Source organism: Gadus morhua, chromosome 4 (assembly GCF_902167405.1).
Source record: "Gadus morhua chromosome 4, gadMor3.0, whole genome shotgun sequence".
Lineage (NCBI taxonomy): Eukaryota > Metazoa > Chordata > Actinopteri > Gadiformes > Gadidae > Gadus > Gadus morhua.
The window spans coordinates 17,609,436-17,753,614 of NC_044051.1; the positions used below are offsets into that span (position 1 = coordinate 17,609,436).

Below are 144,179 nucleotides of genomic sequence, written 5' to 3' on the forward strand. Positions count from 1 at the left end.
GGCGGAGCGGGGACTGAGGACGGAGGACGTTCTGCCTCCTTTCAGTTACCTGGCTAGAGTTTGGCAGGCCGAAATAAATAACAAAATCATTCACAGAGAAGAGGTGTTTGTCTGCTCTCATGTGTGTGTCTGTGTGCCTGCGCACGTGTTAATGCGTGTACATGAATGCATCTATGTTTGTTTGTGTGTTGGCGTGCTGAGGTGAAGCATGCACACAAGTGTATGTGAGGGGTGTAGGAGGAGCCCGGCGGAGGTTATGTTGAGGTTATGCACGCAATAGTGTTGCTCTTACTCTGACCTGACCTCCACCCACTGCTATCGGCTCTCTGCGAGGGGTGGAGGTCTGCTCTGTTAGGGGTGGAGGTCTGCTCTTTGAAGGGTGGAGGTCTGCTCTGTGAGGGGTGGAGGTCTCCTGTCTGTGAGGGGTGGTGGTCTCGTCTGTGAGGGTGGAGGCTGGTCTCTGTGAGGGGTGAAGGTCTGGTCTCTGTCAGGGTGGAGGTTTGGTCTCTGTAAGGGGGTGAAGGTCTGGTCTATGAGGGTGGAGGTTTGGTCTCTGTGAGGTGTGAAGGTCTGGTCTGTGAGGGTGGAGGTTTTGTCTCTGTGAGGGGTGGAGGTCTGGTCTGTGAGGGGTGGAGGTCTGGTCTCTGTGACGGGTGGAGGTAGGTCGACATGCCCAGACGGCTGTGTCAGCAGTCAAGACAACACTGGCAATGTGCGTCGCTGTGAGGAACAAGAACTACTGCTGCTCCCCTAATGGTAATTATGTTGGCATTACATTTGAATAACATGAATATCTGAATAATCAACATTACACAGCATCATTTGGAACCCACTTCTATCCAAAGTAATAATAATAGTTAATTGTATTTCCATAATGCAAGAGAGAGCGGGAGAAAGCGGGGGTATGCGTCTGTGTGTGTGTCTGTCTGTGCCCTTTCTTCTCCTCCAGGTCTAAAAAGTCAGAGTAGCTTTAGGTTGTAACACAGCAGACCATTGAGATCAATAGTTTTACGTTTCCTTGTTTATTCTTCCAGAGGGACCGATAAATCCATATAGAATAACCTACTTTGAGAATAAATAGGAGGATCAGAACGAGGCGATTCCTACTGCAGCTATCCCAATGTGGGAAGTTTTCGATGAAAGCCTTGTTGCATGGGATGTTATGGCATATCCAACACAGGTCTCCAAGAATTCCAATTCAACATAGAATGAAACACATTATTTTGGGGGTTTAATAACGTAACGTAAATGGTCTTCCGGTGTTACAAGGCTGGAAAACAGTGCAAAAGTGCCAAACCTTTGGACTGAAAATTATAGAGCTCTAACTAACTGTAGCTACAACTCAAGCCACTAGGTTGAGTGAGCGCAACGCGTGCGCGGAAACTCTAGTTATATTAATGAGAGCATGCCTCATGACATGTTCCGTCATGAGAAATAACGTAATGTCTGATCTGCTGTCTCTGTGAACGCACACTGTGTTCACTCGTTTAGGGTTGATTAAAAGTGCTACTGAATGATGCTGTTCTGCTCTTTTTGCTCTTGCTCTTTATAAAGAATTAGAACAAACTGAATAACAGTGTTCTGTCCACTCCAACTGGCTGATAAACGGTGTGACACGAATAAGTGTGGCTGGGTGGCTTAAGTGGTAATCACTATTGAATAGCATTGGCTGCTGATACTGGCTGCAGATACTGTACTAGCTTGTAGCTAAAAAATAAACTGGGCATATCTGTAGCCAATGCTGATCGATTGTGATTTCACTAATGTTATCAATAGAATCATATCCTATAACTGATATTTCGTTTTTAGATCAATATATGCTCCTTTTTCATTGGACAAGCTCAGACTCATATAGATATCAGGGCATAGGTCATGGAGGCCATTTTGTCCATCCTACTTGGGACCATGGGCCTCTGAGAGATTTAAGCTACCACTCTTTTAATACATTTTCACACATCTACAGGTTTGGTTGCATGAAATGTAAACAAAGGTTAACCCCTCCTGTAAACATTTGAATGATAAGGGCAAATTTAAAAAACTTAAATATACTTTAAACACTTTTGAGGAATATGTGAATTGAATGCAGAACCTTTGAGTGTTTTAGAATACATTTACAGTCAAAACTGAGTGCAATGTAAAATGTAAAATAAATAACTAACTCCCAATGTGCTGCGCTCGTGAGCAGTGACTAACACGTGCGTGCTGAGCAGTATGGTCTCACCGTTAGAGTCTACAGTATAACAAATTAACATGGCCTGGGACCTAAAGAAAAACAGGCACAACATGCTCAAACAACGCGTCTTGTGTACATTGGTGATGTAAGCGCGCAGCTGCCTGAGCGAGCATGCTTTCATGTTGTACGGTAAAATTCAATCTCCTCTTTTTTACTCCAGCTAAAGTTGTTAGTTAGCAAGGCGATTAGGAGCGCAATCTGCAGGATACTAAGCGCAATAACATTCCTAAAAAAAAAAAAATCGGTTGTAATCGGCGTCTTTTTGGCAGATGTCGATTATTCTCAAAAAGGCTATAATCGGCCGATTAAATCGGCAGGCCGATGAATCGGTCGGGCCCTAATCCATATCAACGAACAACTGTTTAGATACTGTAGAGCAGAGGTCAGACGAGCAGAGCTCAGACGAGCAGCACGCCCAGCAGAAATACAATACAAGGAAACTCAACATTTCTCTTTTAAGGATAAAAAATACACAAATACACTGTTATGTTTTAGTCAGAGTGTGTTTCTGTTGAGTGCCAGCTCCATGCAAACATCAGCCATGACTCGGAGGGACTGGGCTCCGGAGTCTTTTTATTCCCAGGAGAGCCCTAACATGTATAGTGACAGGTTCAAAGCCAGGCCACGGGTCAGGGTACGGCCGTGCTGGCTGCTGTAGAGACAGGGGTTAGGGAGACTAGGGGGAAACCGCATTGTTGTGACACAGGAGCAGGGAAATGGTGGGAGGGGATGGTGTTCACATTCGGTGGGCCAGGATTTCTCTGGATTATATTTTCCTCGAGAGCAGCCTTGATTTTAATTTCCTAACCTTATAATAAGCTTCAAAATGCAATGGTTTTGTTGTGCTTGCGAGACTCGAATAGGAATGTAGTTTCCCACCCTTCCATTAAAGAGCACAGTTATGTTCACAGAGCTGAACCAGTTTTTATGTGTCATAATCTTCAACCTCCTTCTTTTCATTAGCTTTCTGATTATACTGGAATACTTTTGTACCATGTACCTTATCTACGAAAACGCCTGCAGCAGGCATCAGTTTAGGGGCTGAGGTAACGCTTTATATTAAGGTCCTTATAATATGCCTTTGTTAATAGGTAATAAGACACTTATTATATGATTATCAACATTAATTGGTGTTAAGACTATCTATAAGTGTTAATAATGACATAATAAACATGTTTATTGTGAAATTATAAGACTTTTGTAAGCACTTTTAAGAAACTTGTTTATTATTTATTGATTGCTTAATAACATTAATTATGGTCTTATACATATGAGATTCTTATAGTTGGTAATAAATGCGTGGGGCTGGAGGTGGGGAAGGGAGGGATGCAGGAGGAGAAGGAGGCACGCGGCAGGAGCTCCTCCACTTCCTCTTTATGTTATAAGCTACATATAAAGCCCTCTCCTCCTTCTCTCAGCGGCTGTTAAAACGTCTCTCCGTCAGCCTCCTACCCACATCCACCGCGTCTCACGAACACCGAGACATGTGTAAAGCCCTGGAACATACTGAGCTGGTCGAAGCCATCCCTGTTGGGTTGTTACTTTCCCCGGAACAGAGAGATAAACGTGTCACAAGGATGTGTGTGTGTGTGTTAGGGCAGACCAAGACACGTACGTGTCTTGGTCTGAACAGAGGTACCATGTGGAGCAGCCGTGTTTAGGTTTGGTTGGATAAGGAGGGACTCCAGGTGGGCTGGCGGGGCTCCCAACTAGGTACTGACAGGCTGGTAATCTGTTCCCCATTCGTGTGTGTGTGTGTGTGTGTGCTGAAGGCAGATCAAGACACATACGTACGTAGCTACGCACGTATCTTCGTCTCAGATAGAGAGAAAGTAGAAGAGTAAGTAGCAGAGCGACAGTAGGCAAATGCCAGACCCTATCTTTCCCTTGCACTTCCCTACAGGAAATGTCAACAGCACAGTGATATGTAACTACGCACCCCGACAGCCACAGGAAGATTGAATGTCACTTTTGGTAGATCTTCATTACAGATTTTGGAAGGGACAAATGTTGGCCAATATAATCTGTGTGTTACACCATATGAAAAAGAGTTTCCTTGATGCACATGGTTGTTGGTAAAAGCATATGTTGACTTAAAAACAAACAATACCAATACAGTTGATTCACTTGCACAACTCAAGCCTCCCTCCAGTCTAGAACTCTTGCCCTCTTAAGGCCTGATTCCAACGGACGCGTTACGGCAGTGTTACGGCTGCGGCACGTCTTGGCCGCAGTCACCGCAGCAGATGGGTTCCACTCTAATCAATGAGACCATTTCCACCGGGAGCGGCTGCGGAACGTCTCAGCAGCGTCCCAGGAGCGGCTCGCCGTGACACAGCGCTATTATTACGTAGCATTGCCGCAAGCCGTTGCTGAACCGCGTCAATTTCAACAGAGCAGATCGAGCATGGCAGGAAGTGAAAAAGTAAAAGCCATAGAGCATCTGGTCAATTTTCAAAATAAAACACAATACTCAGCTCATGTAGCCTATCACAACTTCACATCAACATTATTACGTCATGACCGGTGGCACCAGGTCAGCAGTCAATCAATCAAAGGGTCTCAGAGGGTCGGCAACATGGACGACGAGAGACTCATTGTCGAAGTTCAGCAACGAAGTCATTTATGTACCAAATCCTCCTTTTTATAAGGGCAATGGCCGGAAGGACAAAGCGTGGCATTTAATTGCAGTCGTTTTGGGAGTGGAAGTTGAGTACATTAGGTTTAGGATTATCGCTTGATCTCGTGATCTCGCGTGAATACAGCTGGCTCGCAAGGCAGCGTTGCGCTGCCGTAAAGCGCCCGGTGGAAATGTAAGCAGGGCAGAGTCGCAGCCGTTCCGTGCCGCAGCCGTAACGCGGCCGTAATGCGTGCGGTGGAATCCCGGCGCTAAGGAGCACCAGAATGGGTGTGGCTCAATTAGCTTATGAGCCACAGCTGCAGACTATTACAGGGCTAACATCCAGCCAGGAACACGTGAATCTTTTAAAACATGTTAAACACAGTAAAGATGCCATTCACATCTTCACCGTCCCTGATTGCACACCTAGCTATTACTATAGCAGTGTTAATCAAACCCTCCTTATGGAGTAGGCCTATGGTTGAAAACAGTAGCTAGATACATAATGGGTTTGGACTACAGAATGTGGAAAGGTCAACAGACATGTTGTGGATTATTTTTAACCGACTGTGGGTTGAGGAGTTTTGTGTCTGCGACTGCGTGTTGGTTCAATGTTACCGTACTATTTATTGTGGAGCAGACTTGTATCAGTTGGAAAACGTGAATACACACACACACACACACACACACACACACACACACACACACACACACACACACACACACACACACACACACACACACACACACACACACACACACACACACACACACACACACACACGGTTGAGCTGACTGCTTGAAAAGACAATCCAACCATCCGCTACGAATGAACTCACTTATTAACCTGTTTGGTCAAACAGTATCAGAAATGCACTTTTTCCAAAATCCATAATTGACAGATGTTTATAAAAATTAAGATCCTGTACTTCTTGTAATCCTGTAATTGCGATGCCAAAAAAATGCACTTACTTTTATTGTTCTTTGAGTCATAGTCGAGTCAATTCCTCTTATTATTACATCTCTTGACTCATGATCTACACGCCTCATTCGGTAATGGGTGCGAACCGGAACATTGTAGACACAATAATAAGACTACAGCGTGAACACTGATCAGCCATGAATGGGAGTTTCTCACAAATATTATGCCATGTTTTTGAAAGAAAGTGTTGGTGTTTGTTGGTGTACTGCATCATCTGGTCGGTTGTAGTGGTTCATTCACCCATCCATGCATGAGTGGACACTCCACCTTGTTGTGAGGCCACAGGGAATGATTGGGTAGAAGAGGGCTCCTATGAGATCGCACTACGAACCAGACCGGAAAAAATGTGACACCCACGTTTCCATGGACACATGCTATTCAACGCGCCCTATATCTCCAGACCAATACAATAAACAAACATACATTTTGTGTCTTAATCGCTCCCCACCGACGGCCGGTGTGGAGGAGGGGAGATGATTGGATATTAAAATAGAAGTCTATGCTGATTAACACGCCGCCACGGTAATCATTGGTGCTTCGTGTGTGGGCTGAGGCTGTTGATCTCAGCTCAGACTTTGTTTTTATGCCGTCTTTAAGTGCACAACAAAACATTGCTTTGTCATGGATTGATTTTTAATCATAAAATCACAGGAGTGGGATTAAATAGATGGCTCCTCCCGCCTGTCTTTCACAAGACGGATTTTACTTGGCTTGTGCCCGCATTGGATACATGGTGCTCCGGCGGGGGGGATTCATGGGCCAATCATTGTGCGGGGGAATCCTGCAGTGGAATATAAAGAGTAAAAACCTTCAGAAGAATGCATGGCCTAATCTGAGAGGAAAAAAAACAACCGCTACCCGTAACGGCTCGAAATAGGTCTGATGGACGGGAAAAGTTGAAAAATAAAAAGCAATTATTGTCACGATCATATCCGGCACGGAAATGAAGGAGTGAGGAAACAGATTGTTTCTGCGTTCTGACAGCGGGCAACCTTCCACAGTCACAGTTCACAGAATCTCACACACGGGGCTGATGGTGATGGTTAGATATAAAAATTGGCCAATATATAAGCAAAAGTGCTTCCAGGCACTAAATCAGGTCCTTGCTACCAAACAATGTGTTGACCTGCTGCATCCAAATCAAGCCAGACGTCCAAGTGCTGGTTTCATTTTGTTTTTATATTGGAGTATCATAACCGCTCCATAAATCCTCCCCAAATCTAAATCTTTCACATCCTCCTGGTATTAAAGACGAGCTGTGCGTAGCAGAGCCATAGCTTGGTAGGGTTGCGGCGCTAACAAGTTATATTTTCAACAATAAAAAGAGATCCGCCTAAAAGAACAGGCGGGACCATTATCCATTTGTGAAGCTTGGGGGCTCTGCTGCGTGGGGTGTAAAGGCCAGGACCAACGTGCTGAGCTTTGGCTCAAATAATGTTCTTTCATAATGTATTCCTCGCACAACGCCACAAGCTTCACGGCAAATGAGACACTCTGGCTTGGAGGCGAATGCTATTTCTCATGTCCAATCCATCCGTACACCTCGTTTTCATTGCTGTCTTTTCTCTCCCTGTCTTAGTGCTATTGACATTCTCTCGTGACATGCGTCTGGGTTGTTTTTGTGCCGCTTTCTGGAGGACTGCTCCTAAAGTGCAGCTTACTCAGCGCGCTAGGCTACTGTGTGTGTGTGTGTGTGTGTGTGTGTGTGTGTGTGTGCGTGCGTGCGTGTTGTGGCAACCTGCTCCTCGAATGAGCCGGGTCCCAGGGATAAATCACGCTTGGCAGTGTGGGTTAAGCCATTAAAGGCATTTATTGCAGACAACTTAAATCAAACGAAGTAAACATGGTCTCTAGGGCCTCCGTTGGCCTCTAGCCTCTCGCGGACACGAGCGCTTCCTCCTTCCTCGCTCCCGTCTGGTCTGCCCAAATGTCAGTCCTCTTATAGTGGCTCCTCAGCTTTCGGCCAGGTGTCCCCCAATCATGCTGATTGGGGTTCGGTCGGTGCTCTCCGTCGCCGGCTGGTGGGTGACTGTGCTAACGGCCATCCAGGACCAACCCTCGGGCTGGTCCGGGCCGAGGTTTACGGGGCAGGATGCCACAGTGTGTGTGTGTGTGTGTGTGTGTGTGTATGTACTAGTATTCTTCACTAGTGGGTTTATGCCCGTGCAATCATTAAAAAATAAACCTACCTTGCTGTAGAATATTGTAGAACATTCAATCAACAACAACTCAAATGGCCTTTGTGAAAAATATTTGCAGCACTTCACTGTGTCGTGTATTCGGCTGATTGACTACAGTCCCACAAAAGGAGCCTCATCCCTGTTTGGGCTTTGGCTCGATTCATAGTAGTCTTACACTTCACTGCGCTCGTTCATCTTCAATAAGTAATTTTTCTTAATGTTGTCAGTTAAAGCAATTGCTTTCGTCTGACCTTCACTTTCTGCTCGCATCAAGTTCAACATCTCTCCACGTGTTTGAGAACCACTCGGGGGATTCTAGCGCAGGCTGCGTATACATTATCATACCGTCTGACTATTCGCAAATGTCAGACACATTTTTTAATAGTGATCAAACTTCCGGAGGGAATTGATCAAACTAAGCCTACAGCATGGATTTGAAAGCTTTAAAGGATACATATTATGGTGTTTTCTCAACAAGTAAACATAGTATATGAGTTCCAGAAAACATGTCCCTTCAGAATGCGCTGTTTCTGGTGTCTGTATCTTCATCGTGCAAATGAGCTGCTGCCCATTGACCCATGAGCTATCAGAGTGAACCACAGGAGGAGGAGGGATTGTTACCGTGTGCGGACTCCTGAAGCTCTATGTATACATAATATTATATAGGTATTTATATAACATTATATCTAATATCAGAGCCAAAATCGATGTGTGCCTCGGATGATATTATGAATATCATCCGGACTGCCGCCCAGCTCCCCCCGGCGGACTGCTGCCGACAGCAGCAGCGGGTGTACTCCGGGAGGGAGCTCTGGCGGGTGTACTCCGGGGGGAGCTCGGCAGCAGTCCGGCAGCTCAGGGATGCCGCCAAATCCTAGGTTTGTGAAGTACGTGTGCTTTGTTTGTTAAAGTTATTCACTGGGAGAATGGACAAATGTGTATTGAGGGATTTATTTTCAAAGAAAGGATGATGAGAGGAATTGAGGTTCCTTTTCAGAGACACCACTCTGTTGCTCATGCTCGGTGACGATCTGCCTTTTCGATAACGTCCTCCTTCACAAGAAGCAGTAAGAAAGAGCTCATGCCAAGGGCAACTTTAGAGTAGCTATGGCCCATCACACGCTCCGTCTAAAGGAGAATATCTCGCAATGGCTTGAAGTTATTATCAGCTCAATTATCAAAGGTGTCAATCCTCTGTCCTTGTTCACAGCAGAGAAAAAAAAAGATAGCTTTAAATCCTAAAGTCAAGTGGGGCTTGTCTTTTTTGGATGTCTGGCTTCCTTACTTTTATTATGTTGGCTGAAAAAGATCCACAGTCGCTGAAGCAGAGAGCCGCCACCACCCAACACAACTAAAAAGACTTCTGAAAAGACTGATGTCCACTAATCCTTTCAGAATGTGATATTATGTCGACAACTAAATTATCCTAATAGATATGCTAATGCTAATTCAGTATTATGCTAATCATGCCATGTCATGTGGTGTGCATATGGACTATTGCAGAGTGGTAGATATAACAGAGTGGCGACACTTCCATTGGACTCCGTTGTAGCGCCTACTTCCGGGTTATGGAGCCTCGAATAGTTCCAAACAACCATTTTACGGCGTAGGAGATCATTCATTTCTATTGCTGGCCGTCTAGTAACTTCTGAGGTAAATTGATTAAATAGCTACCTCTTTTGAATCGTCAACTGTCTATATTGTATCAGAGGCCCTTTAAGATGCATATACTGATATGTATTTGTAAATGCACAGCGTAATTATCTATATATTTATCTTGGTAGACGACCGATTGCCTGCTAGTTTGTTAGCTCAACTTCACCACCTGTGAAGATATCTCCAGGGGTAAATTGATTAAATAGCTACCTCTTTTGAATTGTCAACTGTCTATTGTATTAGAGGTCCTTTAGGATGCATATACTGATATTTATTTGAATATGCATAGCGTAATTATCTATATTTTTATCTTGGTAGACGACCGATTGCCTGCTGGTTTGTTAGCTCGACTTCGCCAGGTGAAGGTATCTACACCAACAATTACGAAGTTCAGTAGTGAATATAACTTTTATTTAGTTAGTTATTTATGTTGGATTACGAGGATCATTTAGGTTGATTTAAGGACGGGTTTTATGATGCGATAGCTAGAAGAAATAACAGTGTGTTAGTTTAATTATATCCTGGAAAGGGTGATGTTCAACACATGAAGCCCTACAGATGCCACCGCTTCAACAATGCTGATTATGATGGGTGGTGAATTTAACCTGTATGGCTGTTTCGTTTTAACTTCTTGTTGACTGAATTGTTTCTCTTTCTTAGTACCAAATTGATTCTTTTTTGTTTTACAAGAGCCCTCTCTGCTCTCCTTTCATTAACTTTTCTAGTTGCCTTATTAGGTCCTCCACAGTCGCCCCATCAGTCCCTGGCAGTCTGGTTCCTGGAGCAGCTGGCCCTGGATCACCTGCCCCTGGATCCAGGGGCGGATCTAGCCATTTTGGGGCCCTAGGCAAAATATAGACATGGGGCCCTCATTTTTGAAACACGTACACAAAACAAATAACCATCCCAATACTCTTAGAATCGCAATAAACCCATAGTGCACTGCCACTCAACTCTCCACAGTAAAATCTGTTTCAGATTTCTCCAGCCTTTGCCAAAATTACATGTTTATTACTCAAACGAGAGAGAGAGAGAGAGAGAGAGAAGAATTTTCATTCTCTGCCAGAGATACAAAATGATCTTGCACTTAACAGAACTAAAATACAAAATGGATATGAGTCTATGAAAACCACCATTTACATTTAAACAGGACCAATGAAAAGATTTTGTGTGTGGACAGGAATAACAGTGGCTGTGTGAGTGAGTGAGAGACAGGCAAAGCAGTGGTTCAGTGTGAGTGAGTGAGTGACAGGAGAGAGAGAGAGACAGAGACAGAGACAGAGAGAGAGAGAGAGAGAGAGAGAGAGAGAGAGAGAGAGAGAGAGAGAGGGACAGAGACAGAGACAGAGACAGACAGAGGGGGGGGGGGGGGTGTGTGTTTAGGTGTGCAAGTGGTTAAGTTCTCCATCTTCAAATGTCCATTTTCCCTGTTGCCTTCACCATTTCATGTGAGTAAAACTGTGTGTCTGTGTCTGTGTGTGTGTGTGTGTGTGTGTGTGTGTGTGTGTGTGTGTGTGAGACAGAAAGCATTTGTAAACACAAAGTCCTACTGTTGTCGTCTTCTCAAAAGTCTTCATATCAGAGAAAAGTGGTGAGCAGCAGTATGGAACCCCAACAGCAGAGCCTGTCGCAAGTTCAGCAGCGGCTGCTGTGGCAGCAGCAGGTGTAAAAAATGAAGTCAATTTCGGCAGTGTATCTGCAATTCTTTTCTTCTCAGCTTTTTGTTTTCGTTTAGCACAACCACTATCATAATTCCGCCGCTTCATTTTCACCGAGTCGCATCCCTCTGCTTTGGTTTGAAGTACGTTATTTCGCGCTGCGCGCGTTACTACGTAATCATATTCTGGACTAGTCCAATGCACAATGGAGGGGGGCATGTGTGCTGGAAAATTATTATTTAGGCATTAGTTCGGCGTTATGTTGATATTTTTGTTATTTTTTTCTACTAGAAATGTGTTTTTTTTTTTTACTTTACATAAGTAATGGCTGGGGGGGGGTCAGATTTGGGGGCCCCTAATAAAGACAGATTTGGTTGGGGCCCTAGGCACTTGCCTAGGTTTGCCTAATGGAAGATCCGCTTCTGCCTGGATCACCTGCCCCTGAATCACCTGCCCCTGGCAAAGTGGCCTCTTGATTGCTCTCTCTGTCTCCTGTCATGTCCTTTTCATCGCTCTTGAAATCCACCTCAATTTCTCCCTCAATCTCTGTAACAATTACAAGGTAATGTTGCTGTTATATGTATTTTGCCTTTGCATTTGCAACTACTGACATCTCCAATGTAAGGCAATGTAAGAAAATTAATTAAAGTGAAACATTTCTGTAATGTGAATTAAATCATCTGCCACAATCAGAAACCAATAAAATGTATAAATGGATCTACCGGCAATTGTTAATTGGGTAGAAATGTGTAGATTATCTACATTGTGTGCAAATCCTCAGAGAATCCCTGACCTCTGGTTGTTTTTTAAACTACAAATATGAATTATGTAATCTCAATAGGAGTGTAGTCTATCCTTAAATTACATGAAATGGGGAATATTGTTAGCTGCATGGATCATACCGAAGTTTAATTTGGCGCAATATGTGTGGCCCGTTGCACTTGGTTCTGGAGGCACCCTCACAGAAGGGGGTTTCCTCCTCTTCGGCTTAGGGCGATGAATGAAAACTGTTGGGACGGCATCGGGCCTCAACATCAACATCCCTTCTCTTTTTGTGGCAGTGAATTGGTCATCTTCAAAGTGTACCTGTAGGTAGGCATGTAAGATCAGTTTCCATTGCACTTCAAATATCATTGAAAAGTCATAATTCTCTACACTTAGAATTATTTTGCCCTTTGAAATGCTAGCAAGTGATGTGAACATTACTTACATTGCATAGTTTTTGACTGTTGCTGTCCCCTGTCACTTGTAAATTTTGACGGCTGACCATTGCCATCCATTTCTTCCTGCGCTCTTGGTCCTTGGGGAAGCCATGCATGTGGTAACCCTTCTCGGACCGATTGGAGCATCCACACGTTGCACAGCCAACCATGGTATGACCATTGATCTAAACCTATTTTGAATTTGCTCAGGGCTATTATAGGTATCGTAATAGCATAAAGTATAGTATATTTGCAACGTTATGTGTTAAGGGTTTGCCCGAAGTATATAGGGTTCCCTGCTGTGTCCATTGTTGAATCGCACTCACTTGTTCTTGTCACACTAATTGTTTAATAAAAAAGAATACTATTTCATTCATCCAAGCGTAATGAGTTGTTATTCTTTAATATATTTGATACTTTGTGTGGCTTATATCTTAAAATGATCATGGTAAAACATCTTGAATACTTTGATTTCAATACAGATGTAAGGTTAGTTAAGGTTAAGCCAGTATAGTATGCTAACTCGAACGTGAAGCTTTCCCTCAAACTTAAAAAAGTATCTAAGTAATACTTATAGATAGCTTTCAGTTGTCCCCCAACCGCTCTAAATGTAAAACTGACATTTACAAATATGCAATAATGCAATAACAGTCAGACAAATACTTGTATGTGTTTTTTTCATTCATATTTACCATTCAATATTGAAAACTCTGCTGTCGCCCCATAGAATATCATTGACAGCGCGGCGTGTTTGGAACTATTGAGGCTTACATGAACCAAGTGACAACCACGTGACCACCCTGTCGGCGAGATCAAAGCGTGTCGCAACTCTCTCTCTCTATAGCTCTGGCCTATTGTTTTACGTGAAGTGGGTTTCTTTGAAAACAATAAATTGGCTAATCACTGCTCATAAGCCAACGAGTATGTAAATCAGATATATTTTTCTGGCTGTTTTGCCAGTGTTAGCATAGAAACGGGGAAGAGATCAAGTGGAAAAATAAAGGGGTGTAGACCTTATTATCCCAGTGCCTGTAGAGAGGGTATGAGTGGGTGGAGATAGAGTCATACTTAAGTCAGACATTTCTTGAGCAAGAAAGTCACAGACTATTACCCATCGAGTAGCTCACAGCTGCTAGCCCGAATTAATACTTGCCACTTCCTCATGATGGAAAAGCCTGGCAGAGTGCCTGGGGACCCTGGTTCTGGTGGTGAGCTTGTGGTTTTGAAAATAGATCGATATAGATTGAGCAGACACTTTTATCCAAAGCAACCTACAAGTGAGGCTGGGGGGAATCGAAGAGTACAATCAAATAGGGGGTATCTGCTTTGTACCAAATCAATTAAACATGGCCGGTCACTGATTCATGAATACAAACGTGAACAAGGCACCACAACGCGTTGCTTGACGGTACCTTACAAACCACAGATCAACAATATTACGTTTTTTATGTAAACTTTCATGCAGACTATTGTGGTTTTATCCCATATTTTATTATTCATTTAGAAAGGACATGTTAATAAGTGTAAAGGATCACCCGGATATTATTGCATTGCATTATTATTACAGTGATTGGATGAAATAAAAAGTATGGTGCGAATGCATCACTATCTGCAATGAGGATTTTTATTCATTAACTAATTTAGAAGATTAATTGATCTTATCCAAATATCGGCAATGTCCTCTCCAAAGACATCCGGTTGCGGCACACAGCTTCTGACCTTTGGCGGTTTAGAATTTCCACAGCTCTGGATGCTGCTGAGATTATGTCCTTACAAAACTGGTTTTAAATCTCCTGAAATAGATAAGATAGATAAGTAACTTTCAACATCTTTCAACATTTTCAACTTTACAAAATTTTTAAAGTCAATTTCGGGAATGATATATAGTTCAAATGCTTCACAATATTAACATCTTAGAGACCAACGAATCCACACCAAGGGAAGAGTAAATAGTCTGTAATCGGGCGTTCTGAGATCCCACAGACAACATATCCAGAGAGGACACCAGCTGGGTGGTTCTCTCTCTGTGATGTCAGCAGCAGGCGGCTGCTGTGCAAAACACAGAAAAACCGAGAGGGAAACCCCTCCTTGACATCAGGAAGACCCAAGCATGTGTTTCCATGATTAAAGTCGTGTATCTCATGTTAAAAGTCCCATCACCTCTCCAAAAAAACAGAATAACAATCACACCCAAAACACCCACAAAAACATCTCCACGACTTCGAGGTTTCCTTCTCCTGGCTGAGAAGGAAACCGGGCGCAGTGGGACCCCCCACCAGGTTGGTGGTCCAGGTGAGAACAGTTTCAGCGGTCTCTCCCTCCTCCTGCAGACATTTGGCTGCGGCTCGGTGGCCCAGATCCTTCTCAGCTGAGGTTCCCACGGCGCCTTCCTCACGTCTTCCAGGCCTTTGGGTTTGCCATCACGTTTTGTATCCTCGTCAATGGACAGCAGTCCGGTAAGAGGGTGTTACAGTGGTGTATAGAGTATTATAGGAAAACCTATTGGGGGGGGGGGGGGGGGAGTGGATGGCTCGCATTAATTCAATGTTTGAGCGAATTTGATTATATCCCAAAGAATCCAATTGTTTGGTTGCTTGTGTCTGTAAGATTTAGTGGGATTTATAAATCAGCTCCTCAGTATCATGGACGTGAGTGGTGGTGAGTGCAGTATTTAGTGTTTATCTTACAGGAGTAGATCCCCACGCTGATTGTCAATCAGAATGACAGCCGCCCGTCATCGGCGCTGCAAACACTCGCTGTGTCAAAGGAATACAAAGAAGATGGAGGAAGGGGAGCGTTCAACGCGGCGCATGACGGTGTCAGAAGTGAAGACATAAAAAACAAACACTTATCATTTCCTATAAGTATGAGTGCTCCCCATCGAACCTGACCCACCTCCCGTCTCAGTACACACACACACACGGAGGGTAATTACAAACCTCCCACCCAGACGGGGCAAGGGTGTGAATGCCAGCAGCAGTAGACAAGCACACGTTTGAACGAGCCATCGGAGCAGTTCACTTCCCCTCCAAGATTTCCTTTTTTTGGTTCAGAAAAACATTGACTTTTGTAGGGCATTTGTTCCTTCCAATTTAGTGTGTGTCACAGAGACCTCCCTTCCGTTTAACCAGGGTCTCCCACGCAACCCACAATTACATGGAGATGGGCTTGGCGCTGCATTCGCGCTTTGAGAATCAGGGGCAAGAGTATTCTCTAAGAAGATAAGAGGGCCTCCATCTCTCCCTCTCGTTGCTCATGAATCACTGATCATAGCCAAGATCTCCTTTAGGAGTCCTGTTTAGGAAGTCTCATGTTTCTGTCCTTCTCGCCCTCCTTTAGACTGGTTAGCCCCGCCCATTCTGCAGGACAATTGAGTTTGCCCTGCAGAACGGTCTGGAGAAGAGCAACACATTTCTTTCTAGTTTCGATACGATTTGCAGGAGCAAATAACCAAGCTAGCTTTTCACCCTGGCGCGCTATTGGCTTGTTTAACACAATGACGAAAGGGAAGCGACGGCAAGCAGCCAATTGCGCACAGTCATTTGAACTAGGGCCGCCTATTGTGCTGAATCAAATGACAGCAGCTTCCCCAGACCAACGTGCAAACTCCGATGGAGCTTGGTCTGGCAATGGCCAGGCTAGCACTCCGTAGGTGGTCACCTGAACCCGGCATTGACCTTTGCCCTTTGCTATGGAGGAAGTTCCCCGTCTACTTCCTCTTCCAGACGTTGGGGGCCTTCCTGGGCACCGGGATCATATTTGGCATGTATTCTGGTAGGCGTCCTTGAGTTGCAAAATGGCTACGCTGGGTTCCATCTCTGATGTCCAAGGGGAACCTGCATGCTTCCTGCAGCCAGAGCCCCCTCCTCGACGTCACCAATAGTGCAGCGGATAAATGCAATTTTCTGAAGAATCGTTCAAATGGTGATATAAACACCAGAATGTGCATGCATATACCTTAAGAGCCCCTCTTTTGGAAAAGCACATTAGCCATGTCAAAAAATTCAAGATGTCCCTAACCCTAACCCTAACCGACGGAATGGGTCTAATGTTTAAACGCTCATATTATTGCCAAAAAGCAATCTAGAGAAACGGGGCCAATCGCACCGAGCACAATTCTGCCCTTATAAACTATAAACTATTCAACAGTGAAATTGATTGGACAATACGCCGTGCCTTTGTTTGATTTGATTTTGATTATCCCTACACCACCCGAATCAGCTTCTCAACGTTGTTTGAAATTTGATCAAGCCCTTTTCTACGTTTCTTTGTGAAGCAGCGCTGTTCTGTGCCCGGCACTCAAAGTAAACATGTTTCAAATGGTATGCGTTGAGTTGCATCACAAGAAGGGGAGCTCAGCCCAGGCTCTCCGTACCACAGACAACAGTGCGGCCGCTGCCTAGTACTATTCTGTGTGATCGCCCCCATATTAACCCATTTGCTCGTGTTAATGTAATCTGATAATAAAAGCACCACCGCAGCACCAACAAACACACAAGATCAATACTTATTCTTATTCTCCAATAGATGTGCTGTGGGACTACGGCCAGGGGACTCTGTCTGTGGACAGGACCAGCGCCATGGTGGGGATCTTCGCTACATAACACTCCCCCATCTCAGTCTGCTCAACGGATTGTTCGACCAGGTAAAAAACGCGTCATAAATTGTTTCGTCATGTCCCTTAGTGCACGACAAGGGTACGATTAAATCCGTGTCAGACCAATTGCTCCGGATCACATCGCAAGAACAACATAGGCTACCCGTTTAAGAATTGCACACTGTGACTCCAGGGCACAGATGGAGCTCTTAACCACTCCCTCAGTCCCCAGGTCCTCTTCCCCACTCGCCCCACTTAAATGACCATGGTTTTGTGATTCTGGAATCGCAACCTGGCTATTAAAGTGCCCCTAAAGTCAACACTTTGAGTGAGAATTTATGTTAAATGGAGAGCATGTTACACGGAACAAAAGTTGTACTCATGCACGCTGACAGACAGGCAATGAGCAACGCCTCCATTCAATCTGCTTTTTATTGAGTTAGTCCTCTGAAGTGCGGTGGATGCGATTTTTGTTTTGGGAAATATAGTTTGGGGGCGGCACTGAGGGGTGGTATAGCTGTCAAGTTGCTTCACAAGATCGTTTTTGGAATGTACTCCCTTTGCCCTGTGGTGCTTGGAAATGGATTTATGCAGCTTTATTTAAAACTTGACATAATTGCATGCCTAGCATCTTTAGCCTGTTCTGATGTCCTGCTTTTGAACGAATGATGTGCACTTCTTTTTATACAAGGTTATACCTTTTTATACCTTTTGTCTGTGTTTTTCACCTAATAAATTGACTGTTGGAAGTCTTCATGGGAAAATTTGTATTGTCATTCATAAAACTCAAACTTTATGCACTTGTATAGCAAATCGCCACAACGGACAATGTGTCAAATCATGAGAACTTCCAACTGAAAAGAGGAAGAACACCCAGCAGACTTCACTCCAACTGAACTTTATTTATATAAACCAGTGTTGGTGTCTTTCCTGTAAAATAATGATACAAAGAATATGATTAAATGTAATAAACAAACTGTATTAATGAACAGACATAATTCTAAATGTGTACAATAAATCTCACTTCATTTATCAATTTTGAGCAACTTGAGCACACCCGTTGTCTTGAGCACATATGGGCCAAGTTAGCCTTCATCTTCTTGAAGAGGTGCTCCAGAGTCCTCCTGCAAATGTATAGTAAATGTTATAGTACGTTAGGGGGGCATTGTGAAAAAGAGTGGAGCATTGTGAATTATGAAGCTTGTGTTTAGTCTAAGAGTTTAAGTAAAGCAGAGAAAACTACAAAAAGTGATTACATTATTAGTATTTAGGCTATTTTTTCAAAATGTATATGAGAGGAGTACTGGAGATGTTTTAAGCTGTTAGCCGAAAGAAGAATCAAAAGTGGGAGAGAAAAGGAATGCGTGAGAATTACAATACAGTGCATTGCTTGTGTGCACTGGAGAAGTTGCCTCATCCTTTCTTGGTACACAAAGACACAAACCTCCTATCTGATCTGAGGGGTGTTCCACGAACGGAGGTTTAACAAACACTGAGTTAACGATGAACTCTAGGTTGATTGACCCTGTGCCGACCAACCCAGAGTTTTCGGTTCCACAGCACCGGTTATGCATCAGTTCATTCAAGTCGGGGTTGGTTAACACAGGGTTGTGCGCGTTCACGACAAACCTTTGGAGGCCCTTTGGAGCGCTTGCTAATTTAATGTCAACCTTAAAGTCGACATAATTTTTCAACTTATTCTCGACATTTCAAGTTTAATCTCGACTTGTCGAGATTATAGTCGACATGACATTACAACTTTACCCTCGACATTTCGGGTTTAATGTCGATATGTTGACTTTAAAGTCGACGTGTCGACTTTAATCTCGTCACTGCAAAAATATTTTTTTTCTTCATGTGTGGCCCCAATACTCCGTCGTAAATATATCATCCATGAATCGATGGCGTAAAAGTTTTTTTCATTTTCTAAAGTGGACCCAGAGACAACATAGGAGGCAAAACACGTCTTCTGGGCCAGCTGTTGTCGGCCCTTGCCCTTGGAGTTGGCCGAGTCGAACGTGGCACAGATCCCCAGATACTAATCCTAAATTACGTCAGGTGTGTTTGCTATAGTTTATTTAGGATTCAAATCTGGGGATTGGATTTAGAACACAGTTCTAGAGGGTTCTGCAGGGGTACCTGGCCCTGCCTAGTGCCTTGGGGTGGGAGAACGAGTCCTGATGAGGGCTAACATGAGACGTTCCTCCGCAAAGCAATGGCATGGTACCACTCACAGAAAAGTACTGAACAAAAAGATCTCAAAGCGACGCCCAACGGTATAATCTGCAATAGTATCCGACTTTACGGCAACAACATGACATGCATGTAAGACCAGTATTCTGAGAGTTAGTTAGTTGTTGGGGTGTGTGTGTGTGTGTGTGTGTGTGTGTGTGTGTGTGTGTGTGTGTGTGTGTGTGTGTGTGTGTTTCTGTGTATGAGGGAGTTGTGTTGTGGCAATTTCTCTATCAGAGTTTGCGTCTAAGACAGATGAGATGTTTAGATGCAAAAAGCACACAATACTGTTGACAATTGGTGGTCATATATATTTGTAATAAAAGTACGAACAAAGATACATCACAACATGCATCAACAAACAATAAAACAAGCATACATTATAATAATCTGAGGCCTCAGATGGGAGCTTCTCGTTGCGTCTTACTTCATACTCTGAAGGTACGCTCAGACAAGTCCACCGATTGTCCAGAGTCGTGAGTTCTTATTCACTTGGGATGGGTTCTGGAGGGGGTGTGTCCCCCAATAAACCAAAAGCCTTTGTTTACCAGATGGTAATCTTTACAATTGAAGCTCCCCTGGATGCCAAATGAGGGGGTGGTGGCCGTGCCATGTAACCCTCTGGCTTCGTTGACGCTAGCCAGAGGGTCGAGGAACAGGCCCACACATCAAAGGATTGCATGGAAGATGATTTACAAGACACGAAAACATAGGAACAGGCAGGCAATAAAACGCATCACACAACCCTGGAAGGTTCACACGTTAGATGACCCAAAAGGAGAGTAGAAGGCAGGCAATATATGCATCACACAAAATAGTACCAAAACTTAAGTTCATAGATAGACCAAAAGCTTAACAACATGTAGATTTTCCATCACAGTTGTCAGTGTGTGTGTGTGTTTGTCCCTATGAGAGAGATCAAATGTTTTTTTCCTGTGTGTGTGTGTGTCACTTTCTGTGCGAGTGGTTTTTCTGTACGCGTGTGTGTTTCCATTTATGTGTGAGTGAAAGAGAAAGCCTTTCATTTTGTGTACTCGTGTGTTTCTGTGTGTGTTAGAAACTGTATTTATTTTTACCGCAAGGCGATATTATAATACTTCCCAAAATCCCTGCTCACACACATCCCTCCTCTCTTAGGGGTCTTCCGTTTCACCGTGTGATCCGTTTAGTGTTTGATGATCAGATGAACCGTTTGATTAACTCACTATCGGAGTGGAGTCGATGAATGATGATCTCGCCGAGTTTCACTATGTCTTTGTAACGTTAGAAACACAGGGAATAAAACATGAATGAAAAGAATACGAGCAGAGACATAAAATACTACGATTTTGGCAGACCCCCCCCCCAAATAAAATAAGTAGTGAGGTCGATCCTTAGGGGTGCAGCGAGAGGAAGTCCGAGCTGCATGCGTTTCTTAGTATTCTTGAACCGTCCCAGCCCCCCGAGGGAAGCCCTCTCTTCCCGGCCTGCGTTGGCATTCCTGCTCCAGCATTCACAGCAGGTTGGAGCATTCCGCTGAGACCAGAGCAGTGGTTATTATCTTTTTGTTTCGACATACAAGCTAAGTGAAGAACCTCAGCATTCCTTCTCTTCCTCCGAGCTGTTCCCTGTGGCTGCGCTGCGTGGATCGGAATGACTGACACCACAGGCGGAACAAAGCCTCCAGGATCTCCTTCTCTGTCTGACCCTTGTCTTCCTCTGGGTGGTGTTCCTCCACCTCGACCGCCCCCCCTCTGGGTGGAACTTATAGACGGGCGCCACTACCACTGCAACTGCTCCTCTTCTTCCTCCTCATCATCCTGTAGCTCCAACACAGGATCGTCACCAGAGCTCATGCAACTTACAAGTCCCCTACAGAGGTCTGGGTCCTTGTCCTCCCGACGTGAACTCCAAAAAGGCGTTTTGTGTTTAAGAGAATCCAGAGTTTGGCCGGTCGCTGCCCTGCCCCAGTGGGGTGAATATCCCGGGTGACGGGGCCCTGTCGATCTCCTCCAGAGCACAGGCCAGGGAGTCCACGTCCCCCGAGGTCTGGTGCTGGGTCTCCCACAGGCTGAGGATGACCGCTGACGGGAGTAGAGGAGAGGGATGGAAGGTTTGAGGGGGAGGTAGAAAGAGGGAGAGAGAGAGAGCAAGAAATGTGTGCGAGAGAGGGAGAGGCCGGTGGAAAGAGGAGGATGGAAAGGTAAATATGGAAAATAAGAATCAGCAAAAATAAACAATGTTGCATACTAAGTTTTGAAACTTTTCCAACTATGTTCCAAATGAAAGTTTCAACAAGGTCCCTGACTATATTTAAGTAGATTAGAGGTTTGTTTACTTTCAAATATTTTATGTATTTTATTCCAGAATTGAAAGTGGCTGAGATAGTGTTTATTATCGAATAAAGCTGGACAATGTTGACGTCGATATATAATTTTTTGGAGTTTACTTTGCAGTTTTAATGAGTCCTTTGCAAGGATCCACATAAACACACCTAATTGCTTGCAGGGAAAAATGCATTATAGAATCAAATCCCCCATATTTAGGATCTAATGGTAGCCTGCATCCAGCAGGCACTGTTTCCCATGTGCCGGCCTGCCAGAGCCCCACCCTCTAATCATTAAGGTGAGGACGCTTTAGTGAAGCCAGAGCCCCCTTAAGAAATAATTGCAAAGAAAATCTGCTTAACAAGGTACATTACTTTATTACCCCTGCTGGTGGGCTTTTACTGGGTTACGCATGCAGTTAAACTCTTGCTATTCTTGCCACGCCTGGTGTTGTCGTGTCAGAATCCAGCTGTGGAAATGTTCACACATTGCATCTCTTTCGGAAAAGCGTCGGTTCAGAGCAACCCTTTTGATGCTCACATTACCCAGCGCCATCCAATTAAGTGATGAGCAATAAAAAATGATCTGAAAAATCATATAAACTTGATTACTTGCAAACAACACTCATGATTCGGTGGTCTGGACTGAGTTGATAATGCTTCCTCTAGAACCGTGTGTTCGTTCTGAATCGTGAACATCGTCCGAACAACAGAAACATAGTGTTTCCGTGGTTCGGAAACGTGTAACGACCTCGAAGTAATAGCTGGAGCCAGGTGGAGGAGACAGTGGTGAGAGAGTTTGTGCTTGTTTTTTCCCTGAGTCATACGCAGCGTTGTTAGCTAGTGACGGTGCGCTATTGTTGCCCTTCTTAATGAGAACGGAGGAAAAACAAACTTGCAGAGCGCGATGCGATGCAGACCCCCGGGTCACAATGTTCTGGAAGCGTTGAGGAAGCAGTGTTAAGGAAACAGATTAGCATGCAATCATTGCTGTTGAACATGAGCTCCGCTCCATGCTGTGCAGTGTGCAGTAATCAGCAGCTATGATAAATAAGATATTGCTGTTGCCTTGAATTAACCATCAACCCCGCGTGCCGAGCAGCCCTACGTGTTGTTCACCCGTCTACGTGGTGTTCCCCCGTCTCCGTGGTGTTCACCCGTCTACGTGGTGTTCCCCCGTCTACGTGGTGTTCCCCCGTCTACGTGGTGTTCCCCCGTCTACGTGGTGTTCCCCCGTCTACGTGGTGTTTCCCCGTCTACGTGTTGTATTTCTATGAGGTGTATGTCTACGTAGTGTTCACCTGTCTACCAGTGTACGTGGTGTTGGAGCAGTTGCCAGTCCTTGCCCTTGGAGTTGGCCGAGTCAAAGGTGACACAGATGCACTGATGGATGGACGGGGGGATCTTGAAGGCATTGGACCCTGACTCGGAGTTGAGGGGACAGTGGGAAGAGAGGAATCGGTCCCTTTTCACTCTGCTGGACCAGAGAGGAAGAAGAAGAAAGAGGAGTAAAATGAAGGTCTATTTTCAGAGTAATGGAACAACAATGAGACTAAAGCATGTCTAGTTTGAAAACTCTGTTTTAAACAAAGTCTTCCTCGCTCCGTGGCTTTTCGTAGAGGAACACAAGCTGTTGCCCTCTCCCTCTCCCCCATTCTCCCTCTTTATCCCTCTCCGTCACTTTCTAACCCATTCCTTCCCCCCCTCCCTCTCCCCCTTTCTCTCTTCCTCTTTTGCCCTCTTCCATCACTTTCTAACCCATTCCTTCCCCCCCTCCCTCTCCCCCTTTCTCTCTCCCTCTTTTGCCCTCTTCCTTTCTCCCCCCTTCTCATAATCCACTCTCTGGGCTCACCTCCGCCGCCGGCGTGTACACCTGGAGGATATGCCCTCGACCTTTGACCTGCAGTATGCTGATCTTGCAGGAGAGCTGTGGGGGCGTTGCCGAGGCGCTCCAGGGAGAAGGCACCCTGCAGCAGGTGGTGGTCCCGGCCCCAACGAACGGGAACTCCTGCCAACAGAGGAGAGAGAGAGAGAGAGAGAGAGAGAGAGAGAGAGAGAGAGAGAGAGAGAGAGAGAGAGAGAGAGAGAGACTCAATAAGCACAGAGCGGATGATTGTTTTATTATCCTTTATGAGAGACCATGCAACAAAAGTCACAGAACAAAATGTGAAAACATCAATACATGGCGAGCACTTTCCAGTTTGAGCATTATTGATAATAATCTGTGTTCATCAGTGATTAATACCTTCCGATTGTCAATCTGCTGTGCGATAATTTTTTTGGTGCTTGTTTTATTTATTTGTAATGACTGTTACCCTGCCTTACTGTTGAAGCCCAGATGAAAGCAGATGTTTTTACTGTTACCAACGCAGAACGGCTTAACCGCACAAAGACGCCGGTGAATTCAGTCCGAAGTTTGTTGTTTCTTTTTAACTTAAACAAACAACAAAAAGAGGGAGGCGCTCTACAAGGCAAAAGCAGCGAGCAAAACACCTGATGGCAGTTACAAAACAACCGTTCCCCGGCTGTTACATAGCATTGGTTGTGTTCAGGCCACTTCAGACGGCCTTAAGTGTGTATGTGAAGGCTGTGATTGGCTGAGATCCTCATCGACGGTCAACCTCCCCTTTAATACCGTCAAACCTTCTCTGCCGGATCGATTCCAAACTAGGCCTCTGGATTCAATCGGTTAGACCTACAACCAATCTGAGCAACAAGAAACCAAACATGGGGCTATCCTCTGAACAGTCTTTGTACATAACGGCCCCACAGTAGATAAACGGTTGGGACAGGTCTGCTGGAGCTCTGTCTGAACAGGTGGAACGCATATGTCCAGAGCAAACTAAATACGAGGCTAAACATCTGCACGGTTTTCTCTTAGGCCTATCTATCATATCACTGTGTGGGGAATTGGCATATTGGTGCCCCCTCCGGCTGATGATGCCCCTGCTTGCTGGGAAGGTGCCGTGAACAGAAGCTGTGTGAGAAGGGGAAAGGGGAGGGGGGCGCAGGGGACAGTTCACCTCTGCGTCTCCGAAGTGGAACGGACAAGGGGGGGAACGTGGGATCCACTGCGAGGATTGAAATACTTATTGAAGCCTGCAGGGTTATGGGATAAACATACAGAGGAACGCGATCGCTGAGCTGCCCTGCCCCAAAATTGCATGAGACGTTAAAATCATCTAGAATCATCACCCAAAATTTGATGACACCAGACCAAAAATAGTCTGTAAGCCTAGACAAACCATAGATAGCCAATGTGACAATCACATTATTGAAAAGGGACTTGGAGCAATGATTTGCAAACAATTGTTTTGGGCGCATGCTTTTGCAAGTAGTTCGCCACCCCACTTGCCCAAATGGACGGCACGCCCGTGGTATAGAGCAACACTCGAATTTCTTGCAATTGAGAAAAATAAGTTTGTCTATAAATATCTCACCCGGGTGTTATTCAATGGTAGAACCACCACTGCATTTTCCCTCTCATATTCAACCTTTCTTTTAATCTCTTTGTTTGCATCACACACAAAGTGCACTCAATGAATCGAAATGGACTCTTTCGGTAAATGTCGTAAATGTAAATGTGTTTGCTAATTAGGTTACACAGATAGCCTAGCCGTGTGGCTTCATTATTCGTCCAAGAGCCATCAACGGCTGATCGTGTCTCTGCTGCTAATCATATAGAAGAAAAAACTAAATAGCATGACCCTTTAAGTGAACCACAATGTTTAAAATAAATGTATCGATCCACCCTCATCAACCTTAGCCTAATGGATCTAGGCAATAAAACTGCTTGAATAATAAATGCCTTGGACGGATCATCTTAGTCTCTGATCAACATCAGCAGATTTTTCTTCTATAATCAAGGTCAAAGTCTGGTTGAGTTATTCTAAGCCCTTTAATGTTCGTATTTCCATACTGGGGTGGTGTGTGTGTGTGATTTACACGTGTAGGGGAAGTGATAAATCCTCCCTCCAGAACTCTTTAACAACCAGATAATGGCCGGTGTGAATGACTGCAGTATCCTGGCTTCAGCTTCCTCATGCTGTTGATGGTTCTAACCTATTTCATACGGTCTATGGTTCAGACCCTTACAAAGGCCTTCTGAGGACTATTACAGAAGCACATATATGTTTTTGTAGTACTAATCGAGACATCCTTTCACAGGTCATTTTGAGTGAATGCTTAAGAGATCCTGACTTTTATTTGTGTGATTCAGACCATGGGGGAAATCCTTTCTTCCTCTGATTTTCTTTTTAAGTATTCAGTTGTTCTTAGCATGTAAGACCTGACAGATGATAAAGACTGCCCTCCCCATGATGTCTGCTTCTTGTAGATCATCATGGATTTCTTTCCTTCAACCTTGTAAACTTATAAGTCAACCTCATATCTAAACCTAGCAACTAATCCCCAGGAACCTAAACTAAACAACCTATTATATACATCGTTTTCCAAAAAATGACAACCCTACTTTGCCAAGTGACAATCAGATGAATATATACCAAAAAATCGCCTTGCATAAAAATGGAGCGCATCAATATCATAATATCATCGCTAGCTGCGCAGGTATAATTACCCACTGTCTGAATGCACCTCATTGCGACATTTGGTAAGTAAGGGATAATCACCTAAAGGCAGGGCAATAAACAGTTGGATATGCCCGGCTCGTGGACGGCTTACCTTGGACCGGTAACCTTCCACGAGCCGGGCATATAAAACTGTTTATTGCCCTGCCTTGAGGTGATTATCCAGTTTATTCTACTTCTTGCTTGCCAACATAATAAAACAATACAAATACTTGAATAATTATGCTTTTCTTATTCGTATTGCATGCTTATTAAATGTATATTCTGTTTTAATTCATCTCCCTCAAAAAGTGGTCCCCATTAATTACGATCGATCAAACATGTTTTGGACAACTCGAAGGGCATTATCGTGTATGGTCACTTGCCAAAGAAAATAAATTAAGATCATTCATTTATATTTTCATGTGTTTTACAATCCAAATATAAAGTTTTTCACATGCCTTAATTTTGTTTCCCTGGTAACGCCTGAGGGTTTGACTAAATCCTGGAACAATCATTACCCTCCCGTAAGGCTCTTATGCAATGGAAACGTTGTTCACTCCTCCTGTAAATAGGACAGACCTTAGCTACGACTTGGCAACGGGAGGTATTCTAGTCCGCTGAGCTATAAGTCAGAGAGCTAACGTTATGGATTGTACATATTTATAATTCGAAATTCATCCCAGCCGTTATACCACAGATACTCTAGGGTCTATAGCATATAACTGTGTTGTCTGATTACACTTTAATTCATTTTTCAAAATTGACTAGCCCTCGTTTTGAAGAATAATCGCAAAGGTCTATACTTTCAACATTTCAAAATACAACAGATTTATATTTTGAAATTCAAGTTCAACCCAGCCTTTAAACCACAGATACTCTAAAGTCTATAGCATAATGGCGCTTTGTTTTACAGTTTAATTCATTTTCACAATTTCACAAAAACCTCGCCAAGCTTCTCTAGTGTTTGTAATTAAAAATCCCCTCTTTGGCGCTTCTAAGCACCTCCCCCCCGTGGCTTCAGTGGGCTGGACGGGCGCATTTTAAACGGAGGTGGAGGAGAAACAACCAGATAAAGTTCATGTGTCTTAAACTTCCAGGAAGGAAGCACTTGGCTGGGGGACCAAACTCGCAACTCATGTCTAATCACCCAGCAGAACAAAGGCAATTAAAAAGAGTTTACAAAGTACATCTGCACTGTGTTGCTGTGACTGGATGGAGGATGACGGCCTCTAACCTCGTGTTATGAGGAACTTGGCCCAGTTGCTCCATGGGATTTTAGAAACGTACACATTTTCAGAAACTTTGAGTTTACAGTAATTACAGTACTTCTTGCATCAAGTAGCGACCCAATTTGGATGAAAGCATCGTCTGAACCACGTAAAGACGCTTATGTTAATGTGAACATATCATTGAACCCTGCAAATAATCATAAGACACTTAAACTGTTAAAATGATCATGATCAGCCTCCTTTTTTTTGCCTCCTCCTTCTCAAAATCATCATCACCCTCTCATCGTTGTCATCATCACCAATTCTTCATCATCATCCTCCTCCCTCTCCTCCCCCCCCCCCCCCCCCCCCCCCTCCCTCACCTGCAGAGCGTGGGGGGTGTCGTCCACGCAGTACACCCTCAGGTTGTAGCCCAGCGGGTTGCTGAGGTCGGGGCTCCCGAACACCGGCCAGCCTCAGCCTCTTGGCGGCTGCCTGGCTCAGGGGCCGGCCCACCAGGGCGTAGTGGCCCGGGCGGCCCACCAGCAGGTGGCACCGCTCCGCCTCCAGGAGGCCGTAGCAGGAGGTGCTCTCCTCGTCCATGGACATCACTTCCTGTTGAGGCAAGATACTGGTCAACAGGAACAAGCAGAACCTCACTCCAAGTCCCAGTGCTGAACAGGCTTTAAGACCCTGCCTGTTCCTGCCATGACCTGCCTTGCTCTGAACGTACTTCAGGGCACCAGACACAAGCCATGGATGTTTGCATTCTCATGCCCATCTCAATAAGCGTGAGACAGAGAACACTTTTCCTCGTCTTCAAGCATACTCATGATTACTCTTTAAGATAACTCATGTTTTTGTAAACCCCTCCCCGGTTGAGTTAGTCTTTGCTGTAAACAGTTTTGTAATAAAGTATTTTTCCTCAGACAGAACTACATGCTAATCACCCACCGGAACAGCCCAGGGGTGTCATTCATAAAACTGTGCGTGGGATCGTTACAAAAAGTGTACGTACGCCCATAAGCCAAGTTTTGCGTGCGCCAGTACTCCTGACCTAACACCAGTACGCCATTCAGATTTATAAAACCCTGCGTACGCACACCATACGCAATCTTTGCTTTATAAATCACAGACTCCCTACAAGTGTGCGCAGCTGAATCAGCTTCACGTTCCGCCCTGCACACGCCCCAAATGGTCAATGCAAATGACCTCATGAATGCGATCTGCATATAAAACAGACTCAGATGCAAGTATTATGTCTTGTAGGAAACAATGGCAGAAGTACTGAGAAAAGCAAAAAAGCGAAATTTTCCCGGAGGTTGAAGTGGAGACACTTGTGGGTGAGATGGAGGCCCGAAAAGTAGTTTTGTTCGGCGGTCACGGGATTGGGATCTCAAACAACAAAAAGCAGAGTGAGTGGCAACATGTTGCTACAGCAGTGAACTCTGTCAGTAGCACGGAGCGCACAGTCCCAGAATTAAAAAAGAAGTGGTCTGTTACATATTTTTATGTAGCCTACCAATAAATCGTTATCCCTAAAGACCCTCTCCCTCCGAATCCTGCCATTTGCATGGTCCGCCAGAAGTGCCATATGGTGCAGCATTACCACGGCGCTCACCTCTGTATTTATAGGGTTAAGGTAATAAGACTGACCGAGAACACCTTGGATAATCAGTTTGTAATCACCCCCGTAAAATGTTCTTGAACATAACCCCTTTTTAATGCCTGATTTGTCATGAAAAGCATCAAGAGTAACGGACAACAATTGTGATGAGTGTGGCTTGGTTTTCCACACTTGGGATTTAACCCTTAATTTGATTATGTGTTTACAGTGTCACATAAAAATATTATGTTATTGACACATGTTTGACAGATGCTTTATTCCATTCAGTCGTGCCGTCAGTATGGAGCGACGGGATTAAATAGAGATTTTTTTTTTTTTTCTGTTCTAAGGAGATGATTCTGGAGTTATAACTGAGAAATAACGCAGTTGACTTAAATTATTCTGATTACATAGATTTAACGCATGATACGGGTTGAAATTAAATTGATGAAGGGCGATGATAAAACATAATCGTTCTTCTCACTCTACAATTCTTCAGTCTGACTTCAGTTCACCACCACACCATCCGTGTCGAAAATTCTCCTTTTCCTCCAAACCATGCGTACGCATGTGTCAGTTTGCTTAGGGCTGCGCACATTCTCCCGTCAAGTTTTTTTTTTTTACCGTTTTGTGTGTACGCAACGGTTATAAATGAGACCCAAGACACGTAGGCCTTCCCATACACATCAGGGGTCTCATTTATAAACATTGCGTACGCACAAAACGGGGCTGAAAGTTGCGTATGTGACTTTTCACGCCAAGGTTGTGATCTATAAAAAACTAACTTGGTGGGAGAATGTGCGCAGCCCGAAGCAAACTCTGACCCATGCGTACGCATGGTTTGGAGGAAAAGGCGTAATGGCGACACAGATGGTGTGGTGGTGAACTGAAGTCAGACTGAAGAAATGTAGAGGGAGTAGAACGATTATGTTTTATCATCCCCCTTCATAAGTTGAATTTCAACCCGTATCATGTGTTAAATTATAGTAAGGCCTAATCAGAATAATTTTAGCCAACTGCGTTATTTCTCAGTTATAGCTCCAGAAACATCTCCTTAGAATTGAAATTAAAATTAAAATTCTCTATAGGCCTATTCAATCCCGTCACTCAATACTGTCCACTCCCGGATCGCAGGAGGAGGAGAGGACGGCGCGACTGCATGGAATAAAGCATCTGTCCAACATGTGTCAATAACATAATAATTTTACGAGACACTGTAAACACATAATCATAATCAAATGTCAATTAAATCCTAAGTGTGGAAAATCAAGCCACACCCTCATCACAATCGTTATACTATAGTCCGTTCCTCTTGATGCTTTTCATGACAAAAGGGGTTATATTCAAGAACATTTTACGTGGGTGATTACAAACTGATTAACCAAGCTGTTCTCGGTCAGTCTTATTACCGTAACCCTAGAAATACAGCGGTGAGCCCAGTGCGTAATGCTGCACCATGGCACTGCTGGCACTGCTGGAGGACCATGCAAATGGCATGATTCGGAGGGAGAGGGTCTTCAGGGACCAAAACGATTTATTGGCCCATGATGATGACTGGCTAATGAGCCGTTTTAGATTCCCTAGAGCTATGCTCTTGGATCTATGTGCTGAACTGGGTCCAGCATTGGAAAGGGCAACACGTAGGAACCACGCAATCCCGGTTCAGACACAGGTCCTCACCACTTTGGGGTTCCTGGCAACCGGCTGTTTCCAACGGGAATTGGCAGACAGGTAAGTGTTTCATATAGCTGCATCTTACAACCTGCTTTCACATTTAAGCATAATTGTGCTAATTTTGTTTGTTTTCCACCCTGTAGATCCGGTAAATCACAGCCATCCCTCAGTGCCCTAATGCCCAGCGTTTTAAATGGCATCATACATATGGGCAGTCGATACATAAGGTTTCCCTACACAGTGGAAGAACAGGCCGAGATTAAAAGGCAATTTGCAGCAATGTCCGATTTCCCAAACGTAATCGGCGCAATTGACTGCACTCATATTGCTATAAGGGCTCCATCTGAACATGAGTTCTCTTACGTCAACCGCAAGCACGTGCACACTATTAATGTTCAAGTCATATGTGATGCCCATATGAACTTTACAAACATGGTGGCACGTTCGCCTGGTGCAACACATGATTCCTTTATTCTGACGCACAGTAGTGTAGGGAACAGACTACAGGCAGGCGCAGGGCGGGATGGCTGGCTTCTAGGTGAGTTTTTTTTTTTAAAGAGGAATGTAACATTGTGGTTCTTGACATAACTAATGATTTTCTGCATTGCAGGGGACAGTGGATACCCCCTGAGACGCTGGCTCCTCACCCCAGTTTTGAACGCGCAAAGCGCCGAGGAACAAAGCTATAATGAGGTCCATGGCCGTGCTCGTTCAGTGGTGGAGCGCGCCATCGGCCTCCTGAAGTGCTGGTGGCGCGCTCTGGATGCGTCGGGAGGGAGGCTTTTATACCAGCCTGCCAAAGTGTGCCGCATTATAAGGGCTTGCGGCGTGCTGCACAATTTGTCCCAGAGGAACGGCATCCCTCTCCCCCCCGACCTCCCTCCCCCCGAGCTTGACCCGGAAGCCCAGCCCCCTCCGAGGCAAGTCGGATTTCAACAGGGTGCAAGAGTACGTGCGGATGTCATGCAGCGTTTATGAAATGAAGACGACTCAAGGTTCATTTTTCCACAGTATCTTTTAATGTTGTGGCAATTTCAGTGATAACATTTCGAATCTGCCTCATCTCCTCAGTCGTTGTTGACTGCAGCTATCGTTTCCCTCTGTAGCTGCAGAACTGCGTCTGTGAGCACCCGACCAGCGGACTGACGCTTGGTGCTGGGGGTGGGGGCAGCCAGATGACCTGCGGCCGAGGGCCCCTCGCCGGCATCATTGTCCTCCTCCCCACCGACCGCTGACTCTGGAGGACGCACAAGCAAAATAGCTTGCACTAGGCCTACATGATGGATAATAAATCTATAAAGAACAGAAATCAGCTTTACCTTGTTCTTCTGTGTTGTCAGTGTCTCCTTCCCGTTCAGACACGATGCCACTCACGCTTGCGGTGCCAATTATGGATCCAACTTTCGTGTCAATTGGTGTTAGGTCAGGAGTACTGGGTCCCCCTCCAGTTGCAGTCACGCTCTGGCGGTGTGAGGACAGCCTCTGCTTTGCACCCACCTGTAATAAACGATCTTCACTATACGACCAGTAACATTTGAGCAATTAATTATAAACGTGTGCTGTGCGTGAGGAAATAAAAATGTACCTTTATGTCGGACCACTTTTTTTTCAATTCAGCTACTGTACGCTCCGTACCACTGACAGCGTTCACTGCCGCAGCAACATGTCGCCACTCATTCTTTTTTTTTATGTTGGTGATCCCGATCCCGTGACCGCCGAACAAAATGTATTTTCGGGCCTCCACCTCACCCACAAGTGTCTCCACCTCAACCTCCGTGAAGTTTCTTTTTTTGGCTTTTCTCAGTCCTGCCATTGTTTCCAACAAGACATAATACCGGCATCTGAGTCTGTTTTATATGCAGATCGCATTCATGAGGTCATTTGCATTGACCATTTATGGTTAAAAAGGGGCGTGTAGAGGGCGGAACGTGAAGCTGATTCAGCTGCGCACAATCGTAGTCAGTATGTGATTTATAAAGCAAAGATTGCGTACAGGTGTGCGTACGCAGTGTTTTATAAATCCGAATATTTTTTGGCGCACGCAAAACTTGGCTTCTGGGCGTACGCACATTTTTAGTAACGATCCCACGCACAGTTTTATAAATGAGACCCCAGAGCAGTAGGAGAGTGTCTCCTCTCCGCTGAGACCCTCCTAGGCCCCGCTGGGACCCACTTGAGCGTGACCGGCGGTCGGCGTGACGCACGGCGTGCTGAGAGCGAGCGGCCGGCGCCCGCACCACCCTGGTGTCTGGAGTCGCCGCTCCGACCGTAAAGATGCGGCGGTGTTTTACCAAATCACATGAAGGGCAACGGACTGACGGATCATACTGACAGACCCACAGACACGTCTTTAAAAGACACATTATGGTGTTTTCCAGTCAAGTAAACATAGTATATTAGTTCCAGAAAACATGTTTTTGAAGCCGTTTGCTGGAAATAGCTTTTAGGAAAAAATAAATCTCACCTACCGCTATTCCCCTCCGTTTCAGTCCCTTCAGAATGCATTGTATCTGGTGTCTGTAGCTTTAATGCTAATGAGCTGCTGCCCATTGACCAATGATAAGTCAGAGTGAACCACAGCATGGAGAAGGGATTGTTCTCGTTTGCGGACTCCTGGAGCTCTATATCTATATGATATTATATAATAATAATAATGATGATATTATATATAGGTATTTATATAATAGTATATCTAATATCACGGCCAAAAGCTATGGGCGCCTCGGATGATATTATGATTCATAAAGACTGCGTCTAGTACTTCCACAACAACTAAAGACTCGTAGTGGGTGTTATCTCGGCCATGGTGGAGAATTGGGTAATTGGGGGCAAGGCACTTTGGCCTTGACTCTCTGAAGTCCATCTTGAACCACGACATGGAGGAGAAAGGGATTGTACTCCGGGAGTTGAGCTGCCGGACTGCCAACGAGCTCAACCCGCCGGTTCCGCCGAAGCTTCGGCGGCAGTTCAGCTCCCGGAGTTCAACCGCGGGAGCTGCCGGACTGCCGCCGAAGCTTTGGCGGCAGTTTGGCAGCTCAGCTCCGGGAGTGCAATCCCTTTCTCCTCCATGTCTCTTCCTCCGGACTCCCTTTCCCCTCCATGTCGCGGTTCAAGATGGACTTCAGAGAGTCCAAAAAATCCCCAAATCCTAAAGAGCCTTGAGAAGGAGCGCACAAGAGGCATCCCTCGTTCCAGGGATATAGGGAGTGCAAGAGGTGACAAACGGGCAGCCAGACATTTAATGGCGGTATAAATCAAGCATGAAGGTTAAGTCAGGTTTAGGATGGTAATGCACAGTCAAGATTTAAGTTTTAGGACCTAGATGAAGGTAGAGAGGAAGAGGAAGTGAGGGCAGACAGTGTATTTTGCACTAGCCTGTAGTGTCGTGCACTAGCCTGTGATGCGTGCACTAGCCTATAGTGTCGTGCACCAGCCTGTGATGCGTGCACTAGCCTGTGGTATCGTGCACTATGCGCCCTATATGGTCCCCAGTCTTTTTATGGGGTTAGCTCAACATTACAAGAGTATCCAACACGCATGGGGCTATTCTGCTAGGGAGTGCACCAACGTGGATGGATGGATGAATAAGACATGGATGGATGGATGGAAGTTTGGATGGATGGATGAATGTCTGGATGGATGGATTGATGAATGGATGGTTGAATAGGAGATGGATGGATGGAAGTTTGGATGGATAAATGAATGAATGTTAAGATGTATGAATTAATGAATGGAGAATGGATGATTAGGAGATGAATAGATGAAGGGGTTTAAGATGGATTGTTGGATTGATCAATGAGTAGGGGTTTAGATGAATGGATGGATAGATGAATGGGAGATGGATGGATGGGAGATCGATCAATCGATAATTGGGAGATGGATGGATGAAAAGGGGTTTAGATGATGAATGGAAGGCAGAGAGGAACGATGGCTGTGGTTCAGATTGATAGAGTTGTGAATAAACCGTGTCCCAGTCTGCTCCTCTACGTGTCTGGGAGTTGTTTGAGGTGATGCTAACACAGCTCTGTATAGGTACGGGTGCAATGAGACTAGGTGTTTGGAGGAGCTACATGTGAGGCGCCTCAGGCTCAAACATTCCTCTACCACCTCGCCTCCAAACAATTGCAACTCATATCTCCATTGGAAATAATCTGCCTCCAATGCACATGCAATGTTAGCGATACAAAACTATTGAAGAGTTTTGAAAAACAGTGAGAAAATGACTCAATATAAAAACAGACATGTGTACGCCATGTGTATCTCTGGTTAGATTGTAGTATGATCTCCAAACTTTCAGGTAACTTAAATCTTCACTTCATCACATAGACCCATAAATATACTGTTGTACGCCTGCAGATTCGATGCATCTTTCAATAGGCCTGCAGCGGATTCGAATTGTATCCGAATCCGTTCGGTTCGTTTACCACAGTTCGGAGCATTCTGGAGATCCGCGGATTTCGGTTTCATGAAGGCATTGCCTTATGTAGCGTATTTTGCCTACTGTAGCCTACGTCCGATACAAAGGGTGTTTAGGACCCAGCGGAATGCATTCTCTCCAGTGCTGCCCGAGCCAATGAGGTAGCTGTAATAGGTTGTTTTCTGAAGTTCAAGCGCACGATTCCTAAATTTAAAGAAAGTAATTGATACAATTATATTCTAAATATACGGGAGATAAATACAAACGGGTGATAAGCGGGATAACGGCCTTCGAGGTCGACCGGTTCGATGGAAATAATGGACAGGTAGAGGCAACTCTGGCTTCATGCTGCGCTCGTCGCCAGAGTTCTAAGCCTCGTCGGCCGTTATCCCTTACATGTTACACTCAGTGCACCATGTTTTCAAATGCATTTAGGGGAACATTTATTGCACAAAAAAGCCTTGCAAGTTGTCTGATTGCAGTCAATTAACACATTGCAAATAGCCTGTGGGTCTCATTCATTTTTGTGTTTCTCCCCCAAACCCTCCGTCAAAAAAAAGTCAGCCTTTTTACTATCACGGACATGATCCTAACCGTATCCGAAACCGAGGCCCAAAACGGTTATCTGAACCGAACCGTGGGACACACTGATCCGTTTCACCCCTATCTTTCAAGCAATGTTATTAGCCCAGACCAGCTGAAATATTAAACAGTAGCCGGCTCCATAACCGTGACGGCCCAAAGCCTGGAACACCATTTCCATGATAGAAGCAAAATAATTTGCTTGTTCTGTAACTAACTGCTTTGAGGTCTTACTTCTGAGGATCCACTGCCCTATCACTACCGCATCGCACCACATTCTGCGGGATTGATGTCGACAGTCTTGTGATGTCAACCGAATAACATAACGCTCCAGGTATTTTCGGGGCCGAAACCACGGCTCTGCACTCACTGCCTCCCCTCCACCGCCAATAAAAAGACACTGTTTGAAAAAAAACAAGAGGACGATTCATGAGCACCAGTGAAGCACCTCACTTATTGTAAACATTACTTATCTTATTTTAAATGTCACTTATTTTATTTTTCCTAATTTTATCATTTAGTTCTTATTGCACCGTTTGTTGGAGATAAACGCAATTTTGATTCTTCTTTAGTTTGCGTTGAGTTTACCTCCCACTTGTTCTCCGGGGTCCTTCAGGTGGACGGCCCAGGCGGCGTCAGCTGGGCCGCTGAGGTCGGCGCAGTGCGCCATGGACAGGTCCAGCCCCGGGGGGGCCGTAGGTCACCTCCTGGCTCAACAGGAAAAATTACAAATTAGCACAAAATCATAGACCTTGATAGTTTTCAGCTGTTTATGGATGTCTGTCTAATCCTTAAGGTTCTGAACGGTCTAGCCCCTCCACCATTACAGAACTTTATAAAGAAGAAATCCTCTAGAATAAATACCAGAGCACTAACTAGAGGTGAGAGGTCATTCTACTTTATCTACATGGACTCTTGATGTGAATTGGGACCTATTTTGTGTTTAAAAGTGTTTTTTATCTATTTTGTACTGGTATGTTGTTTTTATGTTTTTGACTTGCCTTAGGACAACGGATGTAAATTAGCAACTAAGCTAACTCCGGCATATTTATATTGATGCTCTGGCTGACATGTTGATTAATGTCCTAATCAAAAAAACCAGAATGAGGTTAGACTCAACACGACACAGAAGAGATGAAGATAAACAAGCAAAATGCTGGAAGAGCACTAGACACGGACATGAACAAGTAATACAGATGGGACACACACAGAAAATGACTCCTCGTGCTGACAGAGCGATCTGTGTTTCCAAACCACAGCTCGACAACAGAAGAGATGTGTGTGCGTTATCTGTTTGTATGAATCAAAACATTTCACGGGCGCTGAGGCCAATACTTGAGCAGGTTGTGGTGTGGAGGGTCTGGGTGGAGGGGGAGCATGATGAAAAGTTCTAAGCACCCTCCCGTCCGTGGGTGTAAAGGACAGGACCCTGGGACGACATTTTGAAACATTTGGCTTTTCCTCTTGAAGCATTGGTGAGCATGAAGGACATGGAATGATTTTGCTCCCTTGGAAAAGGCACAATAAAAACTAATAATATAAACAATGGGCTATTGGCAATTCTGAAAGCTGTTGAGACGTTACGTGCCCTGGCAGGTCAATACTTGTTTCAGAAACAACGTATCCAGCATATACATTGATGTTACGTGACTGATGAGGACTTGTTCTTCAGCCAGGACACACAGAACCTCCAAGGTCAGAACCGATCATGCTGGTACATGTATCTATAAATCACAGCCACACTTTACATAGAGGCTAGGTCATTGTTTCATACAAAGACACACCCCATGAAGTATCTAAAACCCCCTATTAGTGGTGCTAGAGGAGTAGGGGTCTCTGAATTGGGCGGTATCACCAACAGCAACAGCTGTTGGTGAGACGGTGCGATGGGGTCACATGAATCGACCGTCAACCAACTCTGACCTATAGACACCCCCCCGCCCACCGCCCTCTGGATGAACCAATCAGGGGCCGGCTGCCATGCAGATAGAGGAGATTAAAGCCCTCAGACTAATGGAAAGCGTGGCCGCAGAGGACAGGCGTTCATAGCACAGCGCGCCACGCAGGCCTGCTGGTTCGGTGGGCGGCCCCTGAAAGCCCGGCTGGCCCCCGGTTCCGTTGACAGATTAGCTTGGGCCAAGGCAGCTCCTGGCCAGAGGCCCGGTTGGGGCTGGGAGCCCTAAAGAGCGAGCAGCAATTGATGGGACCACCATCAGTCATACAGCTGGGCTGGACACACACACACACACACACACACACACACACACACACACACACACACACACACACACACACACACACACACACACACACACACGTAGAGGACACAGAGAGAGAGAGGACATATGCACGACCCACACAGTGTTATCGCTTACTCAATATTACATCGATCACTAAGAGGAATAAATTGTTGGCATAAGTGCAGTTTTCCCGAGGATGGTTCCTACAGAGGAGAGCTTTCCTTGCGTTGCTGGTTGAAGCCCCCATCTTTACAACATTCAGAGGAAAGCAGCCTTTCTCCTTCTCCTTTGTGTCGTGTCAGAACCGGGCCCTTTGTGACAGGTAAGCCCATCAAGCCAACAGGGCCTTAAGTGTGTGTGTGTGTGTGTTTGTGTGTGTACACACACCGGGGGAAGAGGGTACCTTCAACTGCCCTGGTAGTCGCCAAGGTTACCTGCTGCTGTTTGGCCGCTGGTGCCAACCTGCTGCGCTGAGCAGTGATTAAAGACCCTGCTTTATTATTTAAAATTGTGTGAGGGAGAAAGAGGGACATCTCGGGAAAAATTCAATACAAGACGGAGAGTCGGTTGGCTTAGTGCAGCGTAAATGTTAACTGTGGTTCTGTTTTGGACACCACTCTGCTCCTCGCTCATCCCCGTCCCTTGTAGGGCTTTACGTCCTTGATGGATTATTCCTTGTTTTATTATAATAAGCCTTAATAAACACATAATAATAATGCTAAAGTAAACATCACCTACTTTAACATGATTGCTTTTTCTTTGATAAAGAAGAAGCTTCAGCAACACTATTAGTCAAATAAAAACAGGTAAACCAACAAGTCGGTGACGTGGTTGACCCACAAGGTTCACAACTACGTCAGCAGACGCTCTGTCGCGGTACGACTCCTTTGATGAAGCTACTCTCTAACGGCTGTGACCGGTACGGATGATGCTTACATCCTCGCCGTTACCCCGAGAGAGTATACAGCAGGCGAAAACTTTGATGCCCTGTTTAAGGCAAAGAAAGCCATCACCGAATTGCAAACTCTGAATTCTACACTGGTTGATCGCATTGATGTCATGGAGAACCGGTCTAGGAGAGTAAATTGTTGGGCAAGGCAGAACAACCATGTATGTTTGGTGAGGGGGTATACCCACCTGTTTGATTGTACCGTGCCGGGTCATCGCGACAAACAAAAATGTATGAACAGCTGGGAGGAAATAGCGCTTGCCGTGGAACTGCCTGTGAAAAATGTGCAGAAAAAATGGAATCTTGCCAGGGACAGATTTGTCCGAGCCCGTAACAAGGGCATGTCCAAGAAGAGTGGGGATGATGCTGGGGGCCCAGAACATCCTATCTTGACACAATTGGCGTGGCTGAAAGTGCACATCTGACAACTCTTCCAACTTTGATGCAAGTATCTTTTATGTCTGCTTTGTAAAATGATTAATGTTGTTGAGTTGTTTGCTGTAATTTCTACCTATTTACCGGGTCTATTGAAACACTTTTAATCAAACATACTTTAGAAATAAACTGTACAAGACTGAAAGCTAATCTTCTTTCACTAGCAACCTACATCTGTCCTCTGTCAAATACAGTTGGATCCACAATCCTTGCCATCTCACCAATGAAAATATTTTATAAACAAAGAATGTTGTGTTGGAGTTTAGAGTTAAATATATATTTTGCACTTCTATAGACTCAAGATCAAGCTGAGGAGGAGGAGGAGGAGGCGGCGGAGGTGGGCAGTTCATAGCCTAGATCCTCTTCAGCACCACCACCAACACCATCACCTCCACCACCAACTGATGTGGGAAGCCCCCCCCCCCCCCCCCCCCCCCCCCCCCCCCCCCCCCCCCCCTTCTCAGAGCTCTCAACCTGGAGCCACGAAGAGGAGGAGAAGAACTACAGGGGTGGCTCTGGATCCGGTCGATGCAGCACTGCTCGAAAGACTGCAGGAGTTGCGACGGGAGGAACGGGACAGTAAAAATGTGTTCAGCACTTTTACGGCCTACCTGAACACCGTTCTTCAGGACCTTCCAGCCACAGATGGCAAAAAGCTCATGAAGGAGATCCAGCAGCTAATGCTGACGTATATACTGTATAGGGGCGTACATAAGTTATGTTCCAAATATTTTGTTCTTTTTATTCTATTATTCTACGGTTATTTAAAATGTTAAGTGCCTTTGAAACTGTTGCACATTTAATTGTTATTTATTATTCATCATGTTCTAAATGTTTTGTTCTACATGTTCTATCTATATTGAAGACCCCTGAATTGTATTGTTTTTGTACCGTTATTTAAGTTAAGTGCCTTTGACACCGTTGCACTTTAGTGCGAAAAATAAATAGATTAGCACTCCAATTACATTTGTTTGTTATTTATGTACGTTATGCCCAGAGATTGTATATACAATGTATGGTTTAAAGAACAAATTTTATTCAAACAAAAAAACAGACTGTCCCTGACAGTAACACAAACATTATATCAAACATCTTTATTGTACAGCGTGCCACGTCTGACATGCCTGTCCTGCCAGTCAATCCTGCCTTGCTCTGTCGGGAAGTACTCTTTGAAGAGTTCCCTGACAGCCATGCCATCCTCGGTGGCTCTTGTGGCTGTGATGCGTCTTCTGCGAATAAGGTTGGCGTCTCCCTAGACCACCTGTCGCCATTCTCCAGGTGCACCATCCCGGTCGACCATTCCTGGGGGTATGTAGCGGTTTTGTTCAGGCAGGGATTGGTCTCCTTTTGATAAAAAGTTGTGGAGAACCACACAACCCTTCGTGACATCCTCAGCTGTGTCAAAAGAACACTCCATAGCCCTTCCCAGTATTCGCCACCTGGCAGCAAGAATGCCAAAGGCATTTTCAATGACCCGCCTTGCCCTTGAGTGCCGGTAATTGTACACCTTCTGGTCCTGAGACAGTTGTTGAGATCCTATTAACAGAACATTCTTATTAGAAAACCTTGGTCCTTCTTGAACCAATAATACAAATGCAGCAAGAGCTAAAGAGCATGCTATAGAGCCATATTAAGTCAGGCACTGTAAATGTATGCTTGCAAGTTCAAGGAGTTCTGTGAAATTAAAAAGTCTAGGTGGGCTGAAGTTGTGGTCCTTATAATCAGAAGAGATGTTGCAACAATGGACAGAAGGTATTGCCGTCAGAGCCCTGAGGCTGTAGTTCAATGAAATAACTAATTCAATAGTTTTAATTTGTGTGGCAGTTTGGGAAATAGACATACTAATTAGCATGTGAACACATTTTATTGTTGCAGTGGTCTATATAAATTGATATATTTCATTCGATAGGCTACTCCATTCACTTACCTGGGTATGGGCGCATGATGTTGACCTTCTGGGGGAAGGCCTCATCCGCCACAAAAACAGGCGGTGTCAGCACATCTGTCCCAGGCAGAGGCGCGTGTGGCGGCAAAGGGAGTTGTCCCTCAATGAGCTGTGCTCCAAACTTCGTCCGACCAAAGACCCCATCATCACTTTCCCTGCCGAAGGCTCCGAAGTCAATGAAGGTGAAGCGGTAATTGGCATCACAGACAGCCATCAAAATAAAGCTAGAAAAAACCTTTATAATTGAAGAAGGTACTGCCACTGTTGGCTGGCGCTTTGACGCGGACATGCTTGCCATCAATTGCTCCAATACAATTGGATAATCACCAAACTAAGAACATAAAGGCCCACAATAGGCCCAGACGTGACACACCATTACCAATGTGCTTTAATAAAACACATGGTTTGTCAAAAGTCGGTACACATGTTGACGAGAACAGGAATCCAGAGACCAATTCAATAGTGTTTTACTTCATGAATAATTGTAGAAGTTAGTCTTGACAGTGGCACATGTTCTCACCAGAAAGCAAGCCCCCTTCTGAGCCTTAAGGCATGGCTTTTAAGCACACCTTCGCAGGTGTGCACAATTAACTTGATTGTGCCCGTGCACAACTCAAAAACCATTGCACTGCCACTGCAAGGCCAGTGGGGGTGTAGAGGGGCCGAATATCATCAGAGAGAGAGCGGAGGAGAGGAAACAACGGCGTGTTTGCAACATTTGCCACTTTAACCAGTCATGACAAAAGCAGAGGGTGTCATCGCTGCACTGTCGCAAAGCTAAGTATAGCCCACCATTCTGCAGTGCCACGCACACGCACACAGACCCGCACACACACCCACCCACCCACCCACCCACACACACACAAAACACACACATACACATTCACATAGACACACACACACACTTCTATTGGAGACACATCGAGTCCTACCCTGCAGTGTGTCAAGTTAGTGTTTGTGTGTGGCACTCATTCGCGGTGTGTGTTTGTGTTTATGCATGTCTGGGTGTGTGTGTGTGTGGCCGTATGTGTGTGTGTTTGCATGCGTCTGTATTAATGTGTTTAATAATTAACAGAGAAAAAAAGGAAAAGAATAGAAGGAAAAGGAAAGTAGAAAGACAAAAACTGAAAAAAAGAAAGAAGAAATTATGTATGAACAAGGAAAGGAAGTAAAGAACAACAAGAGAGCAGGAGAGCACAGCAGCAATAGAAGGTGAAAAGAGAAAGAAAAGAAAAAGAAGGTAAGGTCAACAGAGAGCTCCACTCCGACCAAGGAGCAGATGTGTGTATCTGTGTGTGTGTGTGTTTGCGCGCATACGTGTGAGTGTGTGTATGTATGCATATATGTATGACAATGTGTATGCTTACTTGTGTACATGTGCGTGTGTGTTGTGTGTATGCTTATATGGGTGTGTGTGTGTGTGTGTGTGTGTGTGTGTGTGTGTGTGTGTGTGTGTGTGTGTGTGTGTGTGTGTGTGTGTATATATGGAGGGGGGTGAAAGAATAAAGACCTGGTGGGAGGCAGCATTAGACCTTCAGTGTGGGCCTCACCTGCTGTCCTCCTGGTTGATGATCATGTAAATCTCCCAGCTCGTGTCTTCAGCTATCCCTCCGCGGGGCACCAACAGGCTAATGCCTACAAAGAGACACAAGCATGGCTGATGGTTCAGACACAGGAGGTCAATGCACACACACATTGCAAACACACACACACGCGTACGAATACACACACACACACACACATGTGCACAGACACACAAGCATACACTGAAGCAAATACACACACATACAGATACACACACTCTTGCACGTACACATAGCCACTTCATGTCACAACCAGTGAGTGTCCGCGCGTCAATCTCAAAAGCTTCCCCGATGGGGTACTTTGGAGAAAGAAATCATATTTGAAGCTCCTGCACTTGTCCTTCGTTTCCTCAGACATCACAGTTCAGAATAATAACGCTGAACGACACTTTGCCGCACATATGACATTGAACAGAAAACTTCTACAGGCACATAAAATAGAACATTGAACATGGTTTCAATGTTTTAACTCTCCTCTTTTCCACATGTTTTTCGCTGTTCCCGAGAATGACATGATTGTGATTGACACAACTTAACTTTTGGTCATTCATTTTTTTTTTACCCGTTCTTCCTTTCCTGGGCTTCTCTCTCTCTCTCTCTCTCTCTCTCTCTCTCTCTCTCTCTCTCTCTCTCTCTCTCTCTCTCTCTCTCTCTCTCTCTCTCTCACCAGTGTTGGGTACGACCAGCCTTCCTCCGGCGTGGCCCAGCGCCTTCCTCCGGCGTGGCCCAGGTTTTCAGCGGGGGAGGTAGAGGAGGGGGAGGAGGCTTGGGCAGGCCGTGCGGGATGAAGAGGGTCTTCCCCCTGCGGCCCAGCGTGGCGTCTACGCCCACGCCCTGGTAGTCCAGTGCCACGCCCCGCGGGAAGGTCCTGGGATGGGACATCACGTGGTACTCAGCTCTCTCCCCTCTCCCTGGAGAGACAGACAGACGGGACACACACCCTGGTCTTATCTGTCACCATCACCTCCCCCCCGAATCATGAGGTAATGACATCAAATGAAGCTGACCATTTAGGTGGTACTCAATGTCAGTAGTCATGTTTCCATCTAAAATGTGATACAAATCTTTACAAAGTTCACAAAAAAGAAATTTGAATCAGGTGCGTTTCTATCAAGTGGTTGCAGCAAAAAATTAAACACATTCCAGGGCTTGTCGTATCCTTTTGATAACATCCTCTCTTAGGTCCTGATATATTGGAATTGCGTTGTTTTCCATCTAAAATAGCTGTAATGTTTTTTTCTTCGATGAGAGCAAGGAAAAGTTTTACTTCTTCAGTGGTCCACACGTATCTATTATTCACATTGGCATTGTGTGCCGTACCTTTGACCACGATGTCTGGCAGCTGGTCCAGCAGAGAGTGTTCGGCCATCAGCTCCTTGTCCATGGAGTCCTGAAAGCACATGGGGCTGGTGTAGGTCCGCGACCCGCTCAGGTCAGGCTGCATGGATGAGTTGATCAGCAGGGGGTTTCCTGAACACACTGGACACACAGAAACAGGTCAACCCCAGCCAGGCACCGTGACCAGGCAGCGCTGCCGTTGTGTCAGGGGGAATGGTAAATGGACTGCATTTATCTAACGCTTTTCTAACCAGTGGCCACTCAAAGCGCTTTACAATATAGCATTATAACATTCATCCATTCATCCATTCATTCATGCAGCCATTCTTACACCTATTCATAGACAGATTCACACACCGACGACGGTGTCAACCATGCTAAGCGACAGCCAGCTTGTCAGGAGCAGTTAGGGTTCGGTGTATTGCCCAGGGACATCTCAACACACATCTAGGAGGAGCCGGGGATCACACTAGCAACCTCCAACTGTCATCCCAAGTTGTGCTCACTGCAGAGCCAAATGGGTGGAGCCTGACCTAGTCCAGTTCCACCTCTCTGGACCTAGTTATAATTAGGGTTATGGTGAGGTTTAGGGGTTAAGTGTTAAGTGTTCAAACATTTTTGAACACTATTTGATTTTAAAAGCATGTGTTTTGGACTGAATGTTGGTGTTGTGGTGTTTTACTGAGAAGATTAACCCCTCACTTGGACGCAGAGATAAACCAGAAATAAGCCGCTGCTCATACGGAGCACCACACATCCACACACCATAGTGTAAACTATAAGAGCTCAGGAAGGCTAATCCTCTCTCGGTAGCCATCATCTAAATAAACGGCTGTCCAGATGAAGCTTCACACATCCACACCTCCACAAACACCGTTGTGTTATACTATAAGTGTCCGAGAAGCTTAACGCCCTATCTGACGCCGCAGTCATCTTCTGTCCAGACATAGCCTTCTCTCCAAGGCTAGATATAGATGATACTTGAACGCTGTGTTACCAAGTGGTATGAGTGAGGTGGGGGTGGGCTGGACCTTTGCCGGGGATGTGGCTGGACCTACAGGTGGAGCTGGACTGGGACAAGCTCCACCCATCAGCTCCACCCATTGGCTGAGCAACCTCTCACTCAACCCACTCTACCTCCTGAGCCTATCAATGTTGCAACGGAAATACAGTACAACCCGACTCCATCCTAGTCTGTACCTTTTTATGTACTGTATACAGTTATGTTTCTTATCTCAAATTTCTCTTCATATTTTGCTGCGATGCCTAAATGTTCCCCTTTGGGATTAATCTATCATTAATTTACAGAATATTTGTAGCAGTACCATGAGATACAATAAGGATATACCAGAAGACACCGTTTAGGAAATCTTGATCTAGAATTGGGTACAGGTGTCTGTTTAGTTTAACATTTTGACGAGAGGTTAGCTCCTCGCAGATGTTCTCCTAAAACAAAGTGATGGAACTTTTCAGCTTTATTTCTCTTTGGACAACAATCTCGTGAGAAAGATACAAAATAATCCTTGTTGTTTTGGATTTTGGCAAGAAGAAAATCCGAATTATGCTCAAGCTCTTAAACCGCTTTAGTTTATTGGAATAAACTAATTATCGTGGTGGGAAACAGTATAATCCACATCGTAACAACTAAAATGTGACGACCTAGACTTAAATGGTATAATGGCTTAACGGTTATAATTAAATTCACTAATAAGTAAATGTATGGATATTTTGAATTCAAGCCCAATCAGTTAAAATCTTTTTCGTTTTTGGTAAAGTTATTGATGCGTGACATAATAGACATCCCCTGGCCTCTCATGATCTATCTCAGGGAATCACTCCAACCAACCCACTGCCACTCACCCACCTCCACTTTAAGGCACCACTGGCTCGGATCAATCCAGAATTATTTCTAGATTCAGTCCAAACATCCATCTGACAGTTTACAGATATATGAGAGAGAGAGAGAGAGAGAGAGAGAGAGAGAGAGAGAGAGAGAGAGAGAGAGAGAGAGAGAGAGAGAGAGAGAGAGAGAGAGAGAGAGAGAGAGAGAGAGAGAGAGAGAGAGAGAGAGAGAGAGAGAGAGAGAGAGAGAGAGAGAGAGAGAGAGAGAGAGAGATCATTCGGCTGCATGGAACTTTTATTTTGGGGCATGGACCGATTATAATAATCTATGAAGTTACAGCTTTATTGGCTCTTATATCGAAAGAGGCCCAGAGCAGGATAATTGTCTTCGATGTGTCCTGCTGGGTCATCAAAATGCACTTTCTGCCGATCAGCACAAGATCACTGCTGTGGTGACCCATCATCTCAGGCTTGGGAAAATAAATCCCCAATTCTGAGACTTTCTATTTATGGAATGAAATAAATCAACAAATTCATTTTGTGACTTCATCTCAACTGTAACTTCCTCTTGATTATATAATAGGGGTATTTCTTATTGAAACGTTGATAATTATGACCAATGTTAAGTACAATTGGTTATTCAGAAATGAGTGCAATAAAAAAGAAAAGTGTCAGAGTGAAGGGATTGAAGAGGATATTTCTTCCTCATTTTCAGGGAATAACAAATAAATTATCTTATCGCGAGGTAATCTGTTGTTCTCTACAAGATTGATCCTCCGGAGATGGAAGCAGAGAAAGCACAGATCAGATGTGACATTTACGATATCTTGAGTGCGATTTGTCCTATAATTTCAGCACAAAGGTATCTACTACCACACTTATGTAATACCACACTTAAGTTTCCAAATGCATGGAAATCAGGTATTGTCACTCCAATCTTCAAATCAGGAGATCTAAAATCCCTAAGTAGTTATAGGCCGATCAGTATTCCCCCGACAGCATCCAAAATTGCTGAAAAATGGGTAACTGAGCAGATTATTTTCCATCTTGACAACAGCTCAACCTCTCTCCACCCCATGCAGTTTGGCCTTAGGACCAAACATTCAACAGAGACAACTACATGTCTTTTCGTAGAGAAAATACAATTCTCTCCTGATTTGGGTGGTGCTGTAGGTGCATTATTTCTTTATCGTAGGAAGGCCTTTGATACGGTCAATCATAAAGTGCTCCTTACCAAGATATCTAAATTTAATTTCTGTAATGGTGCAATGAAATGGGTGGAATCATATTTAACAAACAGGTCTCAGTCAGTTTCCATAAATAATCATAGATCAAAGTCACTGCAGTTGCCCACTGGTGTGCCGCAGGGATCCATTCTTGGTCCACTCTTGTTCAGTATTTATATTAACGACCTTCCATCTGTGTGTCCTGAGGTTGAAACTATAATGTATGCAGATGATACTGTTTTTTTTGTCCATGGCAGATCCAAGGCAGATGTTGTAGATAAGCTTACTAGATCCATGGCTCAGGTTACAACATGGCTGAGAGAGTGTTGCCTGCAATTAAATGTCTCAAAAACAGTCAGCATGTTCTTTTGTAAAACTAATAAACCCACTAGTGACCATCACATAATTGTAGCGGGGGAAAAATTACAGATTGTGAGTGAATTTAAATATCTTGGGGTGTTAATTGATTCAAACCTTTCCTTTAAGGCACATGATAAAAAAACCTGCAATACTACTAATTTCAATATTGCAAATTTTCTTTTCATTACAAATTACTTATCTACAGAGGCTGCCGAAATGTTTCTACACTCTATGATTTTTAGTCATCTGAATTATTGTCTGACAAGCTGGTCGCAGGCCAATTTGAGCACATTAAAGTCACTTGAATCACAATACAAACAAGCAATAAAAATTCTCAATAAAAAAACAAAACTCTTCCACCACTGTTTGATTCTAAAAAAGTACCAGCATTTAAGATGGGAAGACCCCCAAAAATATTTCAATGTGTGCTTGGTTTTTAAGGTCACTCACGATCTAGCCCCACCACCACTTGCTGGGTACATCAATAGAAGAACAGGTACTGATCGTGTCACAAGGGGATCGTCGAGGGGTGATTGTTTTATTCCGTTGCGAAAAAGCACTTTTAGTCAGTCAGCCTGGTCCGTCAAAAGTGCAAAGGAATGGAATTCAATCCCACAACATATTAGGGAACTAAACACATACAAATCGTTTAGTAAGCAGTTAAGAAAATGGATGATCAATACATATACATGTCAGCACTAAAATAATTTGTTGTTGCATGTGGTCAACACACTATGTATTTATTTTATTTTTTCACTGGTGCTTTGTATTTTGTGTTCTGTTGTTTTACCTTAGTTAGTCAGTTCTTCAGTTTGTTCTGTGATGCCCTGTTTTGTGCTGTGGGGTTCCGTCCTGTTTATGTTGTTGTTGTTTTTATCTTGCTTAATTGTATTTTCATTGCCAGGGGACTACAGATGAAAAATAGCCTTTGGCTAATTCTGGCATTTTTAACCCATGTATTATCATGTGTTTTATTAATTTGCACTGTCCCCTTCTTAAATGAACTGAATTTAATTTAATTCATCTCATCTCATCTTCGTCCGCTTATCCGGAGTCGGGTCGCGGGGGGAGCAGCTCAAGCAGGGGGCCCCAGACATCCCTTTCCCGGGCCACATTGACCAGCTCTGACGGGGGGATCCCGAGGCCTTCCCAGGCCAGGGTTGAGATGTAATCTCTCCACCTAGTCCTGGGTCTTCCCCGAGGTCTCCTCCCCACTGGACGTGCCTGAAACACCTCCCAAGGGAGGCGCCCAGTGGGCATCCTTACCAGATGCCCGAACCACCTCAGCTGACTCCTTTCTAAGTAAAGGAGCAGCGGCTCTAATCCGAGTTCCTCACGGATGGCTGAGCTTCTCACCCTATCCCTGAGGGAGACGCCAGCCACCCTTCTGAGAAAACTCATCTCGGCCGCTTGTACCAGCGATCTCGTCCTTTCGGTCATCACCCAACCCTCATGACCATAGGTGAGGATAGGAACGAAGATCGACCGGTAGATCGAGAGCTTTGCCTTGCGGCTCAGCTCTCTTTTCGTTACAACGCCGGGTAAAGCGAACGCAATACCGCCCCCGCTGCTCAATGCAGCGGGGCAAAACAAATGTGTCTCATTGCACGCTCTCATACTATGGAGCGTGCAATCTCACGCTCCATAGTACCCTCACTCGCGAACAAGACCCCGAGGTGCTTGAACTCCTTCACAAGGACTCATTTCCTACCCGGAGTAAGCAATCCACCGGTTTCCTGCTAAGAGTCATGGCCTCAGATTTAGCGGTGCTGATCCTCATCCCAGCCGCTTCACACTCGGCCGCCAGCCGATCCAGTGAGTGCTGAAGGTCACAGGCCGATGATACAATGAGGACCACATCATCTGCAAAAAGCAGAGACGAGATCCTCAGACCACCGAACTGCAACCCCTCCCCACCATGACTACGCCTCGATATCCTGTCCATGTATATCACAAACAGGATTGCTGACAAGGCGCAGCCCTGGCGGAGACCAGCACCAACTGAGAACGTAACTGACTGGCTGCCGAGGACGCAAACACAGCTCTCGCTTTGGGAGTACAGAGATGGGATGGCCCTGAGGAGAGACCCCCTTACCCCATACTCCCGCAGCACCTCCCACAGTTTCTCCCGGGGGACCCGGTCATACGCCTTCTCCAGATCCACAAAACAAATGTAGACCGGATGGGCATACTCCCAGGCCCCCTCCAGGATCGGCCGAACCCTCCTTTCCAGCACCTTGGAGTAGACTTTACCAGGGAGGCTGAGAAGTGTGATACCCCGGTAGTTGGCACACACTCTCTGGTCCCCATTTTTTAACAGGGGAACCACCACCCCGATTTGCCACTCCTTTGGCACTGTACCCGACTCCCACGCGATGTTGAATAGGCGTGCCAACCATGACAGCCCCTCAACACCCAGAGCCTTTAGCATTTCTGGCTGGATCTCATCAATCCCTGGGGCTTTTCCACTGCGGAGATGTTTGACTACCTCAGTGACCTCCACCAGGGATATTGACGACGAAACACCATCAACCTCGAGCTCTGCCTCCAACATAGAGGGCGTGTTATTCGGATTCAGGAGTTCCTCAAAGTGTTCCTTCCAACGTCCGACGACCTCCTCAGTTGAGGTCAACAGAGTCCCATCCTTACTGCACACAGCTTGGATGGTTCCCTGTTTCCCCCTCCTGAGGTGCCGGATAGTCTTCCAGAAACACAGACCACAGCTAGCCACCGCAGCTTCAGCAATGGAGGCTTTGAACACCGCCCACTCCGGCTCAATGCCCCCAACCTCCACAGGAATGCCAGAAAAACTCAGCCAGAGGTGTGAGTTGAAGATACCTAGGACGGGGGCCTCCTCCAGACGTTCCCAATTCACCCGCACTACTCGTTTGGGCTTACCAGGTCTATCCGGAAATTTCCCCCATTCCCTGATCCTACTCACAACCAGATGGTGGTCGGTTGACAGTTCCGCCCCTCTCTTAACCCGAGTGTCCAAAACATGCGGCCTCAGATCAGATGACATGATCACGAAATCGATCATCGATCTTCAGCCTAGGGTACTCTGCTACCAGGTACACTTATGAGCACCCATATGTTTGAATATGGTGTTCGTTATGGATAATCCATCCACTAGCAAAGAAGTCCAATAACAAACGACCGCTCGGGTTTAGATCAGGGAGGCCGTTCCTCCACACCACGCCTCTCCAGGTGTCTCCATCGTTGCCCACGTGGGCGTTGAAGTCTCCCAGCAGAACTACGGAGTCCCCTACTGGAGCCCCATACAGGACTCCAATCAGGGTCTCGAAGAAGGCCGAGTACTCTGAACTGCTGTTTGGTGCATACGCACAAACAACAGTCAGAGTTTTCCCCCCTACAACCCTTAGGCGCATAATTTAATTTAATTTATAAATTATAGGCTACATAGAAATGAAAATTGGGTAAATGCATTGTCATTTGTTATTTCCGCTTACAACTTTAGCAGTTTCCATGACCAAAGACTGATAAAAATCATCGAGAAAAATTGTCTTCATTCGCCTCATTATCCTGATACACAATTGGTTGAAGAGAGTCAGTGTCAATGAAGATAATTTTACATGATGAAAAGTCGAAAGGCTAGCCAGAGCCAACTAGCTGCCATAACACAGGGTACACCAACACACTGAGCTGTTGTTTTTGTGTCCGGACCTTGCACACCTTGAATCTGGGTCTCGGTCAGCAGTGCCTTTATTGGTGAATTAGTCCTAGAACAAGGCCTGTGTTAGAAGCCCTGGCCCAACCCTGTCAGACACGCAGAACTACAGTTGTACAAGCAGCAGCAGTGCCACAGCTAAGGCCAGGGATTTGACCTCGCCTACGTATGGTGCTTCCTGTAGCTTTAGATTGTTCATCGCTAACATGTTCCTTCACAACAGATACGAAGAAGCTACTAAGGACCAACCTACGGCCCTCACCCGACCTGAAGGTTGGGATCCATGCTGACAGGGGATGAGCAGTTGTTATCTGACAGGTTGATTCTCTGAGTAGGAGATTAAAGAAATCGTGTTTTTTTTGCCCCCCAAAATAAATCCCTGGATTGCCCCTGTTTTTTTTTACCAAAGTCAGCTGTTATTCTTCCATCTATTTGCAAAGGAGTGCTTTCAGGAGAGCCCTCATCGAGACGGAGAGAGACCCAGCGACCGTTTAATCAAATAACAGGAGTGAGAGCGACCTGTCTTGTCCGTCAAAACCTAAGTGCCGTCGTGGTCATGTTTGAATTCCAAGTCAGAGCCAACAATGCTAGCTGTTGGTAGAAAAGAGATGTGCTGAGACGGAGCAGTCTGAGCAGATTGTGGTCAAATCAAGAGTTGCGTTAGATATGCAGCTTTAATGCCCTGAGACACCCCGGGTATGAGACACATTTGTTTTGCCGCAATCATTAATTGGCTCGAGGGTCGACCCAAGTGCCAGATTTGCTTCTCCGGCGTCGCCGCTTCCCACAGGGTTTAATTGAACGGCTTCCTACAGTTCTACGTTTATGGAGCGTCGTGGAGCTGGGAGGACTTTCCTCTCTTTACATTCACTCGAGTTTGTGATGAATTCATTCAGTGCTTAGTGGACTATGGCGGTTCTGGTGAACAGGGCTTTTGATTCATCAGGCAGCGCCGGCAGCCGGGAGAGAGGGAGAGGGCGGGGTTTATGGGGAGACGGAGCGCCAGGTCTGTCATCATAATGAGACACCAGATCATCAGCGGCGCCCGTAAACGTGTCCTTCTTCGTCTCCTTACGAGGACTGAGGAAGATGGTGGGGGGCAGAGTTTTATACTTTTATGAGGTTGAGATGCTGTTTGGAGGCATCCCGTTGGTCGTTTCCCTGGGACTTCCTGATTGGACGATATAACGGGGTCAGGGTTTGCATAACAAATGATTGTCCATTCAACCTGTGCGTACGTGTCTTGTTCATAAGACACGCGTACAATTACAAAATAAAATGAGTTATTGCAGTTTTAAGCATTAATGATGAGTTACTCATTTCAGATATCAACGTCCCTGTGAACGTGATCACACCGCTCTAACAGCTATCTAGTTTACGTCAGCTATCTCCTGCGACCCTATATGCAAATCAGGGGATCCCATGTGGGGCCCCGACCCAAAGGTTGGGAACCCCTGGTCTAGTGGCGGGGGGTGTTACATCAGAGCCCAAAGGTTCAGATTCAAACCCAACCAAAAAAAAATCATTTCTACTGGCCTATGGTATATAAAGTGTTGACACACTCTTTCCTTTTACTCCATTTGCCTTGTTCTGATTGGTTCAATGTCACCTATTCCTCTCTAGCTGACTGGAAGACAGAGCCCCAGTGTCATGTGACCCCTCTCAAGGTGTCCTCCTGGCTCATTGTTCGATGCCCAAGGCCATCAGGCAGGTCTGGGGGTAGGGTGTCAGAGGAGAGAGTCATCTCATCTCGCTTGGATACGGCCGTGTATGAAGCCCTTTGTGACTTTAATTGTGATCATGAAAAAAAACCTGACATGGCTTTGAAAGGTCATGTGAATATTTGATGGCCGAGTTTAGAAGCCATCGCCCTTTGAACTTGGCCGTGTTCAATAATTACATAAAACAAATCTCTACTTTCTTTTCTAAATTATGCAATTAAAAGAATGGATCATCAGATATTTTCCATGAAGCCCTGTTTCAATAATGCGACACAATTATGCAAGCAATAATATATCAGATCACCATGCATTCAAATTATGTTTTTCTGCATAGCTTAGTATTTTTCCATACATATCATTATGCCCCATAATGCATAATGATGATCAAAATGCATCAGAAGTAGGAATTACAATCACACATAAAAGATGCATATACTTTGACTTTATATGACTTCGTAAAACCAAACAGACCATTTTAAGGGCCAGAAATGGGCTAGGATGAACTGCTGGATAATGAGAAACATAGCTTTTATACAGCATTCAAATTAATCATTGTAGCTAAATGAAACTCATAATAGGATTACGAGTGGTTCAAACGGAGGCGATTTGAAACCGATATGAATAATTGCTGCGTACTTTATGGAAAGCGCTGAAACAATGTGAAGAGGGCAGCTCCACGTAAAGACAAGCAGAGCGCCTCGCTCCACCGGCGGATGTAAGAGTGGGATGAAATTGTCTGTGTTCCGGCTGCGTATCAGTGTTACTGACAGTCGTGTCTCCTTCAGTGCTCCATTTGATATGCCGTCAGGGGAAGGTTTCCATGCACGGTACATACATACACCCGCCGGCAGCAGAGGCCGGCCGGGTTCTCAGCAGTACTTCTGTTTGCTCACTTCTGTATTACGGTCATCTGTGGCTCAATAACATCAGCACTGCCAGGGGCTGACCAATGCTAGGAAGATATGAACACAGGATATTTTTATGGTGCTTTGAATATGAGCGATCACGTTGACCCATTCGTTCATGTTGGGCTGAATTTTATCAGCTGCTGTTCCTGCTTTACACTCTCAGTGCATATGAGGATGGGGGTGTGTACCCTGATCCTGCCATGGGGAACCCTAACCCTGGGGAACTCTAAACCTGGAAACGTCTGGTTAAGTCTCACCTCAAAGCCTTTGCACGTGTGTGTGTGTGTGTGTGTGTGTGTGTGTGTGTGTGTGTGTGTGTGTGTGTGTGTGTGTGTGTGTACTCTTTTAATATAATTTGTCTATATTTGTCTGTGTATGTGGGTATTTATATGAGTGTGTTTTTGTGTGTGTGTGTGTGTGTGTGTATTTTTATTTATGTGTGTGTTTATTTATATGACCGTTTGCGTGTGCGTGTTTATACGCGTGCATGCCTGCGCTTGAGTGTGAGTGTCTTTGTGTGTTTATATGAGTGTGTGCGTGTCCCTGCGCGCGTGTGTGTCTATAAAGCACAGCATAGCGCTGATTGCCTACAGAGTCTAATCTACGGCCACAAAGCCAGACGCTCCCCCTGCTCCCTCCTGGAGGACCACTGAGTCCATAAAGGAGGGTAAGATAGCGTCTCAGTCCTGAAGACGTTTGGCCCCAACGGCCCCTAGAGGCCCAGCGCTCTGGCCCCAGGACCAAAGAGACGTCCGGCCCCATTCACTCTGTATGCAGAGGCCCCCGGTGCAGTTGTTGGCCGTCACAGGGCCGGCCCCCGTGCCGCGGCTCGGGCTCGGCGCAGTCCCGGCTCCGCTGGCGCCCGCAGTCCACGCCGCACGCCGTCCACAGGCTCCACGGGCCCCAGCCGCCGTCCACTGCAACACGCAGGGAGACATGAGAGGGGGGATACCTTTATACGCAAGTTTAGCACCTCCATACATAAACTAAATACATACGTATACACTACATTCAGTACATAAATAGATACACTTTCATACGTACTGAGATAAATACACCTACATACAAACACGTATTTACATACATGCATAGATATACGTACAAACATAAATAAACGTATGTACGTTAACACACACACACACACACACACACACACACACACACACACACACACACAACATTCATACGTACATACATTCAGAACGTATTGAGTCATGTGTGTGTTTGGGTTAGCGGAGGCTTCAAGGAGTATTCAATGTTTATATATTGCACTTATAAAGTTCATAGCTTAATAATTTTCTGGCAGTGTAATGGCTGGTTTATGTAAAAAAAATCTTCAGAAAAAAAAAAAAAAGTTTGATTGAATTGCATTATCTAATTAGCGTTTCCTAGCAATTCAAGTCAAGGTCGAGCGTTCCTGGGGTAAACCATTTGTGTGTAAAACAGGGGGGTTCACAACGTAATCTTTAACTACATGCTCTCAATCCAATCCACTTTCCTTTTGCATTTGAATTTCAGGACCATTACTTTCCTCAGAAGAACGGCCAGAAAACCGGTAGCTATAATTTAAAAATTAAATGTATAGTTCATTAAATTGCCGACAAGCAACTTAATGTAATTGACTATAAGGCATTTGGCTTGAATGAACCTTTCCAGGAGTTATACAACATACAACATTATTCACAAACTAACGAACGGCTTGTACATGCGTGCAGTAAATCAACCTTCTCTGTGACATTTATTTACTGCCAATAACTGGCCATTTTGGCATGTGTCAGCAGCTCATTTGAATCTTGACAACCGCAACTCCAAATTTCTCCAGGCAGATAACTGATCATGAGGTGGATGTAGAGCAAGTGAGAGAGACAGAGAGAGACAGAAACAGAGATAAAGAGAGAGAGACAGAGAGAATAAAGGGAATTTTCAGAGAGTGAATTTTCAGTGAGTGACTAGAGGAAGGTTCTTCTTTATGTCATTTTGGGAGTGGTGAGAGGGAACTGGTTGGAGATGATTACTAGTGAGAGGAGTCGCGGGTGAGTGAGGCTCCAGTGGTTAGGCCGGTCTGTGTTCTGTCTCTAGCAGAAATTAGGATCGGGCCACAGCGAACCCTGACACCTGACCAGTGGTGGCAAACTGCAGGTAGGCGAGCAGTTTGTCCCGTGTGTGTAGGTATAAAGTTGTACCAGGATTGGCACTAAAAAGTCCTCTGATACTGCCTAGTATTGGATATCATTGAGTAAACAGGTCTATGTGCCGATCCGATACATTAGGTCACTAGCTAATTCACTACACAGGCAAAGAACATCACAAACACAAGCGGTGTTATGCTGCATTCGTTAACGGTTCTAGGTGAGAAGTCGGGAGTGGCAAACGCGTGACCTCCGACCTACGTGCCTTCGAGCAACTAAGTCGGAAAAACATAGACGCTCACGCTAAATGATGCTCACAACTTGAAATGCATCATTATAATTAGAAATTTTAATTATCTAGTTTGACAAAAGAATTACTTATTTTACATTTACACTACATAATTAAAGAAAGGAACTTAGATTACATTTTCTTATTTAGCAGAGGTTAAAATTAGTACTTCTCGTTGACAGGTAGTAACACGAACATACATTCCTGTCACATGAGAGAACCCTTCAATAAAAGTAAGTGCTATTACTAGTTTCAATGCCAGATGCTGTATATATTTGTTTCTGTTTTTACAAAGGGATTAACCTGAGCCAGGCCATACAAAAATGATAGCAATTATTTCATATCCATAAAGAGTTAGTAGTATACAGCTGTAATACTGTATGCCGCCGGCATCTTGTCAAAACAGACAGATTACGGACTTGGAGGAAGAAGAAGAAGAAGAAGAAGAAGAAGAAGAAGAGATATGGAGTTGGAGTATTTTGTTTGGCTGAAAGCCATTTGTGGAGAGGAATCTTTTGGTTTTTGCCAATTGCTCAGTTCTGATGGGCTGAGGATATCGCTATTTGGAGCCAAAACAAGAGTTGGAAGAATTGGGAGCCACGGAATACAAGCCAATGGATATCCATGGAAACAGGCATTTGTCCATAAACACCACTATTAAGTATATATTCATATTCTCACATTCATTGCTGAATAGAGTAATTAAACTGTATTCACTTTATTGATTTATGAATGAATGTACGTTACCCTTAACAAATATATTTAAGTTAGAATATGACCAAATAAAAATGTATGAATATACATTTACATTTAGGGCATTTATCCAAAGCGACTTACAATAAGTACATTTGTCATAAGAAGTGAAACAATATATCACTGTCAGTATAGTAAAGATGTTCATAGAGCCAAGTGCAAGTACTTACAATCGCTAGGCTAACCCATTCCCCGTGTACAGCAATGCTAGCAGCTACTGCAGATGTTACACAATTAAGTACTATGAATAAGTGTAATGTAGATTAAGTGCGTACAATAAGTGCGTACATTAAGTGCCAGGATGTACAAAATACAATGGTGGCCGGAAGGGGCTGGGTAGCTATGCAGAGTCGAGGTGAACTCTGAACAGGTGAGTTTCGAGTCTTTTGCGGAAGCTGGTCATTGCGTCACAAACCTTTGCGAAAGACTCATTTGTGAAAGAAGATTAGTTATAAACATAATCAATAATGTATGCAAGCACATTAATATGGATGTTATATATATTGTAAAAATGTACATTAAACAAGAAAATTAATTCTTCCATCTTCAAAACGAAAGGAGGGGCCATAAAATGGCCGAAATCACGATATAGTGGTGTCCATCTGCTTGAATATAACCCTAGTAGGGATTAGCTGCTCCCAAATTGAAGGAATTTGCCATGGCTGTGGTGTGACTTTCAACAAGAAAAAAAAAATATGGTAACATTTCGCACAAGACGACCAAAACCCAACGCTTGGAATGGCTCCACTTCTGGTAGTGATATGAGATGGGTGCCATCTCCTGGGTGGTGGATTCTGGGTCCAATCCATTCACATTCATTGATTTTAGGAGGGAGGGAGGGAGGGGGGGAGAGAGAGAGAGAGAGAGAGAGAGAGAGAGAGAGAGAGAGAGAGAGAGAGAGAGAGAGAGAGAGAGAGAGAGAGAGAATTTGTAGAGAAAGTAAGAGAAAGAAAAGGGGAATGATGATGATGAAAAGGCAAGAGAAGGAAAAGAGACGGAAAGGGCGAACATCCAAGGCAAGGCAACTTTATTTATATAGCACTTTTCATACACAAGGCAGATTCAAAGTGCTTCACATCTAAACATTTTCATACATAAAATGAAATAACAGAAAACATGCAAAAAAATGAGTAAAATAGATAGAAAACTAAGGCAAAGTTAAAAAGGCATTTTAAAGTATTTTAGAAAGTGCAATGTTTTTAAGAATAAGCAGAAAGCTAAAGCAAACACCAAAGTCTTAGTCTTGTTTTAAAAGTGGTAAGAGTTGGGGCAAGTCTCAATCCTCGGGGAGTTTATTCCAGCTATTTGATGCAAAGTAACTAAATCCTGCTTTTACATGTTTCCTGTTTACTCTGGGGATAATTAACAGATTGGTCTCAGGGAATCTTAGTGATCTAGAAGGCTTATGTGGTGGAATCATATAAGTAAAATATTTTGGCCCTAAACCAGGTAGGTATTTATAGGTTAGCAACGTTATTTTAAAATCACTTATCTGACCTACAGGAAGCCAATGTAACAATTTAAGAATTGGTGTAATATGTTCAAATTTGTTGGTCGTTGTTAGAACTCTAGCAGCAGCATTCTGAACAAGCTGAAGTTTCCTTAAGCTTTCTTCAACGAAGGGCCAACTTGAGGGAGAGCAAGAGAGCGAGAGCGAGAGAGCGAGAGAGCGAGAGCGAGAGAGAGAGAGAGAGAGAGAGAGAAAAAAGGGTAGGAAATGAGAGTGAATAGATCCTTTGGACCAAGCAGCTGGACCAAGCCTAAATTAGAAGCTACAACCTCTCTATATGCAGCTTCCTGTGGTACTGTAGTCCGCCTGTCCACCTTTTCTTTCAACCCCCGACCAAAAAAAAAGAACAGTATGCTGTTCTTTCCCCTCTCCGTCTCACAGGAGAGGGTCTGTGTACAAAGTTACACCATCCTGCTGACTTTGAACACAAAGTCACTTTCATTGTGTCATGTTTCATCATGCCTACTCTCCACCTTGACGTTTCCATAAAGATCCACCCCTCTTTCTACTTGTTAAACTAAATGCATTTTTTTCTGTTGTGCGAAAAGAAGGAACGGACGAACGAATGAACGGACAAAGGAACTAAAGAAAAAAACAAAATTCATTCAGGGGTGGAAACAGAATCCCTCTGAAAGAGAGGGAGAGAGCAAGGGGGGGACTGTTGGTTTGAGGGAAACCAGGATGATTGTTTATAAAAGTAGCCCCTTACCCTCTGCCTCCCGGTGTAGTTTTCTTATTCAAAAGCCCACTGATAACAAAGTTAGGGCTATCAGCCAGGAAACACACACTTGGAAAGTGCAGATTACGTTGATGATTAGATATCTGGCTCTCCTCCTCAGCACTTTCACAACTTTAAGCTTCTCTCTCTCTCATCTTCTCGACACAACTTAACTCTTGGTCATTCATTATTTTTTACCCGTTCTTCCTTTCCTGTCTCTCTCTCTCTCTCTCTCTCTCTCTCTCCTTCCAACGAAGTTGGCCCTTCGTTGGAAGGAAGCTTCAGCTTGTTCAGAATGCTGCTCCTAGAGTTCTTAGAACGACCAACCAATTTGAACATATTACACCAATTCTTAAACAGTTACATTGGCTTCCTGTAGGTCAGATAATTGATTTTAAATTCATGTTGGTAACTTATTTAACTTATATGATTCCACTACGTAAGCCTTCTAGACCACTAAGATCCCTTGAGACCAATCTGTTAATTATCCCCAGAGTCCTCCACCCATTCGTCAGAGCCTAGCGAGTAATGCTGCGTTTCATTATCCATCCGTCTCGGATGTCCAAGGACGTTGCCTAGCAACACGCACGAAAACGCCCCTTTTCCTCGGACGGCGAACTCGCCATCCCGGTTGAACTCAGTGGTGACCGAGCAAGATTCCTTGACAGAATTCAAGACGGCTGCGCCCAGTGTGACTTGAAGCGTGAACTGTTTTCATTGTGCTTGGACCGCTTTGGTGGTTTAAATGGCAATTTCAATCACTCGTATTACTGCAATACCTTACTGCGTCCGTATCTCTGCCTATGGCCTATAGCCTACCCATTCTGGAGCGCCTGGTACTCTGCCAATGCTACCGCGACAACAGCTTTCCGGGTGGCGTCCATGTTTTCCTCCAACGACCGAGCGAAGTAATAAAACGCTTGAAAAAGTGTGGGCGTTGCGTCAGATCCGAGATCTGAGTCGGTTCGCAGAGCACCAGACCTTGTCCACGGTCACATGACCACCTGTCCAACAGAGGGGGGAGAGGGGGGTCAGGTGGAAACATACCTCACTTCTACCAATGAAAAACTGCTCTGCTGACTCAGCATTTCTTCCCAGGTTGGGAGAAAAAACTAAAAGCCTTTTGTTCGGTTACACTGTGAAAAGCAGTTATGTGATTTCAATATTCACTGGGGCTTGTTCGGTTCCCCAGCTTTTTGTTGTCTTTGGTGTTGGGTGCCACTAAGGTTGTGGCGATTTATATCTGTTGATCTATCGTTAATAGTCTTTTGCGTCTAGTATAATTTGTTAGGTCTTTTTGAAACTGCTTTTGGTAAGAATCGAGAGATGTAAACAATATAACACGTTTTTTAAGCAATCAACCAACATCCCTTCATTCCCCCACTAGTGGGAAGTGAAGCATTTCATGAAACTGTGATTGACAGGCAAGATGGCTACCCCAAACCAATCAGGGAAGATATGCACTGATGGGCCAGAAATGAGCCAGTCAGGCTCAGTCAACTCCTAACGGATATTCTCACAGCGTATTTCACTCAGTAATAGTTGACGGATGGCGATGCCATTTCTAAAACGTTACGCTCAAACATAAGCTTGTACAGTTGACCTACATGCCCTTATTGGATACACTTATTTTACTGTACAACACAGTGCAGTAAGTGTATATGCTTCATAATAGGGTGGGTGGTGGAGCTCACCTGGACAGAGTGAGGTGGAACTCACCTAGACAGAGTGTGTTGCAGGTGCTCTTCTGCACCGACATGCCCTCGCAGAAGGCCCCCCCGTTGAGCGGCGCCGGGTTGGTGCAGGTGCGCGAGCGCTTCTGCAAGCCCCGCCCACAGCGCACGTTACACAGCGACCAGTCGGTCCAGAGAGACCAGCCGCCGCTCACTGGGAAGACAAAAACAAATGGTTCAAGGTTATGATATGATGAAAATTATTAAATTGAATAGAGAATTATTCTCATCACATTTAATAGAGATGTATTAACTGCCTTTTGCATTTGTGTTGTGGCCTTTCACTTATGTTTGTCATATTTATAAGGTTTTTGGACGTGCAATTGATACAGCAACATGAAGCTAACATCGGCCCCCCTGCTAACCTAGCTCACCGTAAACGACCACGGCTGCGTTGGCACTGCGCCGCTTGGCCACGATGTTGCTCGCCAGGCAGGTGTAGTTGCCCGAGGCAGACAGGCGGGCATCAGAGATGATGAGGTTGTGGTCGGCTCTCGTGCCGACTTTAGCCTCCGTGTTCAGCGGTTCGTCGTTCTTCAGCCAGGATACCTGCAGACGGTGGAGACGGGGGAGGAGATAAAACGCTATTAACACTATTACAGATTTTAGGGTTTAAAAGCAAGAGCAAGATTTGAGCAAGATTTTGGAAACAAACAACCTAAATAAACGCACCGTCCCTCTCCGCCCCATCCCTCTCTGCCATTAACAAGTCTAGATTTCTATTGTTGTCCAAAAAGCACCACATGACAAAGAGCAGCCCTGTTGCGTAGCAACAATAAACCGTGTTTTATTCAATTTTAAGTTTTCTGCATACTCTGCACAAGTCACTGCACGTATGCATGGGATTGTGTTGGGAGTGTTCTTGGCTGACTCAACTTAGATGTTTTTTTAAAAGGAAAAGGATCGCCCTGAATTTGTCCTAAAGATTGATTCTGCAGTCCGAACCATAACGATCCTGTCGCTCTTTGAAGTCTACATCAGCCAGGATCAATGTCGACTTCCAGCAACACAAATTAGACAATACTTAAGAAGGAAGTGAGGATTTGAGGCTGTTTGATCAGTTCACCGGCGTTGTCGGCGATAAGAAGAGCATAATTACACAGGCTTTGTTCTTGGGACAGTGTGACCTGAGGGCCAGAGTCCTTCAGTCTCTCACCTGCTTCTCTCAAACAAAGCACCATTATCACTTTTACCAAACACATCCTCAACACTCACGCAAGAGCTCCACAAACTAGCAATATCACACAAACAACTATTTCTTTGATCCCAATGATATAATTATAAAGTTATTGTAAGATAACTTTGCCGAAAACCTCCCCCATCATACACTTCCACACCCCCCTCATACACAATGTGGTTTGGGCATACAGAGATCACCTGATACAACAACACCTACACCCTGGGAAACGTAGCTTATTGACATCATGGGGATATGAACAACAGTCAGATAGTCCAACTGGATAACAAGTAACTTGGAATTGAGTCCAAAGTAATCTGGGATACAGCGGTCCTCCCGTGCTACGGCAGAACTTCCGGGGAGAGTCAACAGGGCTGCCGGGCCGGAACCAAGTACCTCCCGGGAAAGGGGGGGAAGGGGAGGAGGAGTAGGCCTTGTCTCCTTGTACCGAGGAAACCTCTATCCCGTGAGTGGAAGAAGCTTTCAGAAGGGGATTTAAAATCTGTATTTCTACAGTGGGCCGTCCCCACAGTGTTTACAACAGGTTAATACTGGTGGCCGGGTTTGTGTTCACCAATTACACGTTCACAGATCCCGGCCCCCAGCCACATGAATGGCCAAAAAGAAAATAGGAAGCGAAGGAAGTGAAAAAGCCCCCTTCAGCCGGCTTTCAGCTTGTCTTCCTCAGACACTAGGCGAGTACCTAAAGTCTGATTTGTGAGACGAAGTCCAAAGTAAAACACATTTCTGAACATGTAAAACATTGGGCGGGTAAATTCCTTCAAAATGTAAATGTTAAATTTACATTTGTCTTTTAGAGGCCAGACAGAAGCCGGCGGTAATCTGTCTGACGTAACCGAACCGGGGGCATTAGGAGGGCTGGGCGTGGGTCAGATCTCCTTCCATTACTAATTCAGCCGTGGCTCTAGTGAGTGAATGTAATTAGGAATTACAAACGACTGGCTCTGTGAATTGCTATAAGTGCGTCGTTGGCCTGAGCCTTTCATTGAGGAGACTGACTTTGGGCTCCAGGGGAAGGGGCCTGTTGATTTATGGCTTTGAGTTTAAGGATTAAAAAAGTCAACATTATTCTCGATTCTTATGTGAGTGTGTGTGTCTGAGTGTGTGTGTGTGTAGTTTAGTGTAGAAATGTCTGAGTGACAGATTGTGTGTGTGAGTCTAAGAGGAATAGAATGGGCGTGGGTGTATGCATGTTGTTTGGCTGTGTGTGTTTACATGTCTGTGCATGTGCATTGGGCTTCTATGTAACAGCAGCCAACACGCTCTTTCGCAGCACCCCTAAAGAAAAATGTAGCTGTGAAATCAATAATCAGGGGCCGCGTTGTCTCAGGTGTTCGGCTTCTGTTTTCTTCTTCTGATGGGCCACAAGTCTTTCATCAGGCCTTTAATTTCCTTCTTCTTCTCAGTCATTGATAGTCATGTGGGCGGGCGGCCTCCGTGCAGTTCCCTCTCTCCCTCCCCAGCCACCGTTTATTTATAACCTCCGTTTGCACATTCAAACCCCCCCCCCCCCTTCTCCACTCCTCTCTGACGGATGCTGTGGGAGCTGTCGTATATCTAACATCAAGAAAATGTCCATATTGACTCCTCTGAGCGTCTCACTACTTTGTTTTCCCCCCCTCACTGAACTCAGAGAAATTACGTTCATATGGAAGAGCAATGATTGCAACGTCAAACGCTACATGGAGCTGATGTATTTCAATAATACATCTGAATTGGAATTCGTCCCCCGGTTCTCTGACATCTCGTACGTGTTCGGAGAGGATAAACAAAACAAGGTATGAATCTCTTTTGCACAGTTTTGCGCTAAATCTTAGTATTGATCGATGTTTAGAGTTAAGCTGTTATTTTTTTCATATGGAAGCAGTTGTGGGGATTACATTAAAACATAATCCTTCCACTGAAATCCCTCTCTAAGCTACCCACCACTCGTTCATCCAGCTCCACCGATCCAATTCAAATGTTGTTGTTTTTATTTGTGATTATTAATTTCAGCCAGTGATTTGTTTATCAAAGTCCCCATCGCTACCCAAACGCTAGCTTAACTGGGCGAGGCTAAGATGTGTACCAATCATAGTTTCTTGTGACAACCTACTTGTGCAAGCTAATGGTTAACTTTGTGATACACAGATGAACGTGTTGGGATGGTGAATACATTAGGCAATAATATTGTCAGTGGGAAGATGCATGATTGGAATATTATTATTATTAATTAGGGTGCACTCACACTAGGCCATCTGGCCGTGGCCGTTTTCACACCTAACCGTGCTCAAATCAGCCAGTGTGAGTGTGGCCAGTCTGGCCAGGCCAGGCCAACTTGGCCACTTGGGATGGGTGTGCTGCTACGGTACGGGCCGCCACGGTACAGATGCTAATGAGACGACACGCGCACACGCACGGCTACGCAACCTGAGCTGGATGACGTATAGTCGATGCGACGACCATGGACATAATAAAGGTGACGAGCCTTCTTTCCTGTTAAACGGTAAACATGGCGTCAAGCGGTTCAACTCTTGGTTCACCTTGGTCCCATAGAGAAGTCGAGTATCTGTTTGGGCAGACGATTTGGGCAGACGATAAGCAACAGACTCAGAAAAGTGCAAACTTTATTCTCTGTGTTGTTGTCCATTGTCTTTAAAACTCTCACTGGCGGCAGACTTTATTATGGTCCATGCAGCGGACGCTTGGTGATGATGTGTTACGACGTGATGACGTATGTACAAGAGCCTACCGTGGCCAGGCCACAGTTGCGATGGCCAACGGCCACGGCCAGATGGCCTAGTATGAGTGCAGGCCAGAGAACAATGGGGCCAGTTGAGCACGGTTAGGTGTGAAAACGGCCAACGCCCACGGCCAGATGGCCTAGTGTGAGTGCACCTTAAGATGAAGCAATCATTGTAATTAGTAACCGGCTCCGTTTCAAAATAATCACTCAGAGAAAACTCCTCCTGATAAGTGTTTAATAAATAATATATTAATTAATCGGACACGCCTTTGAGGAGCTACCTGTGTTTGGTCTTTCCAAACAAACCTCACGCTGCAACTCTTCATTTTAACGGCAAGCTCAGTACCTGTTCCAGTCGTTAGAATCCAGTAAGGAGGCCGAGACCATTTATGAACCACGGGCCTGAGCCACAAAGTCATTCTACTTACAAGCCTTTTTTTATCCAGCATTAACATGGCCTGCAAACAGATGCTCTGACCCAGTGGCGTAACTATCGGTAACCAGGGTATGCGGGTGCGTACGGGCCCGGGGCCAATCAGGGGCCCCAAAAAAAATAAAAAAAATAAAAATCGTTCCATACCCCCCCCCCCCCCCCGTCAACAATCCGGGGGGGGGGGGGGCCCGCCTTGAACATCCTGCATACGGGCCCCTCGTTGCCTTGTTACGCCACTGACCTATATTCAATATTGAACAGAGACACAGATGAGACCTGGATTGTTTAAGAAGAGAGGCATTGTTTCAAATCCTTTCAATCCTTCTGTAAAAACAGAACCCATTGTTTTACGGGTATTAGAACGGAGGTCTAAAATATAATCCACCTCGTAGAAATGCAAAGATTCAGTCCCCCTAAAATCTCAAGATGAAACAGGCCCTCCAAACATTCTTCATACCGCCTAAGCTTTAGGATTGGATTTACAAGATTACCGTTTTGATTTTTGATCGTCGGGGAGCGTTATAGTTAAGTCTGCTATCGAGTGTAAAACATGATTAATTCTCACTGAAGAGCCCATACCCCATCCAGGGTTACTAACAAAACTAAATAATTCGAACCAAATAGTAATAAACAGAATATCTCTTCTGCACGCACAAGCGCACACAAGTACACCAACAACACACTCAGACACACAAACACACACACACACACACACACACACACACACACACACACACACACACACACACACACAGACAGAACCCCAAACACACCCACACACCTCGTCCATAGTACATGTCAAAATGCTTCAGGGTAATTTACACTGTATATTATATTTTGGAAACACTCAAATAAAAACACATCTATCCACGAATCCATCAAGTGGCACATAATGAGGCCTCATACTGACACTTAGTCGATTGATCATATGATTAATCTAAGAGCAGATGTCCTCTTTCATAATATCTCAGCGGGGGGGGAACTCAGCGGGGGGCATGTCTTTCATATCCATGCTCCACCTATGATTAAAGATATCCCGGAGCTCCCCGGAGGATTCGTTTGCATACTCATCAACTCATCACGTCAGTTTGACCCTTCAAAAGACACCCCGGTTCCGTCCAAACCACACACTACTTCCTGTGATGCCATGTTTACTCTGGCTTTGTGGAAGCGTGGGGAGTGCCTTTTACCGCAGTATTTTAGTCTCTCTACGAATCCATCGGGAACCAACTGTTTCTGTGTGTTAGGGTTATTCCATTTCCATTCCATTTGATTTGCAGTAGCTACAATATAAATATAAGAAAAAAGGATTAAGGTACCTAGCAAAAATCCACTGTAGACATCCAATGGTAGCATACTTTAATATTTCTGGAGAGCTGTAATGTTTTACATTATTTAACATTATAGATGTCTATTAAGAAATATATTTTATGCAAAACTCATAAGAAACTTTAAAATGTTGAAAATATTTACAGATGGTTCTAAAGATCCCAAAGAACAATGTGGTATTGACATATATATTCCAGAATTTGAAAAAGGATATGGATATAGAGTGGGTGACTTTATCAGTATACCCAATCGAGATGGCCACAATAATAACCGCTCTTAGATGGGTTGTAGATGCTAAACCTCTTAGATCAGTGAAATGTACTGATTCTATGGCAATACTACAAAGTTTTATAACAGATAATTCAATACGTGAAGATTTGGTGATAGAGGTAAAGCATCTTTTAAATATTATGAGCCTTGGTTTAGTTATTCAGTTCTGTTGGATTCCAGCCCACCATGGAATATATGGCAATGAAATTGCTGATAAATTAGCTAAAAGATACTAACCTAATTAGAAGAATTTAACCTTAAGTATATATATTTTTTATTTATTATTTTTATTTATTCATTTCTTTTGTTAGTTAGTTTTCTCCTGGAACCGTCACCTTATCGTGGTGGAGAGGTTTGCGTGTCCCTGTGAACCTGAGGGCTGTGTTGTCTGGAGCCTTGTGCTCCTGGTAGGGTCTCTCATGGCAGAGTGGTCTCAGGTGAGGGGCTAGACTAAGAATGGTTCAAAAATCCTCAATGAATATCGGAATAAGAGGAGATGTGACCCGGCCCGGAGGAAGCCCGGGGCCCCCGTCTGGAGCCAGGCCCAGACGGAGGGCTCGATGGCGAGCGCCTGGTGGCCGGGTTTGCCACGGAGCCCGGTCGGGCACAGCCCGAACAAACGACGTGGCACCTCTCCTCTCTTCATCTCATGGGCCCACCACCTGTGGGAAGACCCGTTGGGGTCGGGTGCGCAGCCACATGGGTGGCAGCGAAGGTCAGGGGTCTCGACGGACCAGACCCGGGCGGCAGAAGCTGGCTCTGGGGACGTGGAACGTCACCTCGCTGTGGGGAAAGGAACCGGAGCTTGTGAGGGAGGTGGAGCGCTATCAGATAGATCTGGTGGGGCTTACCTCCACGCACAGTCTCAGCTCTGGTACCGTTCTCCTGGATAAGGGTTGGACTCTATTCTTCTCCGGAGTTGCCAAGGGCGTGAGGCGCCGGGCGGGTGTGGGGATACTCATAAATCCCCGGCTGAGCGCCGCGGTGTTGGAGTTTACCCCGGTAGACGAGAGGGTCGCCTCCCTGCGCCTAAGGGTTGTAGGGGGGAAAACTATGACTGTTGTTTGTGCGTATGCACCAAACAGCAGCTCAGAGTACTCGGCCTTCTTGGAGACCCTGAATGGAGTCCTGTATGGGGCTCCAGTAGGGGACTCCGTAGTTCTGCTGGGTGACTTCAACGCCCACGTGGGTAACGATGGAGACACCTGGAGAGGCGTGGTGGGGAGGAACGGCCTCCCTGATCTAAACCCGAGCGGTCGTTTGTTATTGGACTTCTGTGCTAGTCATGGATAATCCATAACAAACACCATGTTCGAACATAAGGGTGCTCATAAGTGTACCTGGTACCAGAGTACCCTAGGCCGAAGATCAATGATCGATTTTGTGATCGTGTCATCTGATCTGAGGCCGCATGTTTTGGACACTCGGGTAAAGAGAGGGGCGGAACTGTCAACCGACCACCATCTGGTTGTGAGTTGGATCAGGGAATGGGGGAAATTTCCGGATAGACCTGGTAAGCCCAAACGAGTAGTGCGGGTGAACTGGGAACGTCTGGAGGAGGCCCCCGTCCTAGGTATCTTCAACTCACACCTCCGGCGGAGTTTTTCTGGCATTCCTGTGGAGGTTGGGGGCATTGAGCCGGAGTGGGCGGTGTTCAAAGCCTCCATTGCTGAAGCTGCGGCGGCTAGCTGTGGCCTCAGGGTCTTAGGCTCCTCAAGGGGCGGTAACCCTCGGACACCGTGGTGGACACCGGTGGTCAGGGAAGCCGTCCGATTGAAGAAGGAGGCCTTCCGGGATATGACATCCTGGAGGACTACTGACTCGGTTGCAGGGTACCGACAGGCTCGAAGGGCTGCAGCTGCTGCCGTGTCGGAGGCTAAGCAGCGGGTGTGGGAGAAGTTCGGAGAGGCCACGGAGAAGGACTTTCGGTCGGCACCAAAGTGTTTCTGGAAGACTATCCGGCACCTCAGGAGGGGGAAACGGGGAACCATCCAAGCTGTGTACAGTAAGGTTGGGACTCTGTTGACCTCAACTGAGGAGGTCGTCGGACGTTGGAAGGAACACTTTGAGGAACTCCTGAATCCGAATAACACGCCCTCTATGTTGGAGGCAGAGCTCGAGGTTGATGGTGTTTCGTCGTCAATTTCCCTGGTGGAGGTCACTGAGGTAGTCAAACATCTCCGCAGTGGCAAAGCCCCAGGGATTGATGAGATCCAGCCAGAAATGCTAAAGGCTCTGGGTGCTGAGGGGCTGTCATGGTTGACACGCCTATTCAACATCGCGTGGGAGTCGGGTACAGTGCCAAAGGAGTGGCAAACCGGGGTGGTGGTTCCCCTGTTCAAAAAGGGGGACCAGAGAGTGTGTGCCAATTACCGGGGTATCACACTTCTCAGCCTCCCTGGTAAAGTCTACTCCAAAGTGCTGGAAAGGAGGGTTCGGCCGATCGTCGAACCTCAGATTGAAGAGGAACAATGCGGTTTTCGCCCCGGACGTGGAACTACGGACCAGCTCTTCACTCTCGCAAGGATCCTGGAGGGGGCCTGGGAGTATGCCCATCCGGTCTACATGTGTTTTGTGGATCTGGAGAAGGCGTATGACCGGGTCCCCCGGGAGAAACTGTGGGAGGTGCTGCGGGAGTATGGGGTAAGGGGGTCTATCCTCAGGGCCATCCAATCCCTGTACTTCCAAAGCGAGAGCTGTGTTCGTGTCCTCGGCAGCCAGTCAGTTTCGTTCTCAGTGGGTGCTGGTCTCCGCCAGGGCTGCGCCTTGTCACCAATCCTGTTTGTGATATACATGGACAGGATATCGAGGTGTAGTCGTGGTGGGGAGGGGTTGCAGTTCAGTGGTCTGAGGATCTCGTCACTGCTTTTTGCAGATGATGTGGTCCTCATGGGATCATCGGCCTGTGACCTTCAGCACTCACTGGATCGGCTGGCGGCCGAGTGTGAAGCGGCTGGGATGAGGATCAGCACCGCTAAATCTGAGGCCATGACTCTTAGCAGGAAACCGATGGACTGCTTACTCCGGGTAGGAAACGAGTCCTTAGCCCAAGTGAAGGAGTTTAAGTACCTCGGGGTCTTGTTCGCGAGTGAGGGTACTATGGAGCGTGAGATTGGCCGGAGAATCGGAGCAGCGGGGGCGGTATTGCGTTCGCTTTACCGCACCGTTGTAACGAAAAGAGAGCTGAGCCGCAAGGCAAAGCTCTCGATCGACCGGTCGATCTTCGTTCCTATCCTCACCTATGGTCATGAGGGCTGGGTGATGACCGAAAGGACGAGATCGCGGGTACAAGCGGCCGAGATGAGTTTTCTCAGAAGGGTGGCTGGCGTCTCCCTTAGGGATAGGGTGAGAAGCTCAGCCATCCGTGAGGAACTCGGATTAGAGCCGCTGCTCCTTTACTTAGAAAGGAGTCAGCTGAGGTGGTTCGGGCATCTGGTAAGGATGCCCACTGGGCGCCTTCCTTGGGAGGTGTTTCAGGCACGTCCAGTGGGGAGGAGGCCTCGGGGAAGACCCAGGACTAGGTGGAGAGATTATATCTCAACACTGGCCTGGGAACGCCTCGGGATCCCCCCGTCAGAGTTGGTTAATGTGGCCCGGGAAAGGGAAGTCTGGGGCCCCCTGCTTGAGCTGCTCCCCCCGCGACCCGACCCCGGATAAGCGGACGAAAATGAGATGAGATGAGATGAGTTAGTTTTATTTTGTTTCGTTAGTTTGGTTTTTTCTTTGAATTTATTTTTATTATTTAAAGTATAATTTGCCAATGTCCTTGTCACACACTCCTGTAGTAGTCCAGTAGGTGGCGGTATATGGGGAAAAACTATGATCCGCCACTAAACAAGAAGTAGAAGAAGATCTCTGCATCCGGCACGTCACGGACTAGGCTTGGCCCCATAACGCGGAAGCAAATCGCTCCTGTATGTTACCCTGCGCCACTGAGCAGTTTGTATAGGAATGAATGGGCGGCCATTTTCCAGTCCGTGGTCCATCCTTTATTATGTCCATGATGTTGCCTTGCAACATTGAGCAGTTTTCATAGGAATGAATGGGCACCATTTTGGAATCCGCTGTGCATTCTATAATATGTCCATGAGGGCAACATCACTGAAAGATTTGCTTCCACATCATGGGAGCCTAGCCACGCCCTAGTTCATGACATACCGGATGCAGAAATATTAATTGTTTTCTAGCATTGTAGGTAGCATCATAAGGGAGAGGTCTGAGCGATCGCAGTCGCATTGTTTACCGACCAAGGAAGTATAACCCTGCGTTCACACCAAAAGATGCAAAAAGTTGACGCGCGGCACGATCCCATTCAAAGTGAATGTAGAGACGCGTTGCTGCTTTGCTGCCGCAGCATTTGCTGCCGAGAAAACCGGCAGCAAAATTTGATTTGCGGCGCGTCAAAATCTGATTTGCAGCGCGGCATGCCCGTGCCCGCTGCCGGGCACGGGCATGAACCCATAAACGACGGGCATTCCGACGTCTCTCCCTCTTCCACAACAGGTAAAGACATGCAATGCTCGTAATGTCGGCCAAAACTTGCCGTGCCGCGAAACTTCCCGCGCTGCAAAACTGCGGCCAAAACCTTTGCTGCGCTGCAAAAGCTTTGCTGCGCCGCAAAAGCTTTGCTGCGCCGCAAAACTTTTGCTGCGCCGCAAAACTTGATTTGCTGCGCCGCAAAACTTCGGCGTCAACGCGTTCGGGCAGCAAATGCATCTTTTGGTGTGAACGCAAGGTAAGTGTACTTCATAAATATGACAACATAGTAAATGTATGTAGGCCTAGACAAAAATACAGTTCAATGTTATTGCTTAAGAAACAGATTCCTTCAAACTATTAATAAAAAATGCAATCAAAAATGTATATACAAATAAATGGTTACATTTCGATCAGCAACGAGGTTGGAGTAGCCTACCCACATAAATAATTGTAATACACCAACATTGTTAATTGTTAGCTAAACAAGCAAATGAAAAATGAAATACTAACGCAACTGAAATGTTTATTAGGCTATTAACAATATTATGAAAATGATACCGTAATGCACCCGTTCTTTGTCTTTGGATCTTTTGAATAAATGGATCAATACATGGTGAATCGCAATGATCGCAAGCAGAGGAACGTGAGTCATTGAGCAGCAGCTGAACCAGTCTAAAAATCCCTTTATCACTAAAACACTGTTAGTGATACTAAAACACTTTGTGATAAAAAGTCACCACAGTGACTAAAAACCATCAACGCCATTCATGTTATGTAAAAGGAAAAACCTTGTACACGAGAAGTTAACGGAGCCGTGCACTAGGCTCTCTCGAATTTCGGGCCGAAACAACATTTGTTTCACTACGACTCTTTTCAGCTGCCCACCCCTCCTTCTCCAGCAAAAAATAATAACATAAAACGGCTAATAAAACGCTTGAGGTGGCGTTTTGAAAAGAGAAAGCTTCGATTTTTTTAGTACATGGCATAAAGATAATTATGAGCCTTTGATTGATATCCAGACATTTTTTTTCGGAGACACATTCCTGTTCCCCACTTGTATTGGAGTGAACGGAGATATCTACTTCTGGCCCGCTTAAACAGCTGCAATACCAGGCTTGGTCGCTGAGCACTGGTGGATTGCGGAAGTATGCACTGTTCCTGCCTGGGGGCTTGCAGGCGAGTCATCTATCCTCAAAGGCAACGCCACCCAAACACTTTAGCTCCTGTTTAATCCTCTTCTGCGTCTCCTCCCTCCCTCTGAGTGCTACCAAGGCTAGTTTTGATGTTCTTTCTACTTGTGTGTTTGAGTTTTTCTTTTACTTTTTTTGTTCAGCACACTCTGGAATCTAAAGTAAATTTCGAGGCATTTGGGATTTCAGCATCTTATAAAGAGAATTCAGCAGGTCATGGGCAGAGATGACTTTAGGGTTTGAACCCAGTGCATTTCCGACCATTACTATTCATTGTTCTTTAAAATGTCCTCTTTAAAAGGCTCCTATTTTACCCCCAGGTGTGAGTGTGATTAGCCATTAAAAGCCATTACTCAATCGTGATGTCAGTAAGGCACAGGAAAAGGCAGTTGTTCTAAAGACTTGTAATAGCTAATCACACTCACACCTGAGTGTTGGTACAATAGGGTAAAATATTAACCTATATATATATTTCTTAACCATATTGACTCATTTATATATATTTGTATGTTCATTTATTTGTTGAATGATTTATTGCATAACCATATTTATTTAATAGAGAAATGACATGATAAACCCCAAACTATCATGACAAGTGAGAAAATGCTATGATAAACCCCAAACTATCATGACCAGTGAGCAATCTGTTGCAGTATAAAGGGAACAGTCGTGGTGGGCCCCAGAATCTGAGTGCCCCCCTCAAAAGTAGCCTGACTAGGGGCCTCAAAGCAGCCTGATAAGGGGCCTAAAAGCAGCCTGATAAGCCAATGGTTGATAGAAATAAGCCAATGGTTGATTGGAATAGAAGACTGATAAGCTTAATTGGTAAATTTCTTCCACTCCAGATAGCGGCGAGGGTTAATATGCCGGCCACACACACCACACAGATAGGCCGCTCTCATATCTGTGTCGTTTGTAGCGTGATGATGACGCTGCCTACTTGAGTCTTTCTAGTGACAGTTTTACTAGTTAGTAGGGATGTGCCTTCCTCCTCTGAAGCGATTTGATACACACCTCGATTACAGCAGCGCCGATAGGACACACGAGGAGCGGTGCTTTAGTTGAAAGGATTCAGCTCGACTGGGTATGATGAGCGGAATAGAGATTACATATTGGATACAATTTTACTTGTTACACTCATACATCTTCAAAAGGGATCTACAAATGATCACCGAAATTAGTGATTTTGGGTAGTAAAGAAAATGATTACCCTATGAAATAAATGAGTACTTTTTGTAATCAAATGTGTGTTAGGAAGTTGTATGGACGTGTATGGACCACTGCCCATGATAGTTGCTGCTGGCTTTGCTGGGGAAAAGCAGCGTACAGTGGTTCTGGATGGGTTCAGACGATGAACAGCTTCACCCCTTGACCTCCATCCAAGCCCAGCTGGGTCGCTACAGGTGGTAGCTATGCACAACAAAACAGAATCCATCTGCAAAATAATGAATCCTGCCCTACAGTCTGTGAATAGTCTGTGAATAGGCCCTTGGGTGCAAAATAGCAAACATTTAGTTTAATACTAGTAGTGATATTATTTGAATTTGGTACGAAGCGGTGTGAACTAATGCTTTTTGTACCAGCCTGTGTTGTAGCTTCACCTTGACAAACAAGGCGAGGCTTGGCTCCCAAAAAAAGTCTGAATAATGATCTATTTCCTGGTGGGAGAATAATAATTAATAACTCCATGCATGTGGGCCCAAAGTCGCTGCCTCCGTTCCGTTTGAAGGGAAGTGGAAGTGACAGGAAGGTAATTACATACGTATGGTGAGAATCCAAGCCAATCTGAAGGACACCAGGAGGGCACTCTGAACCACGTCAGGATGGGTCACAATCTTCTGTGTCCTTGGGGTGAAATCCCATCCCCCCACCCGTCTGAGGAAATGTTTGTGTTTTTTGCTTGCTCCATTCATTTCAATCCTAACTGGGGGGTTTCATCAGTTCATATACTATCCTTTCTCACTGCTCCTTCCCCCCCCCCCCCCCCCCCCAAGAAGCTTGGGCTTTTGTCAGGCGGGCCATCACTGTAAATAAGAACTTGTTCTTAATGATCTGCCTGGTTAAATAAATGTAAAAAAATAAATCCCGTCCCCACCGGCTCTGCCTTCTCCAAACCTTACACCTTACACACGCACACACACTCCCACCACCCGACCCCCTGTTGCGATGACTGAACCAGGATGTGTAACAATCTTCTGTGTCCTTGGGGTGAAATCCCATCCCTCCACCCGTCTGAGGAAATGTTTGTGTGCATCACATCATAATTACATTGAAAGAGCTTTGGGTTATATTTGGGATGAATGGATTAATGATGAATCCCTTTAGGGTGTAGAAACCACACGGCTGGTAATGAGGGTTTAATGGATGGAAACTGAGGTTTGTTTGCTTGTTCGTCTTTTGGTGGGTGTTCATAGAGGAGGCTCATTGAGAGTATGAGTGATCATTTTTAACTAATTGAATGACGGGCATTGAATTCATACTCTAAAGCTAGATTTCTTTGGGGGGGATTTTGCTCTAATCATGTCTGTAGAGAGAGAAAGAGAGAGAGAGAGAGAGAGAGAGAGAGAGAGAGAGAGAGAGAGAGAGAGAGAGAGAGAGAGAGAGCTTTATTAATAAAAACCTTGAATCTCTCCCTGCTGCCGCTGTGATGGCACCTCCAACTATTTAACTGAATCATCACGCATCCCGGGGTCTATTGTTTCACTCTGCTGCCATAAAAGGTGCAGTCAGTCGATGAGATTCGGCCATCTTTGGGTTTTTGTGCAAATGAAATTGCTCCAAAATGCAGACTTCAGCTGTTCAGAGGCGATACATTATCCCCACCCTGCGTTGGGATTATTACCTCTAGCAATATCATGACTGGTAACGCCATTGTCTCTGGCTTCATTAACATAAAAAACATCCCAATGAGTACCAACCCCCATACCCCCCACCCACAAGCTTCCCCCCACAGCCACCCACAACCGACCTCCCCACCCCCTGATCCACACTATTAGTAGGTTGGCAGCATAATATTAGTTGGCTTAGCTAGACTCTTGTCTCCTTGATAAGACTCTATCGAACACATGTTTAAGAATCCCATTTACAAGGTTTCAAAACCGGGAAACAATGAAATACACTGTTAGACCAATGACAGATTTGAAACTGCAAACGCGCAGGTGAAATTTTTTAAACTTTGAAAATGTGTTTGTAGAACACAAAATTATGTTTGCAGATGTTTTAATTATTTTAAGCGTTGCAAAACCTTTTTTACAAGTGTGTCGTCCTCACACCGATCTTCCTCGTCGTCATCGTCCTCAATGTCCTCCGGTTCAACCAAAGCTACCCCAGCCTTAGCTGCAATGTGCAACATAGCTGTCACACATATCACAGCGCATGACTTGGCCGGCGAAAACTAGAGCCCTCCGCTGGACTTGTGAATGCGCTCAGGATTAGGACTGATATATATGTCGGCCTAGGCTTAATCAATTGTGTTTTAATATCTTTAGCATTCATATTATTGCAATCTATTCTTTTCGTAGGCTACTCTGCGGTTGGCCTTGATGGGGAGATATTTTAACCCTTTTTAACCCCATTTTCCTCCGACATTCCTGCGTCTCCCCCTGCGTCATAGCCCGTTTCAGCACCATGTCAGTGGACAGGTACAATCCTACGATCGTCGTGAATGCAGCGTATGCGCGTTCACGTTAAGAGGAGTTTCGGGAAATGCTCCAAAGAAATTATCGATGGTTCGAAAGATCCATCGGGAGAATGATCTTACGAGCGAAGATCCATCGATATCGGGAAACGGGGCCCTGACCCATACATTGGCCCAACACTGCGGTACACTGAAACCAGTATGTGTGTGTGTGTGTTTGTGTGTGTTGGGGGGGGGGGGGGGTTGTCCAGTATGACTGAGTGAGTTTATGAGCGTGTGACTGAGTGTATGAGAAAGTGATGGAGCGATTGAGTTAGCAATTGAGTGAGTTTATGAGTGATTTCATAAGTGAGTGAGTCAATTAGTGTGTGAGTGAGGGAGTTCATTAGTGTGTGCGTGCATGCTAGTGTGGGCGTGCCTGCGTGTGTGCAGGGTGTGCTCCATACCGGTCGCAGGTCGGTGTGCTCCTGGGCCAGGTGCTGGCTCTGATGGACCCATTCCCCGTTGCACTTGAAGAAGATCTGCAGCGCGGGCTGGGCCGGGCAGCGCAGCTGGATGGGGTTGCTCTTGACGATGTAGGCGTCGTCGGGCTCCTGCAGGAAGCGGGGGAGGGTCCCGGACTGGAGGGCCTAGCCTCTGGACCCTGGGACACTCACACAGGCACACATACATCAGTCACAGCCTTTAGCTGAACGTTACCATTGTTTAAAGGAGTATTTCATAGGTGGAGGCATGAATATGGATTGAAATTGGGTCCTATATGTAGTCGAATAATATAAAATTCTAATTTGGTGCCGTCTTGACCGAGAAAAGGCAGAAAGTGACTTTTTGGCGCTTGTGGATTGAAGACAACAACTCCCACCATGCACCACGATGCACAGCTTCGCTGGCCACTCCCGCTGATCTAGATCAGCGGGTCCCACCCCCTTGTGCTTGTAGTCTTGCGAGAATCCTCCCCTCTTACACTTCCTGTTGGAGCCATTTAGAGGTCTTTTGTGTTGAATATTTTTAAGTAAATATATTTTGAGTCTAAGGCTAAAAGTATGAGTTAAGAATTATAAAGTGTATGAAATATTAATCAAACTTTCATTCATATGTATATTTATGCATTTTGTGATGACGTGGTGATTAGTCCGTTGTGTCACCTGGGGAAGTAGGTGTGTCACGCTCTACCTGGAGCCTATTGGAGGCCCTCATATAGGGCAGGCTAATTACTGTTGTTCCGGTTTGGAAGGCAGAGAGCCAACAGTTTTCTGACCGCATTATTTCGCATTACTTTGCATTATTTCGTATTATTGGACGCATTTTGACAGACTATTTTACATTGAAAAGCCCTTTTTGTACAATACGAAGAACCCTGTTTTGGCCGCAAACAGTTACATTGCTTGGAGTTTTTATGTTTAGTTATTTCCTGGAAAGTCAACCGGAGTTATTGCTTAATAAATGAATCAACACCAAGTTAAACAATCTCTGTGCGTGCTTCCCAAGAAATGTGTGTCAGACTACCTCTGCTTTAGGAATAAATAGGGCGAACAAAGGGTTCGCCACTTCACTTCCTATTTACTTCTACGCAAAAATCGTCATATTGCGTCATCTTAAACAGGAAGTGTTGGAGATCGATACGGATCTCTCCAGTCTCTCCAGAAAATAAGGGAATGATGCACGACCATACAAAAATATGAGTGGGTTTCTAACGATACAAAGCTTAATGGAAATGGGTGAAGTTTCCCTTTAAGTCTGTGTAGGTTTTGTTTGTTTAATTTCCCCGGCTCATTATTCACCTTCAAATGAAAAATGGATAAATATATAAAAATATATGAATACATTCATGAATAAATAATAAAAAAGGTGGTTAAGCAGACATTTTATTCTAAAATATTTAGTATTTACATACATTTATATTATTTATTTTTTATTAAATGCGTACACTCACGTCATGAATAAATCACAGATATGACTCCAAGACAGCCAAAAGAATCCATACAATACAAACTTCACAAAGCTACTGCTGACACACACATACACACACCATAATGACAAAAAACTCTTAGTTACTTCCTAACCAGAGGAGGCAAGTTATTGTAATGATATTTTTTCTGCGATTGAGGTAAACATTCTCATATTGCAACTCCATCCCAACCAGAGAGCCACTCTGCCCTCTCCCAGCGTGTGCTCCTGTTTACTGATTGGTATTCCTGACACGTGATTGGATCCCGTGGAGGGTTGGAGGTGATTACATTGTATTTAAATCCCTGAGGATAACAGGAGAAACCTGTCCACGGTTAGTGTGAAGCCTTCTGAAGGCCAGGTAGCTGTATCTCTAGCCCACTGTACCAGGATTACAGAGCTCACTCCTATCCACCCCCCCCCCCCCCAACCCCCCTCTTTCCACCTTTCTACCCCCCACCCCCTCCTTTTTACTCCTCTCTTCAGCTTCCTACCCTGTCCATCACTCTCTCTCACTCTCTGTCTCTGGATCCATCTAATCCTTCTCCCGCTCCTGAAGGATATTCTAGATTGAGGGGAGGAGATAAAATGTGTGTGTGTGTGTGTGTGTGTGTGTGTGTTTGTGCGTGTGTGTGTGTGTCTGTGAGTGTGTGTGTCTGTGTCTGTGAGGGCCTGTCAGTGTCTATCCTTCTAAGTGCTTACTCATGTGTGTGCCAATGTTAGTGTGTGTGTGTTCAAGAGATTTTCTTCTGTGTGTGTGGGTGTGGGTGTGTGTGTGGGTGTGTGCTTGTCTGCATGTATGGGGATTCATTTGAAACAGACCCGGGGAACCGCGTATTAAGACATATTATTTGAGTATTTAATGTTGTCATTATAGAGTTTGCTTCAGTGTGTTTCTAATTGTTTGGGGACTTACAGGTTTGAAAAGCTACATGTTATGTTATGATTGATGATGTCATATTATTAACGACATATTTCTACTCATTAGATTCGATTCTATTTATTGATTTATTTATTCTATTCATTAATCTATTTATCTTTTTCAAGTTCTTTCTTCGGTACACCTGACCTCGCCCCCTCTGGTTCCTTCCTGGTCGTCTCAGCGACCAGCGTTGTTCCGTTCACTCCCTGGTTTCCACGGTGATCTACGACCACTGGGTCAACCCAGCAATAACACAAGGGAGCCCCAGATACATCCTGACGGTCTGGTGGAAAACAAGATCTCACTGCAATAGAGCTGAGTGATAGCTCGATCAGAAACACACACACGCACTCTATCACAGTGGTTCTAAACCTTTATTGAGCAAACGCCCCCCTGACCTTACCCTGATCCTCTACCAACCCCACTCACACTCGTGTTATATTGCTTAAAGGTGTCATCGCATCGTTTTTCATTGATTTTGCGGTCGTCACATATAGCAATGAATGCCCTCTGAGTCGGTTTTGAGTCGGTTTTTATAAAAAAATATTAATGAATATCAGGGCTCCGAACCGGTTCAAGGAACGAAAACGAAAACCCAAAACGAACGGAATTTTACAAGGAACGGAAACGGAAACGAAAACCAAATGGTCTTCAACTGTTCCGGAACAGAAACGTTATTCTGAAATCCCAAAAAAACAGTTAATAACGGTTTTATTCGTTCTCTATATAGCCTATAAAATTTCACAAAAGCATAGCCTATTTCATGAAAAAATCTAAATATTTCCGGTAGCCGCGTTCACTTCGCTGCCCGCTAAGCTCAGTTGTCACAAATTCCCACCACCACCCTGGCGAGAGGCGATTTGGAAGCAACAGTTGCACTGAGCTATATCTTCGACAAAGGTAACGTGAGCTAAATTAACCGAGACCACTATATCGCCTTTGCATTGTTTCTTGTTGGTGGGCGTGCCCTTAACCTGCGTCCGCGTCCAAGTTTCATTGACATGATCAGACAGCCCGCCCGCTCCCTGATGACAGCCCTCACTGCTGTCTACACACAACTATTTGATAAATGCCAGATTATAAAACACTTATTTCAAAAATCAAGTCTGACTGTCAATAATAATTAGGGCTGGCCCGAATGCCATTTTTCAGGCTTCGAATACTCGTTGGTTTTTCCGAGCGAATATTCGAATACTTATTCCAGAAAAACACACCATCAAAAACAACATTAATAATCCCTATACACTCCCTGGAACCGATTTTGACAGTATCTGCATATTTTGTTGAAGATTTAATAGCTTTTGAACGTCAATTAGTAGGCCTAAGTAAGTTGGAGTTACTTAGTTTATCCCCGTGGAAGCGAACAGCTGTTGTTCCGTACCAAATCAGCTGTCCTCTGCCGTCTCAGCCCTTGCGGGAGCTTTTCAATTCATTCTGGAAAGTGCATATTTTTTAGGGAATTTGTACCATAAATCCATAAAAAATACCGAATATTGATTGTCTTATGTGTCCATATTATATCCATTATATTGACCGGGTATTCGCAAGACTCTCACGCTCTGCAGCAAGCCAGTCACAGTTGATTTGTGCGCTGTACAGCGAACGTAAACAAACAACTAAGCTAAGGTTAGCATTTCACTGAGCATTTCTTTTCCTCCCGAGATCCCGCTTATGTTGCTATAAAGTAAAGGGAAACAAGATATCTGTTCTTCTCCACCTCTCTCGCTTCTCTGCTTGGTGTCGCTTATAGTTTGCCTCCCTCGCTCTGGTAACGTCACGTACGTGAAAAAACGAAGCTCTGAATATTGATTTAAGCTTTGAATACAAATTTTCCCAACGAGTATTTGAATATTCGAATAATTCGCGCCAACCCTAATAACAATGCGGGAAAACGTCTCAATTTGCGGAACGTTTACAAAGTAATGGAAATGCGGGACTGTCCCGCACAAAGCGACACATCTGGTCACCCTTTTATCGACCACAAAAATAGACTAGGCCCAATAACACTGCGGGAACGTTAAGAACAAACGTTATTTTAATTCCGAACCGGTTCAGGAAAGATATTTTGGTGGTGGAACGCAAGAACGAAAACGTTAAATATATCGGTTCCGTTTGGAGCGGAACGATTGAAAATAATTTCGTTTTCAAGCCCTGATGAATATTAATGACATGCACGAGTTGAGGAAGAAATGGTTGGATTGAACATTCATTCACCGTGACTGCGGCGGGCACTCCCACGACTTCTGGCCGCCACGTCTCCCGTTGTGCACCGGCCGCAGCACCCCCGGCCCGGGCATCATGACCTTGGGCCCCGCGGGCACCGTGTCCTTGGGCCCCGCGGGCACCGCGACCGTGGCCACGGCACTCCCGTGACTCCCGCCCTGCCCGGTGAACGAATGAATGAATGGCCGGGAAACGTGGACACCGCGGCCTGGGAACCGCGGGCACCGCGGGCACCATGGTTCCCAGCAAGAGGAAGGAGGAAAAATTTGTGTTGTGTTGGTTATTGAACTGTTAACCCGCGAACTTGGGTTATGTTTATCAGTGTTACTATAGAGATCATGACGATAGCTGATTCCGGGCGTGTGCATGACCGAACCGCGCTGTATGACCACTGTTACACTGCGCACTCTGCAAGACTGTAAAAAGTAGCCGAGACAGTAGAGGGGTCAGAAACCAATAAATGAAAATAGGCTATTTATTTCAGGCAGCCTATTTTTTCATCAAAAAAATTGAAAACCATGAAAGTTTACAATCCCCCCAAAAAAATGAATAATAAATCACGTTCCCAGTGCCCCCCTAGGTTGTGCGAACACCCCCCTGTTGAGAAACCATGCTCTATCAGAAACACACACACACGCACACACACACACACACACATGTACCACACAGACATACCTCACACACACACACTCTATGAGAAACACACCCACACCCGCACAGACATCCACACATCCAACCATCGAGACAGACAAACACAAACACACACGCACACACTATCAGAAACACAAACACACATAAACAGACACACTCTCAGGAACACAAACACATACACACTCCCACCCACCCACACACACAGGCACACACACACAAACTCCATCAGAAACCCCCACAGACACACACACACACACACACACACACACACACACACACACACACACACACACACACCTCCATCAGAAACACACACACACACAAACGCTATCCGAAACATGCACACGACCACACATGCAGACATTGCAGAGTGTATACACCGTGCACAGTAGACGTGTGTTCACACACGCAACCACAGACAACCTCATACACATATTCAGATACACACACAGGTATACATCTACAACCCCCCACACACACACACACATCAACCCACACACAAACAGGTTGTACAAACAATGCTGTTATGGCTTTGGAGGAAGAACCTTGAAGTAGGTGCAGCAAATATTGATTACCCGTGAAAAATATCCGCAGGTGCTTCATAAATAGAGCCATAGTTTTTAATAAAATCATTTAAAACAAAAGCCACAGCGGTTCATTTCAAAACAAGTAGTGGTTTTACTTGACAACGCCCGGAAAGCAGCGACTGCGATTTCAATAATTCAACATAGATACGAAACAGCAATCTAGCAGATCACTGATCTCTGACGCACCGCACAGTCGATCTGGGAATATTGTTCAGTCAGCTTCTATGCATCACATACACCAGTACGCTTAAATACAGCTACGCTTAAGGAGAGAGAGAGAGAGAGAGAGAGAGAGAGAGAGAGAGAGAGAGAGAGAGAGAGAGAGAGAGAGAGAGAGAGAGAGAGACCGTTTCATTAAACGGGTCGTTGCACAGATGAATCCTTCAACAAGCAGCGATGAGAAGCCTCATCATAAGCATTTTGTAGACCTAAGTAGACCTAAAGCTCATTTTCAAGATCATCGCTTCATTTCGAGGGACTCTCCCATGACATTCGTAACCTCTAATTCCACCTACTTTTGCTCAGCCGACAAGTTCTTTCCATATCCTATTACAAATCGCATTAAGAGCCACTAATCCCACAACTGAGCAACATCTTCAACCCCTCCACCACCTCCTCCTCCACCACCAGTTGTAGCAGTGGCAAGGCATTAGGGTTAATCAGTTAATTGCATTTTTATCTAATCCCTTCTGCAATTATCTAATCAGTAATGTTACAATCAATGCATTGCAATTTTCTTTTATGACAAAATGCATAAATAACTAAATGAATGATATTGCACGGCCATTACATTCAAACGAATCAACAACGGTCACAACTCAGTAATAAGCGCCCTAACCAATCACAAGCAGTGCTGATAAACGCGCTAGAACCTTCCATGTGCGGGGTTCGGGTTAGAGGAATCACTACCGCTTGTTAAATTACGCCAGGCAATGCGAAGTGGTTGCCATGTTGGCAAACTGTATCCATAATCTGTTAATCACAATGAATGAACTCAATCAAAATATTATGGAAGTTAATCACATTAATCATTTTTGTCAAGGTTTTACCAAGTCCCCCCTTGATAATAATAACAATAATAATAATCAATCAATTTTTTGTAGCGCTTTTCTAAATACTCAAATACACTTCACAAATAAGAAAGGAATACATACAGACAGTACAGACACTCAAACAAAAGGGCAACAATAGGCAACACATTAAGACAGCGGGAGAGAGTGGAAGATGGCGGAGGATGATTTGTCAAATGTTCTAGGTGGTCCTGAGGAGATTTTGGTTGTCCTGAGGTTTTAAGTTTACTTTTGAATGAACAGAGTGTATCAGAGTGTATAAGCACTGGGTATTAACCAGGTAGGAGGCAGCTGCCAGAATCGACTAATACATTCTCTGTTTTGTTAACTAAGAAGCAGCAGCATACTTATTTGTTAATCAGCAACAGACAAGCGTTGCTGATTAACAAAGGAAAAAAAGGGAAAAAAAGAATACCGTCCCCTCCACTGCCTCTGTTTGTGAAGGAGAGTGATGAAATGTGTGTGTGTGTGTGTGTGTGTGTGTGTGTGTGTGTGTGTGTGTGTGTGTAGGTGTGTAGGTGTGTGTGTGTGTGTTGTGGCAACCCGGTTCCGTAAGAGTCTATTTGTCACGGCAAGTACCACGCACTGGATGCTGGTTTAAGCCGCAGTCTGCGTTTATTCACAGAATAGGCAAAAGAACAAGGTATAGAACACTGTGCTAGGGTCTCCGTGAGCCTCGTAGACTGGGACGTGTCAATGGCCTCCTCCTGGTAGGTCTGACTGCCTCCGCCCTGGAATGAGTCCTCGGCTGCCTTATAAGACGTCCGCCTGCTCGTTTCCTCTCTCCGGTCCCCATCTGGCTGAGGAATGAAGTGCTCTCCGGCTAGTGGATGGCGGTGGTACACGCCCTCCACCACTCGCCCCCGGATCCCCCTGGTGGGGAGCGGGTTGTCACAGTGTGTGTGTGTGTGTGTGTGTGTGTGTGTGTGTGTGTGTGTGTGATGGCATGTGTGTGTGATGACGTGTGTGCGTGTCTGTGTGTGCGTGTGTGTGTGTGTTTTATGTGCACGTGTGTGTGTGTCTGTGTGTGTGTGTGTGTGTGTGATGCCATGTGTGTGTGTGCGTGTGTGTGATGGCGTATGTGATGCCGTGTCTGTCTGTGTATGTGATGGCGTGTGTGTGTGTGATGGCAGAGGCAGAGATTTTTTTGTGTGTGTGGAGAGAGCAGATGAAGGGTGGGTGTTGGAGATAGCGAGGAAGGCACCGAGGGAGCATCTGTTTAGATCAACCAAATGTGACCCATGAAGACTTATCCTAGAATGATCTCACGAAAATACTTTGGGAGGACAATTCTTTATTATTAGAATATCTTACGGCTCGAGGAGAGAAGTAAGTATTTATATTCCACCGAGCATGGAGACAACCGGCTTATTACCTGTTTGAGAAGGAAATTTTCCCCTATCTAAATACCATCCCGATACACACACGCACGCACTCATCCACGCACTTACACTGCACTTTAGCGCATCACTACTGTGAGCTGAGATTTAACACTGGATTCTATGCTGGCTAACAGGATACAACACGATAATGAACACTATCCGCTCGTGATTGTGGCCGAGGCATTATGTCCAGCGAGTTCTCCCAGTTCCATAGAGGTGTTATGAAATAACAGTTGCTTACTACTACAGCAGTAGTAGTAGTACCAATGCCCCCAGCCCATCTCCCGCCATTTCCCAGTGCCCCGCCGAGGGCGCCTCGGTGAGGGACATCTAAGGAACTTTAGAAATGGCAACAAACTTCTAAGTTCATTCTCCCTCCAAACACGAGACCTCATCCAGGCCGCACGCCCACACGTCAAAGAACACACACGAGCTGAGAGAATGGCCAGCACAGACAGACATGTCAGTGTGTGTGTTTGTGAGTGTGTGTCTGTATGATTGATGCAACCCTCTGGTTTTTCATCTTAAGACTGTGTTTGTGTGTAAACACGTACACACAAACATGGACACACACGCAGTGCGTGCACACACAGACACGCACACACATAGTGAACACACACACACACAAACATAAACATACAACGCACACTCACAGCGAGCACGCACACTCCACTTGCTCCCTTCCGATGATTTATAGAAAAAATGAAGAGAAACAGGATTTAAATTTGTAGGACTTTACATACAACTCCTCCGACCTTATATATAACTCCTCCCAGCCCCACCACCATCACCACCAGCACACACAGATGAACATGGGGTGTATTTTCTTGAATGTAGTTGATATTGGCTGCAGATGAAGGAGGGGGAGTGGATGTAGGTCGTCCAGCGACTGGCAGGGCGGTGGACGCCTCGGCGGGGCGGGGTTCTGGGGACCCGCGGCTGTATTAAAGGAGAGGAGGGGGAAGGAGGTGATATAAACCGGACTGGAGCCATCTGGGGGCTGAGGAACAGCAGCCGTCACTCTGCTCAGGGATTTAGAGGAGGGATTCCTGGTCGGTGGGCGGGCTTTACGTCCCCGCTGGTTAGAAGGAGCAGCCAGAGGGGCTCTGGCCTTGATATAAACCACAGTTTGACCGTAGTGTTGAAATGGGGGTTCCATAACTTCATTACGGCAGCTTATTGTAGCGCTAGATAGTATTTAAAAAGGAGAGATATTCTCCTCTCTTTTTAGTAAACTAGTAAACAGGTATACTAAAAAATCTTTTTAGTATACCTGCTGCCTATTTTAGAACATTCACTATTTTTGGAAAGTCCAACGTTATCTCATCCGTCCAATTAAAAGCCAGTGACAGAAAGACATTTGATCGAATATAGCGTCAGTAAACACTGGGTTCTGATCATGGGACTGTGGAAAGAGGGAGGTGGGACAGAGCGGAGGAGGGTTCCACTGCTTATCTGGCCCAAGCCGTAAGTAGCCAACAATAACACCATCTCTATAGGGCTTGTACATCAGAATGCATCATGGGAATTTTTGATGGAGATCATGCACCTCTTTGGGAGGCCCCAAGAGAGCTGTCTGTTAAAACCTCCATCAACATTAACCAGGATGAGAACCACTGTGGCAGTTTCAAACACTAGAATGTAGGGGTGTACGGTATAAACGGTATAGAAAGTACACCGGTGCGAATTTGCGCTACGGCATGAATTTTATCGTTACCGTGAGACAGGTGTGACCGGTAGACAGTGTCTGTTTAATGCGTTACAAAGTAAGTAACACGTTAATAGAGCAACTTAACTACTTTTTCATGTAAAAAGCAAAGTTACGCCAACTACCGAAAATATGGTAACGTAACGTAGTTCCTTTCTCAATTCTGCTCAACGTTTATTTTCCCAGGGACAGATTTGACAGCGATGCTGCATTCTCAGGCAGAATGCTATTGCGCCTGCGTGCTTGCGCAATAGTCCCTTCACAAGCTATCATTCCACACCATATGAGACAGACGCATGTAGCATGATGCTGTCCCTGCATCTCTTTCACTGACATCAATTCTGCAGGCATTTTCCAAAGCCAGTCCTTACGACCAAAAAAGCCAGCGGTGGAACGAGATAACAAACGCTGTCACTGTTTACCTGTGCAAGGACATGGTTCCCTTTAAAAATGTCGATAGAAAGGGCTTTACAGAGATGGCCAAATCACTAGATCCCAGGTACGCATTACCTGCCCGCACACACTTCAGCCAAATTGAGATGCCAAAACTACATGGCATGGTCCACGAGCAAGTGGAGAAAGAATTCCATACTATTAAACATTAGTGTTTTTCAGGGATGGAAGTAACTTGTGAAAAGATTTTGTTTTTCATGCAGTTTAGCTGCCTAACTAGTATTTTCCCCTTCAGAAGCATTTGAATCTAAATTAGAAGATAAAATTAACATACCATGAAATAATATCGTTACCGTCTATGCCTCAAATCATACCCTGATATACATCTTAGTCCATACCGTAGAGCCCTACTACAATGCCGTAATGACAAATCATTTCATGATCATTTACCAAAATAGCATTTCCTGTCAATGACTTTGCGTTGTGACGTTGTAACGTTGCGATGGACAGGCCCAATTTTTGTGATCCTAAACACCTTTCTAGGTCATCAGCAAACTGCTAAAACCATCAAGATTTAACTTTTCACGCATTTATTATCGAAGGAAGAGCTCGGATTTCATCACACGTCTTCCTAAACTGTCAACCTGTTCAAAAACAAAACTACTGAGTGTGTGTGCTTGAGTATTTGTGTGTGTTTGTTTGTGTCTGCTTATATGTATGTGTATATGTGTTGGGTGTGTTTGATTGTATGCATGTGGGATGGGATGTTTATATGTCTGTGGAGGTGTTTGTGTATACTGTATGCGTGTGTATGTGTGTGCAATACCTCGATGCTAAGCATACAAGTCTGCATATATATGTGTGTATGTGGGTCGCCTAGGCAACGCCCAGGTGGTACATGAGTTGTCTCCGTCAGTCTTGTGACAGCCTGTCAGCCCTGGTCCCGGTGGTGGGGGAGGGCTCTCCCTCTGCTCTGACGATAATCAAAGAGTAAACACGCCCAAGCAAAAGTGGGTTACCTGAGATGTCAACCTTATAACAAAGAGGGAGCATCAGCTCTGTCTGTCTGTCTGTCTGTCGCTCTGTCTGTCTGTTTCTCTGTCTCTCTCTGTCTCTATCTCTCTGTCTGTTTCTCTCTCTCTCTCTCTCTCTCTCTCTCTCTCTCTCTCTCTCTCTCTCTCTCTCTCTCTCTCAAAGCTCTACCCGTCAACCTTCACAGTTTAACACTAAACAAGACTAAAAATCAAGCGACTTTCACACTTATCACACATTTATCCCATAGATTATTTAGCTGTTAAGTTCCTCACCCCACCTTTACCAAATAAAGTTGAGCTAAAAAGAAAAAAGGTGCAAGGTAAGTTGGGCTGGCAGGGATAAACATCATGCGGTGACAGTGACGATGCAATGCTGATATCCATCACCGTATGTAAGTGTTAGGAGTTACAGTGTCTGATGTGGTTAGCTTGACAAAAATGAGAGGCAGACGAGAGCTAAGTCCCCGCGGACCGGTAATACACAGCTTCACAGCTTGTAGCTTGGTCTCAGTGGCTAGGCAAACCGATATTAGATATTGATTTAACGGATGGCGGCTGACTGGGATACAAATTGTATGGGTCATAGTTGTGTGCATTTAATACACCTTGGCTTCTTCCCAACAGGTATGTCAAGCAATAGCTGCACACACACACACGCACGCACCCACATACACACAAACACGCACGTGCGTTTTGTTAAATTAAGCATAATTTAAGCAGCAGAGTAACAGGGTATCAACCCTGAATGCAAATTCATTTTTTTCTAGCCTTTTGATCCATTCTGAAGGCAAAACACGAGGCTGGCTCAAAACAACAACAGCCTCTTAAAACAATTGTGCTATGCTACACTTTCTGTGAGTACAACAACACGCCCACAACCAGACACAGCGCACACGGTGCTAACACACCATCAACATACTACCGCCGTTCATATTCCCTGGGATAAAGTTGTGAAAACATGTTAACACGGAACACATGTAATGGAACTCCATTATTAAACACATTCATGAATAATCAGTGGCAATAGAGGCTCTTTAGAAGGATTACAATCCATTAAGGTTAATCCATTCATGCATTTTGGCTTTTCTTAATAGCATGCCTTTCAGCATTTTCTAGATGATTATCTGTATTTTAGTTTTATTAGGCAAATGGTGTATAATGGGGCTGATATTGAAAGGCGCCTCTAAATTAAATGCATTATTATTATTATTATTATATCATCACTAAATCTTGCGTCATTATCCGCAAACTTTTTTCATAAAGAAACTCTATATTAATTGAAAATGAAAAATATATATTAATTCTTAATGTATATTTTTAAATAGATACATTTGATTCAACCATTGATGCTGCTGTACGTAAGAATTGAGCATGGTAAAGAAAGAGAAGAGAGTAGGCTTTGAAAACTAAAAAACTCCCAAAAATATCTACCTCTTCCCCGCTTTTCTCAAGGGTCAGCATTTCAGGCAGCTGTGATTGACAGACAAATGGATTCCCGAGCCTATCAAAGAAGAGGCTCCCTGATTGGTCAGAACTCATGGTCTCATACATAGGCAGGCACAGCCGACTCAAACCAGATATTCCCACAGCGCATTTCACTCACTAACAGCTGACAGATGGATAAATGGCCTTGCCATCTATATAACAACCCATAACAACTCTTGAATCATGCCTACAGCCGAGATACAACTTGATCATCAATGCTGTGCTACATTACATGACCACCATAGAGGGGGCAACAAACAGTGCGTGGCCTATAAGTCACATGATCTTCATGTCCTCTATCCCCCATCCACAGCGCGGTTCTGTGTCTTCCAGCACACAAAGAGGAAGAAAGGGGCCCCTAATGGCGTCGTGAAAAATGCAGCAGATCGAGTAATTTTTCGTCCCAATGGGACCTCCACACCACTCCACTACTCTCTCATCCGACCCCCACCCCCACCTCCCCCGCAGCCCTGCCCCAGCCCTCCACCCCGCCTCCCCCAGCCCTCCCCCCTCCCCCAGCCCTTCGCACGGCTGCGCTCCACGCACGGAGCTCACAGGCCGGCTCAAAGGACCAGGACGAGGGGCCGCGCTCTTCCATTGTGGATCCCAGGGGAGGCTCCTCCTCCTTCAGGCTCCTCATCCTCAGTGGTGGAGCTGCCGCGGTAGTGCTGGGGCCAATCTGATGGAGCTCCTCCACCTCCCGATCAGCAAAGGGAGCGTATAGGATCAAGCTCACATGAATTATGAAGCAGAAGGGACTGAGATCCTCATAGCAGAGGAGGACGCTGGGAGTCTGCTTCGTCTGAGCCCGGGGCCGGTGGAGGTCCCCTTTTAGAAGACGTATTCGGCGTTATAAAGAATGCACGTGTTATTGTTCACGTTGAACGCCGAGCTCGGAGAAGCGCGTCCCCACCACGGATGGTTGTGCGGCTCATTACTAATGAAGCGTTCCCCTCCGTCGTCCTTCTTAATAAGTCGGGGCGAGACGGGGGGCTCGTGTTCTCGTGAATCCCAAGCCCCACCCCATTAATATTTGAGATGAGAAAACACAACAAAAGAAAAACATTGTGATATTTCAAGCATGGCTGCGTGTATTTGACACACACACACACACACACACACACACACACACACACACACACACACACACACACACACACACGTGTCAGCATATCGTCTTAACCCTTGTCGCACACACTCTGCTCCGTGCCCGTCTCATGAACGGCCTGTGAGTGAGCAAGCGCACAGCCTAGTGGGCAGCACGACACGGTGCGTTTGTGGCACACACATGTTGTTGTTGTTGTTTTGGGGACTTGTTTATTGCCAGCTGCTCCAGTGGGATATTCATGACGTTGACACACACCCGGAATACAGAAGAATCGCTCCGACGGCTGTGTGTGTGTGTGTGTGTGTGTGTGTGTGTGTGTTTGTGTGTGTGTTTGTGTGTGTGTGTGTTCAGACGGGGCGCAGCTCTTGGGTCTGGTGGAATGGAGGAAATGGTCATTTTAGTCAATGGTAGACCCGGCAGGAGCCTTCCGTTCACCAGAACCAATCAGAGGACGCTACATGCAAATTGTGGCCATTGTTACGTGTACAGCTCGTTTCTTCAGATACTAAACTCAATCTGTATTCCTTAATTTCGTCTTCCACAGGTATACTTTCCGTTATTTTGGTGTTTCTGATTAACTTCTGGTCCACATCAGCCAGTTAGTCTCTCATCCTGAGCCACGGATGGTCTGAAATGAGCTCTAAATTATTCATAATCCAGGAAGGTTTGCATGCAGAATGGCCCCCTGGCATTTATCATCTGGTGAAGGCGCTTGACTTCTTGTACTACATTCTCCATCGCTAAATGTCACTCTTCTAAAATTGGATGCTCCGGCCGCTACTAGTTGTGCTTTCAAGATACCGCCCCCTCCTTCTTCCCCACCTCCCCCCCCCCTCCCTCCCTTGCACCCACCACCCCCACAGCCGTCAACATTTCTTTCATGTTGTAAAAAAGAACAACTGTTTTCTAATATCAGTTATGTTACATGCTTGCGTCACACATCACACATGAGGCGAGCGGACTCCCCCTTGATGAAGAGTGACGTCCCCCAACGCCCTGGTGCCGGGCGGGGGTTATTATCCGGGAGTCGTTTTAACCAACCCTTTTGTCATCAGCTCGCAGATGACGAGCAGTCTGCAAAAGTCTCGGGCCGGGACTGTGAATGACTGATTAAATGTAACGGCGGCGGCTCTGCTTTTTAAGTGTGTTATATTTCCAAGAGAGTCTGTAAATGAATATTGTTTTCATTATCTGCCGAAATCACTCTAATGAAACTCCAGAGAGTCGCGGCGGCGCAGGAAATAAAAGACAAAGTTAGGAAGGTCAAGGTGAGGTCATCAGCTCATCTTAGAAACATGAGAGCTGGAGAGGTCCGCGCTGAACACCTGTGACCCCCGCACTACCTGTTTATGCAGCTCGTCAAGCATGTGTGTGTATGTGTGTGTGTGTGTGTGTGTGTGTGTGTGTGTGGTGTGTGTGTGTCGGTTTGTGTATGGGAATCTAGTGTGTAATTCCTAACTTCACGTTACCCGTAGATACTGAGTTAAGATGGTTTGAAAGATTACCTGTGTGCCTGTGTGTATGCATGTATGTTTGTGTGTACGTGTTTGTCTGCGTGTGAGTGTGTGTGAATGTTTAAGAGTGTGTGGGTCTGGATGTATTAAAACAGGTTTGTCAGCAAGGATGTCGTTTTCAGTGCTCTCCATAAATGAATACACTTACCAAGTACCTGGGATTATCGCTAATCCTGGACATCGACTCCCACAATGCAATGCGAAAAGACACAATATCAGAAAGAACATTCAGATAAACATCCCAACGACATTCTGAGGCATGTTCTTTTTTGCTTAATGAAATGTTATTTGTTTAGCGTGGTAGTCAATGATAATAAAAAATTAAGAAATACAGATTGACTTTAAACCAAATAACGATGCAATCGATAACATCCCCTGCATCTCTACACAACCTGCGGACCGCGGCTCAACCCCCAGGCTTTAATGCAATCTATCATTCCCTAATAAAATACCGCCACTCCTATGCTAGTTAACCATTCCTATTTCATTTGCCACCCATTTGAATCTGTATTAGACAAAAGCTCACTAAATGCAATCAATGGCCTTGGTTATCAAAGGATCTCTGCATGGATATCAGATTTATATCCTCCTGCATTGACACAGCAAGGCATGCTGGGATTGCAGCCCATTATAAATCAATGCGTCAACCCCCTTATTATGGGGGATTTAGCTACTTGTTAGGCGCCTTGAAGCAGCTGTAATACCTTATGTCCCTGCAATGTTCCCCGTCATACCGTCGCTCGCGCTGAGTCCTTCAGACTCAATCACTGCTTCATCTTAAGCTTACTGAGGACGTATGACACTATGTTTCAACTCAACAGCCCCCTCAAACACTCCCGTCTCGACCGAGAGAGGGCCCAGACAGAATGCCCATGATTGACTCAATCACATATTGTTTTCCACACACACATACAAGCATGCACAAACACGCGCACGCACACACACACACACACCATGGCGTCTCAATGGTCTTCAGAGAGAGGCTGACAGTTCGCTGAGATGGAGGAATTAACTCCTCGACGTCCATACTGTAACCTAGTATATATATCTTAATGCCGACCGCAAAGATGACGAAACGTGTGCATGTGGAAGTGACCATCTCTGTGGCAGCTCCTGTTCAGGATTCAGTTTGCGTTTATTTTCTTTAAATGTAGGAATGTGTGGGTGTTTTGGAGAATTGCTGCAAATCCCGTTCACTTCTCGCCGTAAGCTTATTAAAGTCAGCAGCCAGCTGAACCTTCATAGAAAACAGCAATAGAGAACCTGTTTAATTGCAGTAGCAGTGTAAGCTATGCGGAGTGAGAGATGATGTAGGGGACAGAACTCCAGCAATATTGGCTGGGATTTTGGACGATTTTGGTGTGATCGCAGTGACAATAAAAAGGAATCAGATAAGAAGATGAACACAGAGACTGTGCCCACACAAATATAACATCCATACAAGGCAAAAGCTAAATGAACATTTAATGTCTGGGAAAAAAAGTTAATTGGACTATTTACTGAAAATGTATTCACTCATACATCAACATACGAAGCAGATTGAAGACCAGACAAGCAGCATATGTCTGGTAAAGAATGTAATTTGAAGTATGCTAATTAAAATAGTCACAAACACACTTTCCAGAAGGGCTTTGTTTTTGTTTCAAGTATGCGTTATAGCTGTATATACCTAACATAAACAGACTAAACATGAGCAGAAGAAGCAGTTAAATTATCACGTTCAAAGTGAAGTTGAAGTACAAGTCAGTGTCGGAACAAAGGCAACCGCAAAGAAATGAAACAAAAACCTTGGGAGCTGTCATGGTAGAAAAAGCATCTTAATGAGCTGCCTTTGGTCAGCATGGGCCCCTGAACATGTGGTGGTAACCTCCCTGCAGCCAGAGCTCATCCACTCTCCCTCCACCCCTCCTCTCAAGAGCCTGTCTGGTGCAGCGCTAGGACTGGTAATGTGTGACTCACAGGTGGAGCTGATTGGAGGACTTCTGCCACCAGCCTCCCCGGTTACCGGTCTGATTAGAGGTTGACGGCGTTGACTCCGTCGAGATAAAAGGATTGGCGTGGCAGGGTCAGATAGTGATAAGGCCCTTGAACAGGACGCCCCCTGGTCACCATTTCAGTGAGAGGCGGTGGAGGGGTTGACCATGTTAAGTGGCAGTTTTGAACTCATGGATGAACATGGAGGAGTCGCTGAGGCACTGAATGTTTCAGGGACTGGTGTCCTGGAATAACCCCAGCCACAGAAAACGAATTATTAAGATATTTAATGTAAAAAAGTGCTAATTTTCTCTTGTTGGCTCCTTAAAAGGTGCTTTAGTAAATGTTTGAGAGTTGTAAAGTTTGGGAGGAGGGAAGAGATGAAAGACATTGAGAATAAACACCCCTAAAAATGTTTCCTGCTTATCCCATTTCCTTCACTAATGGCTGACAGATGGCCCGGTGCCATTTCTAACCAATGACACTCAAAGTACTGCTCTTAAATGTTATCTACGGTGGCTTTAATGTCCAACCATGTGCTCTCAGAGGCTTTTGGTGAAGTAGGTCTGGCAAAATTTGACATTTATATAAAAATGTCCCGAAAAACATTGCAATTAAACACCTATCTTTGATTACAATCTGTCAGATACAGCCACCCACACATACATACATACAATATGCATGTGTACAACAGGCACAAACACACACAAAAGGGTATCTCTCTCTCCCTCTCTCTGTCTCTCTCGCCCGCTCCTCAAACAGGGCAATTGGTACTAGTGAGTTGAGTTTGTGTCTTTTCAGACGGCTCATTGACCTTTTCCCCCAGCTCTGACGGTCTCTCTCCTCCTCGCTCGCTCGCCCGCCGCACGCCCATTACTTAATTAGAGCCGACAGCGGCCGTGAACGCGTTGTCTCAGAAGACGACGGCTTCAGTGTACAGTGCCGGGTGCCGTCGCCCGCCGACAGGCGGCCATGTTGGACCCTAATGTTGACACGGGCCCCTGAAGTTTGTTCACATAAGGCTTGTTCGCCCGCAGACATGAAACACGGCTAATTCAGCTTCAGAATTACTGCTAGTGACACTTTACTGCTAGTGTGTGTACTGCTACACACACACACACACACACACACACACACACACAGATGTGAGCAGTCTGACACTTATCTTATTACACACTATCGTGTGTGTGTGCCCTTGCGTCTGCACGTGTGCGCACGCGCATGTGTCTGTCTGTTTCTACTGCATGGCTTCCTTTGTCACCACATTTCTCTAAATCTTGCTACTATGTTTTTCTCAAGGAGAATCTATAGAATCGTCCCACAAATGGTTTAGAAGCTGTCAAGTCCTGCAAGCTGCAGTTGAGGTATTCATTTTCAACAAAAATACGTTGAAATGAACACGCAGTTGCCTCAAAGGATTGATTTTATGCTCTCCAAATGTATTATATTACCACAACCGAGTCGATATAGTATACTGTTGAGATCTGGAGTACCGTTTACCTTATTTAAGGGATTAAATTATCAACCAATGATGAGCTCATCAGCCTTCTCGCTGACAACGGCATTCCATGTGGCTGCTCCCAGCCACATGGAATGCCGTGTGGCTGGGAGCCTTGTTGCTTAAGCAACGCAGAAGCCTGAGTGGGGAGAATTGGCGACCCAAACCCAAATCTGTAAATTATAGAGCAGAGATATATTTTTTAAATCTCAATATGGCCACAGAGCCATTATGTCTTTTCCTTTTTCTTTTTTTTTGCTTCTGTTGAGATCAACACGGCCGCCGAACGTACGGCAGGCCACCGGACTATAATGCTGTTCCTATTCTGCGTTGTATGGTATCCCTTGACAGAAGGTTTGTCCGGGATTTCATGGAGGAATTTTCCCAGCAGAATTTTGAACATGTCTAGCTGGGTTGCTGAGGTCACGGAGTGGGGGAGAATGTTCCATAGTTTCCCAGCATGGACAGCAAAGGAGGAGTCGTATAGGCTCACAGTGGACAGAGGTGCATGCTTGTTGAAGGCGGGAATTTTGACCTTCTTTCGAAGCCGCATATTGTCGGTGAACTGCATCCCGATGTCATTGGGTGTGGTTTCGTTGAGGATCTTCCAGACATGAATGATCATATATCTCTCTTTTCTGCGCTGCAGGGATAGAAGGTTCAGCGCAGAGAGTCTCTCCCAGTAGTCAAGGTTCCCTGTTCCAGAGATGCGCTGGACATCCTTGATTGTGTGCATGTCTGTCACCATTACAGGGTTCCAAAGGGGGCAGCAGTATTCTACCCTGCTTCGGATTTATGACTTGTAAAGTTGAAGCATGACAGGTTTGGAGCGGTCTTTGAAGACTCCAAGAACCCATGAAGCAGTCTTTATCGCACCAGCCACCATCTTGTTGATGTGAGGGGTCCATTTGTAGTCGGAAGACAGTTCTACACCGAGATCTCTTGCAGACTTTTGGGGACTAAGGATGTGCCCACTTGGTGTGACGTACTCCGAGAGATGTGATGTAAAGGGAAGCTCGTCAAGCATGGTAGATCTGTTTGCCCTGTACCGAAGCAACATGAACTTGTCCTGGTGTAGCACCATGTTGTTCTTCTTGGACCATTCAATTATGCTGTCAAGGTCTTCTTGGACAATCTCTGTGTCCTCGGAGATGTCGATTTTTCTCTGGATCTTGGTGTCATCTGCGAAACTACCAGGGTCGCAGTTCTTAACAACTTTGTGGAGGTCGTTGATATATATGATAAACAGGATCGGTCCTAGTACCGAGCCCTGTGGGACAGGTTTAGGATCAGAGTGGTGACCGTCGACTACCACGGTCTGAGTCCTATTTGAGAGAAAGGCTTTGATCCACTCGTAGAGGTTTCCTCGGATGCCGTAGTTGTGAAGCTTTTGCAGAAGGATGTTGTGTTCCACCTTGTCGAGGGTTTGGCGAAGTCGAGGTATATCACATCGGTTTCGAAGCATTCGTTGAGGTTGCGAAGGATGCTGTCGTAGTGCTGTAGTTGGGTCAGACAGCTGCGTCCCTTCCGGAAGCCATGTGGGGTAAGGGATACCTTACCCAACATGTTGCTCTCTAGAAAATCAACTCTCTAGAAAATCAACCAACTGGGTCCTAATCACACGCTCAAATATCTTTGTAACATGGGATGTGAGGGAGATCGGCCTGTAGTTGGCTGGGTCAGTTTTATTTCCCTTCTTGTAGATCGGGGTAATATACTGTGCTTTGAGGTCCTGGGGGATTTCTCCACCATTTCCAAAGTATGGTCAAGGGAACACTGATCTCATGCTTGCAGCTCTTGAGGGTCTTTGCCGGGATATCTTCATGTCCTGTGGCAGCATAGTTGTCGAGCTCATCAATCGCTAGCTCGATGTCTTCTTTGGTGAAGATGATGTCAGCAATGGTTGCACCTGGTTCACCTTGAGGGGTTCTCATGGTTTGTTCGATGTCCGGAGATTCTGGGTCACTGAAGGCAGAGTAAAACTGCTCCTGGAGGATGTTTGCCATATCTTGTGGTCGATGAGTATTGGAACTGTCCTTCAGCGGCCCAGCATTACTCTTTGCTTTCGCAAACCGCTTAGCAAAGCTGTAGAAGTAACGAAGATTCGTTTTGATGGTATCGACAGCCCTTTGCTCCCTGATCTGGAGCTCTTAAAGGATGGTATCACAAAGGTCAATCTGGAGAAGGCTGATGTTGTCCTTCAGCTTCTGGATTTCTGGAGAAGCTGGATGTTTTCAGATATTCTTTAAGTTAAAATGGGCGAATGAACAACGAGAAAGGCTGTCTAAGCCCGTAAATGCCCATCCTGGTCGCAACACTGGAAGTGGACCGTTCCTGGTTCCAATTAAACTGAGAAGCTCAGAATATGTTTATATATACACTGTGCCTAATGCACATGAGTTTCAAGCATCTTTAAATGCTAAGAGTCCTCTGGTGAACTTTGTGGGTTTACGTGTTGGAATGAATGATCTCCACCCATTCACCAAACCATCCCTCCCTCTCTCTGTCAATTCATCCATCCATCTTTCTATCCACTATTTCATCTATCCATCCAACCAATTAACCGTAGTTCCTCTCCAATCCCTTCTATCCCTCCTTCCTCCCTCCCTCCCTCCTCCCATCCATCTTTGTCTCTCAGTGTTGTTTCTCTCAATCTCACCACCCTCCTGTCATCCATCTTACTCGGCCGACTCCCAGGTTCATCCGCGTTCCTTCTTCTTTTCTCTCCTCACTAACCATATAATGACTACTCTGTACCTCCAACACTCTTCCATCTTTCTTTCTTCTTCTGCCGCTTTATCTTTCCCCGCTCTCTCTCTTTTTTCACACTTTCACTTTCTTTATTTTTTTTCCTGTCCCAGACGACCCAAAATAAAAATCGAATACAAATAATGCTGAGGCGCAAATCTCTCTGAGAAATGTAGTTTGGTTCATCATGTCGGTCTGGTGCGTTCCGCTGGAGGACAGTGGTGCCTGGTATCAATCGAAGTTTCTGGGGGAAACATTGGACTGGAAATCCTTGTGAATGCGATGTTCCTTCCGTCGCTAGAGGTAGGATGTTCCTCTCTCCCTGGATGAGTTCAACCATAATCCTTTGTTTATTGTTTTTTGTCTCTACGAGGAAACGATGCAATGCCTAATCGTCCTTCGGCATGCTACACTGATCCAGATTAACGTGATTGCTTCTCGAGAATCGTTCCCCCCCCCCTCACTGAACGGCTCAGAGATTGTTTCCAGGACAAAAAAATCATTGGACCCCATTTTGGCGTTCTTGCCATCTCCGTCTCTTGGCTTCCTTCCCCTGGCCGTCATCACACATCAGAGATAGGCGTGTTGGAGCCCGTCCACGTATTGATCCTGGGGGAGGGGGATCGGGGCCCGGGCCTGTCTGCATGGCTGCCCCGGCCCATGGTGTAATTCAAGTTTAAACAGAGGGGTGGGAAAAGGGGGAGGGCGGTGTCGGCTACGAGGAGGCTCATCTGCTCCTTAATTGCATCTGTTGATGCACTTCTACTTGTGAAAGGAGAAGATTGTGAGCAAATGAGGAAGTCAGGGCCTTTAGACAGAAGACTGGGAACTAGGTCTCCAAGCAAGACGCAGGACCGCTTTAAACTGGATAACCCCTGAAACATGGTTATGCCAAGTGCTCGACTGTAAACTGAGGTAATCCGTCAATACCTAAAACGTTATCGATACCAAATGCTTGATGATATTTTTAAGATATCTATGCATGAGTTAAGATGAATGGAATGGAAAAATGTTTGAAAGACTGCTATGGGGAACACGATGTCAACATCAATGAAGGCTCACTTCGCCTTCTGATCATTTATTTTGTGTGTGGGTCTCATCAAAACAGCGTGGACACTTTTATAACTTAAGTGATTTCTTAGGTCTTGAGTGATGTTTTAGAACTTGTGTAATGTGACTGCTTGCACCGACTGAGCTGTTTTTGGGAGCTGCAGAGGTTTAAAGTAGGAGAGAGAGCGAGAGAGAGAGAGTGAAAGATAATTGGAGAGAGCAAAACTAAACAACCAAAATAGTTGTTGCATTCACTCACCTGTGAATGACAGTCAAGATAGATTCCACTAACCTGTCACGTCAGAAATCTGTCGGGAGCGATGTAAAATCGTTATTGTCTCATAAAGCAACCCGGTATCACGCGATTGCGTGCTCATGCGCACGAACGTTAATCTATTGAAGCGTGTTCCAGAGTAAGATAGTCCGACTTTTTGGTGCTACACCGAACGAAATGTAAACCAATGCTTTCTGAATGGGAGTGTTGTCAGACAATGAACGTGCTCCACAAAACGGTACGAGAGAGAGAGAAAGAGAGAGAGGGAGGGACAGAGAGAGAGAGAGCGAGAGAGAGGCTTCAGAAAGGGTGTGCGCAGATAGTACAGTGCACCCTAGTTATGTTTATGCCAAAACCACAAATGCTATATGTATATATATATATATATATATATTGCCTATATATATGTATAGGCTATATATATAATTAGGCTATAATTATATTATTTAGCGTGTAATGAGACTATAGCCAAATTGTCGAAGATGCCCGAGAATCTCCGGGGATATCAGCATGGGAAATCGGCGAATCAGACCCATGAACCTATAAAGAAAGACGTCATCTCAAGCGGGAGAGAACGTTTGCGGTGCTGGTTTGTGTCACGTAAGTACAGTGCCGTGTTCCAATACCCAGGGGTGCCGCTAGGGATTTTGGGCCCCATGAAAAGAATAGTATAATAATTTTTGTATTATAATTTCATCATCATTAGGGGCCTCTCTGGGCCCCCCTCCATCATGGGCCCCTAGAATCCGTCTCCTTTACCCCCCCTTTTCGGTGCCAATACCCGTACTGTCCGTACTTACTAGCCAAAATTTGAGTACGCAGTACGCTCCAATTCAGATCCGGCGAAAAGAAGTATACTTCAAGGACCCGGATGCCGTACTCAAAACGGGCTAATCGTGAAGTGTGGATCGAAGGACACTCGATCGAAGGACATACAGGATAAAAGGGGTTCTCAATTGTTGACCCTCAGTCACCTATTGCATCATTTCCTTTAGGGCTTCGGCCTCCTAATTGATCATTATAGTATAATTGAATGCCCTCTTTCATATATATGATACCTCCACCACTGGGACGTGGCAACAATTCTCCAAATCCATATGGGGAGGGGGGGGGGATGCTTGTGGACAGTAGGGGTGTATACTCGACATAAATAGGAAGCAAACTCAGGAGAAGTAATGACATCTCACAAATATTTATTTAATCAATTGTTTCAAATAACCCTGCCTCGTTAAATCAATGAGCTTGATGTTTTGCTTTCCAAAATAGGTTATAGTAGAAGTCTAAACTGCAGAAAATAAAAACATCCAAGCTGCCTTTTAGGGATACCTTGGAATATCTGCCTTTTCTCTAAACATCGGACCCTAGTTTACGACAAAAACAACACAATGGACGGCAGCTCCTTTGCCGCGTGGTTTTTAGAGCCATGTAAGGATTAGAGGGGGCGGTCGATAGCAACCAACATAGCAACCATAACGGTCAAGTGACTGGATGCAGCCCGGTTGAAAGATATTGAATACCACCCTACACACTCAGGATATTAATGATATTTAAATTATTATGACCATAAAGTCTTTATTTGCATGGGTTTACATTTCGTTCTGTGTAGCATGGAAAAATCTGAGAAACACTCCCATTCAGAATGCATTGGTTTACATTTCGTTCTTTGGAGCACGGTTATTTTTATATATTTTCAGTTTTTGAGGAGGTGCTTCAAAGATGCAAATGTTTCAGCAATAATCCAAAATCCAATGGCAAAACCCGTTGGCTTTTTGTCGAGGGAATCCAGGGCGACGCTCACTTCCGGGTTGGCCAACATACTTCATCCCCCTACCACTCTACTGTAAAAACACATGTTCAAGTTGAATGAGAATAATAATAATAATAATAATAATTCTGCCATAGTATTTATTTAAGGGGGGGGGGGATACAAGTCTTTTGGCCATTCGTAGTGTTGATCAGCAGAGAAATAATTTGTCCGCAAAGACGGTGACGTCGCTTAGCAACGGAAGACGCTGGGATAGACAAGTCACCGGACTACTACCCATGAACGGAGCGTTCCACGGCATTGAGAAGACCCGTGTAATAAAGGCCTATAATATTTCTGTTTATGGCATAGATTTATCCTCAGATTAGGCCAATAAACCAATGGTAAAATAAAAATAAAAACGCTCGATCAAAGGCCCGGCCCGAGTATAGTGGTGGGAAATATCGGCCCGACCCGGCCCGCGTCGGGCTCGGGCTCGGGCAGAGAATCTAAACACTGACTGGAACTACTTAGCAGGTGTCTGTAGGGCTATATCAGGAGTTAATGCACGCACTGCAGCCAATCAGAATCAGAGTATTCCCCCAGACCGTGGTCTAAACAATATTATTCACGAGTTATAAACAACCCCTACACATCAATATTAATGATAACCCTGTGGAAATTGCCATAAGTGAGAGATACAATTTCGCAAGTTGAGCACACAGTTGTGTGACTCGTTTATTTAGTAAGAGAGAAACAGGAAATCAAAACGTGCTGAAGGTAAACAAATCCCGCATGGGCTCTGACGTCATGAGACGCTCGTAATCCTTAAAAGGTACAGCGATCCCTGAACCACCAAGATAGTAAACGACATGCCTAACACAATTGAAAGAACAACACATAACAAAATACTGTAGGTGAATTATGTTACACTCACTACAACCCATTAAATACGGTATGATTTCTAGATATACTAAAAAGAACAGATGAAGCAGCTACCCTTTTTTCCTTCGCGGTTTGCCTACTGAGCAGCGCACCTGCATTTAATATATCCGTGTATTGTCACAATTTCTCAGTATCAAAGGTGAAAGTAGAAACGGGTGGCCAAAAGCTGTCGTATTGTTAGTTATCACAGACAATTTTCAACAATGAATGATCTGTACGGAGCTCCATAAGGGACATTAGGGAGAACGCTCCCGGAGAGAACCTTAGTTTGGAAGTCATGCTTAGTGACACGACAAATAGCCTACTTCCAATTGAAATACAAAATTTAGAAAATAGGCCTACGTGTCCCTGATCACGTTTCAATAGATTAAATAACGTGACAGTGTCACGTATTTTCGTGAGACCATACCCGTACTTCCATGAGTATACTTAAAGGAAGTATACTATCCGCACTGTCTACTACGTTAATTTTTCAGATGTGAGTGCTGTTCCAAATCGAGTACTCCGTGATGAACTGAACGGAAATTACGATCACGTTTGCCGCCGTGGCTCCTCCCCCGCAATAAACATCCCGCTTTGAACGGTGAACTCTTTACGCCTAGCAGCTATAAAAAGCTACAAAAACTATAAAAAAACTACAAAATGACTCTATTAATGCAGACTATGGGGGAAATGCGCCGACTTTGGCTCAGCCTGTCTCCGCCTCTTTCGCTACGTAGCTAAGATGGCTGCCGTTGAGTACGGGGAGTGTCCTTCGATCCACACTTCACGATTAGCCCGTTTTGAGTACGGCATCCGGGTCCTTGAAGTATACTTCTTTTCGCCGGATCTGAATTGGAACGTACTGCGTACTCAAATTTTGGCTAGTAAGTACGGACAGTACGGGTATTGGAACACGACACTGTACTTACTTGACACAAACCAGCACCGCAAACGTTCCCTCCCGCTTGAGATGACGTCTTTCTTTATAGGTTCATGGGTCTGATTCGCCGATTTCCCATGCTGATATCCCCGGAGATTCTCGGGCATCTTCGACAATTTTGGCTATAGATGTCTCATTACACACTAAATAATATAATTATAGCCTAATTATATATATAGCCTATACATATATATAGGCAATATATATAATTAGGCAATATATATATATATATATACATATAGCATTTGTGGTTTTGGCATAAACATAACTAGGGTGCACTGTACTATCTGCGCACACCCTTTCTGAAGCCTCTCTCTCGCTCTCTCTCTCTCTCTCTGTCCCTCCCTCTCTCTCTTTCTCTCGTACCGTTTTGTGGAGCACGTTCATTGTCTGACAACACTCCCATTCAGAAAGCATTGGTTTACATTTCGTTCTCTGTAGCACGCAAAAAGTCGTACTCTGGAACACGCTTCAATAGATTAACGTTCGTGCGCATGAGCACGCAATCACGTGATACCGGGTTGCATAAAGAGGCACATGCTGTTGAAACAGATATTCGTACAACGCATTTCCCTCATTAATAGCTCACGGGGGTCTACGAAATTCCTTACATATTTCACAAAAATAACTGCTCACTCAGCACCATTAAGCTCTTTTGCTATTTACAAAACAGAGTGTTTGCCCACTGTTGTTTATAGTATTAGTAGTATGAAGAATGATTTATTACTGAAGAAAGAAATCTCACATCCCATTCTCATATTCTCCTTGTACTGCAGACCAAAGCAACAGGATTACTTGGTGACTAGAAAGCTCTGTGACTTTGTTTGAATGCATTTCCCAACAACAACAACAACAACAACAACAACAACAACAGCAACAGAGATCTCAGGCGCTCACTGGCAAACATCTATGTCCTGTTCGCCAGACAGTCCAATAAAAAAAAGAGAAGAAGAATAAAAACTCTATAGTTCATTCCACCGGGGGATATTCATAATAACAATAAAAACCATAGGATTATTCTCAGGCTTATCTTTTCATTTCTCCAGTGCACCGTGTTGCCTGTTACTGGTGCAATACTCTGTGGAAGTGTGTAGTCAAATCTGTCGAAATGCTTTCCCTTCTAACCACCTCTCTCCCCTCCGCCCAAACATCTGGCAGGCTAGCCCACCGGAAGAATATTGCTATTCAATTATTTCTGCATGGAAATCAAGTCTTTCCTATTCCATTCCTTTGTTGCTATTTCAACAGATAATTGGACAGCAAAGCCAAGTAAAAGGGCACCATTTGCCCACTTTTAATAAAAGTAGCATTTATTTGCTGAACAGATGGAATAACTTAATAACAGGTATCCACAGATACACTCTGAACACCTAATTAGATAATTGCTTACTGAAAATAACAGTTTAAGTTGCAATAGTAACATTTGAACTAGCTCATAGCTTAAAATGACCTGATCATATCTGTAATCAATGCTAAATGAATAATGGTTTCATTAAAATTATGACTGAAAATCCCAGCCTGACGGGGCTTTAAGGGCTTTGGGCGTGTCGGTGGTAAGATGAGACCGCCCCCTGCAGGTCAGGGCTAAGGTCTGGCCGGCGTCTTTAATTGGAAAATATATCAGTTTTGTACAATTTTATTGATCACGTTGTCCAAATGTCCAGTTTAGGTAAAGCTATGAGCTAGTTAAAATGTCCCGTGCAACTTTGACCGTTATTGAGTTTTGTTTATATTCTGAATGTTCCCTGCCCTCTTACTTCAAGGGGCTCAATCCTTTTTCATAGTCCATTTCCTTCATTGGAATTAATAGTGATGTATATTGCTATGCTGGTGGTCACCCTTAAGCTAGTGAAACAGATCTAGAGGAGAGAGAGAGAGAGAGAGAGGGGGGGAGGGGGAGAGGGGGGGGGGGGGGGGGGGGGGGGGAGAGAGAGAGAGAGAGAGAGAGAGAGAGAGAGAGAGAGAGAGAGAGAGAGAGAGAGAGAGAGAGAGAGAGAGAGAGAGGAGCAAGGGGTAAAAGGAAAAAGGAAGGAAAGGAGTGGTAGGGTCAGACTGAGCTAATGCAGATTCAATGGTAGTTTCTGACAGATGGATTATTCACCGTCGGGCTAGATTTAAAATGACAGCCAGCTACCTTGTCCAGCTTTGGAAAGCCAGGGACAGGGTGCAGAAATACTATAAAAGATGTTCTGATAAGAGGACACACCATAGGGCTGAACATGTTACACCAGATATTGAACTTAAATGGTGAACCATCTTGAACCATTTAGTTGAAAAATACTTTCTTCAGATTTTGGTAATTTCCTCATGCATAATCATGATAGCGCTGCTGTCCAGATTGTTGCAGAATCCTGGATAAGTTCACTTACAGTTGCTGTCCGACCCCTATGATCCATTTTAGGGGCATGTGTATGTTGTAAAGAGGTTGGGGAGGATATCAGTGCTGCCGGTGGCTCGACATGTCTTGTAGCCTCAGTGCTAGTGGAACCGCTCTACAGGGGGGGGTCATGTCACATCCATCGATTGTGGTTCAGTAAATAATGGTGCAGGAACAATAACCCATAGATTGTGTTACTTACAGAGCAGCAGCAAATAGCCCTTGCACAGCTGAAATAGAGAGATTCTAATTTGATAGCGTTTAGCCCCATTCACCTCCATGCGTTTTACACTGTCTGCCCCTGTCTGTGCTCAAGCAACGGTACTGCAATCTTTTTCCCGTTGCATGACAATCAACAGCTGTTACTTTGGTTTCAATTTGAGCATTTTCCCGAAAGTCTAAATGTTCAGAAAATTATACCTTCTAATTCAAAGAATAGAAACTAATGATTATTCCTAATGACATTGACAATTATTTTAAAACATGTTGGATTGTTAAAGGTCATGCCGTCTGCCTAAATTCTCAAACAAAAATATCCACGCTTTATTTTTGTAGGCACAGTTCTCATCACTATCAGAAGCAATATGCCAAAGAGAAGAACTATCCGAAAAGCTCACTGGGGATGATTGTCTATATTAACAAGTTTGAGCGGAATAGGTCAGCCTCCGCCGGAACGCTCCAAAAAGAAAAGGCTCTTAGGCAAACATTTATGTAGATAAATTCATGAGGTACTCTTAACCAAGTAATGCTTGACAATGCTATAGAACACTTTTTTACAATATGTTGCAATTAAGAAAATATATTCAGGTTACAGAAGTATGAATGTGTTTATTTCTGCTTCTGCCAGTGGAACTTTTAAGATTTAAAGGATGCTTAAAATGGATGCCCTCATTTGCTGCCATGGACTGAAAATGTAGAATTAATTGAAACTTATTCCACACACTTCAGATTCAATTAACTCCTTTTGATGACTCCACTTGAGGCGCAAAACAATCCTATTTATACAATCTAAAGTAAATAATTTAAACCTGAATCCAAATCCTTTCTCTGATCAAAGACCTTTGGCCGGGAGCTAAACCCGGTGCATCATAACCATGTCCGCCATCCATTAAATAGGCCTAGTTAATTTCCAACCGGCGAAACAATGCTAAGGTACTCATTGTTGCCATCAATAACGATGGCAACAATGACAACAACCCCGTCATGGACACCCTTTAAACCCTCCCCCTCCCTCTGTTCTGACCCGGCAGAAAAACACGCATCAATCAAGCTACAGGCAGGTGCTTGTCCTCCATTGTTTGAGCTCAGCTGGTTAAAGACAAACTTTGCTGTTATTTACAAGGGCGTCCTGATCACATGGGCCAATTGAGGGCTTTAGTGTATGCCATGTCACAGACACACACACAAAGAAAAGCAGACACAAACAGGCACAGAAAAACGGAGATACATAAACACACACAAAGATAATCCCACGAAATAGACACAGGGGGCCCGCCTGGAGGTTGGTAATAAAAGGTGCAAAATATATCGCTGCAATTAGGGCATTAACTGCATATCATGTCAGTTTTGGACCTGATTGCCCATCAATCATCGGGGGGGGGGGCTTTATCTCTCAGGTGCCAAGGCTAACAATGTCTGGGAAAACACAAGATGGGAACCCAAGGGGGGTGTGAAGTCAGGGGGTGGGCAAGGGGAAGTGATCAGAGAACGAAAGCATAATTCGAAGAGTGTTTGTGTGGGTGCGTGTGTGTGTCTATGGTTGCAGGAAAGACATAGTGATGGAGAGGACCGTGTTAAGGGTAATGAATGTCCATCCGTCTTGCCTGCTTATGTGTTCCAGGCGCTGTTGCCAATTAGGTCTCTCTCTCTCTCTCTCTCTCTCTCTGTGTTATTAGGGATGGGCACGGTTATTCGAATATTCGATTATTCGAAATGACGTGGGTATTCAATTTTAGCTGTAGCGCATTTCTTTTAATTTTTGGATAAAGTTAATTAAATATTATTCATAAGCTATGTTTATTACATATTGTTCATTAGACGTTTATATTAATGCCATTTAAATTATGTAAAGTAGAAAGAAAGAAAAAACACAATTGCCATACATTAGATACATTTTGTGCCTTTGCGCATCACGTAGTTTAAACTTGCAGGCAGCTCGCACACTAAAAGAAATGGCGACCAAATGAAGCAAAGTTTGGAAATATTTTGACCAGATTGGTGAAAAAAATTTGCAATGCAAAAATACTTGGCTATACCGGCAACCTCCGTTCCAGCGGAGAGAGTCTTTTCCACGGCGGACTTGATGGTAGATCGCTTCCACACCCGCCTATCCCCTGAGCACGTAGATATGCTCACTTTTTTAATATATTTTTATTGATGTTCTGTTTATATGCGCATCATGCGTAATGCGAGGCAGGCCCATGCGCTGCAAGTGGAGTTTGGTTGATATCCCCCCAGTACCTATACTTTTTGCTGTTGTGCTTCAGTTACTTGAATCTATTCAGTTTCTGCCTTAAGTATGCAATACTCTTCATTCATATTCCTGTCAAAAAGGTTTTCAGTGTTTTATTCCTTCTAAAATGCTCAATAAATTGAACAAATTGTATTTGATTTCCTTATTAATTTGACTAATAGATGGAAAACTAATACATTTGTTTCGTGAAGGCCAGATCACGGTAGCCCTTCAGGCTAAATTATGAGCGTGCTACACTTTTTTTTTCCGTAGTTCGGTTACACGGTTCCTCAAGTTTGACCCAACCACTGCTCAAACGCACCGAAGAAGGGTCCACACCGACCCCCGCCTGCCAGCCCTCAGAATGAGTCTTCCTCAGAAAACACTCCCCTGTCTCTGTGAGCTCAGAAGGCTGTGGGGAGGGGAGGATTCAGACGGAAACTAAATCTCTCTCCTTATCCACCAAATGAAAAGCTACACATCAAAACTCTTCTGATGTGTCAACCGAATCTCACATGCTCTTTGAATCCCACGGCAACGGAAATCATCTGGATATGAATCCAAGGTAAACCTCCTCTTCCTCTTAGGTTAAAATAGTGCAGTAAGGAGAATATTGAGAATCGTGCATTTGATCTGCGTTGTCTGTGATATGCTTTTGCTTTTTGCAGGAAATGATCCATGAGTTATTTCCTTTAATAATACCTTTTGCTGTGATAAAGATTGCATATGAGACCTGACCCCCCACTTAGCTACGGTCACGGCTCCGCTCAGCTCAGGCTTAATGCAACTTGATATTTGTCCTGCGTTGCGATCCTTCAGCTTGTGTATTTTAATCAAACGCTCTGCGTTATGAACTCCATTTGAGGCAGTTAATCAATCAACACAAAGCCGCCTCAGAGCCCCTCCGCCGTCCATGTTACAAAGGCCTATTTAAGACGAATTATGATTTATTTATAAGAATTCACATGGTCTTTCTAGGAAAATTCATGTGTTATCTTCCTTCTATTTATCTATCTATCTAAGTTTTTCAAGGGTTCAAATGTTCTTCACATCAAGCGATACAACAACGCTTACCGCTAAGACAATATAGGCCCAATTACAATGGCGTTTTTAAAAGGCTTTTTATCAGCCATGGATAAATGGAATGCGGCCACGCTGATGAATCTTTGTGGTGCCATGTCGAGAGGTTAATGAAAGGGAAGCCCAGTGACCCCCCCCCCCCCCCCACAACCCCACCCCACTTGGTCCATCTGTGAGTCCAGCTCCCCAGAGATCCATCCGAAAGACCCCGCTGATACGAGACCGAAAGAGGGAACAACCGGCCGATCCAGCTCCCTTCCCCAAAAACATGTGGAGGAGAGAAGCAACACCTTAAAGCAGATGGTGTGTGGGCGTGTTCTGCCCTGAGCCCCAGACTACGGGGAGAGAGGGGCGAGGGGGGGGGGGGGGGTTAAACTCACACACGTCCCTGTGTTTTAATGGGTAGCCGAATAGCGATGGAACTGGATGATGTGGAACGTAGGAAAAGGGCAAGGGAGGATAAGATTACAAAAAGGTTCACTGTTGGGGTGAGAGTGGGTCATGAATTGAAGGCTTATCCCGGTCGACCGCGATGCAATTTCCGTTCCTCTCCTTCCTATGAGTTGTGTATGGCAGTTATCAGCCCCAGGGGCGATGACAATAGGTATTGTGAAAGCTTTGATAAAGCAATATCAGAATCATGAATCAGGGACAGATATCCCTCTATTGGTAAACCCTACCTCTCGCTTACCGCGAAACCCACGAGACGGAAACCGATTTTGCTTCCTCCAAAGCACGCCCGGTAGTCCCGCCCACTCTTCGGAAGTCCCACCCCCTCTGTCTCGTGAATAATGCATATTTAATGCATCCCGTTCCAGAAGTGGTGCATCGCTGTAGTCAGCGCCACGTCAACACACCGTTAGATGAGCTCTACGGGTGGCAGAACGAAGTGTTTCTGCATGTACGATGAAGACATCCAGTGTACTAAGAATGATGATGTTGTTTATGAGTGAAAGTGGTGGGTTGATGTTAAATTTCGCTGCTAAAGGTTGACATTCTGCGATTTGTCTTTATGATTATTAGGCGGTTTTTCCGAACAAAATTAAACCGTTGACGGAACCCTAGTGACACGCAAAGCTGCAGGGGTCAAGATTGATGATGACGCCCTTACTGAGATAGCGCCGGCTCAACTGTTTAATACAGTTTTCATGCTTTGTTTTGCTTCTCAAAAATAACTGCAGAATTAGACATTAATGCAGCAATAAAAGTTCCACTGATCCATTTCCAATCCACACTGCGAGGGGACAGATTACCAACAATTTATGTGGTGAGACATGCTCTCTTTTATTGTATGGAGCGGTGCTATAAACAAGTGCATCCATAAATTAAGCAGAGACCATAAGAAGAATCAGATTAAGATCTTTGTTGTTCACAAGGCTCCCCCAAGATAGATAATGCATTTGGGGTTCTTTAAAAAATGACGTGTTGCCTAGCAACACATTAACCGTTTCCCAACAGCAGGTTGGATATCTACTAAGTTTAATCCAATTTTAACGGCACAATTATTTTGTTTTTATCAATTATTATCCCTACTTGACGACTCTACAGCGTACGGTGGGACGCAACTGGATATTTTAGCATTTAGCTAATGTGACTTTTTGCTAATGTCGGAGCTGTTTTCAATTTAAGCTTTGGATATGACTGAGCGTTCAGAGGCTCGGTGCTTTTTATGTGTACTCGAATAAACACTATAGATTAATGGATATTCTAACAGAATTAATAGCATAAATTCTAGCACTAGGCTATGATCAAATTTCTTCAAATAACTATTTCCAAAGCAAACCGTTTGCACACAAATACACAAACGCCAACACACACACATGCATACACAAGTATACTGTCGCACACATACATACACACAAACAGGCATGCACATGTAGACTGCCGTACACACACACACACACACACACACACACACACACACACACACACACACACACACACACACATACACTGTCACACTCACACACACACACATGCATGATTGTCGCAAACACACACACATACACAAATCACAAACTCACGCATATATAATCACACACACACTCACAGAACACTAATTGTATGTTATTTAGCTCATCCACCTCCATGCTACATGCATCCACCTCAATAAAAAAAACATATACCTATTATGCTTTTTCGACTTTTATGACCTATAAACGTTGTTATAATGATTGATAGTCATGTTTAACCATACAAATAAAACGATGTCGATTTTCGGGAAACTCTTCCTCTCATCTGGGCACTTTCAGCATTCTCTGTCAACCCTCGGTTTCGTCCTTCTCCGCCTCCTCGCCCCCCTCCTGCCAACCCAACTCTGTTGTGATTGGTTACCTTCCTTGAAGCGCGTGCGTGGGTAGATTTGACCAGGCATATGGGGGCGCGGCAGGAGTGCCTCTACGTTGATGATTTCCCGGAAATGTGAACAAGTGATTCGCAAATGTTGAGTGTTTAGCGCTCTGCACAGCCACCCCAGATTGTCAGCAGGGAATACGTCGAAATGCAAGTACGTCATTTTTTGATATTTTTTAAACATGACTATCAATCATTATAACAACGTTTATAGGTCATAAAAGTCGAAAAAGCATAATAGGTCCCCTTTAATAACCGTGCATCACCACATGCGCTTACCGCAGTTCAGAGTGCACAAAACACTGGGTGGGTAACCCGGTGACGAATCTGACGCAAACAATCACACACTGCAGTGACTGTCAGCCGTTCTCCTGCTCCCCCTTCTGTCTCTCCCCCTTCTCCCCCCCTCGCTCACGCCGCTTGACCCCCTGGCAGAGGGCACACAGGGGTCTCCCCATGGGGGGGTCCCCTTGACAGGTCCACCTCGCCGCTTCCTGCCCCAGAAGAAATCAATAAATATGTAGAGACGAAGGTAACGCACCTGTTGTACGACGCGCGCGGCTAGCGCTGCCGTCAGGTGTTAGCAGTGGGCTCGCAGTATAAAGACCTCCCACTTCCTCTCGCTGTTTTTCCTTCTAGTTCATGTTTGTTTGCTCTCTCTCTTTCACTGCAAAGATCTATCTTTCTAGCTTGGGCTGTATAATCAAAAAGCTAACAAGAAGGAGGCGAAGATTATGACGCATGAAAACTGGTTCAGCTCTGTGAACATAACTGTGCTCTTTAATGGCAGGGTTTTAAACCACATTCCTATTTTAGTCCCACAAGCACAACAATGCTATGCATTTTTAGCGGTTAATTATAATAATGAGGTTAGGAAATAATATGGAAATAATTATGAGGTTAGGAAATTAAAAATGTATCAAATATGCTCTCGGGAAAATATAATCCCGAGAAATCCTAGCACACCGAATGTGAACACCATTCCCTCTCTCCATTTCCCTTCTGCTCCTGTGTCACAATAATGCGGTTTCCTCATAGTGTTCCTAACCCATGTCTCTACTAGAGCCCGACCGATATATCGACGGACCAATATTATCAGCCGATATTAGGCATTTCCAAACTATCGGCAGCTGATTATTTTATTTTTTTTGTTTTTGTTCAAAGGACTTTGAGTTTAATATCTTAAGTTTGTATTTTTTCTACATTTTATTTATCAGAACTTTAAGAAATTTAGATTAAGACTTTTCTGTTGTGACAATAAAACAATATAATAAACTGCATTACCTTATATTTTTTAGTGAGGACTCATAAATAACTAAAAATAACCAATGTTAGGGAAATCTGCTTAAGTATAGTTGCGCGTTTCTGGAATTTTTTTAAATATATATCGGCCGATATATCGGAATATCAGATTTTTTAATCACCAAATATTCGTATCGTATAAGCCTAAAAAATCCTTTATCGGTCGGGCTCTGGTCTCTACAGCGGCCAGCGCGGCCGGACCAAGACCCCCGGCCTGGCTTTGAACCTGTCACTGTACGTTTGTTATGGCTCTCCTGGGAAAAAAAAGACTTCGGAGCTGATGTTTGCATGGAGCTGGCTCAACAGAAATACAATCTGATTCATGACTCTAGTGTATTTGTGTGTTTTTTAATCCTTGAAAGAGAAATGTTGGGTTTGCTTGTGTTAATAATAATAATACATTTAATTTAGAGGTGCCTTTCAAGACACCCAAGGTCACCTTACAGAGCATATAGTCATCATACATTTTTTAAAAAGTGTTGTGTGTCTGCTGGGCGCGCTGCTCTTCTGAGCTCTGCTCTACGGTATGTAAACAGGTTTTCCTTGATACAGATACTGTTATAGACACAAATTATAGGATGTGATTTTATTGATAACATTATTGAAATCAGAATTGATCAGCATTGACTACAGATATGCCCAGTTCATTTTAAGCCACAAGCTAGTATCTGTAGCCAGTATCAGCAGACAATGCTAGTGATTACCATTCATGCCAGCCAGCCAGCCGAGCCAAATTTATTTGTGTCACATAGTTGCACATCCAGAGAGGACAGAACACTGTTATTGAGTTTTTATTAATTCTTTATGAAGTCAGTAGCACTTTGATTCAACCCAAAATTAGTGAACAAAAAATGTGTGTTCACAGAGAAATCAGATCAGACATTACGTTATTACTCATGACGGAACATGTGCTCTCATTGATAATACTTTACTTCTCTAAACTCTCTTTGCCTCTGAAAAACATTTAGCCAAGAATAGGTATCCTTGGATTAGACCATGATATTATTCCAAACATATTTCCCCAAATGGGAAAACAAGACTTTGCCTTCAGGCTGCAAATGCCTCAGAGCCTCTGCCCACCTGTGTCTGAGGCATCAAATACCCATTTGATTAATGTTCAATAACATGGAGCCTCCCCCCCTCTACACCGTTCTGGACCACTAAACTGTGATATCACTCCCATTCTCCAATCAAATCCAGGTATATTTTTTTATCTCAACACTTTGAACGAACACAAAATAAATGTGATGCTCCCCAATTTTAATTCCTCATGACTTTTTAATTTTCATAGCCTGCTGATGCACATTTCAATCTTTTTTTTGAGGAGGGGGGGGGGGCGAAATATGTTTTGAAATAAACTGACCATAGCCATTACTAAGTGGGTAACACTTTTGGGTACAGTATAGGGTACAATTAGATATTATCCAACAGTTAAATAACGTTGATTGTTAGTAAATGGTTATTACTACATAAACTAATGTTAATTAATGGGTAATTATTATACACCTATTGTAAAGTTTTACCACTTAGTGTTTTGTTGATGGAATGGTAATGTTGAGCATACAAAGTGTCTTTAAAGTGTGTGTGGGTGGGTCTTTCTCTTGCGAAGACCATAACATGAATCATTGGCAGCACATACTTCCCTCTCCTCTCCCTGTCCGCGTCCTGCTGGCCGGACACAGTGAATCGAGACACGCCCGGCCCCTCTAAATAAAACCTGAGGCTAATTTCAATTGACTTGAGAGATGTCTCCCCCCCTGCAACACATAAATATAATAATAATACAACAAATATAAAAAACCTAAATGCTTGGCGGCTTGCCCTGCGAGCCCTGCGTTTATCCCAGAAGGAGGAACGAAACAAGAGACAAGCGAGGACAAAGTGTTTACTGAGAAGGGGTCAGGGGAACAAGGAACATTCTGCTGTTCCTGGTTCCCATGGCCGCCCGCTCCTCTCAGAGAGCCACGCCGTCGATGTCGATAGAGGAGAGAGGGCTGCGGCGGCAGGGCCAGCAGATTACGGAGGGAATATACAGCAGACGGGCCATCCATCGTGGCTGGTTGATGTTCAGTGCACAAACTCACACACAGCGTGTGTTTACTGAGAAGGGGTTGCCATTTACCAGGGTAAATATGCATGTTCTGGGCCATGAAGGGCTGATTGTTGTACCCATAGAGAGAGAGAGAGAGAGAGAGAGAGAGAGAGAGAGAGAGAGAGAGAGAGAGAGAGAGAGAGAGAGAGAGAGAGAGAGAGAGACGTTAGCTGATTTATGGCTAGAGAGAGAGAGAGACGTTAGCTGATTTATGGCTAGAGAGAGAGAGATCGGGGGGGGGGGCGATCAAACAGCCTGTCCTGCCTTCATTGTGTGTTAAATTATGGCGCAATGGCAACATTTGGTTAAGAGCCATAGCCTCTTGCGAAAAGCTAACTGACAGATATAATTAGCAGGAAGACAATGCTGTTTCTGTACTTTGTGTAAAATATTAATCCAAAATTTTCTTTTTTTTTGTTTGGACGAGGAATTTGTGGTGGGAAGCATCCTTCACTTTCATTTCACTGGCACAGTGGAAACATCCCTGGATTCCGTTCAATGGAGTGTGATTGTTCTATTGTGTCTTCATCAACAATGAAAACATAAAGACCAATTGGCCGTGATTGCCTTTGGATAACGGCGGCCCTGACTGGTGGCTCGATCCCACCTGCTGCGGGATTAGCGCCACGTCAGCAACTTCTCCAACCGCTGGCCAAAAAACACAAGTTGTTCTCCTTGATGGATTCAGCTGTCAGACAACAAACAAACCAAATGTGAAGCACGTCATGGGAGCTAGCGATAACGGCCCGCGGGTATGCTAATGCTAGCGTATTAAAACATAATAAAAATGGCCCCGATCGTTCCACCATTGTGGCAATAGGAAGGAAAACAGTCTCGACTGGGACTTTGTGGTGGTGTTGGCGCGGCGTATGAGACGTTCCTGGGAGGAGCAGTGATGTTGCTAGGTACGCGTCCTGCGTCCCTGACGCATTAAAATCTGAAAGGACGCACTAAACTCACTATCCATGCGTCCCGGGGACGCATCTCATTTTCCCCATGAAAAACGATACATTGTGAACATTAAACAACTCGTGTTTAATCACAGTAACTGGCCAAAGAAACTTTCTTGTGAGCAGATCGGACAAGCGCTGTTTCAACCCTCTGCGCATCTACTCGGCTCAGACGTGATCCCCTGTACAAAGTATTGCGACATGCTAATTTAGCCGCTACCAAAACCATGACCAAAACAACTAGCTCGTCACCGCTGATTTCATTTCAACAATTAAAAATACGAACTTCATAGTAAATAAACCCACGTTTCCACTGCTCGATGCTGTGCTCATTCGTGTCGAATGAGCAAATCAAACAGGATTTTTTTGCAATCCTTCTGATTGAATATATGTACATTTATGACAAAATCGTGAGGACTAGGCTTGTGACACACACACACACACAAATGTGGCGATCGCGCGGTAATAGCTCATTGGCGCCACCTAGTGATCATTATGTGCAAATGCACAGCCTCTCATTAAAATGACTTAGGGGTCATTTGACCCCTCTTGCGGCGCTAGGAGTAAGTAAAAATGGCCCGGCGTTTCTAGTGTTAAACATGAACGGTTGAGTACTCCAGCTCTAACCATATCATACCACCATCAAGGAGTTTAACACTATTAATTTAATTTAAGAAATAGAATAATAATAAAAAAGAAACACATTTTTTAAACTGGGGAGTCGGGACCCATTGAATTTCTCAGGGACCCACCCAACTCGCCACCTGTGGGTCCCGGGGACTCACTACATTGAAAACCTATCAACATCACTGGAGGAGTGCAGGGGTCTGGCAGGTGTGTAGGGCTGTATAAGCTCACTGAGATAAGATGGCACGGACCCTGCAAGAAGCCTGTAGGCCAGGGTCAAGGATTTAAATTTAATCCCGGCTTCGATGGGGAGCCAATGCAGTGCAACCGCAAGAGACGCCGCCGCCGAAAGGGACGCCACCGCAAGGGCCGCCGCATGGGAAGCCGCCGCCGCCGGGAGACGAGGCCGCAGCGGGAGACGAGGCCGCAGCAGGAGACGGAGACGACGCAGCGGGAGACGGAGACGACGCAGCGGGAGACGGAGACGACGCAGTGGGAGACGACGCAGGGGGAGACGACGCAGTGGGAGACGAAACAGTGGGAGACGACGCAGCCCAGGGGATGGCAGAGGCCCTGACCAGGAGGGATGCTCTAGGGAGCTGGTCCGCCCCTCCCTCTCGGTCGGAGCTGAGGTGGAGGGTGTGTGGCAGACGCCAGGGAGGAGTGAGGGGAGGGGTAGGTCTAGCAACCTGCTGGCTCCACCCCCAAGCCTTACATGGACTTCCTCCCTTTAACCAGGCAGGCCTGAAGGCCATTAAGCTAGAGTGCTTGCTGATATAGAAAGGAGTAGGCTACCACAAGCCTAGAGTTAGAGTTAGGGCTAGCGAGCAGGCAGGATCTGTGTGATTGCCTGGAAGCTCGGTACGGCTAACGAAGAGAACCTCGGGGTGAGCTTCTCGGAACCTTGCTAGGAGAGAAAACCTGGAACTTAGATCGACAACCTGTGTACCGACCATTTTCTGTTTCCCTCCCGGCGACGACTCCTGAACATGGACTTTGGATTACCCTTTGTTTCACTCTGGTGATAATTATTTTCCCTGTTAGTAAACCCTCCCTTTGAACTGCTCTCTGTGTGTTGGGTCATTTTATCTAATTCACTTGGTGGCGTGGAAACCCCACACCCACAGGCCCGCTACAATATATATATATAGTTTGTTTTTCTTAAAATGTCGTTCATTGTTACACAAAACGTCCTTCATATAACATATATTTCGCTTGTTTTTCAAAGATCAATCGATTTTGTTCTTACAAATCCCAAGGTGAGAGAATGTTGTTGCCAAAGACCTATAGGCATTCACAAGATATATTTGAAATTACCTTGTGTTACCAGAAATTCAGTGCTAAAAGTTGGACTTTAAGTACAATTGCACTATGGAGAGTTTAGTGTTTGTCTTACATCCAATCAAATTGCTGCCTGAGGATTATTGAGGTTAGGTTATCCAATGGTTTCTGCAGAATATCAGACAGGCTCATTAAATGATGGGTCTGGCAGCACAAAATGAGTTTGAAAGCTAATGAAACATTTAGCTTGTTAGCTACTCAAAATGGCTTTGTTCATGTGGCGCATCATCCAAAACTATGTACCGTGTAGATAAGTAAAATGTTAAATGGTCAGAGGAAAATAAAATGCCTCCTTCCTATTGATCATGAACAAAAGCACAAACAATACCGTCCGCCCATATTGTATATGAACATTTCCCTTGGATTGCATAAGGAAAAGGTCATCAATGCCATTTAACATAACATAATTAAATTAAATTTGAGTATAAAATGCAGCTTCTTCTCAAAAGCAAGACTTGAATGTGCAAATAACAAAAAACTGACTTAGTTGGCTATATTCATGAATCTTTCATTTGTTCCTCAGAAAATTGTTGATCCACAAGCAATGGAGGCCTCGTGAATTGTGAGTGCGCCTCATTTTGCTCTTCCTCCAGGCTTGTCTAATGATGAAGGACATTTTAATTTAACCTAATGGGGCAAGAAAAGTCATGTTGCATTTGCTCACCTCGATTTTATTAAATTAAACTTACTTTTTATTAAATGTTATCTTTTTTATAAGATGACTCATTTTCTCTATTCCAATTTCAACATGCCTTTTGAATGCATGAATGAAGAGATGGCTAGCTGAAGGTCCACCATCCAAACCAGGTTTATGTGTGTTCAACTGCTCATAGTACAAACTGTAAACTTGTCTTCTTAGAATATTACCTGCATTGGAGACAATATTTACACAACATTAAACACAAAACATGGATAGACCCATGCAATCATACACACACACAAACACACACACACACACACACACACACACACACACACACACACACACACACACACACACACACACACACACACACACACACACACACACACACACACACACACACACCGACTGTAGGGCATTCAGCTGCTGCTGCAGAGGACTCCTAATTGTGTGTAAGCAAGCATAATTTAATGAGGACCTCTCTTGGAGAGATAATTAGTTATGGTCAACCATACTTTGACATGGAAACAGAGATAGCAACCTCAGCCATGGCAATTTGATGAGGCCCATTAGGACAGTAATGGGAAGAGGAAAGGGGAGAGAGAGTGAGAGAGCTATAGATAGAGACAGAGATAGAGAAAGATTAACAGAAACAGGACCAGATAGTAAGAGGAACAGAAACAGTAAAGCCAAGAAAGATAGTTAGACATTGACAGAGAGAGAGAGAGAGAGAGAGAGAGAGAGAGAGAGAGAGGGAGAGGGAGACAGAAAGAAAGAGACAAAGAGATAGAGAGACAGAGAGCAAGAGATGAAAAGACTGAAAGTAAGAGAAAGATAGAGATTAGAATAGCAGAGAAACAGAGAGAGAATGTGAATCATGAGTTCTCCCCTGGTCCCCAGAGGTGACAGGGGCCCCGGAAGCTGTCTTGACACCTGGCATGTTTCATTACCAACCCCCTTCCAGTGCCAGGGGCCCAAGACAGCGATGCTGCAATCCCACGGAATAAGAACCAAACCCACCAATGGAAACTAAATGGATGTAGTAAAGTACTAAAACCTCCCACATCTGATAATAACACACAGCAGGGCAAGCCCCAAAGAGGACAACAAAACACACACTCACACACACACACACACACACACACACACACACACACACACACACACACACACACACACACACACACACACACACACACACACACCAAACATTATAATTGAGTACTTGTTTTCCCAAGAACAATAGATTTTGCTTTTACAAATCCCAATGTTGGAGGATGTTGTTGCCAAATTCCTGCAGGCATCAGTTCATTCTCAGCTTGTGTACGTCGTCGTTCAGCAAGAACTTGATACATGTTTTTAACCTAGAATTTCCCCCAGAAAGAAAATCAATTAAACCAACTACATAGAAATATATCCATATATATGTCTATATATATCTATACATACAAATTTCCCAGGCCACAACATGTGCCGCACGACGACAAAAAAGAGAAAAGAGACTGCAGTCTTTTCCCCTATTCAGATCTATCCCTATAACCGATGCAAGCAGGGCCCCTAAATCCATTACAAGCCAATTATACGTGCGGGGCCCTCGCCGGCCCCTAGCCAGGCTGATGCTGGCCACTCACTCGTGAACTGCACTGCTTAATCCACACAGAGGAACTAATAGGAAATATGAAAATAGAATCCACACTCCAGTAACTTTGGGGGGATTTGCTTAGATTAATGAAGTGTCAGGCTCACTGTCAACATGCTAGAGAGTACAATCCTTGAGCCTGCTTCTTGAATAGTCTCTCTCTCCTAGACGGCAACACACAGTGTTGAGCAGATGCGATGTACACATATACGTGGGGATATACAGTGCATACATACGCATGGGGATGCATGCACACGATATACATGTGCAGGCTGAAACGCGGGCACACACACACACACACACACACACACACACACACACACACACACACACACACACACACACACACACACACACACACACACACACAGTGAGATGTGGCTTTCAAACGTAGCCAGATCTGAAAACACAAAAGGCGCATGCACAATCAAACATCCACACACACCCAAACACGCAACTACATACACACTTGGATGCTCACATACACTCAGACACGCACACATGAGACGGACTACTGTTCATACAGTGACAAGTCCTAATGAGCCTACCACACTGTGACAAAGGCATCGTCTCCCCTCCCCGACACACACACACACACACGCATACACACACACACACACACACACCCTCCCTCAGAAGGGACCCAGGGCAAAGGCATAAAAGTGAGCAGATCCGCCAGCAAACAGAGACACACTGGTAAAGCAAAGGCTTCAGAAACGACCAGGGAACAAGGTCCACACACACACACACACACACACACACACACACACACACACACACACACACACACACAGACACACACACACACACACACACACACACACACACACACACACAATGTGAGGTCTAGACCCTTTAAGTGAACCTCTGCAGGTTCCTACAGTCCGAGCCGCCATTGATGCCTTTGTGGCGCCTAGTAGGACTTTGAAAGGCCTGTACTCCACTCTGACTGTATGTTACCACTCAGGTAGTGGCTCTCCTCTCTGCAAATCCGGATAAAACAGGAAAGGGGGGCTTTAATTTAAGTTTAAAGAACAGCGTTATCTGAAGAGAAAAAAAGAAAACTCACAAAGACCGGGCGTCACTATAAAGGAAACTGTGGAGTCATAAGGAAGAACTCGCATTTGTATAGAAAACTGTAGGAAAGGGAAAAGGAAACCCTGAGCAATGCCTCATCAACTATTTCACACAGTTCTTTCATTGTGCCATTTGTGATGCATTACAATTCAAAATGGTCATTTATAAAAAGAGTTAATGCACTATGGTTAAATGTTAATGCATTATTATACATACAGATAGGATGAGGGTTAGGAATAACCCTTACCTTATTAAATAAGTTAGAAATGAATCCCTTAGTAAACATGAACACCATTATCGTAGCTAAATTGAACACCATAAGAACATAGTTACTAGACCATGAGTTAGCTTTTAAATAACGTCTGACAACGTGTGTTACTGCATCGACTCATGTTTATGAACATGAGTCGATGTAGTCGTCCAAACAGACATAGCCTGGAGAGAGGTTGTTACCACACAGAAAAAGCCTCGTGCTAAACTGGACACATAAGCCCCCGTGATGGATGAAAGCGGGCCGGGGGCGGGTGTGCTGCGGTGGTGGGGATGAAAGGGACAGATTAGGGTCCGGCTTTAATCTTTAGTTCAATATCAACGCGACCGCCGGGGCGACGGCGGACTGCGACCTTGCGGGGTGCAGGACACGATTAGCGGGGGTCGCTTCGCAGGTTGGAGATTGCACCCTTTGGTTTTGGTCTGGATACAAATTCTAGGTTGTCAGGTGGCCAGGTTTTTTTTTGGGAGCTAGCGATGGTGGGTTTTAAGCAAATAGTCCTCTCCTTTTCAGTGTTCCCCTCCACCCACCCACCCGAGAACATCACACCCTACTCCCCCCATCTGCCCTCTTTTCCCATCTCTCCCTTTCTCTCCAGCACTCTATCTGCCTCTCTCCCCATTTATCTCTCTCCCTGTCTCTCCATCTCTGCCCCTGTCTCTCTCCACATCGCTTCCTGTCTCTCTCCACATCTCTTCCTCTTCCTCTCTCTCTCACACAAACCTCTCAAACTTTTTCAAATACTTTTATCTTTCCATCTCACTCTACTTCTTCGTCCTCTCCCGTGGCGAAGTTTGTGTGCGTCCACATGCATGTGCGTGTGTATGTGTGTCTCAGACACTGTCTGTGTGAGTGTGTGTGTGTGTCTGTGTGAGAGAGAAATTCTGTGGAAAACCACTCTGCCTTTCATTCAATGATTTTGTCAGTTCATTAGGTCCGTGCATTGAAATGCATGCTATGTGTATACCACTGAGTGAAAGAGAGAGAGATGGACACGGTGACTCCCATACCATCCCCTTCAACTCCCCACCACCCCTGGGTGCATGAGTACGCTTTACACCCTGCATTATGGCTCTAATAAAACAATAACAGATGTGCAGTGATGATCTGACAGATGCAACGCCTGCTCACACACACACACACACACACACACACACACACACACACACACACACACACACACACACACACACACACACACACACACACACACACAGTACTCTCAGTAGGCTACAGCCTTAAAACACATACACACAAACTCTGTACTGTAACACACATTCAAATGAACACACAAACAGGCAACACTAGTTGCACCACCAGGACCTCCTCTTATTGATTTCTGACCAGATAAGATCCATGTTTTCAAACGTACGGTCAAAGTGTGGTGGGAATTCCGGAATCGAGTAAATAATAAACTGACCAAACTGGTCAGAATAAAGATCCAAACTTATAACATTTGGGTAATATCGGTACAATAACAAACAACAATCATACAACGAACAATAAAACACGTAAAATCCATCATGTTGTTTCCCCTTTATCATGTAAGCGCTGTTTCCTTGCACTGTTTAGCCACTCTACTGGTTCCTAGCGTTATCTAACGTTAACCTCAGTCAGAACGGGCACCCTGAATGGCCCAGAGCATCCTGATTCTGCGTGTGTGAGAGTCTAGGTGTGTGTCATCACCTAGAGTGAATGTGTGTGTTGGTGTGTGTGTGTGTGTGTGTGTGTGTGTGTGTGTGTGTGTGTGTGTGTGTGTGTGTGTGTGTGTGTGTGTGTGTGTGTATTCATGTGAGATCGTCTGGGAGTGTGTAGGCCCATGCGTGTGTGTGCTTGCTTGTTTATGTGTGCGTGTACGTGCTCATGTGTTCGTGCATATTCAATTGCGATCCCGCGGGTGTCTGTGAGTGGGTGTGCGTGTGCTCTCAACGACCAGGTTAACAAAAGGCATGTTGCTTAAATGTCTTTAAGCACAGATTAGAGACCGCAGCACTTCACTCACTACCCCTCCTCCCATCTAGCTATTAACGACCACCACAACAGCAGCCGCAGAGAAACAAAATTACACTTAAAGGTCCCATGACTTGCCACCAGGTGTGGTGTTATTAGCCGTTACAAGCCGATTTGGAAATCTGCCTCTTATGACATCACAGTTGGGCCTGTTCAACTAGATGTGTGACGGATAGATCAGTCGACCAGCCTACCCAGTTGACACGCCCACCTGTGATGTCATAAGGGGCAGACTTCCAAAACGGCTTGTAAAGGCTAATCACACCACACCTGACTGTAAGATCCTTAAGTGATACGTAACTCAACTCACGATAGCAGCTAGGGGTATTACCGGCCGGTATTACCAAGGGCCCGTTTACCCCACGAGCGCTCGGACAGCTTGTTAAATTAATCCTGTGGGGCCGCTGGAAGCTGGATGAGTCGTGTGTCGGCATGACCTGGTTCTATCCTCGCCCCGGCAGTGCTGACTCAGACACACACACGCTCTCACACAAACACACACACACACACACACACACACACACACACACACACACACACATGCACGCATGCAGCCAAAACAAACAGCAAGATCTCAAACCCCTATGTGTCTCCAACTTTGAGTCTATCTTTTCCTTTATGTTAACTTGTATATTTTGGTTCCACAGCTAAATACCCATCCATCCATTATGTAAACATTGTCTCTCTGGGAGGGAGCGACGCGAGGCGCCCTCTCTCCCTCATCGTCTCCAATACCGATACTCTTTTTGGGGTTGAGCTTTTTATTTATAACGAGGATGAGCAATGGAAGTTGCTGTCTTGGACTTGATTCTCTCGCCCTCCGCGCTAACAGCTGGTCTCCAACAGCCTCATGAATATCAAAGCCACAGATGCCGAGGTGTCACAACGCAAGATGTTTGGTTTCCTGCACATGTTTTTTCACGAGGACTGCTGATGGGACACATAGAAGACATGTTTTATAATTGTTTTTGGCATGTCCGTGTGTGAACGTATTCTCACTAATTATCGTACCTCATATATCAATTAACATCCCCCTCCGCTATTACTTGTTCCTGTGTTTTCGTGTTGCTTTAAAAATCGTTAGTGTTTGATGGCGACTTCTGGCGAACGCTTGCACTACTTCTTGCCCACTGCACCGTCCGTCAACGGATGACGGAAGGCATGGCTGACGGATGGGGGAATAGTCTTTGCAGAGGCATCCGTCAGCCAAGCCCGAGCATAACACCTCTTGCCCACCGCATCCGTCCGTTGACGGATCCCATTGACTTTTGCCCACTGCATCCGTCAACGGACAGATGCAGTGGGCAAGAGCAGTTACACCTCTTGAACACTGCATCTGTCCGTTGACGGATCCCATTGACTTTGAATGGGGCGGAACCGCAATGCATTGTGGATCCATCCGTTCCGTTGGATCCGTCGGCTCCGTCAAGAAAGTTGAAAAATTGTCAACTTTCAGGCAGCGACGGATCCGTCATCCAATCAGATTGCGTATGCTCGGGCTTGGCTGATGTACGCCTCTGCAAAGACTACTCCCCCATCCGTCAGCCACGCCTTCCGTCATTCGTTGACAGACGGTGCAATGGGTAGACGGTGTTACACGCCCGCACACATACACTAGAGTAGCGAAGCTCTAATTAACACTTTATTTTTTTGCTGTTTTCAAGTGTTATATCGCATTTTCACAAATTTTTGACATGGACGTCAGCAAGCAGCATTTAATATTAGCTTAACATTTTGGATTTTCTTTGGGTTGCTTTCTCACAAACTTTCTTGAAGACAGAATCAGACTCCAGGATTGGCCCAAAGCGTCAAAATTAACAACATAATGGCTCCATTGAAAATGGTCTGTGGAAGTTAATCAAAGCATTCTCATGTCATGGCAGTATCTATCTGCCATATTAGTGTCAAATCTGCTATTATTAATACTGCCGTCATGCGCTTGGTCAATTATGCTTAAAAGATTCCAAAGAATTGTACCTGATAGTCCACTCATGCTTAACCATGCTGATGCTTTTAAAAGATTTTGAAACCTAAAAGGAAATCCATAGCAACCACAGTGTTCACCATGGACATTGAGTCTGTATTTATATTAAAAGTTCTGTAGCTTCCCCATATTTGTCTCTTCTAATCCGAGGGCACGGTAGGACCCTGCAGCGGCCTTTGGAGACCCTGTGAGGATTATCATGACCCGGCTCAGCCCCATTCTGATGCAGCCGCAGCCATGAAGCAGGCGTAGGAGAGAAACCATTAAGGAGCTGAAAGATGTACTGGGATCCCATCGCCATGACCTCAGACTCATCAGCTCCCAGCAGCCTGCGCTTTAGCCTAAAGTGACGGATTCTGGATGAAAACGGGGACATTTGTAGTTTGGGGATCCCAAAATACATTATGATGTTACTGTTTCAAATATAATAAAAACGGACTGATTACGTTTTGCCTATTATCATGGTAAATGTAGTATTGTAATGTGATAACTATCGGGCGGTACATGCCCAAAGGTTTACTTTGATGGGTTTTAAACTTTGGTAAACCACCCAAAGGACAAACCCAAGCTACTCGGATTAGGAATCATTCTATATTGTATTGTCGGCCTATAATTTATAATCCTAGGCCTGAGAACATTCAACATGTCTCATGGCCAGTGCAATATCACCAGTGACCCCCTCTCACCTGAATACTAGACTAGGCCGCGTTACTTTGGATAAAGACAAAGGATAGAGCAGCTCAAAGGATAGAGATGGACAATGACTGGAGGACAGTATACACTGTGGTGACTTCACAAGACAGGCACAACTTTGGGATGGAGTAATGTTTTTTTTGGGGTTATTTCGTTTTATATATATATTATTTTACACGACACAATGTTTCTTTACATTTACATGTGTTTATGGCACATCTATAATGGTTACCAATGGGGTGCACAGTCTATTTTTTGTTTCTTTGTATGTAACTTGGTGTAGCTTCTGCAAATCTAGCCAGATTTATGTACACCAGAACAACAAACATGACCATGACCATTCTTTTGTTGACCATGACCCCGGCTCTCTCTTCACATTTTGCATTCCAACCGACTCCACAAACAACAGGCTAGGCTAACAAGATGCCGCCGAAGAAGGTTGAGAAGGACACCGTCTCCATTACTCAGGTGCGTGAAATGCTACAGCAGCAAAATAAGTTCTTCTTGGATATGTTACAGCAACAAGAAAGAACGTTCAAATCCTTTGTGGAAATGATAATGGACATTCAAAACAAAAGGGGGGATGAGATGATGAAAGAACTACAATAACTAAAAATGAGTGTGCAATTCACTCAGAAAGATGTAGATGATCTGAAAAAGGAACTCTCTCCACTGTCTGTGGAAAACAAGACAGCAGGTGGAGATATTAATACATTGAGTCAATGTTTACAGTCCATAACCATGAAAACAGACTACCTAGAAGGCCAGTCTAGAATAAACAACCTGGGGTCTCATTTATAACCGTTGCGTACGCACAAAACGGGGCTGAAAGTGGTGTACGTGACTTTCCACGCCAAGGTTGTGATCTATAAAAAACTAACTTGAAGGGAGAATGTGCGCAGCCCTAAGAAAACTCTGACCCATGCGTACGCATGGTTTGGAGGAAATTGGCGAAACAGACGGTGTGGTGGTGAACTGAAGTCAGACTGAAAAAATGTAGAGTGAGAACGATTATGTTATATCATCGCCCTTCATAAGTATAATTTCAAACCGTATCATGCGTTAAATCTATGTAATCAGAATAATTTAAGCCAACTGCGTACGCAGGGTTTTATAAATCTTTGGTACGAACGCCCAAATATTTGGGCGTTCGTACACTTTTAGTAACGATCCAGTTTTATAAATGAGACCCCTGGTGTTTGAGGGAATCCCGGAATCACCGGATGAGGGATGGGCCGACGCCGAAGAAAAGGTAAAGGCGCTGCTGATGGCGAAGCTGCAGCTCCCGGGGGACATCAAGCTGGAGCGAACCCACAGAACGGGATAACTGAATGGTTTCAGGTCTAACAGGGATCAACCTAGGCCGATCGTTGCCAATTTTGTGAGATTCAAGGACAGATCTGCAGTGTTGGCGAAATCTGGAAACCTTAAAGGAACAAACATTTGTATCAATGATGATTTCACTGAGGCTATTTGACAAAAGAGAAGGGACTGCTGCCTGCTTTTAGGGCCGCACGTGAACGTGGGGATATTGCGTATCTAAGGTACGATAGACTGATTACACACCCTGCTAATAAGAGAAGTTGATGTTTCTGTAGTGTATTTTTTGTTACTGACTGATTTGTACAGTGAGTAGTAGTAGTAGTACATAGTAGACATCAACAGAAACAACTCAGTTACTTAATCTTCCAAAGAAGGGGCTACAAGTTGCTCACATAAACATCTGCAGCCTTAGAAATAAAGTGCAGGAGGTTGGGAGTCTACTGCATGCTAACAATCTACATATATTAGCTATTTCAGAATCACATTTAGATCAGTCATTTGACGACACTGAAATAGCAATACAAGGCTATAACATCTACAGGAAAGATAGAAATCATTTTGGCGGTGGTGTGGCGATTTTTATACAAAATCATATTCCTGTTAAGCAAAGGGAGGACTTTATGATGAAGGACACTGAAGCTTTATGGATACAAGTACATTTACCGAATTTAAAACCTATCTAGATAGGATGCTGCTATAGACCCCCTCATGCCAACTCTCTGTACTTGAATAAATTATGTGAGATGCTAGACAAGGTCTCAGATAGGAATAATGAAATGTATTTGTTGGGTGACTTTAATATTGATTGGCTTTCATCAACCTGTTCACTTAAGAAGAAGCTTAAGGATATATGTTATGCATGTAATCTGTCACAGCTAGTCTACCATCCAACTAGAATCCATACTAATAAAACTGGAAACTCCTCTTCTACATGCTCTTAGACCGCGTTGCTGAGACAGGGGAGGTAGCTGAAAGGAAGTAACGTGTTCCTGAATGAGCATCTCAGTAAATACAACGCTGACATAGCAAGAATAGCTTGCAATTTGAAAAAGCAGAGGAAAATTCAGAACACTTGGACTGCAAACTGCAAAATATTCATTAAACTAAATGGTTCTCCCGAGGAGGCTAAAGTGTTGGTCGTCAAGCACATTGAGGAACTGGATAAATACCAGTGAGCAGCATGCATGAGCTGGATCATAAGGTAATAAAAAACAACACTCAACAATGACACAGACTCAAAGTATTCACTCAAATGCAACAATAGCCACATAACTCATTATGAATGGGGATTATGAATAGTGACACTCTGGAACTAAAAACATTTGAATACACGGATCATAATGCACTGGATTTGGAGCACGAAATAGACCCGGACAACATTTTTTTCTCTTCCATCAACAACAACTGTCACTATTACACTGGGGAGCAGTTCAACCGGAGCATTAAGACCGATGGCAAATTATCGATTATTCACTTCAACAGCAGAAGCCTGTATGCAAACTTCACTTCTATCAGGGATTACGTAGATACATTTTCACAACCATTAAATATCATCGCAATATCTGAAACCTGGCTCAATGAGGACAGAGAACTGGACTTTGACATGGATAGTTATGAACTTAGTTATATAAATAGACAAAATAAAGGAGGAGGCGGAGTAGCCATATATGTGGACAAGACATTAAATTTCAAGGTGCTGGAAAGTATGACAACAGTAGTGGACAATGTTTTGGAATGCATATCAATAGAAATCTGCAAAGAAAAAAGAAAAATCTGATTAGTTGTTTATATAGGGCAGCTGGCTCTAATATTGAGGTGTTTAAAGACTGGATGGAAGACGTTTTCTCCAACAAGGTTAACAAAACCATTTTCATTTGTGGAGACTTCAATATTGACCTTCTTAATCCAAATAAACATAAAATGGCAAAGGAATTTATAAACACAATGTACAGCATGAGCTACTATCCCATCATTACCAGACCTAGCAGAATCGCAACACATTGTGCCACTCTCATAGACAATGTATTCACTAATGACATTGAAAACAATACACTAAGCAGACCATTGATAAATGATATAAGCGACCATCTACCAGTTTTTACAGTTTATGACCGGAACTATAAGAACAATAAGCCAGTCAAAAATAAAGAATACAGACGAGTTAGATCTGAAGAATCAATGATTGCTTTTATGTGTAATGAACTGCAGACACAGAACTGGAATGAAATGTATGAGAAAATAGACATTAACAGTGCATATGAAGAATTTCTCAGGATATTCAAAACATTATAAAATAAAAACTGTCCAATAACAAAATATGCAAGAAAAATTAAATAAGCGGAATGTCCTACAAAATGCCTGTAAAAAGAAAAATACACTGTATCAGAATTGTATAGGGCTGAAAACTGAAGATGCTGAGAACAGATATAAAACATATAAAAATAAGTTAACTAAAATTATAAGAACTATTAAAAAAGACTACTATAGGAATTTATTGGAAAGAAACAAAAACTATATTAAAGGAATATGGAACATACTGAACAGTGTTATAAAAAATGGTTCTGGAAATTATCTTGTGGGCAACTGGGTGAGGAGTTATTTGAGTGACAGGCAACAATTTGTGACACTTGGTGATTGTTCCTCTGCGTGTTTGGACATTGCTTGTGGTGTCCCCCAGATGTAAATGTTGGGCCCAAAATTGTTTATTCTTTACATCAATTATATATGTAATGTATCTAATGTGTTGAAACTTGTTCTGTTTACTGACGATACAAATATTTTTTTTTCAGGTGATGATTTATATAAATTAGTAGAGGCGATCAATTTTGAAATTAGCAAATTAAAATTATGGTTTGATATTAATAAATTATCGTTTAACTTGAGAAAAACAAAATTTATGTTATTTGGAAACTGCAGAACAAATAAAGATACAGATTGATGGCGTAGACATTGAATGAGTTAGTCAAATAAAATTCCTTGGTGTAACAATTGATGAGAAACTAAACTTGAAATCTCACATAAAACATATACACTCCAAGTTGTCAAGAAGCATTGCAGTATTATATGAAGCTAAACAGGTTCTGGATCATAAATCATTACACATCCTCTATTGTTCACTGGTTTCACCAGTGGCGGCTGGTGGAATTTATTTGAGGGGGGGCTGAACGTTTGCATTCCAAACCCAAAAAGGGGGGTATGGGGGCATCCTCCCCCACAAGATTTTGTTGTGATTTTCACAAACCAACGAAGCATTCTGGTGCATTCTGACAAAATAGTAAAGGCAAAAAAAGAACATTCTGTCTCTCTCTCTCTGTGTGAGTGAGAGAGAGAGATAGAGATAATGGTTGACTGTGTTACGGCCAAGCCATTGTGTTGGTAAACGTCACTCATAAATATATCTACAGTCTGCATTAGTAAGCATTTAGACAAATACAATGAAATATGAATTCCACAAAATTCATGTAAATGTGCAAACTTTTGTGTGTGGTTGACACACTTAAGGCATGATACCAACATAGGTTTGCAGAGGACAACATACAGTACAATATGCACACTGAAGGCCTGATGCATAGGTTTGCATTATTCTGCAGTCCTCTGCATAGGTTTGCAGAGGACTATATACAGTATGTACACTGAATAGGTTTGCAAAGGACTATATACAATATGAACACTGAAGGCCTGAAGCAACCATAGGTTTGCCGAGAACTATATACAGTATGTACACTGAATAGGTTTACAGAGGACTGTATACAATATGCACACTGAAGGCCTGATGCCACCATGTTTGCAGAGAACTATATACAGTATGTACACTGAATAGGTTTGCAGAGGACTATATACAATATGCACAATGAAGGCCTGGTCCTCCATAGGTTTGCAGAGAACTATATACAGTAGGCCTACGGGGTGGGGGGAGGTTGTGAGGGTCTGCAACCAGTGTCCATCTCAAGGGAAATACATATAGGCTAGTGGAATAAATAGAAGTTGCTTACCTCTAGCATGGCTAGCTTCACACAGTTGTTCATATGCACTCTTGCTCGCTTGTGTTTATTTGATCCGTTCTGACAGAATGTGTCATTCCTCTTACGTCAGGTCTGTGTCCACGAACTATCACACGCACTTGTTTTAAAAAGTATACAAGGAAAGCAAAAAATTGCATTGGCATACCCAGAGCTAGTTAGCCAAGCCTGAACCAAACTCTGGAAAAACTTCTCTTGTAGGCTCTATCCTTTTCTCTTGCTTGTTGGGTTACGTTCACTTCTGGCTTTTCTGCTCCGAGTTCTTTTACTAGCTGAACTCACAGGGAAACAGTGGAAGCAGTACTCAAAGTCGCCATCTTGCTGATCTCTGAGGTAATGGCAAACGCGCGGTTACGCGCAGTGGACGGTGCGCTGCGCTTGGGGCTATATCTTGAGCGCCCCAAAGCCATACAATTCGACGACGCTGATTGGCGAAATTATATACTTTTCTGCCTAGCAACTGGGGAACCATTGGCTAATAATTCAGGCATGTGGGGCTGAGCGAAAAGCGCCCCACGGAAGACATCTGCTTCACCAAAATGAACGTTGAACATGTCAGTGAATGAAGATTTAATCATGGGGGATTCTAAAGATATTCTAAAGTAAATGCATTACTCGAATGCAATTAAAATAGATTAATTCTCAAAATGAGAAGATTATTTAAAAAAATATATATAAATATATTTAAAAAAGAAAAGATGGCCGGTCGGTGGGAGGGCGGCGCCCCAGCGCCCTCTATAGGCGAGCCGCCACTGGGTTTCACCTTATTTCAGTTACTGTGCAGAGGTTTGGGGCAATAATTACAAAAGTAAATTACATTCACTTTTTATTCTGCAGAAAAGAGCTATACGGACCATTTTCAATGCTGGGTATAGGGATCATAAAAACTCATCATTCTTGCAGTCAAAAATACTCATATTAACAAATCTGGTTCAATTTCAAACAACACAATTAATGTTTAAAGCAAAAAATAACAAACTACCGGCAAATATTCAAAAAAGAGTTATTTTTTACGGGGATTGTTTGATTTTAAAATGAAAAAGGTGCGTACAACCAGAAAAAGTTTTTGTATTTCTGTCTGTGGGGTAAAATTGTGGAATAGGTTAAAAGAAAAGCTCAAACAATGTCCTAACATAAAACTACTCAAAACAAGGTTAAAGGAAATGATTCTCACATGGTACAAGGATGAAGGTGTTTCATTTTCATTGGGTGTTAATTGTTGGTTTATTTATTTAGTTTGTTATTTATTCTTTTTTTGTATTTATTTTTTTCTAAATTAAAATTATAGTTTTGATACTAAAATATATCAATAGTGAGATAATATCTATATATTTGCATGAAGGTTTTTTGTTTATTTTGTTTATTTATTTATTCATTTTTTTGACAAATGTCTAAGAAATTATAGCATTTATCTGATATGAACATGTTAGGTATACATTTTATTTTAAAAAAAATGATATGTTTGATTACGTTAAAAAATAATACATATATCTTTTATATATATATATTTATTAATAATAAATGAAAATGAAATTATTATTATTATGACTAAGGAATCTTAATTTCAATTAGTTACGGAGAAGGGTTGGGATTAAATAAGTGTAAACTTCTTCCGAATCCTTTTCGAACAGGTTACAATTATCAAGTATTTATATCTAATTATGCGTTCTATTTTGTTTAAAATCATTAATTTCTGTATGATATATATTTTTTGTTAACATGTTCAAAATAAATTTCAAATTTCAATTTCAATGCATTGACCATATTTTCACTAATGCTGCTGATCTATGCACAAAGGCTATATCAGTTCCTATTGGGTGCACTGATCACAATATAGTAGCTTTTACAAGGAAAGCTAAGGTTCCAAGAGCAGTTCCAAAAATAATTTATAGAAGGTCGTGTAAGAATTTCAGTGGAGATTCATTTACAGAAGAGATGAAAGGATTACTTCTTTTTCTTTTTTTTTCTTTTTAATATGTATATGAATGACTTGTCTTTGATTTTAAATGCATCTGGTACAGGCTGTAGGATTGGGGACTCACTCATTAACCACCTTATGTACGCAGATGATCTGGTCATCTTTAGTCCATATAGTGCTGGTCTACAACAGCTTCTGAGAGTATGCACACAGTATGGTGATGATTTTGACATAAAATACAACGCAAAAAAGAGTAAGATCATGATTGTCAGAAGCAGAGGAGACAGACAGTCAACCTTCCCTGACTTCTATCTGTCTGGCACTGCACTCAGTGTGTGCACTGAAATTACATACTTGGGCCATATTATGTCAAATTACCTGTCTGATGACAAAGATATCTATAGGCAGCGTCGGAAGCTGCATGCAGAAGCAAACATGCTCTGCCGTAGGTTTAGTATGTGCTCTGTACCTTTTAAAATATCACTCTTTCGAGCGTATTGTACGCCGCTGTATACTGCCCACCTGTGGTGTCGTTATAAACAAGGCAGCATTAAAAAGCTTACAGTGGCCTATAATGATAGCATGAGGCTACTGCTGAGAGCTCCAAGAAGCTCCAGCGCAAGCCAAATGTTTGTAAGTGTTGGGGTCCCTACCTGCTCTGCTGTGTTACGTGGCCTGATGTATGGATTTATGTGTAGGGCATCTGAGTCCGAAAATAACTTAATTGCAGTTTTGGCCAACCCTCTATGCAGTTCGGTTAGATTTTCTTCTAGACTGTGGAACCATTGGCGATCATGTCTGTATGCTCGGCACTGAATATTGTGAATTTGTGTATTTTTTTACTCTGTGTTTGTTTATTTTGTTTGTGTTGATATGGATCCTCCTGGGTCTGAAATAAAGAATTATATATAGATTACCATGGCACGACGTATGTGGAGAGGAAAACCTAGAATTAGCATTACATTTATTTATGAAGCCAATTCTTTCAGTAGCGGACAGGCATGCATTAAAAAATGCACTGGTAAAACAGTTAAGGCACCCTGGATTGATGATGATCTAAGAAATTGTATGGGAACTCGAAACAATGTAAAGAGGAAAGCAATTTAGTCAGGCTGTCTGGTTGACTGGCAAAATTACTGTAGGATCAGAAATCAGGCGACAAAGTTGAACAGAAGGAAAAAGAGAGTCTATTTTCAAACAAGAATATATGAATTAAAAAATGACAGTTAGTTGTTTGATGGTTTGAGTTCAGGCCAATTGAAGTAGTACATGTTGAGAAGCTCTTACGCCGGGATTCCACCTGCCGCGTTACGGCTGCGGCACGGAACGGCTACGACTCTGCCCTGCTTGCAATTCAACGGGGCGCGTTACGGCAGCGCAACGCTGCCTTGCGAGCCAGCCGTATTCACGCGAGATCACGCGATAATCCTAAACCTAATGTACTCAACTTCCACTCCCAAAACGACTGCAATTAAATGCCACGCTTTGTCCTTCCGGCCATTGCCCTTATAAAAAGGATGATTTGGTACATAAATTACTTCATGTTGCTGAACTTCGACAATGAGTCCCTCATCGTCTATGTTGCCGACCCTCTGAGACCCTTTGATTGATTGACTGTTGACCTGGTGACACCGGTCATGACGTTATCACCGGATAACCGGATGCTCTATGTCTTTAACTTTTTCACTTCCTGCCCTGCTCGATCTGCTCTGTTGAAATTGACGTGGTTCAGCAACGGCTTGCGGCAAATATAAAAATGCTACGGAATGATAGCGCTGCGGCACGGCGAGCCGCTCCTGGGACGCTGCTGAGATGTTCCGCAGCCCTGCCCGGTAGAAATGGTCTCATTGATTAGAGTGGAACCTATCTGCTGCGGTGACCGCGGCCAAGACGTGCCGCAGCCGTAACGCGTCCGGTGGAATCAGGCCTTTACTCTCTATCAAGAATGATGGGAGGTTGTTGAAAATTGCAGCCCACCAGGTGGCCAGCCCGGTTGCTTATATTTTAAATCAAAGCTTAAAATGGGGTAGATACCCACAGGTTTGGAAGGAAGCCAAGATTGAACCATTACCTAAAAATGCAAAAAACAAGCTCACTGTTGCAAACATTCGCCATATAAGCATTTTTCCAGTTCTGGCAAAAATCATGGAGAAAATTGTCTTCAATCAAATACAGTGCTACTTTTCTGAAAATGGTTTGAATACAGACCTGCAGCATGCGTAGAAGGAGGGGTATTAAACATGTACAGCACTTACTTAGATAACAGACGATTGCTTAATTGATATTGACAACAAAAAACGGGTGGGATCTGTAGTGATAGATTTCAGTAAGGCATTTGATGTTATTGATCACGGACTATTGCTAGAAAAGCTTTCTTGCTACGGTTTATCATCCTTGGCGGTGACCTGGATAGAGAGCTATTTATCCAGAGTTTTTTTTAATGGTGATCTTTCTAATTCTAAACAAGTACAGTCTGGAATACCACAAGGGAGCTGCTTTGGGCCATTCCCAATCTTTACAAAGTACTTCCCATTGGTCTTGAACAGGGCCAATGTGTCCATGAATGCTGACGACATAAAATTATATATATCAGCTACCACTGTGGAAGATTTGTCTGCAATTCTGAACAAAGAGTTGCAACTAGAATCCGACTGGGTCAAGAATAACAGAATGGTCTTAAACATCTCAAAGACTAAATGCATTGTATTAGGCTCACAATATATGTTAAAACTAAATCCAAAACTCAATTTATCAATGAACGGGATACAAATTGAGCAGGTGGAAGAAACAAAGCTGCTTGGTGTCACATTAGACAGTCATCTGTCATGGTCTACTCACATAAACAACATAACCAAGAACATGGGGAGGGGTCTTTTGACAATCAGGAGATGTGCAGGGTTATTAACATCTACCTCTGTGGTCCAGGTTATCCAGGCACTGGTTCTGTCCCATCTTGACTATTGTCCTGCTGTGTGGTCGAGTGCAGCAAAAAAAGGACTTGAGAAAACTACAACTTGTCCAAAATAGAGCGGCGCGTCTGGCACTTCAGTGTAGAAATAGGACTGATATTTTACGTATGCATGAATGCCTATCTTGGCTCATGGTATAACAAAGACTGCTAGCTAGTCTCACTTTATTTTTTAGGAGCATTTGTTTTAGCAACAAACCTAATTGTTTGTACAAATTAATTCAGTACACCAGTAATATAAATAACTACTCTACCAGGCAGGTGGTAATGGAACGTTTTACAGTGCCCATGGCTAAATCTAATGCGATCAAAAAAACCGTAATGTACAGAGCGATGTCAATATGGAACACTTTACCTCACACAATAATAGATATTAAGGTTAGAAAACAATTTAAAAAACAGCTCAAAATAGTTTATTTAGACTTGTCAATATAGGTGTGCAGATTATGTGATGTTAGTGGAGTGGTGCTATGAACATGAACATCATACTTGGTACTTCAGAATTTTACCCATGCATGTCTTTCTTTTCCCTCTCTATGATGTAACAATTGTCCATGTTTTTGTTTTGTCTGTGTTTTGTTTTTTTCTGTTCTCTTTTATTCTTTATCCTGTTTTCATGTATTGTTGATTCATTGTATGTTTGTCTGGTTAAATGTGGACCCCAGGAAGAGTAGCTGTTGCCAAGTGCAATGGCTAATGGGGATCCTAATAAACTAAACTAAACTAATGAACATATTTTTTCTGTTTATTTCTCAGAAAATGAATCCCACTGACGGAAACATTTCTTGTACATAAAACAGGCTCTCTTTCAGCTTATTTCAGAGCCAGTTTCTTTCCTTTCCTTTTTTAGTGCTCTGTCTTTTTGGCGGTCTAACTGGTGCAGAACACAGAATGTGTTTTAAAGACACCAAGGGATATACACTTACATTTTTAACCCTGGGGCTCGCCAAGACCCTTACATTGTTTCAAGTTTCACTTTGCAGCTCCAAGCCTTAAAACACTCAGGGGTCATCTCGTAAGTATGCCATCCGAGTGTCTCTAGCCTCGCTCCCCTCTCTCCCTCTCTTCCCCAGTGCCTCTCTCTAGGATGCATGATGCATGGAGATGAAACGGCCCCGTCATTCATAAAACATTGAGAATCGGCCCTTCTGTTAAGTCAGAGATACATTATATGGAGGGATTTTTTCAGGGGAACCAAAAAAGAAGGATAAAGAAAGTTATGCCTCATCCGTCTGGCCTCGTGGAAGATTTCCTTTCTCCTTATCCTGGGATGTAGGCAGATTTTTTTTTTTCCTTCAGCTTCTGTCAGGCGCTCTGATCTCAGACCCCTTGCGAGTTAAAACATCTGTTTTTATTTAAATTCATAAACTGTTTCTTTGGTATAATATGAATAGGTCTCTACATTCTAATATGATTAGATTCATTATTCATTCACCGAAAAAACCTGTGATGGCCGACCTGCCTTCAAAGCGTGCTGCTGCTTAAGCGTCTTCTCGACTTAAACCGATCATTTACAAAACTGATGACGGAAAAGTGATTGTGGAAGATGAACTACTGAACTTTCTTGTGGTTAAAATGAGAACCTTAAGCCACGATGAGATTGTTTTGCTGGTGACTAGTACTTTTACTTCCGAACGGATTGACGCCGCCAAGGCTTTGTTTGAGGTGTGCCCTGACACTTCTCAGCGCTGTACTGCCTTCAAAGGCCAACAGAAAGATACTAATAATGTTAAATTTTGCATGAAAGTGCTAAACGAGTGTGGGGAGGATATCCCAAGATTTGTGTCCTACTTTTTGGACGATCTGCCACCCGTCTTGTTCAATCATATAGATGTTTCAACACTGCTCGCAGAATGCAACAAATAAACAAAGAGATGTGCTGCATGAAAAGTACCCTGGAAGCTCAGACAAATGTTTGTCAAAGTTTGCAAGAGGTGACAGCTGCCATAGATGATCGTTTGACTGCCGTGGAGCAGCCGTTCCCCTCAACGTTGGGCCCCGTGGCTGCTGAACGGTTAGATGTGACAGTCCAGGAGACCACAGCCCCAACATCACCTGTGGCGTCTCGGTCACCATTTCAAGCACATTCCCCTGAATGGACCACGGTAGTAAAGAAAGCGGGTCGTAGTAAGCCGGCGCCGGGTAACTCTGCTATTCAGCACAGACCTCGCCTCGGAAGAACGTCAGCGAGACTGGAGCGAAATAAGACTGGAATAATTGGTACGGGCACGGCGGGCAACATAAAAACTATCACAACAAAGATGGTGAGTGTCTTTGTCTCAAAGTTTGATCCTAATCGAGATGCCATCACTCTCTCTGACTATTTGAAAGATAAACTGGATCGGGAAGTGAAATGTCGCAAAATCGAAACAACTTTAAGTAGATTCAGCTCTTTTTGTGTCACTGCTGAATGTGACAATGTAGCGGAGATGTATGATCCTCATCTGTGGCCGGCTGGTAAAGTCGCTGGTGGGGGGGCGGTTCGATTGGAAACTAATCCACGCTACCAGTTACCTGCGCCACAGCCTGTGGTTTGTGATGGGGAGTCCCTTTCTGCTGTCAGCCAGCTAACAAGCGAATGCTGATGTGACTCGTGCGCCCGAGCAATATCCCGTAATGAAGAACAATATGCGGATTGTATCGTCCAATGTACGCGGTCTACGTGTGGGACACACTGCTACAGATAAATCAAGACGCTTTGTTGTTGATAAATTGTTGAATGAGTGTGATATTCTGTGTCTCCAAGAGACCTGGCTTGCCAAACAGGATTTAAATAGTTAATAGTAAAAAGTAGTAGTAACTGCTCAAATAGTAAAAGAAGTTAAATACAATACACAAGGATTTTCATGGTGCTGGGGAATCCACTACTGATCTAAGCATGAAAATAGTTAAAGGTAGAATAGCAGGTGGAGTGGCCATCCTTTGGAACCGTAGATATGACCCAATGGTGAAAGTGATTAGATTAAATGTTGATTGGGCCATAGGGTTAGAAGTATGCTTTAATGGCAAGAGGATTACCATTTTAAATATATATACACCATGTGAATCATATGAGGCTGAGGATGAATTTTTGAACAGACTAGCTTTTATCTACTCCTTCATTGAGGACAATGATTCTGCTTGTGTGAATGTCTATGGGGATTTTAATGCTGATTTATCAGATAGCAATTCTCTTTTTGCAAAACATCTGGTACATTTTTGTACATTTTGTCTTATCTTATCTAGTAAAGTATTCTTACCGGATAATATTTTTACCTATGTAAGTGAGGCATGGCACACAACCTTGACCACTGTCTGTGCACAGCAGATGCTCATGCCTCTCTAGAAAATATGGAGATTTGCTATGGTCTGGCTACCTCTGACCACATACCTATAGCTATGTTGTTAAATGTTGACACTGTGCCCCTCCTGGTGGATACTGGGAATTCAGGCAACTCAGTGAAATTAAACTGGGCTAATCTATCTAAAGAGGACATTGATAGATATACTGGCTTAACTGACAGCCTACTAAATCATGTTGTATTGCCGAGGGATGCCATTATGTGTCTTAACATGAACTGTGCTGACACACAGCATGCTGCTGACATTTGTGATTTATATGATAACATTACAAAAGTTTTAAATGCCTCTGCTAGGTCTTTCTGCAGTCATAAGAAGGTGGTTAACATCAAACCTGGGTGGAAGGAGTATGTGTCTGAACACCATGCTGCAGCAAGGGAAGCCTTTAAACTTTGGATTGATGCAGGAAGGCCTAGACAGGGTGATGTGTTTGAGTGTAAAAAACGAACTAATGCCAGATATAAAAATGCTCTTCGTCATATTAAGACAAAAGAGAATACTATTAGATCGGACTTGCTTGCTAGGAATCTACAAAAGAACAACTATGTTGACTTTTGGAAAGCAATCAAAGTGATGAATAGCCATAAAACGTCTTTACCATACGACATTGAAGGTATCTCTGGTTCAGATAATATTGCAAAATTATGGCGTGAGCATTTTATCAAGCTGTTCAACTGTGTCAAGAGTAATGTTGTTGCTGTTAATAATGTTGATTTGGACACTAATGTCACAGTAAGGCCAGTGGAGGTGGCACATGCTATTGAGCTGCTTGATAACAACAAAACATGTGGTACAGATGGTATTGCTGCAGAGCATCTTAAGCATGCCAGCTATAGGCTCTCTCCACTGTTAGCCATGTGTTTCTCTGGTATCATGGTGCATGGTGTTCTCCCTGATTCCATCTGTTTTGCTGGTTCCTGTGCTTAAGGAGAAGGCTGGCAAATTAAACAGCATGGACAATTATAGGCCAATTGGTGCTGGAAAAAAATATTTTAAATAGGATCGAAATGTATGTATTAACTACAGACAATCAATTTGGGTTCAAGACAAAACATAGTACTGACTTATGCATTTATGCTTTAAAGGAGATTGTCGCTAAATATCAACGCCAAAACACCTCTATGTTTCTCTGTTTTATTGATGCCTCTAAGGCATTCGATAGAATCAACCATGCAAAACTATTTGAAAAACTACTCATGAGAGATGTTCCTAAATATATTTTCAGAATTCTAATGTATTGGTATGCTCAGCAAACATTCCAGGTCAAATGGGATAATACGGTTTCTGATCTTTTCATGTGGCGAATGGGGTCCGTCAAGGAGGAATATTATCCCCTATTCTTTTTAATGTATATATTGATGACCTTTCAAGACAGCTAAATGAATGTACAACAGGATGTATTGTGGGAGATCAAGTTGTGAATCATCTCATGTATGCTGATGCCCTGGTTTTACTTTGTCCATATTCTGCTGGGTTACAAGAGCTGTTGAGGATATGCACACAATATGGAAGAGAATTTGACATCAACTATAATTCCAAAAAGAGTAAGGCTGTTGTTGTGAGATCTAGAGAGGACAAAAAAATCCTCTTTTCCTGCTTTCCACCTCGCAGATGGCCTCTTATGCCGCTTTTCCACTGCATGGTACCAGCTCGACACGACTCGACTCGACTCGACTCAGCTCGCCTTTTTTGCGTTTCCACCGCGAAAACATGGTATCTGGTACCTGAAGTGGCTGCTTTTTCTAGTACCGCCTCGCTCTAGGTTCCAAGCGGCTGAGCCGATGCTAAAAGGTGACGTCGGCAGACGGCCGGCCACTGATTGGCCAGAGAGTGTGACGAAGTCACGAGAGCGACATGGCAACCATGCTGGTAACAGCCATAGCAGCGCCGCAGCCAACATATTCCACTTCTTCAACATGCCAGCTAATAATACGAACACGAATACCATCGCATCGATGTTCTCCATTGTTGTTATGTGGGTTCTGTCCATGTGTGGGTTACGTAGGTGTTGTTTGCGTTGCGTACAAAAATACGTCACGGCCCTTTCGCGCAGCCGACCCCGCCCACGTCCCGGAGGTACTATTTGCGGTGGAAAAGGAACCGCGCTGCTACCGTGTCGAGTCGTGTCGAGTCGTGTCGAGTCGTGTCGAGTCGTGTCGTGTCGAGTCGAGCTACATGTGCGGTGGAAAAGCGGCATTAGAAATATGCAGGGAATTTAAATATCTACGACATGTCTTCTCAGATGATCTCATGGATGACGGTGACATTCGTCGTCAATGGTGTAAAATATATGCACAGGCCAACGTGATGTTGAGGAAATTTTCCATGTGTTCCACAGATGTTAAGTGTGCTTTGTTTAGGGCTTATATCACGCCGCTGTATACAGCTCATCTCTGGTCCTCTTACAGAGTGAGAAGTATGCAGAGGCTTAGAGTGGTATATAATGATGCCATTTGGTTGTTGCTCCGTGTTCCTAGGTGGCACAGTGCTAGCCAGCTATTTGTGTCCTCTAATGTACCTACATGTCAGGCACTGTTACGAAAGTTAATGTTCAATTTCATGTGTCGATTGGATTTATCAGAAAATAGCATCATTATAGCCTTAACCAACCCTATGATGGGCTATCGGTTCACATCCAGGCTTCGAAAGCATTGGCATGATAGCTTGCACCTATTTTAGTACAGTATTTTTGAGTATGTATTTTAATGTGTCATATGTGTGTGTGTATGTTGGATGTGAGTGGACCATCTGAGTGCATAATAAAGATTTATTATTATATGCATGGTGATAATTTCCTGCTGCAGCCTGTATGGGGGGAGCTGCTGCAGCAGAGGGGAATGGAGCCCATACAGTGAAACATTTAGACCCTGGATAAGATGTCAAAGTCCACACATGAATGAAAGAGGGACTTCCAGTTGTTTCACATTCACTGGGTGGCTTTGGGGGTCGATCTAATTTGAAAGTAAAGGTTGCCTATGCTAGCACTATGGAAAGACTTTGGGCCCTATCTTGCATCCGGCGCAAGTGACTTAGTCACTGGCGCATGTGTCGTTGCTAGTTTACAACTGGCGCAGAGCGTTCTTTTCCCACCACCGCCACTCGCCGGTAAATTAGGGATTGATCATGCGCCCCAAGGGGCGGTTCGGCGGAAGGAGGAGGCGTGTTCTGGCGCAAACGGTATTTTGCCGTTTCTGAATACCATTGCGCTACTGACCAGGAAATACCTGGTTTAAAGTCAGTGGCGCGTTGTTCGGATGCTATTTTAAGGGCGCATGCATACATGCGCATGCGATGCATACGGATTGCTTGTGCACCTCGCGCATACACTGTGCTTCTCCCATCTACCTAGCCGCACATTCTTGGTAAATTATTTGGGAAAGAACAGCTGATGCAGCGGTAATGAGTTGTACTTTTAAATCAAGGCATCTGCAAACACCGTACAGCATACACATATTTTCTTGACAGAGACATCGTGTAGGACTACATGCCTATAACTTTTAGGATTGATGAGTATTTGATAGTGAAAAACATTGTTTTACCGCGAGTGAACACACGCAAACTAAACACGTAACGCATAATACAATCAATGGCAATGTCTATTACCGCGGGGACACATGCATATTAGGATAGCATACTGATAAGAAACAATGTTTATAAAGTATTGCGTATATTATTAAATAGAACCACAGTTACCGCATATCATATGTTATATCATATACGTTTTCTTTGCCGAAATTTATTTCAGGACTCAGTATTTCAGAAGTTATTCCATGTGTGAATGTGTGAATTAGGCCATATTATTTGGCAATAAACTGAGCCATTTGCAGTTTGAAATTCATGTGCATCTGTCTCATCGGAGACTGCAGACGCGCTGTCAAAATATCAACTCGTCCGATTCAAATGCGCTCATGGCTCTTAAAGGGGACGGGAGCTGGCACTCTCATTGGTTTGTTGGATGTTACGCCCAAACCACACCTACGGGTAACTAGGCTGCTTCAGACCAACCCTTTTGACACTTGCGCCGCGACGCAAGTGTCATTTATCCGCCTGTAAAATAGCGATAGCGCCGTAGAACCGCCCACAAAGCTACTTGCGCTTTGACTTAATTTCTTTGTGGACATCTCGACACTCAGAGGACCAGAGTATGTGATTCATCCTGCTGTAATGAGGGTGCACCCTCCATTCATATTTCCCC

At 44.3% G+C, this 144,179-nt stretch overlaps 1 long non-coding RNA gene and 1 pseudogene across 1 annotated transcript; both read right to left on the minus strand.

The window, feature by feature from the left end:
* Nucleotides 1-22,248: 22,248 nt before the first annotated feature.
* On the minus strand, nucleotides 22,249-77,545 carry LOC115541352 (netrin receptor UNC5D-like; annotated as a pseudogene).
* On the minus strand, nucleotides 31,718-32,515 carry LOC115541857 (uncharacterized). Its single transcript, XR_003976429.1, has 2 exons — nucleotides 32,041-32,515; nucleotides 31,718-31,958 (listed from the first exon to the last, which is right to left on the minus strand). It is a non-coding gene; the product is annotated as an uncharacterized LOC115541857 (long non-coding RNA).
* Nucleotides 77,546-144,179: the final 66,634 nt, after the last annotated feature.